We start from the raw sequence: 144,179 nt of genomic DNA on the forward strand, positions 1-144,179 counted from the left end.
TCATTGGAGATTAGGGTATAGCCAGTATTAGTAGTAATGATTGAACTGCTTCTTGATAAAGTTACACTTGGGATTATCAACTCAATTTGTAATAAATGTGTCTAGTGACAAATAGTACAATAGCCATTTCGCTGTTTGTCAAAATGTTTGGGTTTCATTAAGATAGATTTGCTTGATATGAATTGTTCACAATGAATAAAGTCAAACCACAACAATATATTTGATCAATGAGTTGCTAACATTGTTTAATGTTGAATTGAGGCACATTGTTCTATGGATCGGATAACCTTTCGTATTGTGCTTTATGAAGCCCTGTACACTTTGTTTTTCACTCATGATTTTAAGTTTTTTTTAGATGTTTTAGAGGGCACTTTAAGGTTGATCATAGTTTTGTGAAATTTTCTCAATGCAATTTAACTTACGTCCATTTTAAACTTCACATTTTCCATTTGATCCTGAATATAAAACTGTCTTGTTCTAACACACACCTCTCAGTTTTAATGATTCATTCCAGGTTTAATAATAATCTTGACCTCACCACCAGTAGGGCATAAAAAGTAACAATGTGGCTTTCGTTTTACTCCCTCCCTGTGAAGAAAATACACAAGTTTTATTTGTATTGTATATAAAATAGAATATGGATAATGTAATTATCTAATTGATTTTGATTAAGGACCTATTTAAAAGCATTGTTTGAGCTGTGGTATAGTTTCAGTATAATAGAGTCTTTGTGGCACAGAAGGAGGTCATTCAGCCCATTGAGCCCTTATGATATTGGAGAACCACATAGCTGAAGGAGGCACCCAGTTTATGTTGTGGGCCATTTTTCAAATTGAGTTTGGATATACTTTTAAACAACTTCGGCATAGCTGGTTTAGATGCTGATATTACAATTATACGATCGAGGTTCAAGTCCAAACCAGACTGATGAAATATCTATTGGTTTTAAGGGGCTTATGTGAAATGGGTAAGCAGTACCACTGGGTTCACAGCAAATAATATTCCTTTAATTTAGAAATATCACCTGCCCTGCTGTCTTCGGATGTTGAAAATTAAGCTGTTCCTTTCCTAGTGGAGCACTGCTGTTTCGGTCCCTTTGCCCAGCTAGTACCAACTTATTTATGGGGGCAGTAGGCTACAGTATTAACTGTAGCCTAATGAGAAGAATCTCAGTTACTACTGAAAAATCTATCACCTTGCCCCCCTCATCCCCTCCCAGCTCAGGCAGTGGATTATCTAGATAAAAACAAAAAACTATTGCGGATGCTGGAAATCCAAAACAAAAACAGAATTACCTGGAAAAACTCAGCAGGTCTGGCAGCATCGGTGGAGAAGAAAAGAGTTGACGTTTCGAGTCCTCATGACCCTTCAGCAGAACTGAGTGAAGTTAGGAGAGGGGTGAAATATAAGCTGGTTTAAGGTTGGGGGGTGGTGGGGGGACAGAAGTTGTTGGGGGGTGGGTGGGGTGGTTGTAGGGACAAGCAAGCAGTGATAGGAGCAGATAATCAAAAGATGTCACAGACAAAAGGAACAAAGAGGTGTTAAAGGTGGTGATATTATCTAAGAAAATGTGCTAATTAAGAATGGATGGCAGGACACTCAAGGTACAGCTCTAGTGGGGGTGGGGTGGAAAGACTGATAGGGTATTACAGTTATAGATTTAAAAATAATGGAAATAGGTGGTGATATTATCTAAGAAAATGTGCTAATTAAGAATGGATGGCAGGACACTCAAGGTACAGCTCTAGTGGGGGTGGGGTGGAAAGACTGACGACAGGGTATTACAGTTATAGACTTAAAAATAATGGAAATAGGTGGGAAAAGAAAAATCTATATAAATTATTGGAAAAAACAAAAGGGAGGGGGAAGAAATGGGAAGGGGGTGGGGATGGGGGAGGGAGTTTAAGATCTAAAGTTGTTGAATTCAATATTCAGCCCGGAAGCCCGGGAATCCAGAACAATGGCATCATTTTAAAAAAATCTTTCATGGGATGTGAGTTTCGCTGCCAAGGTGATGCTCGCAGTGCTCCACTAGGAAAGGAACAGCTTAATTTTCGACACCCAGAGGCAGCAAGGCAGGTCATATTTCCAAATTAAAGGAATATTATTTGTTATCCATCCCTAATTGCCCTTAAGAAGGTGGTGGTGAGCTGTTTTCTTGAACCATTGCAGTCCATCTGGTGTAGGTACATCTGCAGTGCTGATAGGAAGGGCGTTCTGGGTTTTTGACCCAGCAATGATAGAGTGGCAATATAGTTCCAAGTCAAGATGGCATGTCACTTGAAGGAGAACCTGCAAGTGGTGGTGTTTCAATGTGGCTGTAGGCTTTGTCCTTCTAGGTTGTGGGAAGTGGCTCGGGGGTGGTGGTGGGTTTGGAAGGTGCTGTCGAAGGACACTTGGTGAGTAGCTGCAGTGCCTCTTGTACATGGTGCATTCTACTGCCCCTGTGCACTAGTGGTGGAGGGATTGAATGTTTAAGGTGATGGATGGGGTGCTGATCAAGCAGGCTGCTTAGGCCTAGATGGTGTTGAGCTTCATGAGGGTTGCTAGAGCTGCTGTCATCCAGGCAAGTGGAGAGTATTCCATCACACTCCTGACTTGGTGCCTTGTAGATAGTGGACAGGATTTGGGGAGTCAGGAGGTCAGTTATTTTATACGGAAATTTCAGCCTCTGACTTCCTCTTGTAGCCACTGTATTTATATGGCTAGTCCAGTTAAGTTTCCGGTTGGTGGTAGCCCAAGGATGTTGATGGTGGGGTATTCAACAAAGGTAATGCCGTTGAATGTCAAGGGGAGGTGGTTAGATTCTCTCTTGTTGGTGATGCTCATTGCCTGGCACTTGTGAGGCACCCATGTTATTTGCCACTTTTCAATCCAAACCTGAATGCTGGCCAGGTCTTGCTGCACGCACATAGACATGGATGGCTTCAGTTCAAAATTAGAGCTAGACCAGTTAGGAGTGAAATCGGGAAGCACTTTTTACACAAACCTTAGTGAAAATATGTAACTCTGTCCCCGAAAAGTCTTGAGGCTTGAATGGCCTACTTTTGTTTTTAAACTCCTACCCTTCTTTCTCCCCACCCCTACTCTGGACAATAATTACTGGTTGCTCATTAGACAACCAACAGATGCGGGTTTGAGCTCCAAATAGGAGAATGATATCTTTGATCTAAGTTTGTTTTGAAACATAGCATCTAGGTAACACCCTCCTGTGGCTGTTATTCAAGTCTCAGAGCTATTCCTCCAGCTATACATACACCTTCCTTCAACTTAGTGGAATAGTTTCCATAGCATAACTTGCAGGATGCCAACCTCCCATGTTCAAATATTTAATAACTAAAGCAAATATTATAAAATGCAGTATTTAAACACTGACCATGCCATTGTTGAATTTACTAGTAAATTTAATCTAATTTGGGGGAAATTAGTTTCAGACTTGGAACATGATTCTGCTTTGGCCATCACATTTGTGCTAAGTTTGAGAGCATGCAGTGCAACTGTTTAAAAATTAAACCAATTATTTTAGTTGATAAAATGCAATGATATAATGCAATATATCAATTTTTTGCATATGCCTAAACCTTTTTTAAAAATTTCTTTAGCAAAGAGGAGATGCAGGCAGCTAAGGATAAGTATGGAAACAAGGTGTTCTGTCTGTGCCCTATGGTAATTGGATTTTCTTCTGGCGTATTTCTTCAAGACCGTCTAACATATGGGGACAGTTTTATTATTTTTTTTAAAATAGGGAATTTTAATCTGTCCAGATGTGTCGTGTTTTAATGAAAGTAATTTGGCAACATCACAATAAACCCTGCAAATTTCTACATATCATGTGATTAGTTGTCCAGGTACTGCAATCTTGCATGAGATTGCAGTGTCATTATTGCTTCTGAGTAAATTGATGAATTTCGTTAACTGGATTTCTATTTCTACGATAACATTAGAAGTAGGGATATGCAATATGGCATTTACCACTTGCTCTGCAATTCAATAAAAACGTGGCTGATCTTCTCCATCAACCCCATTTTTCTGTCCCATCCCCATATCCCTTGATTCCTTAGTGCCCTGGAATCTGTTGATCTTCATCTAGAATATTGATGTGGATGCTCAATCATAACATCACTCTGGGTGGAGAATTCCAAACATTCACAACCCTCTGAGTGACCCCTAGTTCTAAATTCTCCTGCTAGGGGAACTAGTCTCTTAGCATCTACCCTGTCAAACCCTCTTAAGTATTTGATATGTTTCAATGAGATTGTCTCTTGTCCTAAATTCCAGAGAATATAGGCTCACTATACCCAATCTTTCCACTTGGATAGACCTTCCCAGGAATCAACTTCGTGAATCTATATTACTCATCTTTATCCTCATAAGGCAAGCATATCTTTCCTTGGGTAAGGAGACCAAAGATTTTCACAATACACCACATATGGTCTCACCAAAGGCCCGATATAACTTCAGCAAGATTTCCTTAACTCTTGTACTGCAGCTGCCCTGCTAACTTTTATTGCATACTATTTGCTTGCTGTACCTGCATGTTAACGTTATGTGATCCATGTGCAAGAACACCCAAATCCCTCTGAACATCAATTTTTAGTGGACTCACGTTTTAAAAAAAAATCTGATTTTCTAATCCAGTCATCTAATACTTAAAGTCAACTAAATAATATACTAAAGCAGCGGCTTGGTTTGATGTCCATTTGTGCTGCTTATTCCTTTTTTGTGGGTGTATTTAATCGTACTGCATGAAATACAGTAGCTATAAAAAACAACAATGACGTAAATAGCGGGAAAATGTTCTGCCCATTATACATATTTGCTGTTGCCTTTATAATGAGGCAGTCTGTTCAGCCTTCTGTAGATAATTACTATACAAACCAAGAAGTAGGGAGAAAAACGTATTCTGATTCTCTAAATAGTTACCGCTCCCAACGAGTTAGCAGGAACGTTACCTGCAATGTTGCAGATCCGCGCCAGTGTAGCCGTGTGCGCAGGCGCGGTGAGGGCCTGGGGGCTGTAATAAACCATCTAAGCGTTGATTTGCTGTTACTATAGTTACCAATCAAGCCCCTCTTCCGACTTGTGGTTTCTCATTTAATATAAGAGACCAGAACTGGAAGTACAGGATCGACCTGGCTTTATACCAAGGTAGTTTTAAAGTATTCATTTGGAACAAATGTAGCTTCTCCCGTCTTTCTAAAGCAGTCCTGAAGTTCCTTTTGATAACTTGGAATTATATTGACGCGATTTATGAATATTGCGGGGAATTATTCACAAATTTCCGAGAGGCTTAAATAAAATAGGCCAGTGTAAGTAGACGTTTATTGAGATCATGTTGGTATAAAACGCCGCTGGAAGACTCGTGGCGTTTATTATCTTGCGGCTGTTGCAGATCAATTTAAAGTTATTTATCTCCAGACGTTAAATCGACAGATACCCAGTTTAGAAACAACCGCTTGGCCTTAAACTGGCTAGCTGTAAAATTAGTGGCTATATATTATTGTTGAATTAGAGGCTGGATCTGTATGAGAACTCAAATTTTCGGAAGTTGGAAACGTTGATGTCAAATTGGAAGGTTTTGGTTGTTCAGTGAGTACGGAGATTACATACATCTTTATGTTTTTTGACATTGTTTAGGTTTACAATAGTATCTTTTAGCATAAGACCATAAGACGTAGGACAGAAGCAGGCCATTCGGCCCATCTCACCGCCATTCAGTGAGATCATGGCTGAATTGATAATTCTCAACTCCATTTTACTGCCTTTTCCCCATTACCCTTGATTCCCTTACTGATTAAAAACCTATCTCAGCCTTGAATATACTTAATGACCCAGCCTCAACAGCCCCTCTGCAGTAAAGAATGCCACAGATTCACTACTCTCAGAGAAGAAATTCCTCCTCATCTCTGTCTTAAGTGGACAACTCCTTACTCTGAGATTATGCCCTGCCGTCCTCAACTCTTCCACAAGGGAAATCAACCTCTCAGCATCTATCCTGTAAAGCCCCCTAAGAATCTTATATGTTTCAATAAGGTTGCCTCATTCTTCTAAACTCCAATGAGTACAGGCCCAACCTACTCGACCTCTCCTTATAAGAAAAGCCCTCCATATCTGGGATCAACCTGGTGAACCTTCTCTGGACTGTCTTCAATGACAGTATATCTTTCCTTAGATAAGAGAACCGAAACTATTCGCAGTCTTCTAGGTGTGGTCTAAGTAGTGCCTTGTATAGATTTAGCAAGACTTCCCTATTTTTATACTCCATTCCCTTTGAAATAAAGGCCAACATTCCACTTGCCTGCCCTGTTACCTGCTGAATTTATATGCTAGCTTTTTGGGATTCATGCACAAGGACTTCCAAATCCCTCTGTGCTGCAGTTTTCTGCAGTCTTTCTCCATTTAAATAATATTCAGTTCCTCTGTTCTTCCTGCCAAAGTGCATAACCTTACAATTTCCCACATTATATTCCATCTGCCAGGTATTTGCTCACTCATTTAACTCTCTAAACGCTTTGTGTCATCCTTACCACTTGCCTTCCCACCTATTTTGTGTCATCTGCAAACTTGGCGTTATTATGTTCATTTACCTCATTTAAGTCATTAATATATGTTGTAAATAATTGTGGCTCCAGCACTGATCCCTGGGCACTCCACTAGTTACGTTTGCCATCCTGAAGATGCTGCCATATCCCAACTCTCTGTCTTCTGTTAATTAGCCAATCCTCTATCCATGCTAATATGCTACCCCCAACTCCATGGGCTATCATCTTATTAAGTAGCCTTATGTGCAGTACCTTATCGAACGCCTTTTGGAAATCAAATATATTACATCTACTGGTTCCCCTTTATCTATCCTGCTTGTTACCTCCTCAAAGAATTCTAAGATTGTCAGGTGTGATTTTCCCTTCATGAGCCATGTTGACTCTGCTTGGTTATATTATGCTTTTTTAAATGCTCTGCTATTATATCGTTTATAATAGACTCTAACATTTTCCCAATGATGGATGTTAAGCTAACTGGCCTATAGTTACCTGTTTTTTGTCTCCCTCTCTTTTTGAATAAGGGCGTTATTGGCAGTTTTCCAATCTTCTGAGACTTTTCCAGAATCTAAGGATTCTTGGAAGATTACTACCAGTGCATTCACTTTCTGTGTAGCTACTTCCTTTAATATCCTATGATGCAACCCATCAGGTCCAGGGGATTTATTGGCCTTTATCCCCAATAGTTTCCCTAGTACTTCTTCTCTAGTGATAGTTATTGTATTTATTTTCTCCCCACTTTTTTCCCCTTGATTATTTAGTATTTGTGGAATGCTGTTAGTGTCTTAGGGAAAGGTCTCATTAAAATGCAGAATTTGGTGGGTTGCTAATTTAAGGGATACAATGAGGCTGCACAAGTGACAAATATCTGTACCAATCAAGTGAGCTACAGAGAAGTGAATACTTTTTCTTCAAAGACATCTCATTTGTATAATTTATTCCAGTGCATGAATTGGAACTCATTTACTGTCATAGTCTCAGGTCCCAGAACTTGAGACTTTAAACCATCCTCTCCCCCTTAAGGCGATGTCAAAGATCCCATGGTCCTATTTGGAAAAGAATAGGGAGGCTCTATCAGTGTTGTTGCTAATATTGATCCTCAAACAACCTTTTCCCCTGCAAAAAAAACCTTGGTTATTTATCTCATTGCTATGGAATCCTGATGTTTGCAAACATGCTTCTGCACCTCCATACATTATAACAGTTGAATGCACTTCAGAAATTACTTCATTGGCTGTGACATGCTTTAGAACATCCTGAGGATATGACTTTCATTTATTGAATAATGATCAAGTAATGGGTCTGATCATGTGGTTTAAAGGCAACAAAAATATATCAATCCAAATACCTGGCACCCAATGAGTTCACTTGCTTTGTTAGATAACCAATTCATGAAATTAGATAAAATTTTTAATACTTGTTAGTTAAATAATATACTAAGGCAGTGGCTTGGTTGATGTCCTTTTGTGCTGCTTATGCCTTTGTTTTGTTGTATTTAATATTCCTGCATGATGTAATTCTAAAAATTTGGGAACTAGCAGGCTATTGTAAATAGAAAAATGTACTACCCATTGTGCATATTTGCACTTGTTCTTATCATGAGACAACCTATTCAACCTACTGTAACTAATTAATCCAAGAAGGAGTTTGGGTGACGTTATTCTGATTCTCTAACTTTAAATAGTTAGCACTCCCATTGATCTGAGTTAACAGGAACATTACCTGTTCTTATTTGTTCATTGGTAATAAGTGAGCAGTGGCAAATCATTCAGCTAAAGAAATTGAATATTCAGATTGTACATGCTACTATCAAGGACCAAACAAACATTGTGTCACTATCATTGTGTCACTGTTGTTCTGTTTAGAACCAGGACTTAACATCAATATCTGACACCAATTCCATTACCAAGAATGCGAGTTATACTTGCATTGTGTTTAAGTATGGTTAGCTGCCAAAATGGAAGCTTCTGTAGGGAAGCTGCTGGCAAGGCAGTCAATACACCCTATTGGAAAATCAGTTGGGATATGGGACTTTCACATTGAGACTATTATCTATCTATTCAAGCCATCCTCTTGATATTACACTCCATTCATTGTGGGCGTCCTTGCTTTTTGATCGAATTGGAGTGCTATTTGTACCACTTCAAATCGGCAATTGTCTGTGTTTTAGGTTAAACCAGAAATAAGCAGAATCTTACCATTTGCCATTTAGAGTGGGGAGGGTAATATTGAACTTTGAGATTCAGTAAAGTGTGTTTAAGCGCTACAATTAGAATATGGTAAGGAGTTCTTATCAACATCACTGGCTAATATGAAAGTTCTGTAGGCAGAAGAACAAAAGAAAAAAGTTAAGTTGACCATTAAAGCTTGCCCATCTAGTTCTGTAATTTGGTAAATCTAGCATTTAACTGCCTTTTGAGTTCCCTTAATGTCTTTAACTCTGCCACCTTAACTACCAGATTATTCCAAATTCTTCTTATAGAGATTACTGCTCAGAAAGAAGTCATTCGGCTAAGCATACCTTTGTTGGTGTTAACCCTTCAAAAGCTAACTACTCTAACTTTTCCTTTCCCTTCTAAAAATGTTTATTTCAAGCTTCTTTTTCAGTCATTTAAATTTGCCGTTTTGTCCTACTGGGCTGATTTACCATGACATAATATTCAGGCTTGCTTACCTTTTACTACTTTATGTATCTTGATGATACATAAGGTTCCCGTTACATTATGTAACATGTCCCCATTGTTCATCCCTCTTGAACTTGTGACCATTCTTGTTGACTTGCTCAACACTTTCTCCACTGCACTAATGTTCGCTGTAAAGCCTGGTGACCAAAATTGTACACTGTATTAGGAGTGTGGTTTGATCACTGCATAATAAAACATCATTATGTAGGCATGAACTTCACTGTTCTGGCTACAGATTTGTTTCTTGAATTGTTTTTTTCCCTACAATGTCTTGTAGGAAATTGTTTTTCCACATTTCCTTGTTAGTACAAGTAACAAGTCTACATGTCTGCAAGTGCTTGCATGTTCATTTCACAGTTTGTCCCTTCAAATTCTACTGTAATTCTGTGTTGCTTATTTTTCTACTGCTATGCAATATTACACATTGTTGGTATTAGATTTCATTTGCCACTTATCTGCCTAATTACATACTGATCTAAATCCTCCCACAACATGTTAACTTCATTCTCTATTACTATGGTTCCCTACTTTAGTGTTGTTTACAATGTCATAACTGGCTTTGATATCCAGTTTAATAGTGAAGATAAGGAAAGAAAGACTTGCAGTGATATAGACACCACAGATATCTCAAAAGGTTTACAGCTAATGAAGTACTTTTTGAAGTGTGGTCACTGTTGTGATTTAGGAAACGTGGCAGCTAATATGACCACAGCAAACTCCCAAAACAACAATACGATAGTGACCAGATAATCTTTTAGTGACAGTATTGAGAGATAAATATTGGCCAGGACACCAGGGATAACCTGCTCTTCTTCAAAATAGTGTCATAGGATCTTTTACATCCACCTGAGTAAGCTGATGGGGTCTCAGTTTAACATTTCATCCGAAAGATAGCACCTCCGGGCAGTGCAGCAGCACTTCCTCAGTATTGCACTGGAGTGTCAGCCTTGATTTTTGTGCTCAAGCTTTGGAGTGGGATTTGAACCTGGAAACTTGCGACTCAGGGTCAAGAGTGATACCAGCTGAGCCACAGCTGACACTCTAGAAGCAAGCACTAACTTTTGTAACACCCCACACAATATTTCCATCAAATCTAATACTACACCTCTCGCTAATATTCTTGTTACGTATTTTTACCCATTTTTGACCTTTGATTCCTATTTTTCAATAGGTCAGTATTATGTTCACATTTTAATTGCGGAAAATTCAATTTGCAGCAATCTCAAAGAAGTCAAGAAGGTACCTGCAGTATTTGGTAAGGAAATAGAGCATACTTTAGTGATGAATTACAAGAATTAAGGAAACATCTTAAATTGTGACCACAATAAGATTGATTTTGGGAGAGGGAAGGGAGAGTCACAGCTGAGTGTTTTAAATTTAAGTTAGGCAAACTGAAAGGAGAAGAGATTAATTGATGGCAGTAAACTGGCTGAACCACTGATAGGGAAACCTACAGACAAACAGTCTAAAGTATTCAATGAATTATTTGGCAAGGTACAAAAATACATACCTTTTAAAAGGTAAACACTCTACTTGTGTAAGTTAAGCAGCCATGGTCAACAAATGACATCAGACACAGTGTCAAGCTGAAAGGAAGGCTTGCATAAATGCAAGAATAAGTGGAAATTCAGGGACTAGGAGAGCTATAAAAAGCAGCAAAAATTGACACAAAGGAAGTAATAAAAAGAGGCACAAAAAGGAATATGGAAAAGAAATTGAAGAATGACGATGATGATTGTCCTTAGAGTTTGAAGAAGAATTGAGGAATGTTAAACCATAAACCAAAGTTTTGGTAAATATATGAAGAGAGAGGTAATGGAGAATGTAGACCCATTAAATAAGGATAGATGCAGGCAATGCTACAATATGAAATTGGAAAACTTTGCTAAATTAGTATATGTAAGCATTTTCAACAAAAACGACTTCCATTTATATAACCCCTTTAACGTAGTGAAACATCACGAGGCACTTCACAAGAGTCTTATCAAACAAAATTTGACAGTGAAGGACGAGTACAAAATACCAACAGTGCTTGGCAATCTGAAAATAAATCAAGGGGAGGAACTTGGTGAATTTAATAGAAGTTTTTTCAAAAAGGGCAATGGAGCAACTAATGGAACTTAAGATAGATGAATCTGCAGAACCTGATGGATTCCAGCCCAGAGTATTAAAATGAATAGCTGAGGAAATTTCATTTAAGTTATTTTGTAATTTTCCAAAGAGTGTAACATTCAGGCAATGTGTCTTTGGATTGGGACATTGCATTATTTAATTGCGGGGGTGGGGCTGGGGGTGGAGGGAGGTGGAAACAGGTAACTACAGAGCTGTCAGTTTAACATCAAGTGAGAAAATTACAATGATCCGTCACCAGAGACAGAATTACTGAGCACTTGTACAAGTGTCAGTATGGATTTGTGAAGACTAGGTCATGTCTAATATAGTTAATTTTTTTGAGGAGGTCACTAGCATGGTGGATTAAGGGGTTACCTTTGCATATTGCCTATATGAACTTCTCAAGGACATTTGAAAAGGCTCTGCACAACACATTATCAGCAAAAATCAAAGCACGCAGAATTGGAGGTAACTTTGTGACATGGGTGGGAGGTCAAACGAAGAGAAGGGATAAAGGGAACATTCTCTGATTTGATATGGCAAGTGGTGTTCCCCAGGGATTTGTACTGTGGCCTAATTTTCTTCTTGTATTTCATTGACTTAGATGAGGAATAAAGAGTGTATCTAAATTTGCAGGTGACTGTGGATTAAGAGGCATAATTAAGTTTTGTGAGTGTGAGAAAGAGATTACAGAAGGATATAAACAGTAAGCAGGCAAAGCTATGGCAAACAGTGTGGGGAAGTGTGAGATCATCCATTCTGGATTTGAGAAAGCCAAATCTGAATATCTCTAATGATGAGAAACCTGGAGCTAGGGAGGAACAAAGGGTTTTATGTGCCCATGTACACATCTTGAGGGGATTTGCAGGCAATGAGTTTTTTATTCATTCACGGGATGCTGTCTTCTCTGGCTGGGCCAGCATTTATCGTCCATCCCTAGTTGCCCTTGAGAAGGTGGTGGTGAGCTGCTTTCTTGAACCGCTGCAGTCCATGTGGTGTAGGTACACTCAATGCTGTTAGGGAGGGAGTTCCAGGATTTTGACCCAGCGCCAGTGAAGGAACAGCGATATATTTCCAAATCAGGGTGCTGAGTGACTTGGAGGGGAACTTCCAGGTGATGATGTTCCCATCTATCTGCTGCCCTTCTAGATGGTAATGGTTGTGGGTTTGGAAGGTGCTGTCTAAGGAGCCTTGGTTAATTCTTGGAGTGCATCTTGTAGACGGTACACACTGCTGCGGTCGGTGGTGGAGGGAGTGAATGTTTTTCAATGTGGTGCCAATCAAGTGGGCTGCTTTGTCCTGGACGGTGTCAAGTTTCTTGAATGTTGTTGGAGTTGCACTCATCCAGGCAAGTGGGGAGTATTCCATCACACTCCTGACTTGTGGCTTGTAGACTGTGGACAGGCTTTGGGGAGTCAGGAGGTGAGTTACTTATTGAAAGATTCTGAGCCACAGTATTTATATGGCTAGTCCAGTTCAGTTTCTTGTCAATGGTAACCCCTCCCAGGATGTTGATAGTGGGGGATTCAGTGATGGTAATGCCATTGAACGTCAAGGGGCGATGGTTAGATTCTCTCTTATTGGAGATGGTCATTGCCTGGCACTTGTGTGGTGCGAATGTTACTTGCCACTTGTCAGCCCAGGCCTGGATATTGTCCAGGTCTTGCTGCATTTGGACATGGACTGCTTCAGTATCAGAGGAGTCACGAATGGTGTTGAACATTGTGCAATCATCAGCGAATATCCCCATTTCTGACCTTCTGATGGAAGGAGGGTCATTGATGAAGCAACTGAAGATGGTTGGGCCGAGGACACTATCCTGAGGAACTGCTGCAGTGATGTCCTGGAGCTGAGAGATGACTGACCTCCAGCAACCACAACCATTTTACATTGTGCTAGGTATGACTCCAACCAGTGGAGAGTTTACCCCCTGATTCCCATTGAGTCCAGTTTTGCTAGGGCTCTCTGATGCCACACTCGATCAAATGCAGCCTTGATGGCAAGGGCAGTCATTCTCACCTCACCTCAGGAGTTCATCTCTTTTGTCCATGTTTGAACCAAGTCTGTAATGAGGTCAGGAACTGAGTGGCCCTGGTGGAATCCAAACTGGGCATCAGTGAGAAGATTATTGCTAAGCAAGTGCGGCTTGATAGCACTGTTGACCCCTTCCGTTACTTTACTGGTGATTTGAGTATAGACTGATGGGATGGTAATTGGCTGGGTTGGATTTGTCCTTTTTATGTACAGGACATACCTGGGCAATTTACCACATAGCTGGGTAGATGCCAGTGTTGTCGCTGAACTGTAACAGCTTGACTAGGGGCGCAGCAAGTTCTGGAGCACAAGACTTCAGTACTGTTGCCGGAATATTGTCAGCGCCATAGCGTTTGCAGTATCCAGTGCATTCAGCCATTTCTTGATATCTCATGGAGTGGAGTGAATTGAATTGGCTGAAGATTGGCATCTGTGATGCTGGGGACCTCCGGAGGAGGCTGAGATTTATAATCCCCTTGGCACTTCTGGCTGAAGATTGTAGTAAATGCTTTAGCCTTATCTTTTGCACTGATGTGCTGGGCTCCCCCATCATTGAGGATGGGACATTTGCGGAGCCGCCTCCTCCAGTGAGTTGTTTAATTGTCCACCACCATTCACAACTGGATGTGGCAGGACTGCAGAGCTTAGACCTGATCTGTTGGTTGTGGGATCTCTTAGCTCTGTCTATCACTTTTTGTTTATGCTTTTGTTTGGCATGCAAGTATTATGGCTTCACCAGATTGACACCTCATTATTAGGTATGCCTGGCGCTGCTCCTGGCATGCCCTGCTGTACCCTTCATTGAACAAGGTTGACTGCCTGGCTAGATGGTAATGGTAGAATGGGGGATATGCCAGGCCATGAGGTTACAGATTGTGTTCGAGTACAATTCTGCTGCTAATCATGGCCCACAGCGCCTCATGGATGCCCAGTCTTGAGTTGCTAGATCTGTTCAAAATCTATCCCATTTAGCACGGTGATAGTGCCACACAACACGAAGAAGGGTATCCTCAATGTGAAGGTGGGACTTCGTCTCCACAATGACTGTATGCGTGGTGGTCACTCCTACTGATACTGTCATGGACATATGCATCTGCTGCAGTCAGGTTGGTGAGGATGAGGTTAAGTATGTTTTCCCTCTTATTGGATCCCTCACCACCTGCCACAGGTTCAGTCTAGCAGCTATGTCCTTTAGGACTTGGCTAGTTCGGTCAGTAGTGGTGATACCAAACCACTCTTGGTGATGGACATTGAAGTCTCCCAGCCAGAGTGCATTCTGCACCCTTGCTGTTCTCAGTGCTCCCTTTAAGTGGTGCTCAACATGGAGGAGCACTGAATAATCAGCTGAGGACGGGCAGTATCTGGTAATCAGGAAGTTTCCTTGCCCGTATTTGACCTGATGCCATGAGACTTCATGGCGTCTAGAGTCGATGTTGAGGACCCACAGGGCAACTCCCTCCCGACTGTATACCACTGTGCTGCCACCTCTTCTGGGTCTGTCCTGCCGGTGGGACAGGACATACCCAGGGATGGTGATGGTGATGTCTGGGATATTTTCTGTGCGATATGTGAGGAAGTGATGCCTCAGTTGTACAAAGCCAGTTCAGTTTTTGTACCAACCCTTTGTAAGATATTTTTGCCTTGATTCACCAGAAGGGTTAAATTAATAGACAGTTGTATAAACATGGCTTGTATTCCCTTGAGTTTAGAAGGTTGCAGCGTTTCCTAATTAAGGTGTTAATATGATAATGGGATTTGATAGAGTATATACAGAGAAACAATTTCCTCTGGTAGAGGAAATCCAAAATGAGGACATAATAAACTTGGAGGTAGGCCATTCAAGTGCACGTATAATCATGCAAAAGATGGTGGAAATATTGGATAAATTTCCAAGGCTAACATTGATAGGTACTCTTAGATATACTTATTTAACAAGTATGGTGCAAAAATGGGTAAATGGAGTTGAGGTACCGATCTGCCATGATATATCTGTATGATGGACCAGACTCAAGGGGCATGAATGACTTACTTCAGTTCCTTTGTTTCTAAAATCAGACAGCAGGATCCTACATTTAAAATCAATGCAGCAAATTTGAAATCTATGATGACCCCACTAATTTGGCCAAAAGTGCACATGTATTAGCATTTTGGAAACCATAAAATCTAGTTTCTCGGTTGTGCCTCAGCCATGTACTGCTGAAATGGTATGTTTCCACGTTTTAATCACCTCCAGACTCCACTATTGCATTGCTGTCCTAACTAACCTCCCATCTTCCACTGTCCTGGAACTTGAGCCAAAACTCTGTTTATGATATGCTAACTTGTTCAAAATCCCACTCTCAGATTATCTGTGTTGGTTGACCTATATTGTGTCTCGATCTGCAAGCACCACCAATTTAAAGTTCCCTTCTGTGCGTTCAAATCATTTTCTTGGCTTGATCTTCTAAACCTCCCAAAACCTCCTGTATCTTTGGCTTCTTGCTCCTCCAAAAATCTCTTCATCCCACCATTGGGGTCTGGACCTTCAGTCATCTAGCCCCTATGTTTAGGAATTCACTCCCTGACCCTCTGCTTCACTGAGTTTTCTCTAGCCCTTTAAGATCGTCCTCTAAAACCAATTTCTTTGGTCAAGCTTTTGGTGTCCTAAAAGCTCCTCCTTTAGCTCAGTATCAATTTTTTTTCTGACTATACATCTGTGAACCATCCTGGGTTGTTTTCCTATGTTAAAAACACTATACAAATGGAAATTATTATTGGTATAGCCTTGTATTTAAGAGAACATGAAAATTTGCGGTTTCACATAAGATTTTGGATTAATACAGTTAATTGGTAATTTGACAAGTATCTCTAACCTCTTTAATTTTCCACCTTCAGGTACGAAACTGGAATGGTGTTAGTTCAATAGCCTCACAGGCTTACAGACATTCTGGGACTTCTGATTGCAATCTTCAAGGCCTCCAAGCAAAATGAAATTGAAGAAAGGCGTTAACCCTCTCTTTTCATTAGTTTTGCAATGTATGATCATGGTGTACAATCTCTTATTTATTCTGCCATTGCAGCTCTTTGGGGGTTCACGGCGTAGACCTAACATGAGAGCAAAATCAGTTGGCAACCATCCTGCTGGCCCATACAGATGCGTGGAAAGTTTGGATCGTCTATTAGCAAGTCTGTACCCTGGTGCTGACACCCTGGATAAAATTTTTCAGTATGCCACTGATGGCTTTAGACATAAGAACTGCTTGGGAACACGTGAAATTCTTAGCGAGGAAGATGAAATTCAGCCAAGTGGAAGGGTCTTCAAAAAGGTAATTGATGTAACTTTTCTTTAGATGTTTTTTTTACGCTCTTGGTATTGTATATCAGCTGGTATCTTTTCCAAGACAATGGGTGATTTGCACATTTATATTCAACTCTTGGTTAATTAATCAATCATGATTTTGTGTTTGTATATGTGCAAAACACAATGTTGGAAGTTATTTAATAGATTCTGACCTTAAAAGTGCAACTAATGTGCAACAATTGGCAGTTGGCTTTATGTAAAATAACGGTATGTAATTTATGCAAACCAGTTGAAATGTGATTAACTATTCATTTTTGTATTTGAGAGTAATTCAGCCCAGTTAAATCCCCAAATAAGTAATCCCTTTGTATTACTCTTACCAGATAAATCCCCTTAGGGAATTTCTTTTAAAACATTTGCAGGAACTGCGAGAGTATATTCACTAAGTAAAATTTAGACAGTGAAAATGTAAACTGGTTTATAGTAAGAATTTTTCACACAAAATCAAGGCAGCAATTTTGTTGTAAGCTTCCACATATTTTTCACAAGGAATACCAAAGATAAAGTTTTTAATTTGAGAGCTAATATCTATCTCTTCTAAGAAACTTTTGATCAGTTCTGAATCAATTTTTTTGTCTTGTTTGGAAAGAAAAATCTTTCTACTAAACTCATATGCTGCCTGCTCTGGCAGTGTTCTTTTTCAATAGAAAAAAAGTTAATGTCTGTGTATCTCATTTACACCAAGTTTAAAATTCTACAGCTTCTCTTGGAAACTAAATAAACAACCTATCTTTCTTTAGCTCGAACTTCATACTTGTTCTGCAATTTTCATGAAAGACTTTGGTTCAGTTTTATTCCTCATTGGAGGCAGAAACAACAGATACCTAGAAACCAAATACTAATATTACTAAGCCACTTATACGGCCATTTACTCCTGGTTTGTAAACAATAGCGCTTCAGTACTCTTGAGCATGGTATACAAAGAAGAACTTCATAAGGACCACACACATGAGAAGGAATAAAGCGTGGCCATCTTACAGGAGCTCAGTGTTCCTGAACAGCAATTTTCCTACTGATTACCAATGTCTTGTAAATCGATGTAAACATTAAACTGCTTTCTAACTTTTGTGTGTATATGGGATAAAGTGGAACGGGTAGTATTAGTATCAGTTTACAATTTCATTCATTCTGATACAAGACATGTTGATGTTGACACTAGAGATTCATTTGAACTTAACGTGAACAATGACTTGGAGCTCAGGACTTTATCTTTTGAAACAGTTATTAAGTGCAAGTTCTGTAAGTCATTGTTTTAATTATTGAGGACACTAAGTTGATGTGTTTGAGGCTAGAGAAGATGGAGAGGTCCACGAATAAACAGACTTGGATATGAGAGTGATGTTCAGGTCTAGGATGGACTTGGAAAATACATATCAAGTACAAAAGAGGAAGCCAAACTTTTTGAAGGCAGTTTGGCGGCAACACCCTTAACCATTTTTGTTTTCACTTTCCCTCTGGTTTAACAGTTTGAATACAAAAGAATACCAAACCTGCATTGATCAGATTGTGCAATACCAGACTGCAATGAAGATGTTACTTGCCCCTTGGGGAAAGGAAGATGGATAGGATTTAGTATTTAGACTCCTGATTCCTGTCAAATATCTTGGCATTTTCAATCCCATGTTGTGGCTACTGTGAAGATAGACACCCCAGATTCTTATGGAGGCGAAGATTATTTGTTTTTGTTCTGCATAACTTACTGAAGCAAGCGTATGTATAGCGATAGTTTGTATTGTTCCCTATACATGAACCCTTTCCTTCCCTCCTTGTTTCTGCTCATCACTTTTGAAGGCACTGATCTAACTCCACTTGTGAATAAGGTATTCATGTTGGAACATGGTTTATTGAACTCTGGTATCTCATCCAAGTGTGATCCTAGAAATTGAGTGCCAGCAGGTAATTTAACTGTGAAAGGTAGCACAATTGAGCAATCCTACCCTGAGTCAATCTGTGTAGTTCCCTGTAGGGATGACATGATAGTGATCAAATGCAGAAAACATGGCTGTTTTTTCCCATCTGTAACCCAGAATTACTGAAACCAATTGTAGTGTCTCCCACTTTTATCTTGTTTGAAAATCATTAACTCTGGGAGCAAACTGAGGTGTTTTTGATCTGTATGATTTGGTGCTTTAACCCACAGAATTTGTTGGGATTGAGGGACAGCTGAACAACTGTTATGTGCCTTTTTCCCCCAGCAAACATGGATCAGTGCCTTTATCCACTAAATCCAAGAAGAACATTCACTTAAAAAATAAGTTCTGTGATTTTGTGGGCTTTGCTTTGTGAAATGCTTTTGTGTTTGGTGGAGTTTGCCCCTGTAGGCTGACAATTGGTTAACTACTTATTTTTACCATATTTTGTAACATTTAAAGGAACCGAGTTAACACTTTTTGATCCATTCAGTGCAAGGCATCTGGAGTAAGGGGAAGGTCCCATGTTTGAGATCGGGACATGTAAGCCAACATAACCTAAATCCTCTGTCAATTCATGCATGCATTTTAGCTGATGGCTCAGGCCCAGCCAATTGCTTCAATCTTCCCTTTTTTCTCTCTTGCATATTTTAAGTTATTTTCTCCTGTTTGCTTCCCTTCTTGCTGTCTAGTCATGCTACCTATTTTGTACTCTCCACCTAGATACATTGTCTCTCCCATCCCAACCCCAATTCACCAATTCTTCTGCTTTCTTTCTTCAGTCTCTCACAACTACCCTTTGTGCATTTCTTGGCTTTCTTCAAAGAGTCTATTAAGGCATCAATTGCTGCTTCCTTATAAACTGCAACTACCTCTATGAACCCTTCCAACTCACAGTGCCGATTGGCTAATCTCTCAAACTTCATTGACTCATTCATCTGATCCACCACTGGATCCTTGGACTGTACCAGCAGACCTCTAATCATAGCCCCTTTCTGCATTATGCTCTGGCATGTCCATCACTCCTGAGCAAGGCATTTGCCAACCATGATCTTATTGTAGATGATTGCGTATTATTTAAATGGTGAGAGATTGTAGAACTCTGAGATGCAGAGGGATCTAGATGTCCTACTGCATGTATCGCAAAAGGCTAGTATGCAGGTACAGCTAGTAATTAGGAAAGCTAATAGAATGTAATCATTTATTGTGAGAGGAATTGAATTCAGAAGAAGGGAGGTTAGGCTTCGGTTATACAGGGCATTGGTGAGACCACATCTGGAGTACTGTGTACAGTATTGGTCTCCTTATTTAAGGAAGGATGTAAATGCGTTGGAAGCAGTTCAGAGAAGGTTTACTAAACTAATACCTGGGTTGGGTGGGTTATCTTATAAAGAAAGTTGACAGGCTAGACTTGTATCTGCTGGAGTTTAGAAGAGTAAGAGGTGACTTGATTGAAACCTTTGAGACCCTGAGGAGTCTTGACAGGTTGGATGTTGGGAGGATGTTTCCTCTTATGGGAGAATCTAGTACTAGGAGCCACTGCTTAGGAATAAGGGGTCGCCCATTTAGGACAGAGACAAGGAGAATTTTTTTCTGAGAATTGAGAGACTTTGGAACTCTCTTCCTCAAAAGGTGGTGAAAGCAGGGCCTTTGGAATTTTAAGGCGGAGTTAGATAGATTCTTGATAAGCAAGGATGTGAAAGGTTATTGGGGGTAGGCGGGAGCGTGAAGTTGAGGTTACAATTGAATCAGCCATGATCTTATTGAATGGCGGAGTAGGCTCAAAGGACTGAGTGGCCTACTCCTGCTTCTAATTCGCATGTTCGAATGTATGTCTGTATGATTGAGTTTACACCCTGGCTTTGAATGAAACTTGACTTGCACCATTCCCCCTTACTGAAGCCTCCTGCCAGATCCTAATTTTTACCACCTGCCCTGTGTAAATTGCCATGGTGATGTGGTCGTTATCACCAAATCACACCTTGGCTTCCTACTCCTCTACCAATGTCTCTTCCTTTGAACATCTCACCTTATTCTATCCTCCTTACCTTTCCTTTAAAATCCTCATTGTCATAACCCTCCAGTCTCACCCCAAGTTTCTTACTGTTATCCTTGTCCTTTTCCTCTCCCAGCCTTTGGTCAGAGCCATCATCAATTATTTCAGTCTTTATCTCAGCTCCCCTTAGCCCTCTCTCTTCTGTATTCATCGACCTCCTGTCATCCCTTAATCTCTTCCTCCATTTAACTCTCCTACCCATAATCACAGGCTCACCCTCGACCTTGCCATTTCCTTTGGCTTCTCTGTTCCCATTGTCTCCTATTGCAGAGATGGGCCATCTCAGTACACTTAACATTTGCTGCTGAAACCAGTGCATTGTAACCTGCAGACTAGACCTCTTCAGTGCTTCCCTAGTCAGCCTCCGTTCTCTGTGAACTTCAACAAATCCAGACTTTGTCTGTATCCTACCTTGCACCAAGTCCCATTCACCCTTCACCCCTCTCCTTGCTGATCAATCAGGAGTTCCAGTGCCTCAATTTCTTAAATTTAAAATTCTCATCCTTACATTTTAATCCCTTCTTTGCTTTCCTTCTCTCTCTTTCCCTATCTGTGAAACCACCTCCAGCCCTACAGCTGACGCATTCCTTTCCACCACCAACTTCTCCATTCCCATGACTCTGGCCTCTTATGCATCACATCCTTCTTTTGCCCTCTTATCGGTGGCCGTTACCTTCAGCATCCTGAGCCCTAGACTCTGGAATTCATTCCTTAAATCCCTCCATCTCCCGCTATTTATCCTTAAAACACAAACCTCTTTGATCAAGTTTTTGATCACATATTCTAATATGCCTTTCTTTAACTTGTCTTTTTGTCTGATGATGCCTCTTTTTGACATTTGCTACCTTTAAAGTTGCCAAATAAATGTAAGGTGTTACTGATGGATTAGTGCTGTTGGCATTTGGGCTTTCATCATGCTTATTTTCACACAATGAACAAAGATAGCCACTGGAACTTTTTCATTTTGAGTTGATCACCTGATTTTGCCAATATATATTAATTTTCCATCTCACTCCATTCACCTAGAGACTTTTGTTAAATGTTTCAGTAGTGCCAAATTATCTCTGACTTGGGTCTACGTCCAGCTCAAGAACTTTGTCAATTCTAGGTCACGCAATGACCAAGCAAGTTATGTGTTGGTGATTAGTATTTACTCACCTGGGGCAATGGAGTTGTTAATGATAACAGTTCCAGTGAATCACTTTTAAAGGTGCAGGAATATTAGAATTTCCTGCAAGCTTTGAATGAAAAATGATCAAGCCTTTGAGCTGGCATGAGAATAGGCCTTCTTGTCCTTGTCCAACCACCGTGAATTTGTTGCTGCAATGATGCCCTAAGCATGCCTTCTTGCTCAAGGAAGATTGAGTGTATATTCTGTCTTTGCTGTGAGAGTATGATGATAGTTACTCTGGTGTCAGATGTCTAATCCTGTTTTCATAAAACGCTGCCTTGCTTACCCATGCCAATTGTCCCCACCCCTGAAAACCTGCAGAGGCACATTGGGATGATTTGTTGTCTGGACATGTTACTCTGTATGAATGATCTCATAACAAGAGCTACAATTTACAAGCTGTATAAATATGAATTGCAAGTGGTTTAGTTGTCAGTTTGGTTCTGGTATAATAGAAAAGTTCTGTTTTCTGTGAAATACCTCAATGAACAAGGAAGCACAAGGTGTGAAATAGTTATTGTATAAAAACAATTTTGCTATTACAACATTGACCTTGATGAAGAGAGTAGGGAACTTTACCATTTAAAATGACAAGAGGAGGCCATATATCCCATCACATCTGTTAAAGCAACAAAAATAATTCCACTGTCCTGTTGTCTCACCTCATAACCCTCTATCTTAGTCTGATTCAAAATAGTTCTTCCATTTTTGTGTGAACCTGGAGACTGAATCCTAGTGAACTGTTCAACTGGAAGCATCACAGTCAAGTCGACCAATTCCTGTGTCCATATTGGGTTTCTTTGCACCTGTTTCGTTTTGCAGCCTGGGCTGCAATGACGCCAACTGCAGCATCCACATGCCCTGGCTGCATACCAGCGCATGCCCAAGAACAAAGCATCTACATCGGTAAAATCAGTAGCACAACATGTGGAACATTTTTCAAGTCTTTGGTAGAAGACAAAACTATTTATTTCTATTTTTATAGAAATTTTGGTCTGAAAAGCTTCTTGAGTTCTAGAGTATTCTATTGTCTAAGGAAATTCCATTAGAACAAAGGCCATTCAAAGAAAATTGGCATGACAAATATTTTAAAAGCCATGATCTTTTACTGTCAGAATATTTGTGCTTTGGAAGAATTTGGGTTTGCTAGATCAGAGTCTGGAATCCACACTGGTTTTATAATTCTCTGAGCTCCAAAAGGACCACTTCCTCAACTATAATATGGATTACTCTTTGTATAAAGAACAAAGAAAAAGGAAGATTTACTAGTCCTTAATCTTGAATTGTGAACCTCATGTAACATGCTCTTGTTTCCTGGACCTGGGTTCTGGATTTATCTTGATAATCCTGTCTCTGATTTTATAAAATTAATGTAATACACCAGGGCCATGCGGTCTAGTGAATTTATTTTCTTTTCATTTCCATGCTCGTATTAGACACCTTTTCAATGATCCAGTACCATTCTTTTGAAATTGAGCCTCAGGATCAATTGTCAAACTGTTGGGTACTCATAGCAAAAAAAAAGTATAATTGTTATGATCTGCGTGAGGAAATTGTGAACCAAAATAAACAAATTTACTGAAAGATCCCCAAGTAAAGAAATTACCGACAAGATTTTACTTTTTGTAACTTCAACATGAATCAGAATCAATGTAAATTAAACATTAATTAACAGCCAAATTACAGTCGGTATGAACTATAAATTACACATGGGAATATCAGATACAATAAAAAAAATCTCATAATTACAAGGATTTGCATCACTCCCTGCACAAACGTGGCACCAAGTGCAATCTCAGTCTTTCCAACTCTGTCTCCGGTATATAGGATCTCTCATTTCTCTCACTTGGTGGATTTGGCCCTCGGGCTGCTTGCACCAGCAGCCTTATTCCATCTGAGGTCCCCAGATACGGTTGACACTGACAAGGCGCATGTTGATGAATACTCTGTCACTCAACGCACGTTATTCCTGATGGTGTAGCTTTCCAGAGTTCCTTTTCGGCTAATCTACCAATACCCAATTCACGATCCGTGCCTTTTATACAAACTTAGCTCTTTCACATGCCTGAGCTATTCGCACCGCTTTCAGGATTCAGTCCCTTTCTAGCTTGCTCAAACATCAATTCCCTAAGAGCTTCTGGAATTCTATTTTTCTTCTTACTGCCAAACAGAAAATTGACCTTTTTTGTCAAGAGCTTTACTCCTCACACAAATTCAGTGTTTATTTTTCCATCTCTGTCTGCTTTCTCTTTATGTCTGCATCTGTGTGTTAATCGCCTTCTGCCTCCAAGCTCCCCTTCGTGTCTTGCAGCTCTTCTTTGTGTCTGCTTGTGACATGGCTTACTTATACATATCGTAACCTCCTTCCTGTTGGTAGTGCTTCCGGGTCAATGGTTACAAGTTCACATGGACTGGTATTTATTATCCAAAAAAATTACAGTTGATCCTTTTACAATTGATGCAAACTTTTAAAAAGCCCTCTTTATTCTTAAGAACAATTACAGACTCCCCAAGCAATTTAAAATAATTTTCCTTACTATTACTGCTTCTGAGTCAAAGGCCAACACATCATCCTTTTTCCCATTGCTTTCTGAGTTCAAAGAGGTGTAGGAGGAGATGGCAAAGAGGGACCTGAAAGAAGGGATAAAAGAACATTTTGTTTTTAAATCATAATTTGACCACTGTGGTTCTCTACCATGTGTAATCTGCTACCTGCAAAATGAATCCACTGCCACAGAGGGTGGCTTTTGGTACTGTGGAAGAAATTATTTCATTTTATTTTTAAATTGGTGCTCTGTTTTCTCAAGGTGTTGTAGACCTTAAATTATAGTTAACTTGCCTTCAACATTTTCAATAACTCGTTCCTTTCATATTTGAATATTTTTTTGTTACAGTTTTATCTTAAATTAGTAACCTTGACAATATTTCTTATACAAAAATAATTCAGTTAATCCAAATGGTACAATTTAATCATAAGTAGCTCTGGCCAAAGTTATGACCCAAAAAAACATTGAGTTACTGAGAAAATTAAATGGAAGAATTTTGGGGGGGTACATTATTTTCTGTTTTGCTATGTTTGCCCACTTCATCTTACTGCAGTGAGCAGGATTTCTCTGCATAAGGGTCGGAGCTGACTTATTCCAGAGCATGCTCGCTGGTGCTTTGTAATCATTTGCTACAAAGTGTGAGAAAGTAATTGGTATAATTCTTCCCAGGTCTCTAACTCTATGCTACATGGGAGAATGTAGAATTCAGTCACCAAAAGCATTTTTTAGCAATTTGTGACTGATTCCACTGATGCTTTAACATGTTGCAACCCTAAACAGTTTAATATTCATTTACCACTATCAATCTATCTTAATATTACGCAATTATTCTGGACAGAGGGTCACGATTGAAAAAGTACTTTTTAAAAAATGAGTATTTTTCCCCCAAAGAAAAAATAGCCAAGCCTAGAACATGAAAAATGACCTTCAAGGACAAATGCAAATTTGACAAAAAATATATATGATATATTTTGTTTCCCCATGTGCATTTCCACATTGTTAGTTTGGTACTATTGCTGCCAAGTGCCTGAATATGGCTATTATATAGGACTCATCTTAAGAGGGAGAGGTAGTCCCAGTTCTGATGTAATCACTTTGAGACAAAATGCATTACACAGTGGGCGAACATCAATTAATAAAGTTTAGTGTTATTAGTTCAATAGTATATTTAGATATTTTGAAATGAGACAGGTACAGTTTAGTAGAAGAAAGTAAAAATAAATTTCCTGTCCTGCAGGACAGGTACTTCTTTCTTTTACCACTGTTTTCTGACCCTTCACATTATAGAATTCTTCAGATGAGACAGCGAAGGAAGAAGACAAGCTCATAGTGGCAGAGAAAGTAAGTTCTATCCAAAACAAACCATTAGAATATTCTAGGTATTTCTTAAACTAGGTTAAGTAGTGATCTCAGGTAATCTGTACAGCACAGTGCAGGTGTAAGTATAGCATGAGGAATAAATTTGTTCCATAATATATTTGCTTGCTTAATTTAGTCAGATGTCACGCATGAGTCCTGATTTCTGCACTCTCTGCTTGAAGTGTTATATTTGAACATAATTTCCCCCAGAACTAGTTTAACACTATATAGATATGCAGCTTATCTCTTTAGATTTGTCACTAACTCCTAATGAGATTGTAGGCTTATCAATAATAGAGCCATGCTTGCTTTCAGTTGTCCATGTGGCATGTCAGAGAAGATCTTTGCCAATATTGAATGTAAGGGGTATAAGTAAAAACCGTGAGTTATTAAGTACAATATTCATTATTTTACCATTTTTCATATGATCTTTGTTAAAAAAAATCCTTTTAATTTTCTCCACTGTTGCCCTAAAGGCAAAGATTAGCACTGAGTCCTCTTTACTAGTGGGTTAAACTATATTGTAGACATGAGTGATATGTAAATTCTTTCTAAGTTTAGTTAAGCTAATTGCGGTTGCTGAGGTTTAAACATTTCTTTTAGTATCTCTACTGATAACCCTGGTGAAAATTATCCCAAATACATATTTTTTCTTCTTTAGCTGATTAATGGGTGCATATTGGAAAATGCCCTGGATTTTGCAATGGTAACGATGACAAAACTGTCGTCCGCATTAACCATCATTACTTCACTGAAACTGACCACAACTTCTGGAGTCTACACTTGCTCAGAATAATGCAAAAATTGTGGTCAGTGATACTATCCTTTTCCAGAGGGCGTGCTTTTGAGGTACCCCCAGATCTGAAATTGATAGGAAATTTTATGAATTGATGAGAAGTCCTATTATTACTCTGTTTATTTTGCTGAAAAGCCCTTGAAAAAGTTGCATCTTATTGAGTAAGGTGGAATTGGGTTTTAATGGCTTACCAACTTCATAATTATTGTTAAACACAGTCATTTGCTTTGAAAAACACTGTTATATTTGTAGAATATCAAATTTCTCCATAATAGAAATATTTTTTTAAAGTTTGTTTGTTTTAGCTTGTCTTAGTCCAATCATAATCATTTATTTTGCTATCTGACTTTAAATTGAGAGTGAAGAATATTAAGTGTTTTTAACTTCCTGGTTTGCTGTGCATGGATACTTCAATGTGATTGGCTGCATACATGCTTTTTGACATTACTGCTGCTGCATGCCATGACATCCTCTTGACTTGGTGCCAGATCTAAACACCCATTGGAAATAAGGGAAGCTGCGTCACTGAGAGCACTAGGTCTTTGTGGGCAGTTTTCTTCAAAGTTAGTGGCTAGCGCCATTGATTACGTTGCTGCTGACTGCAAAATCCAGATCAATTATGAAACAGGAAAGGAAGTGTCCTTGTCAGTGCAATTAGATCTAAAATATACCGTGGTTGGTACTTTTGTGTTCCTACTCTCAAGGACTGTACACAGAATGGTTAGGAATTGTGCTCAAGATTTCCCATACTGAGAGTCTCCATCATTCCAAGGGAGGGAAATGGCAACATAAAACTGCACATCTGCACTGAAGGAGATAAAACTTAAGGAGAACTCTACTCCCTTCCTTCTCTCTCCCAGAATCCCCAGACAAGTTGTTGCATAGTATTTTGCTCACCAACCAATAATTTATCTCTTGTACACTTATCTATTGGCAGAACGAGGGGCCTTGGTTGGAAGAGAGCTAGCAGTAATGTACCTGCCTCTGTCTCAATTCTGTCACCCTTTGGAATAGTGTGGGGAAATTTAAGAGATCACTTTACATTACTTCAGTTTGTTTTAAAATGGATTGTTGAATTAATTGAAAATCACCGGCTCCCCGATGATACAAACTGCATACTGGTGCTGTATCTTGGACCAGTCCACTTTCTAATTTATTTCCAGTGGCCTAGAACTACCCAGCATAAAGTAAATGGAATGTTTTTGATAATCCCTTTTTAGTAATATAACTTCCAGATTTCCAAACATGTGAACAATGCTTTCAGTCAAGAATTGAGAACTAATCTGATAAATAAGACCACACTGCAGGCTTAGCCTTACAGATACTTAAATCACATGCAAACCCTTTTAAGTAATGGAGTAATGACAGCAAATCCTGCATTGCATCACAATGCTGACTGAGCTTAGGGTAAAGCAGTCTTCATAATCACATTTTGGAACAAAAATGGCATTGTTATAATTTTCACTGAGCTACCAATGTTGAAATTCTGCATAGTACCATTTATTTCCAAGATTCAATATTTCCCTCTGTTAGTTTTTTGTTCTCTGTGATAAATAGGGTAGAATGATAACCTTTTTGCTTCTGTCTACCTCTTTTTTTACTGCAGTGAGTGCAGTGATGCTGGGATGGCTTATATCTGATTTTTGCCAACTTCTTTCTCTTTCTCCCTCCACTGCTCAACTGAATGGGAGCTCACTGTGTAAAGGTCTGATGGCATAAACTCTCTCCAATCTCTGGTGCTGTATGTTGATATTTCAAGCCATCACAGCCATTACTTGTAGGTGGTCAACAGGACTTTAAACTAGAAAGTGGGGGGGGGGGAGGGAAGGGTAAAACTCCAAGAAGTATGACTAATGGGAAACAAAGCAGCAGGTTAGCGTGTAGGGGGGTGGATTCAACTTCATGGAAAATTATGAAAAAACTGAAAAGAAAGGAGAGCCCAGGGGAGGCTATTAAAGTCTCCAGAACACAAAATAGGACAGAGTGTTTGGAAAGGGCTAGGAATCTAACTTCAAGCACATCAGATAAAGGGATGACAATGAGAAAGGGGACGGGAAATACAGGACTGAAGGTGTTGTATCTGAATGCACGCAGTATACGAAATAAGGTAAATGAGCTTGTGGCGCAGATTGAAATTGGCAGGTATGATGTGGTGGGCATTACGGAGACATGGCTGCAAGGGGACCAGGACTGGGAGCTAAATATCCAAGGATATACATCCTATCGAAAAGATAGGCAGGTTGGCAGAGTGGGTGGGGTTGCTTTGTTAGTAAGAATTGAAATTAAATCGATAGCAAGAAATAATGTAGGGTCAGATGATGTAGAATCTGTGTGGGTAGAGTTGAGGAACCGCAAAGGTAAAAAAACCATAATGGGAGTTATGTACAGGCCTCCGAACAGTAGTCAGGATGTGGGGCACAAGATACACCAGGAGATAGAAAAGGCGTGTAAGAAAGGCAAGGTTACAGTGATCATGGGGGATTTCAATATGCAGGTAGACTGGGAAAATCAGGTTGGTAGTGGATCCCAAGAAAAGGAATTTGTGGAATGTCTACAAGATGGCTTTTTGGAGCAGCTTGTGGTGGAGCCCACTAGGGAACAGGCAATTCTAGATTTAGTGATGTGTAATGAGGCAGATTTGATAAGGGAGCTTAAGGTGAAGGAACCCTTAGGAGGAAATTACCATAATATGATAGAATTTACCCTGCAATTTGAAAGGAAAAAGCTGGAATCAGATGTAACGGTATTACAGTTGAATAAAGGCAACTACAGAGGCATGAGGGAGGAGCTGGCCAGAATTGACTGGGAGATGAGCCTAGCAGGAAAGACAGGGGAACAGCAATGGCAGGAGTTTCTGGGAGTAATTTGGGAGACACAGCAAAAATTCATCCCTAGGAAGAAGAAGCATACTAAAGGGAGGACGAGGCAACCATGGCTGATAAAGGAAGTCAGGGACAGCATAAAAGCTAAGGAGAAAGCATACAATGCGGCAAAGAGCAGTGGGAAACAAGGGGATTGGGAAGCCTACAAAGACCAACAGAGGACAACTAAAAAAGAAATAAGGAGGGAGAAGATTAAATATGAGGGTAAACTAGCCAGTAATATAAAAGAAGATTGCAAGAGTTTTTTTAGATATATAAAGGGTAAGAGAGAGGCAAAAGTGGACATTCGGCCACTGGAAAATGAAGCTGGAGAAGTAGTAGTGGGGAACAAAGAAATGGTGGAGGAACTGAATAGGTACTTTGCGTCAGTCTTCACAGTGGAAGACATGAGTGACATCCTCAAAGTTCAAGAGAGTTGGGGGGCAGAGGTGAGTATGGTGGCCATTACCAAGGAGAAGGTGCTAGGAAAACTGAAAGGTCTGAAGGTGGATAAATCACCTGGACCAGATGGATTACACCCCAGAGTTCTGAAGGAGATAGTTGAAGAGATAGTGGAGGCATTAGTGGCGATCTTTCAGGAATCACTGGAGTCAGGGAGGGTCCCAGAGGACTGGAAAATCGCTAATGTAACCCCCCCTGTTTAAGAAGGGAGTGAGACAAAAGACAGGAAATTACAGGCCGATTAGCCTGACCTCGGTCGTTGGTAAGATTTGAGAGTCCATTATTAGGGATGAGTTTTCAGAATACTTGGAAGTGCATGGTAAAATCAGGCAAAGTCAGCATGGTTTCATCAAGCGGAGGTCATGCCTGACAAATCTTTTAGAATTCTTTGAGGAGGTAACGAGTAGGTTAGACAAAGGACAGCCAATGGACGTTATCTACTTGGACTTCCAGAAGGCCTTTGAGAAGGTGCCGCACAGGAGCCTGCTCAGTAAGATAAGAGCCCATGGTGTTAGAGGCAAAGTACTAGCATGGATAGAAGATTGGCTGTCTGGCAGGAGACAGAGAGTGGGGATAAGGGGGGTCCTTCTCAGGATGGCGGCCGGTGACTAGTGGTGTTCCGCAGGGGTCAGTGTTAGGACCACAACTTTTCACTTTATACATTAATGATCTAGATGAAGGAACTGAGGGCATCTTGGCTAAGTTTGCAGATGATACAAAGATAGGTGGAGGGACAGGTAGTATTGAGGAGGCGGGGAGGCTGCAGAAGGATTTGGACAGGTTAGGAGAATGGGCAAAGAAGTGGCAGATGGAATATAACGTGGGGAAGTGTGAGGTCATGCACTTTGGTAGGAAGAATAGAGGCATAGACTATTTTCTAAATGGGGAAAGAATTCAGAATTCTGGAGTGCAAAGGGACTTGGGAGTCCTAGTCCAGGATTCTCTTAAGGTTAACTTGCAGGTTGAGTCGGTAGTTAGGAAGGCAAATGCAATGTTGGCATTTATTTCAAGAGGACTAGAATATAAAAGCAGGGATGTGCTGCTGAGGCTTTATAAGGCTCTAGTCAGACCACATTTAGAATATTGTGAGCAATTTTGGGCCCCGTATCTCAGGAAGGATGTGCTGGCCCTGGAGAGGGTCCAGAGGAGGTTCACCAGAATGATCCCAGGAATGAAAGGCTTAACATTTGAGGAACGTTTGAGGACTCTGGGTCTATACTCGATGGAGTTTAGAAGGATGAGGGGGGATCTGATTGAAACTTACAGAATACTGAAAGGCCTGGATAGAGTGGACGTAGGGAAGATGTTTCCATTAGTAGGAGAGACTAGGACCCGAGGGCACAGCCTCAGAGTAAAGGGAAGACCTCTTAGAACAGAGATGAGGAGAAACTTCTTTAGCCAGAGAGTGGTGAATCTATGGAATTCATTGCCACAGAAGGCTGTGGAGGCCAGGTCATTGAGTGTATTTAAGAGCGAGATAGATAGGTTCTTGATTGGTAAGGGGATCAAAGATTACGGGGAGAAAGCGGGAGAATGGGGTTGAGAAACCTATCAGCCATGATTGAATGGCGGAGCAGACTCAATGGGCCAAATGGCCTAATTTCTGCTCCTATGTCTTATGGTCTTATGGTTTGTAATATTATAAACTGCTTCCTTAAAGGGTTATGGCTACAACTTCTTTCTGTATCTCAAGTGGAAAAGATTTGGACTGGATTAATGTAGTGAGGTAATGAATGAATAAGTGTTCTTTAACTTCAATAGAGTAAAATCCAATCTTTAAATGGGGTAACTAAGCAAGTCGTAAACATTTTTCAGAACAACTTTTCTGGCTTCAAGCCAGGAAGCAGAGAGTGGGGGATAAAAGTGATGTGGCAGAAGGTGGGAAGTGTGTTCTACAAGGATCAGTGCTGGGACCACTTGTTCACAATGTGTCAACAGTTTTAGACTTTGGAATCAAAAACACAATTTCTAAATTTGCATATGATACCAAACTAGGGGAAGTAGCCAATACTGAGGAAGACTACAACAAATTGCAAAAAGTTATCAACTAACTTTCAGAATGGGCATATAATTGGCCAATTAAAGTTCAATATAGATAAATACGAAATAGTACATTTAGCAAGAAAAATGAGAAGGTTGCATATTACTTAGAAAAGAGGAATCAAAATGTGGTGGCAGAGCAATGGCATCTGAGAGTACTAATACAGGTTAATAAGGCCATGAAAAAGTAAAACATTCATTAGGGTTTATTTTTAGTGGGATAGAATGGAAAAGTAAAGATGGTGTTCTAAGCTTGAATCAAACCTTGGTCAGACCACATCTGAATTACTGAGTACAGTTCCGGTCATCAGATAATATAAAGAAAGAGAGAGCCATAGGGGAGGCTGCAAAAAAAAAGATAAGTACACCAGGAGTGTAGGGGTATATCTTTCAGGAGAGGATGAACAGGCTGGGTCTCTTTTCTCTTGAAAAGAGAAGGCTGAAGGGGTCTATAAAATTATGAAAGGTCTTGATGGAGTAGGCAGAGCGTGACAGTGCTTCCAGTTATGGGAAAGAGCAAAACTGGGGCCCATCAATATAAGATGGTCATCAAGAAATCCAAAAAGCAATTCAGAAGAAACAGAGTGGTGTGTTATGGCACGACTGATGGTAAATGCTGAGCTTTCCAAGTCCCTGAAACAGCTGCCAAAATGGTTTTTGCAATTTGTATAGTATGAGTAGAGGTTCTGAAATCAGGAAATGATGTCCCCGACTACTTGTGATGATTTTATAGTAACATAAACATTTATTAAAAGAATAAAGAAAAAAAAACACAATTACTCTTAAACTCAAGAACGACTTTATACAGTAGACAGTACTTTAAAACAGTCCACAAGATTGTAACTATCCTCACAGCTAACCTTTCCCTTTTCTGTTCAGCAACTATCCTTTGACTTTAAAATCTATAGAATTCCAACAATTTTTACCGCATAGTGCTTTTCCCTTTGGGGGTGTCTTCTGAAGCTGACAGCAACTGGTTCTTCCAGCCTGTCCTTGTTCACACTGTCTTCTTGGAGATCCAACCCAGCCACCCTGCTGTCTTCTGGGAGATCTGACCAGCCCTCCTGCTGTTTTCTGGGGGATCTAAGCAACTACCCCCTCATATAGGCTTCAGTATTTCCTTAAATGCGTTCCTTCCCTTTGATCTCTCTGTTGTCTCAATCAGTCTCTTCAGAAATGTTTTCTTCCCAGAATTGATTACACTTGTTCTTTACTTTAGCTCTTAGACTTGTTAAAAACAAACTTACCCTATCTTTACCTTAAGATAAAAGCAAAAAACTGCAGATGCTGGAAATCCAAAACAAAAATGAAAATACCTGGAAAAACTCAGCAGGTCTGACAGCATCTGCGGAGAGAAAGACAGTTAACGTTTTGAGTCCGTATGACTCTTAAACAGAACTAAGGAAAAATAGAGAGGTGAAATATAAACTGGCTTAAGGAGGGGGGGGGTGGGACAGGTAGAGCTGGATAGAGGGCCAGTGATAGGTGGAGATAGCCAAAAGATGTCATAGACAAAAGGACAAAGAGGTGTTTACCTTACTTGCACCTTTTACAACCTGTATATATCCTCCTTTTAACTAAAACAACTCAATTCAAAAACACTCCAGTTGTTGCTTTATGTCAAACTCTGATTGAAGTTCCTCTTGGTTCATTAACATATCAAAACCACTTCTTACCATTGACTTTAGACCCTTGCAGCCACTCTAGTTCTTATTACAATTACCATATGTACACCTCCAATGCCTGACTTCCAGTACGTAAGAAATATGACAGGGTTATTAACAGAAGAAAAATATTACAATTTCTTGTTTTCTTGACCGGTGAGAATGTGGAACTCACTGCACAGGGAGTGGTTGAAGCAAATACTATAGATGCATTTAAGGGGATGAAAGGATGAGAGGGTTAAGCCGATAACTAGATGAGGAAAGACAGGAGGAGAAGCAAATGGAGCATAAACATTGTATTGGGCTGGTTGGGCTGAGTAGCCTGTTTCTGTGCTGTAGATCATATGTAATCCTATGTATGTATTTTTGAAATAAACATGACTTGTGTGATAAGCAGAATACTGTGAATGCTGGAAATCTGAAATAAAACAGAAAATGCTGGAAATACTCAGCAGGTCAGGCATCATCTATGGAGAGAGAAACAGAGTTAACACTTCAGCTTGATGGTCTTTCATCAGAACTGGGAAAAGTTAGAGATATAATAGGTTTTAGGCACGGGGCGGGTGGGACAAGGACAGAAGAAAAGTAGTGATAGGGTGATATTGTTTTAATTACCCTCAAACAATTGCATGGTATTAACTGTCCTATAGCAGTACTGAAATTGAAAATGTATTCTGAGCAATAATTTTAAAATATTTGTTAGATTCAGGATTTTGCGTTTTTTGCAGATATATGTATTTCAGTATAAAAACCATGCATATGATGGGTACATTGATGCAATATTTTCCAAGGCTTCAATTTATTCCACTTGCTTTCACTTGATGGGGCTATTTTTCTGAGAAGTGGGAATGCCCATTAAAATTATCCCATTTGGACTGTACTGTCAGTATAGGAGATTATTGGCTGACATGCACCATGCAGTAGGAAGATGTGGTTTCATACCCAATATGAGAAGTCTGTTCCACGCTTGACTTTGAAAAAGTTGCAACCCAAGGACATGGAGGGGAAAATTGAAAAACAAGCAAACACTGGTCACTTTCTTGAACTTTCTAACAGAAGTTTAGAAGAACAATGGGAGCATCAGTTTGAGAGCATTGCAGTTTGCATATTGCATAGGTGGCATAAAGAAAGAAAATGAACAAAAACAGAAGAATGGTAGAAATAATACTATTATTATATCATAACTTTTTTTACAACTATAATGCAGTTCTATAAGTTACATTGGCAGACTGCTCATAATTATTTTCAATCCACATTATTTGACTCCACAACTTGATTAGTGATTGGGCCCGATATAGCCAATTTGATGACATTTTAAAAAAAAAACACGGATTTTTGTATGCATTTTACGTGCCCCTGCCGGGTGTTTTTTCATTGTTGGGGGGATGTAAAATGGGGTAGGTGCCCGCCCCACCACCTTCCCGCTCACCCCCATAATACAGGGTGGTGGGCGGTGGCCAAAATAGGTGGCAGGAAGCAATGGAAAGTGAAATCTGTATTTCTGGGGGTAGTACAGAGACCAAAGGAATCACAGCATGTGTGGATGATACAGGGTAGGGAATCAGAGCCTGGCAGCAAGATAACAATGTTGGGAGCACTGGGGGTGGCCTGGGTCTGTTAGAAAGGAGTTAGGAGAGTTCCTATGGTTTGGTAGAAGTGGGAGAGGTCTTCAGGTAATTTTAAGGCACCTACTAATGTTGGAAGATGTCCAAGCAGCACGGGGAATTCCAGAGTTCGGGAGTACTGGAAGGGGTAGCCGTGATCTGGCACGTTTCAAGATCTGGGAAAACTGGGAGCTGCATAAGTAATTAGAAATAGTCCTCTCCCTCTATCTGTCTCGTTCAGGAGTTCAAGTTCTAAGCTGTTCCCATGCTCTAATTCAAAAAGAACATTTATTTTTACTTAGCAATACAGTATTGCAGTTTTATCTTCCCGGACAAGTGATTCAGACGCTATGCGAGTTCATGTCCTGCCATGGAAGATTTGAATTAATTTTTTTTAAATGGAAATGGAAAGCTGGTATCAGTAAACACTTAACTGCTTCACTAATATTCTTTGAGAAAGGAAACCTGTTGTCCTTGCTTGGTGACTTCATCAATGTGATTGATCTCAACTCTGAGGTGGCCTAGCAAGCAACTCAATTGTATCCATAAATGCCAGCCTTGCCAGTGACAGTGACAGCCACATCCTGAGAACAAAAAATAAAGGTCTGTGCACAGTTGTACATTTCTTCGTGTAGCACTCAGCATTCTCTGTGAATAGTCAGCCTTGATCAATAATGTTTCCAGAATTTACCTCCGGGGGTAAAAAAGCACTTTTTAAAATAGGGATTTAGAAAGGCCATGACAATATCAAATTGACGTTTTAATAAAAAAAAGTTCAGATGGTTCCAGTTTGTCCACTCGGCTGTAAGGGGTGTGTGGCTTACAAACAATGCTGAGAGAACTCTTGTTAGTAAAACATACCCCATGTGATGAATGGACAACTTTGCTACATCTGACTTAACTGAATTCTCATCTGACACAAAAAGAGATCCTTAACTACATTTGGATCCAAATTGTAGAAGGTAGGGGGTTGCCACAATGTTACATGGATAGCGACCAATTAGGAGTAACAGAGGCATTCACGGGAAAAAAATGCCAATTCATTTTCTAACTCTGAATAATTAAAACAAACACTGAGCAAAGACGCTAAGATAAAGGCAAAATACTGCAGATGCTGGAAGTCTGAAGCAAAAACAGAAAATGCTGGAAAAACTCAGCAGGTCCAACAGCATCTGTGGAGAGAAAAAAAAACAGTTAACATTTCGAGTCCTTATGACTCTCCTTCAGAGCTAAAGAGAAGTAAAAATGTAATGAAATTTATACTGTTTAAGGGGGATGGAGCAGGTGAAGCTGGATAGAAGGTCAGTGATAGGTGGAGACAAAGGACAGATTGCCAGAGATGCCATGGACAAAAGGGTGTTAATGATAGCGATACTGGCTAAAGGAAGTGCTGATGGTGGCATTAAGGTCAGAAAGCAGAATGTGATAATGGCAGGACAAGGGTAATCACTCTGTCCATCCTTGGCCTGCTGCAATGTTCCAGTGAAGCCCAACGCAAGCTGGAGGAACAGCACCTCATATTCTGATTAAGCACTTTACAGCATTCTGGACTTAACATAGAGTTCAACAGCTTCAGACCATGAACTCTCTCCTCCATCCTCACCCCCTTTTTTTTCAATATTCATTCTCACTTCTTAATTTTTATTTTTTCATTTTTTTAATATTTATTCACTTATTTTTATTTATTTTCATTTTTATTAATTGTTTTATCCCCACCTTTTATCCTATTTTCAATCATTTTTCCCATCACTGTCCCCCCCCAACCCACCCCCATAAGGACCATCTGTCACTTGTTCATGTTCCTTCCAAAGTGCTTACCCTCGTCCTGGCATTCTGCTTTCTGACCTTAATGCTACCATCAGCACCTCCTTTAGCCAGTATCGCTATCATTAACACCCTTTTGTCCATGGCATCTCTGGCAATCTCTCCTTTGCCTCCACCTATCCACTGGCCTTCTATCCAGCTTCACCTGCTCCATCCCCCTTAAACAGTATAAATTTCATTACATTTTTACTTCTCTTTAGCTCTGAAGAAGAGTCACAAGGACTCAAAATGTTACCTGTTTTTTTTCCTCTCCACAGATGCTGTTAGACCTGCTGAGCTTTTCCAACATTTTCTGTTTTTGTTTCTGATCAAAGACACCTTTGACTTTTCATTGGCAAAAAATGGAACATGCCTATAAACAACCTTTATTTAAAATACAGCCAATTCTTTGACATGTAGTGAGCAGGAGCTTCAGGATTTGCCACAGTCTAAATATCTGCAGTATGCATGATTTTCCAGCATGCATCAATAAAGTTTTCTTACATACAATGTATAACCATATAGCAGGGAAACGGAGCATTTAGTCCAAAGTGTTTATGCTCCACGTGAGCTTTACAGTTTCTCATCACCGTTTACCCAGGGAGAACATTTCTTCGAAATAATTCAAAAATACACTGGAGAAAAATTACTCATTCTATTTTTTCAGATGCTGTCTACGTTTTAACTTACTGAAACTGCTGAAATTTACCTTGGACACAGTGACATAACTCAAACCATCATCCTTTCTGTCATTTCTGTTTAGCCAAAACGAGGAATTTATTTTTCTTAAAAAAAAAAATTCTTGCTGATTCATTTTGGCTTCATGTATCATTAGAAAGTCCCAATCAAATGAATGTTCAGTGGAAAACTCAAAGCTTGTAAGGTAATTATTTGGGGATAACTTTGTTCAATGGAATAGAAATAGAGAAAAAGGAAAACTGAGTCAGTGTGCGTAAATCGGAGAGGACTGTGAGAGATTGCAAAAACCTATCTCCAGCTCCCTATCACTACCCCTGTACCATATCACAGAATTGTTACGGTGTAGAAGGAGGCCATTTGGCCCATCGTGTCAGCACCGGCTCTCTGAGCATTTTAACTTAGTGCCAATCTCCTGCCTTTTCCCCATAATCAGGGACATTGTTTCTATTTAGATAATCACCCAATGCCCTTTTGAATGCCTCAATTGAACCTGCCTCCACCACACTTCCAGACAGTGCATTCCAAACCCTAACCAATTTCTGTGAGAGAGTTTTTTTCTCACCTCACATTTGCTTCTTTTGCAAAACACTTTAAAACTGTGCCCTCTGGTTCTTGATCCATTTACAAGTGGGAACAGTTTCTGCCTATCTACTCTGTCCAGACCCCTCATGATTTTGAAAACTTCTATCAAGACTCCTCTAAGCCTTCTCCTCTCCAAGGAAAACAGTACCAACTTCTCCAATCTTTCCTCATAACTGAAGTGTCTCATCCCTGGAACCGTTCTCATAAACCTCTCCTGCACTCTCTCCAATGCGTTCACATCTTTCCTATAGTGTGGCGCCCAGAACTGTACACAATACTGCAGCTGAGGCCTAACCAGAGTCTTATGAGTTCATCATAACCTCCCTGCTCTCGTACTCTCTGTGCTCTTGTCTTGTACTCTAACGAAGCCTCAAATTCTGTATGCTTTAGAAACAGCTCTCTCTCTACCTGTCTGGCCACCTTTAATGACTTATGTACATATACACCCAGGTCTCTCTGCTCCTGCACACCCTTTAGAATAGTATCCTTTATTTTACACTTTGGTACATGGAGAGTATATCACCTCACACTTCTCTGAAGCATTGAACTTCATCTGCCACCTATCTGCCCATACCATCAATGTCCTTTAGAAGTTGTAGACTGTCCTCCTCACAGTTTACAATTCTTCCAAGTTTGTCGTCCGTAAACTTTGAAATTGTCCCCTGCACACTAAAATCTAGATCACAATTTTGTGTCCACGTTGCTACTGCCTCTTTTATTCCATGACCTATAACTTTCCTCAAGCCTGTTGTGTGGCACTGTATTGAACACCTTTTGGAAGTCCATATACACTGCATCAACGGCCTTGCCCTCATCAACCATCTTTGCTACCTTTTCAAAAAACTCCAGCAAGTTAGTTAGACACAATTTTCCTTTAACAAATCCATGCTGATTCTTCTGAATCAATCCACATTTTTTCACGTGACTATTAATCCTATCCCAAATAATTTCTAGAAGTTTCCACCACTGATGTTAAACTGACTGGTCTGTAATTGCAGGGCAGATCTTTTACAACCTTTTTGAACAAGGGCGTAATGTTTGCAATTCTCCCGTCCTCCAACACCTTGCCCGAATCCAGGGAACATTGAAAGATTATTGCCGGTGTCTCTGCAATTTCCACTCTCACTTCCTTCAGCATTCTTGGATGCATCTCATCTGGTCCCGGTGCCTTATCAACTTTATCAGCTTATCCAATACCACCTCCTTATCAATTTTAAGCCCGTTTAGTGACTGAGTTTCCTCCTCTGTCATGATGGCCTGGGCAGCATCTGGCTCGTAGGTAAAGACAAATGCAAAATATTCATTTAACACCTCAGCCATGCCTCTTGCATCTATGTGCAAATCCCCTTTTTGGTCCCTAATCGGCCCTACTCCTTTTATCACCCCTTTACTACTGATGTGCTTCTAGAATACTTTGGGATTTCCTTTTATGTTAGCTGTCAGTCTATTTTCATAATCCCTCTTTGCTTCCTGTATTTGCTTTTTCATATCCCTTCTGAACCTTCTGTATTCAGCTTGGTTCTCAATTGTATTTGCTACCTGACACCTGTCGTAAGCACACTTTTTAACTTAATTTCTATCTCCTTTGTCATCCAGGGAGCTCTGGATTTGCTTGTCCTACCCTTCCCTTTTGAGGGAATATACCTGGACTGTGCCCAGATCATCTCCTCTTTGAAGGTAGCCCATTGTTCAGCTACTGTTTTCCCCACCAAGCTTTGGTTCCGGTCTATCCGGCCCAGTTCTGTTCTTGCCCCATTGAAGTCAGCTCTCTGCCAGTTGATTATTCTTACTCTGGATTGACCAATGTTATTTTCCACCATCATCCTAAACCTCACTGATGCCCAATTTGGATCCCGCCAGGGACACTCAGCTCCTGACCTCACTACAGCCTTGGTTCAAACATGGACAAAAGAGCTGAACTCCCAAGGTGAGGTGAGAGTGACTGCCCTTGACATCAAGGCAGCACTTGACCGAGTGTGGCATCAAGGAGCCCTAGCAAAACTGGAGTCAGTGGTGGCGTAGTGATAGTGTCACTGACTAGTATTCCAGAGACCCAGGGTAATGCTCCAAGGACCTGGGTTCAAATCCCACCATGGCAGATGAATTTGAATTCAACAGATATCTGGAATTAATCTGAAATACCACCATGAAACCATTGCTGATTGTCCAAAAAACCCATCACTAATGTCCTTTAGAGTCAGACTACATGTGACTCCAGACCCGCAGCAATGTGGTTGACTCTTAAATGCCCTCTGAAGGGCAATTAGGGATGGGCAATAAATGCTGGCTTAGCCAGCAATGCCCACATCCAATGAATAATAAAAAAAAAAATTACTATCACTGAATCCCCCACTGTCAATATCCTGGACTGGATAAATACCGTGGCAACAAGAGCAGGTCGGAGGCTAGCAATTCTGCGACAAGTAACTCACCTCTTAACTCCCCAAAGCCTTTCCACCATCTACACCTGTCAGGAGTCTGATGGAATACTCTCCACTTGCCTGGATGAATGCAGCTTCCTCAAAAAGCTTGACACCATCCAGCCCACTTGATTGCATCACATCCACAAACTTTCACAGCAGCAAAAGTGTGTACCATCTACAGGATGCACTCCAGGAATTCATCAACAGAACCTTCCACCTGGAAGTTCCCCTCCAAGTCATTCACCATCCTGACTTGGAAATATATTACCGTTCCTTCACTGTCACCGGGCCAAAATCCTAGAACTCCCTTCCTAACAGCACTGTGGGTGTACCTACACCACATGGACTGCATCGGTTCAAGAAGGCAGCTCACCACCACCTTCTTAAGCCCAACTAGGGATGAGCAGTGAATGTTGGCCCAATCAGGGAAGCCCACATTCTGTGAATGTATCAATTTTTTAAAAATTCAATGATCACTGTCCCCTAAATGTTCCCCTACTGTCACTTGATCTACGTGGCCCACTTCATTCCCAAGAACCAGGTCTAGCAGTGCCTCCTTTCTTGTTGGACTGGGCACATACTGCTGTCGGAAATTCTCCTGAACACAATCTAGGAACGCTTGTCCCTCACTGCCCCTTACATTACCATTATTCCAGTCTATATACGGGTAATTAAATTCCCCCATTATAACTACTCTATGATGTTTACACCTCTCTATAATTTCCTTGCAGATTTGTTCCTCTGTATCCTTCCCACTAGCTGGTGGTCTGTATATTACACCGAGCAATGAAAATTGCACCCTTCTTATTCCTTAGCTCTAGCCAAATTGATTCTGTCCTTGAATCCTCTGATACCCCCTCTTTCTTCAGTACTGCAATACTCTCCTTAACCAAAAATGCCACCCTTCCACCTTTTTTCCCTTTCCTATCTTTTCTGAACACCTCGTAACCAGGAATATTGACCACCCAGATTTGCCCTCCCTTAAGTCAGGTCTCAGGTCGTTATCGCCACAACATCATAATCCCACAAGGCAACCTGTGCCTGTAACTCCCTGATTTTATTAACTATACTCTGTACATTCACATACATGCAGTGTAATCTTGATTGAAACTTCATTACTTACTCCCTTACTCTGACTCCATCTATTAACTTATTCTCTATTTCAGTGCTATCTGCCTCTCCCAGCATTCCGTTCACCCTGGATTTACTTTCTAATATTCTCTCCTGGTTCCCACACCCCTGCTGAGTTAGTTTAAACCCTCCCCAACAGTACCAGCAAAACACCCTGCAAGGAACTCAGTCTCAGCTCTGTTCAGATGCAACCCGCCCAGCTTATACAGGTGCCATCTCCCTTGGAGCCAGTCTCACTGTCCCAGGAATCTAAAGCCCTCCCTCCTGCACCATCTTTTCAGCCATGTATTTTCCTGGGAGTTGGATGTTCCTAAGTCCCTACAAAATCTTGAGCTATCAGCCTCATTCCAGCCTGAAGCTTTAAATAATACAGTAAGTCCTCGCTTAATGATGTTGTCGCACTCTTGAAAAGTGCAACTTTAAATGAAACTTAGTTAAGTGAATCAGATTTTCCCATTACAACCAATTTAAAGCTGTAGTTAGCTCTTTAGGACCTGTCCCATTAGAAAAAATAATTGGCCTAAATCTTCCTGTCTCCGGATTGTCGGAGATGGGATGTATGTCAGGAGAGCACATCAGGACCCTACAGATGTCCTGACACATGGACGTACATGTGAATTGCCCAGAAAGTTTAAATTTCTGATGGGCTGATTCCCTGCTGCCTGGGACCGTCCATGAATGTCTCCAACCCTGAGCTCAGAGTAGAGACTTGGGCTAGATACAAGGAACTTAACCGTGTATTTACTCTGGAAATGTTTAAAACCTGGACTGACACCCATCTGCACCCACTGACCCAATCTGACCACTCGACTACCCTGGGTACCTACCTCACCCACTCTAGCATTTACCCGCCCAATTACACTCATTGATTAAAAGATTTGGACTTTAAAAACTTGCCTGGATACAACCAGCTAGTGCCATAAAAAGGGATGTGTCATCTCCTTGCCCCCAACTCTACTCCGTTTGCCAGACTTAAATGGATGGCGCAGCATCTCCTGTCTGTGTCAGCCAGGATCAGAATATGCCGGAAGAAATGGGTGGTAGTGTCAGGTCGGTCAATTCTTCGTGGCTGACTGGTAGATCTAGGCCATTGAAACATTATGCACAAAGTTGAAATTCTTTACATTGCTAAACTCCTATGTTTGTAAATGAAATAACTTTTAAAATGAAATTAATGTAGAAATATAAAAGAAATGTTAATCCTTTCTATTTACTCCCAGCTTGCTGACCTCTGGCTTGCTGACCCTTACTTAAATTAGCTAAGTAACAGCCTTCAATTTCCCTTGATTTGGATGTGTGAGCACGTGAGCATATTTCTATTTCTTCGTGTGTGAAGAGTATGTATGTCTATGCATATCCTCATGAGCCCCAAGCTTGTAACTATCATTAGCAAAGTAGTAGGACTTTTGTGCTTTCATCAAAAAGTAATGCTGAAAATTGCCTGTGTAACCCGTAATAATAGCTCAGCATTCCTTGTTCTGCATTTGTTTCTTCACCTATGATTAATGTTATTAAAGATGCTTTGCTTTGTAGTACCTTCATAGGAGGTGCCAAACGAAAGAGATGAAACCTCCTTTGCTGTGTTTGATACATATTTGTGATGGAAGACTTCTGGGTCCTACAGTCTTTGTAGCTCTTTACATTCAATTTTTAAAAAAAAATCTGAACAGGCTCAGATTTGATCCAAATTATTGGAGTATAGTCAGGTTTCACAAGTACAATTCATCAGTAGGTATGTAACTATGCATGACAACTCAAAGATCAGCTGTAATTGGATTTTGACAGTGTAAAGACTGCATTGTGTTTCATTATTGAACAAGCATAAAAGTTCCAAAAGAGCATCTCCCCTTCAATACGATATGTTGCTGATGGTGACGTAAATGCAAGGTTTAGATATATGCGCAAACACTCCATGTTTATAAAATCAAGAGATTTGGACCAAATGTTGTGCTTATGCCATGTATAATGAATTTTTGCTACATTTAGGTGACCTGATTGATACTATTGAATCTGACTCTGGGCAGAGTAATTTGTAAAATTTGAATAGCTCTTACTACTCAGTGGCAATGTATCCACATCAAAGGCCTTTTATTCTTCAGAAGCTTTGAAATTCCTGGTACGAATATATGGATTTTGATTTTCACAAGAGCAAACTGAATTGAGCAATATTGTTTTAGGATCACAAAAATCCTGAAATTCAAGGTAATAAAAATAAATTCAATTGCCTTGGAACAGTGCTCTTGGGTCCTATTATTGAGGGCTTGTTTTCCATTGCAAGTGTTTTGGTTGTCATGTTTTTTGGTTCTGTCAGCATTTTTGAAGCCGCTTGTCAACTTTTCCAAGTTTTGTAAGTTGGGATGTACAAATTGGTAGTGGCAGTTTTCACTGCTCTCTCTCTTTTACAGCAAAAATAATGATGAGGCTATCAGCGCTCACCCTTATTGAAGAGTTACTCAGTCAGCAATTTCTAGCAGTTAAACACAGAATTCGGGAAGTTGCTGTCCAAGATGCCCGACTCCTCCAGAAGCTGCTTGGACAGGTTTTAGCCTCTGTCTTTTTATCCGAGGTAATGTCAAAGTTATGGTATCCCAGGGCTGACAGAATCCACTGTCAGGGAATTGATGACAGCTATAGAGTCAAGGCCAGGGCAAGAGGGGCAACGAGCCTCCAACTGATGTACATTATCCAGAGCTACAGGCATTTAACTGCAGCTTGTGTGTCTGATTGGCAGTCTCTTTGCTGACAACCAATAGCTGCTGGGAGTATAAACAGCGCATGGAATCTGTTGCATTTATTTTGAATGATGGTTTCTAACAATCAGCAAAACATTCATTTGTGTGTCAATCCTGGCTCTGTTGGTAGCACATTTATCTTGGGTTCGAAGTCCCACTCTAGATTTATTTCAGCACAAAAAAAAATCAGAGCTGGCATTCCACACGGTACTGAGGGAGTGCTGCACTATTGAAGGTGCTGATTTTCAGATGTTAAACTGAGGCCTTCTCAGTCCTCTCAGGCAGACATCAAAGATCCCATGGTGCTATTATGAAGAAGAGCAGGGAGTTGGTGGCATTGGCAATATTTATCCCTCACCCAACAGCACAAAACACGTTATCTAGCCATTATCGTATTGCTGATAGTGGGAGCTTACTGTGTGCAAATTGGCTGCTGTGTTTCCTACATTACAACAGTGACTACCCTTCAAAGTACTTCATTGGCTGTAAAGCACTTGGAGATGCCAGTGTTCATGAAAGGTACTATATAAATACATTATTTAAAAAAATTTAATTTAGTGCATTTAAGGTGCAGATGGTGGTGGAATGAAGGTGCTGCGTGAAGTAATGCAGTTTATGGCTGGGCCATGACCAAAAGCAGGTAATTGGAGGATTAAAAAAATATCAGCTGCAACTCGGGGCTTTTTTTTATTCTTTCATGGGTTGTAGGCATCGCTGGCAAGGCTATCCCTAATTACCCTCGAACTGAGTGGCTTGCTAGGCCATTTCAAAGGGCAGTTAAGAGTCAACCACATTGCTATGGGTCTGGAGTCACATGTAGGGCAGACCAGGTATGGATAGCAGATTTCCTTAGTGACATTAGTTTTTACAACAATCAATAATCACAATTCACAGTCACCATTACAGAGACTAACTTTTAATTCCAGATTTTTAAATATGTTAACTGAATTTAAATTCCAACCAGCTACCATGGTGGGATTTGAATCTGTATCTCCAGAGCATTAGCCTGGGTCTCTGGATTGCTAGTGTAGTGACATTACCACTACGCCACTGTCCCTCTTTCCACCCCACTGACCCACGCCCAAAGTATGAAAAGTGGATAGATAAAACATGCCAGTTCCAATGGCTAAATCAGGAGGCAGGGAAGAGGACTAAAAGAACCTTGTTGGGAGCACAAAAAAGAGCCACAATTGTCGCATTGGAGCTATATGGGTGTAACCACCACTGTATTCTCTGCTCAACTTTCCGACTTTACAGATACTATTTTTAGACAACGGGGTTGCTATTTAAAGAACAATCTGGATTTCATACTACCTCATCTGTAGCTTGAACACCATCCTCTGGCCTCCAGCCCTGGCTATATCCCTCCCTCAAACGGCACCTTGTGCCCACCTTGTAAGATGCAGCATGTACCCCTCGTCGCCTCCACACCACGAGCACTCAGCACCCCCCCAACTAAAAGGACTGAAGAAACTGAGAAATAGCATCACAAAGACCATTGAGATAGGTACCACAGAGTGTATCGTCTGGTCTGGTCACCGGGGACCTTCTGGAAAGATATTAATAATGGCATGTCAGCACTCCAGATGCCATGTTCAAGACATTACATACTTATGTAAATTTCTGTATAACACTTAATACCAGACTCAGAATATCTGCAGCTTCTTACTTCACAAGCAAAACTAGGCTTCTCATTTGTAGTCTGCCCTTTACCTGATTTAAGCATTCATTTCAAGAATGCAGAGCAATTATACCTTTGTAACCTTAAATGAATACACACATGGACATCATTAGCTGAATAATATGTTTTATAATTAGAAAATGTGCTTATCTTTATGAAACAACACATCCTTGAACTTATGAGTAGAACCACAGGAGATTCACTGTAACTACACATAACACTACCCTATCATTATTCACGTATTACTATCATCTTTTTAATGTAAAAATTCAAACAAAATTATAAAACAAAAGGAACCCTCCAGAAACACACACAATGGGAGATAGAATGCTTACAGTCTCCTTAATGACATCTGTGTGAACTCAAATGTATTCACTTGGCTGCAATGCCTTAACTAACTTGTATTTACTTGACCCACAATTATCTTAACCTTAAAGGGACACAGACTGATGGATCACATTGTATCACATCCTTTGACTTGCTTTGAGTATAACGCAATAAGAGATTTGCTAATATGTTTTTTGGCATCATATGCTGTTGTGATATCTGTTCATTATAAATTGTGTTGCACAATAAATTCCGATTTGACTCAAATTTCCAGAACCAATTGAAAAAAAATGTTTATCGCCCTCTAATAAACATGTAGAATCATACGCCGGAATTTTACGGCCCTATAGCAGCGGGAACGGGGCCGCAAAATGCAGCAAGCCAGTCTAAACTATTCACTTTGGCGGGACTGTAAAATTCTGCCCGTAGAATGTCAAAGCACTAAAGTGAAGCAGAGATTTTCCAAGGCAGTCTACTAGAATAATTTACAGGCTGTCACTAGGCATAATTGTTCAGACCAGATTAGAAAGTAGAGCACTACTGTGCTTCAAGCTGACTCGAGCAATTGTTTCTTCATATAGAGTCCCAGCAATTTTAGTACTACATTGGAATTATTGTTTTTTATGTAGAGTTGAGCAAATGAAGTGTTAGTGAGTAATATGTGTGCAACCACCACTGCATTCTCTGCCCAACTTTTATTTATTTTTATGTACTTATTTTTGAACAAGGTTGCACAGCCATACCCACAGCTCCCATTAAATCTGCCACTTGGTTCTCTTCCTGAACCGGTGCTGGTTGAGGCTATTAATTTCAATTTTTCCCAGTAATTAATATCCAGGACAACTTTCTACATGAGAGTTTCTCAAAACACATAACTTAAGGACAGGACAGTGAAACTTGTCAGACCAAAATAGACTGAAATTTCAGAGATGTAATCCTTTTCCAAGGAACACTAAACCACTTACAACTTTCCGCCTCCAAGATGGCAAGCTTTAATTGTGCATTAAGGTTGAATTTCAAAGAATAAAGTCTATGCAAGCAAAGTTTACAAACATTTAATCCTTTGTGTCAAAAAAATATTGCAGTTTTACTGTAACTGTACAAATTTTAAAGTTGGTCAGCAATTATAATTTGTCTTCGAAGAAAAACAGATTTATTTGAGCACATAAGCTCAGCTGACATTTCTGAGTACTGAGGGAGTGTTGTGCTGTTGCAGATGCCATCTTCTGGAGGAGATATTAAACTGAGACCATGCCTGTCCTCTCAGGTGGACATAAAGTTTCAATGACACTGTTAAAGATGACCCAGGGGAGTTCTCCTGGTGATAAGCAAAATACTGTGGATGCTGCAGATGTGAAATAAAGAAAGTAAGTGCTGGAAAATTTCAGCAGGTCTGGCAGCATCTGTGGAGAGAGAAAAAAACGGAGTCCAATATGACTCTTCTTCGGAACTGACCTACTGAGCTTTTCCAGCGCTTTGTTTTTATTTTTACATTCTCCTGGTGTCCTGGACAGCATTTATCCTTTAACACAAAGCAGATTATTTAGTAACAGCCCGTAACTTCTGAGCTCCCCAGCGTTGGCTTTGGGGGGGTGCCCCGAAGATGTGCTGGTGAATCCCTCTGGGAACTTCCCAGGTAAGGGTTTTCCCAGAAGTGCACACTTACCTGTGGACAATTGCGCTGTGCTGGGAGCCATCCGAAAATGCGGTTTAAATTGCAAACTTAGGATGGTTCCGCCAGGGTTAAACCAATAGTTACTCAGAAAAAGTTAAAAGAATTAAAACTTCTCCTGACTTCTGACTAACCATTGTAAAGACCCAGACCGACCCCACGGTACTCCCCCCACATGCCCGACCTCTGACACACACATACACACACACCCCCCACCCCCCCCCCCCCCCAAACCTCTGACACATCCCACCAGATCCCCAACCTCTGGCACACACACACTCCCCCGACCTCCGACATCCCTGACTCTCCTGACCTCCTGAACCTTCAGCTGGCCTCCGCCCCCGAACTCAGACTCCCGTAATTCCCAATGGACCTGACCCCGCCCCCATGACCACCTCAGACCCAACCCCAGACCTCTGACCTCTCCCATGGACTTCTGACCCCCCTCCACCCCCCGACCTCCAAATCACCCCCCATTCCTTGGACACCTCTATCCCCAATCCTATCCACTTACCTTAGACACTTACCTCCTCCCTGTCAATTTTCCTGGCCCTTTAAACTTATCCGCTTTGCGGCAGCAAGTGCTGTAAAAAGGGGGTGTGGCCTCCTTGAACCTACTGGAGCTAAACTTCACTGGGACCTGTGAGGAGTCTTTTGACGCAGGCCCCAAGCAGCTCCCGGCGAACGGAAGTGTAAAGGTAATTTTCCAGACCAGGTAAGAAGGTATTTCTTCTAACTCCTGCTGGCCAGCACTTTGCGACGCTAGTCGGAAGTTACGGCCCAACATATTTCATGTGGGAGCTCACAGTGCAGCATTTGGCTGCTGTGATCCCTACATTACAAAAATGCTTAATTACTTGTAAAACGCTTTGGGATGTCCTAAGGTTGTGAAAGCTGCTGTATTAATGAAAGCATGTCCTTTTTTTAAAAAAAAATGAAGTTTACCTAAAGTGATTCTAGACCACTGAAAAATGTGTGTGTAACAGCATAAGATATTGTGTCCTGAATCTAATATTCTTCTATTACCTAAATTGAAACATGTTTAATTGTTTTAGAAAAGTTTATCTAGAGAGGTGGGGACACTTTGCATACGTTTTTGGGTTCAAGTACTTTAAAATGACAACATTTACTGGATGTATTAAGCTATTTAAAGAAATGCCATAGAATGTGGCTGATAATCAACTGGATGTGAACAAACTCGCAAAAGAAATTTAACGTAAAATTTGCTTGGTTGTCTTGATACATGTAGTAAAGTGGAATCAACATTCTGCATTTCACTTCCATTAGCCTGTGTGGCTGGATGTACTACTCTGTTAAGAACATGAAATTTGACTTTTATAGTTAGTAATTGAAGCAACAAACTAAAGAAAAAAAGGAAGAAAAAGTTAACGTTACATTCTTAAAGATACAATTCTTTGGTAGTGAAACATTTTTAAGCTTTCTCAACACTGGAGGGCAGTGTTGATATTTCATTACATGCGAGAGCATTAACCATGTTCCAGTACAAAAACAAAAATACCTGGAAAAACTCAGCAGGTCTGTCAGCATCTGCGGAGAGGGACACAGTTAACGTTTCGAGTCCGTATGACTCTTCAACAGAACTAAGGAAAAATAGAAAAGAGGTGAAATATAAGCTGGTTTAAGGTAGGGGGGGGGACAAGTAGAGCTGGATAGAGGGCCAGTGATAGGTGGAGATAACCAAAAGATGTCATAGACAAAAGGACAAAGAGGTGTTGAAGGTGGTGATATTATCTAAGGAATGTGATAATAGGTGACATTAAGGGTAGAAAGCAGGACAAGCAAGGTACAGATAGCCCTAATGGGGGTGGGGTGGGAGGAAGGGATCGAAAGGCTAAAAGGTAGAGATAAAACAATGGATCGGAAAGGGGGTGGGGATGGAGGAAAGAGTTCATGATCTAAAATTGTTGAACTCAATATCCAGTCCAGAAGGCTGTAAAGTGCCTAGTCGGAAGATGAGGTGCTGTTCTTCCGGTTTGCGTTAAGCTTCACTGGAACAATGCAGCAGGCCAAGGACGGAAATGTGGGCCTGAGAGCAGGGTGGAGTGTTGAAATGGCAAGTGACAGGGAGGTCTGGGTCATGCTTGCGGACAGACCGAAGGTGTTCCACAAAGCGGTCACCCAGTCTGCGTTTGGTCTCTCCAATGTAGAGGAAACCGCATTGGGAGCAGCGAATGCAGTAGACTAAATTGAGGGAAGTGCAAGTGAAATGCTGCTTCACTTGCCAGTGCCTGACTTCTAGCACTGTTGGGTGAATGCATGTGATCATTCTTAAACAGTTAGTTTCATGTGGATATATGTGTTCTTTGTCAGTTTTTGCACCAATCGTCCAATTTGTGGCATTTCACATCGCTTTTACAGTGCCCCCAGTAATCCAGTGCAAATGGTCTGCAGAGTTGCCCAGGCAAACAAAGGTTAGCATGTAATAAAGAATTCCACTCTTTCTAACAAGTAACAAAAAGGGCAATTCAAGAGCTAAAGGACAAATAATGGCTATTTGACAGAACAAGTTTTTTTTAAGTGAAAAGTGCCATTTTGCTGAGCAGTGGTCAATGTTTTAATCCTGATGAGCTTGAGTACTTAAAGGAAAAGTTTTGTTTTATCGCATTTTGCAGAAATCATAAGTTTGTTTAGGAAGAGATCTGTAATTGGTACTTCGTATTGGTGTTGGAGGGCCAAAGGCACAAAAGTCGGGAGTTTGAAAGCAATTGTGTTAGTGACATGGGGAAGAGTTTACCCAGGAGAGAATGCAGAAGGAAGTGGTGAAGGGGGAAGTAAGTGTTGAGTGATAGAAGGAAATGATTGAGATGTCCTCATCTGTGAATGGACAACAGGAATAGCGAGGACACTACAGATGGCAAAATCAAGCTGTTGGCTGTGAATATGGGTAGAAAAATTTAAATGGGGGGACAAGGAAGAGAATAAGGGAGATCACGAGGACAACATACTCTGAACAGAAGGCAAAGAGTTAAGATGGAGGTTGATTGTGGCAGAAAATGTAACTGCATTTATACAGTCAACCCAGATTAGAGATTGCATTCTGCAAGGAAAGTCATTGACTGTGAGAAACTGGTCCTCTGAGTTTATGGAACTAAAATCAACCATTTTCTGTTTGTGTATCAAAATCCACTTTCTAATGGTGATTTGGGGAGGGGAAGACTATGTAAGATTTTCCAATTAAGTAGGACAGTTTGAATACAGGATATGAAATTATGATGTCTTGATATCATTGATCTTTAGGTTGTTGCATCTGTTGTATGGTTCTATACTGGTGCAGTGCAAAATGTGTCTAGCCAAAACTGGCCTGACTGGAGTTGGAGCAACTGAATTAAAATCTGATTTAGCTGCAATGTACTCAATTTTTAGCACCAAATTTTCATTGTCATTCCAATACTTTGACTTTATATATATATATATATATATATATACGAAAAGATGTTAATTTTTAGATCCAGTTTGCTACATATATATGAATATTACTGAAAAGAGAGACACGTTGCTGAAGCTTTTTGTCTTGCACTCATCAGGACAAATGCAGGAATGTCAAATTTCAAACAGTCTCAACAATTTTTGCTACAGGAGAAAAGGGTTGCTGATTGCTTGGTAATTCGACCCTGATTGGCCAAGGTGTTGCCATGGAGAAAGCAATGGGGAACTTTAGGCTCCCTGCATTTCCTGGTAATTCAAAAAAATATTTTTATATATAATATAAAAATTAAATGGCACTGGTCCTTTTTTTTTAGAGGACTGCTGGATGGCTAATGGGATCCCTGTATTTAAAAAGGGGAGATAGAACCTTGTTCTATCACTGCAGGGTGGATGTGGTTGAAGGTTGTAGTTTAATATAGCGGAGGATGATGACAAAATTCAGAAAGGTATTAATAAGCTTGTAGAATGGGTGTGTAATTAGCTAATGAACTTCAATATTGATAGGTGGTGCATTTTGGTAGGAAGAACCAAGAGGCTATATAGTCCTTGGAAAATAAGTGTCTAAATGGAGTTGAGAAGCAGAGGGTTAAGGGGGGTACAGACACAGAAATCAATAAATATAGTAAATAATATTATTAATAAAGTTAATAAATAATTAATATTTATTAATAAAGTTAATAATAAAGCACAGAAGTTCATTTCTAGAGAGCTGAATAGCAGCAAAATAAAACATTGGTTAGACCACACTTGGATTACTGAGAGCCATTTTGGTCTTTTTATAAAAAGGATATAGGGACACTGGCGAAGGTGCAAAACAGAATTACTAGGATAATACCAGAATTAATAGGTTGTACCCATCAACAAAGATTGAGGAGGCCGGGGCTCTTTTCTCTGGAAAAGAGAAGCCTGAGTGTCAACCTGATAGAGGCCTTCACAGTTATGAAAGGGTTTGATAGAGATGGTTCCCCATCTGGGGCCAGAAATAGGTGGTCAGATATAAGATGGTTACTAATAAATCCAATCGGGAATTCAGAAGCAGCTTCTTTACCCAGAAAGTGGTAAGAATGTGGAACTCCCTACCACAAGGAGTGGTTGAGCTGATTCTGCCATGCCCAATAAAGGCTTGTCCTATTCATAACTTTTAAAGCATGAACTGTACTCAGCGTGGAATCTTCTGGAACTGACTTTTCTTTTAAAAATTAGACAATGAAGTGCTGCAAAAGATGGCCACCAAGGATCAAGGAACTCTCTAGTCACAACAACAGGATCATTTGACTTGGTCTGTAGATTCAAAACTGCCATGCTGCCTACAAAGGATAAAAGAACACATTCCAAGCTAAGGATGGGTCACTACCTATCTCCTGAGACCATTCAAAAGGTATTTCCTGACTTGAATAAGTCATTCTGAAACCAAGACGTTGATTGTCTCAACCCCTGCAGGGCAAATGATAATCCAGCTTGTGATTAATCAACTTGAGTCCAGTGGCATATTTGGAAAAGGGGACTGTGAGAAACCATATGGTAAGGCAGCCATGTTGGTCTCTCTTTTTAGTCTTTAAGTGCTGTCTGCAGAAAGACTTAGCAGAAAGGGCAGGAAGAACTATGCCTTAAGAACTGAACACTGTAACATCATAGGTTTCCAAGCCCACCAATACAACAAAACGCCCTCCTGGTAATGAGACTACAAGTAACTAACCTCGTGACCTGCAGAAAGTCCATTTCTTTGAGAGGATTTTACAAAGACTCTGGTATACAACTTCAGTTGTTGAATTCACCTAGACCACACTTCAGGAGTAAAAACGTTGTCTTCATCAGACCTTCAAAGTGTGTTTTCCAAGATGAGCCAATCACATGGATTATGAACTATTATTTTGTTTATAACTTGCAAAAGTGCACAATTCTCCAACTGTACTTTACTTGAGTGTGTGATTTATGGGGTGGTGAGTGAGTGATGGAGCGTTTGATTTTCGGGATGAATGCCTGAATAAATAATCCTCTTTATTTAAACCCATAAGAAGTTTGCTGCTGGTTATTAAAAATGTGCACACCCTCAGGGGATAAAAAACACACAACCAAAATTACTTTTCAAAAAACCATACTAATTACCAACAGTAGGGAAGGGAACAGGGGTTTCAGTAGTGTTCTCTCACTCTGTTACAACTCTCTTAGATGCATAAAGTGAGATAAACACATGAGTTACAAAGAAATGGAAGGACATATTGATGGGATTAAATGAATTAGGGTAGGAGGAGGCTTATGTGGAGCATGAACACCATCAAGGACCTCCTGAGCTAAATGGTCTGTTTCTGTGCTTTGAATACGCTGTATCTATACGATATATTTGTGTGTGTGCATGCTTTTATCTATTTGCAATGTTGCTGCTTTAAAATTATGTATTTATTTAGTCTTTTTTCTTGCCCATGCCAGTTAATTCTTGGAAACTACAAATGGCTCACCTATGATGAGGTCTATCGTCGTGTTGCACATTTTGGTAGTGGGCTGGCTATGTTGGGCCAACGACCCAAAGCCAACATCGCCATCTTCTGTGAAACCAGAGCTGAATGGATGATAGCTGCCCAGTCCTGCTTCATGTACAACTTTCCTCGTGAGTAAAACTTAGCATGAATATATCAAAATTCCTATTTAGTTGGGACTAGCAATGTATATTTTGTTGAATTAATCATTTGAAGCGAGCTGGTAGCTACCACAAATAGTCATTTAACTAAATAAAATAGCATTTTGTTTATTAATGAAGGAATATATGGAGCTGTGTCAACTGTTTTCTTGAATTTAAAAAAAAAAATCAAATTGATGATTTGGCTGTATGGGTGAATACGTTACATATGTGGTAGCATATTAAACCATGCAGACTAGGCATTTTTGAAATTTGAGCCCTGGCTTCTATTGATTGTTAACCAGTAACCTACCTAACCTGTGTTTAAAAAGTGCAAGTGTGAGGGTGTCAGTTGGAAGCAATATTATTCTGAGTTGTAGCGATCAAGGCCAGACATGTCATCTATACCTTTACGACAAAGTGCCAGTTTGGGTAAATGAGGCTTTTGGTGCCCCTTGTACTGTACTATCGCATAAATTGCTGCTTTCTGGAGTGGAGAAAGTACGAGAAAAGCAAGGTATAATAAGTTATTGAAGGAATGTTGTTCAGCCTCGTTACTTTATACGTGTGCTTTATTGAAAGATTTAAATAATGTCAATCTGAATTATTTCAGTTTTTGATATTTTGAATTTAAATTGCCTGCAGACTCTGAATCCAAGGTACACCACAACTTTACTGTCAGTGTGAATCAAACCTGCTTCATGTTAACTTTAGTGTGAAGTGTACCTTATTTACAGCACTACACTATTGATATTACTTATGATGAGTAATGTGCTATATTTTATGTTGAAATATGTTGTTACTATATAAAAATATCAAGTTCAGCATAGTGTCAGTGAGGAAATAATAATGAGCTCCCTGCTCTACTTCTGCAATTTTTTGCAAATAGTGTTACTTCCATTCTCTGAACTTGTTTATTTTAAAATGATGGTGCTAAGTATTAAATATCTGCTATTTATAAGAATTTGTGTTATAATTTAAGTGTGCATCATAAGCTCCCTATATAAGCAGACAGTGTTTGCTACCACAGAGTGATCAGGGAACTGAATGTTTCATAAACTGAGTGCTAAAGTTAGGAATCTGGTACAAGTGCAATCACTCTAAGTGTTCCTCGAGCTGTAATTTAGATTAATGTTTCAAATTTGACACAGAACTTTAAAACTCCAGAAGAAACTGCAAGCCACTTAAGATAAGTAGTCAACTGCCACTGATGGGCAGTTTCTGTTAACTGCCAATAAACTGAAAGTGGTTGCTTAAATAAGTGTTAATTACTATAACTGGAAGCTGATTACTGGAAGCTGGTTTACCACTTGTCACTTGGGTGTGAGTCATAAGCTCTCTAAGTACACAGTGTTTGCTATCCCACAGAGTGATCAAGGAACTGAGTGTTTCGTAAACAGGGTGTTAAAGTTTGGCGCAGAAGGGGAAGGAGGTGCTGCTTTTTATTCCTTTTATCAGCTACTGGAGATAAAACAAATGTTCTTTTATCTCCAAGCCAGGAGACTAACTTCTATTACTTCACTAAATTATTAACAAATTAACTAATCGAGTAAACAAATAAGGTTAGACAGATATGGCAGATAGGCGGTGCATCATAACTACAACATTAGAAAAAAAAATAACTACAACATGTGGAAGTTTATGGAAAGCATTGCATCTCTGACAACCATATCTGCAGTAAGTATCTGGGGCGTGAGGAACTTTGGCTCAGAGTTGTTGAGTTGAAGTTTGAGCTGCAGACATTGTGGGGTATTAGGTGTGGAGAAAATTGCTTGAATGTTTTGCTCTACAGAGCAGTCATACCCCTTAGGTTACGTAGAACTTTAGAGTTGGTCAGGAGGGTGTGATTGTGAGTCAGGCAGGTCTGGGGTTCAGGATGTAGTGATGGAGACTTCCCAGAGTTGGCGAGAGCATTGGCTCTGTAAACAGTGGTGAGGGAGAGGGGGCTTCCCAGAGCCAACAAAAGCAGCAGGGATATAAACAGTGGAGAGAAGCAGCGGGACTTCCCAAAGCCAGTGAGGGCAGCAAGACTGGCCGCCACCACCAGTAACTAGGAGCCAGCCAGAACCCGTGTTTGGAAAGGAAATTAAGAGGTGTGACATCACAGGGAAGCAGGTAGAGATTGGCTGATGAGTATTTCCTATTTATCTTATCTAAACCAGGGAATTTCAATTGGGGTAGGTAGCATATTTATTGAAATAATAAGAATATAAGCACAGGCAGGACTGGACATTAATTAAAATTTAGTCAGTAAAATAATTAATTAAAACACTACAAAGATGGCAGGTAGGTGATGTGTTGCAGCTACAGAATGTGGGCCCTCATGGATGTCAGCATGGTCCAAGACAAACATGTCTGCAGTAAGTGTCGGCAGCTTGAGGAACTTTGGCTCTGAGTCATTGAGCTGGAGGCCAAACTGCAGACACTACAACTCATCTGGGAAGGGGAAAGCTACCTCTATGCTTTATTCTAGGAAACAGTCACATCCCTTAGGATAAGGCTGTTTGATTTGGACCATGGACAGGGACAGGAGGTTGTGACTGCGATTGAGGCAGGTATGGAGATCAAGAAGGTATAAGTGGAGAAGCCTCAGCCAATTGTTCTTGCAGCTTGTATGGATGAAAGCTGGGACTACAGGGTGGATGGTCAAACTGACCATGGTATTGAGGTACAGGAAGTCATCCAAGGGGGGGGGGGGCGGAGGGAGAACCAAGAGGATCCAATTGTTGTGGTCCACGTAGGTATCAACAGCATAGGACTAGGAAATAGGCTTTGCTTAGGGAGGATGAGCAGCCAGGGGCTATATTGAAAAGCAGAGCCTCAAAGTCGCAAGCAAACTGGCATTGGGTAAGAAAGATTAGAGAGTTGAATGTGTGGCTCATAGATTGTTGTGGGAGAAATGGTGAAGTGCGAGTGACTGCCCTTGACATCAAGGCAGCATTTAACCAAGTGTGGCATTAGGGAGCCCTAGCACAACTGGAGTCAGTAGGAATCAGGGAGAAAACACTCCGCTGTTTGGAGTCATACCTAGCACAAAGGAAAATGATTGCGATTGTTGGAGGTCAATCATCTCAGTTCCAGGACATTACATGCAGGAGTTCCTCAGGGTATTGTCCTAGGCTCAACCATCTTCATCTGCTTCCATCAATGACCTTCCTTCCATCATAAGGTCAGAAGTAGGGATGTTCGTACCATTCACGACTCAGATACTGAAGCAGTCCATGTCCAAATGCAGCAAGACCTGGACAATATCCAGGCTTGGCAAGTGGCAAGTAACATTTACGCCACACAAGTGTCAGGCAATGACCTTCTCCAACAAGAAGGATCCCAACCGTCGCCCCTTGACATTCAGTGACATTACTATCACTGAATACCTCACTATCAACTTCCTGGGGGTTACCGTTGACCTGAAACTGAACTGGACTAGCCATATAAATACTGTAGCTACAAGACCAGGTCAGATGCTCGGAATCCTGCAACGAGTAAGTCACCACCTAACTCCCCAAAGCCTGTCCACCATCTACAAGGCACAAGTCAGGAGTGTGATGGGATACTCTCCATTTTCCTGGATGAGTGCAGCTCCAACAACACTCAAGAAACTTGACACCATTCAGAACAAAGCCTGCTTGATTGGCACCCCATCCACAAACATTCCACCACTGACCAACGGTTGTAGCAGCGTGTACCATCTACAAGATGCACTGCAGGAACTCACAAAGGCTCCTTAGCTGTTGTGGGTTTGGAAGGTGCTGTCTATCAACTAGAAGGACAAGGGCAGCAGACATGTAGGAACACCGCCACCTGGAAGTTCCCCTCCAAGCCACTCACCACCCTGATTTGGAAACGTATCGCCATTCCTTCACTGTCACTGGGTCAAAATCCTGGATCTTCCTCTCTAACAGCACAGTGGATGTACCTATAGCACATGGACTGCAGTAGTTCAAGAAGACAGCTCACCACCACCACCTTCTCAAGGACAATTAGGGATGGGCAATAAATGCTGGCCCTGCCAGTGACACCCTCATTCCATGAATGAATTTTTTTTTTTAATGGGTTTCAATTCCTGGGGCACTGGGGAAAATGGGAACTGTATTGTTGGAACGGTCTTCGCATGAACCACGGTGGGGAAGAATTTAAAGTAAATAGTAGGGATGAGGGATCAAGTGAAGAAAGATGTGGTAAATTAAAGGAAGAGGAGAAGGCAAGAGACCAAGGTAGCAATAAGGGTAATGGTAATCAGATCGTGGCAGAAAGGGACAGAGTGTACAAACTAAGGAGTGCACCAGCAGGTAGGGCTAGAGTTTACAAAAATAGTAAAAAGACAGAAGTAAAAGCTCTGTATCTGAATGCAAGTAGCATTCTTAACACAATGGTGTAGGGGGTAACATTTTAACATGGATAGAGGATTGGCTAGCTAACAGGAAACAGATTACGCATAAATGGCTCATTTTGAGGCTGACAGGATGTAACGAGTGGAGTGCCACAGGGATCTGTGTTGGGGCCTCAACTAGTTACAATTTATATCAATGGCTTGGATGAAGGGACCGACGGAATGGTTGCTAAATTTGCTGCCGACCCAAAGTTAGGTAAGACAGTAACTTGTGAAGAGGTCATAAGGAGTCTGTAAAGGGATATACATAGGTTAAGTGAGTGGGCAAAAATTTCGCAGATGTAGTATAATATGGGAAAATGTGAACTTGTTCACTTTGACAGAAAAAATAGAAAAGCAGCATGTTATTTAAATACAGCAAGATTGCAGAACTCTGTAGTTCAGAGGAATTTGGGTGTCCTGGTACATGAATCACAAAGTTAGTATGCGAGCACAGCAAGTGAATAAGAAGGCAAATGGAATGTTATTGTTCATTGCGAAGGAATACAATATAAAAGCAGGGACGTTTTACTACGGCTCTACAAGGCATTGGTGAGACCACATCTGGAGTACTGTGTACAGCTTTGGTCTCCTTATTTAAGAAAGGACATAGTTGCACTTGAAGTAGTTCAGAGAAGGTTCACTCAACTGATTCCTGGGATGAAGGGGTTATTTTATGAGTAAAGGGTTGGACTTGCTGGGCTTGTATCCATTGGCGTTTAGAAGAATGAGAGGTGATCTTATTGAAACATATAAGATCCTGAGGGGCTTGACATTGTGGATGCTAAAAGGATGTTTCTTCTTGTGGGAGAGACTAGAACTAGGGGACACATTTAAAACTAAGGAGTCTCCCATTCAAGATAGAGACGAGAAATTTTTGTCTCTGATGGTATCTTCCCCAAAGATGAAATGGAAGTAGGGTCATTGAATGGTTTTAAGGCAGAGTGAAATAGATTCTTGACTAACAAGGGAGTCCAAGGGTATAGGGAGTTGGTAAGAAAGTGGAGTTGAGGCCACAATCAGATCAGCCATAATCTTATCAAATGGCAGAACAGGCTGAAGGGACCAAACGGCCTACTCCTGCTCCTTATTCATATGTTCAGCCCTTGACTTTGACCAGCAGGCACGAGGTACTTGCTACTTGTTTGGATGAGAAGCAGTGCAGAGTGGAAGTGCAAATTGACTGTAGCACCATGGTGTTGGAACACAAACGAATAAGTGGAGTGAAAAAAATTATGGTAGTGATAGGGGACAGTGTAATAGGGAAAGATATTGCTGTTTCTTCAATATCGCTAGGTCAAAATCTTGGAACACCCTCTCTAACAACACTGTAGCTGTACCTACACCACGTGGACTGCAGAAGTTCAAGAAGGCAACTCACCACCACCTTTTCAAGGGCAATTAGGGATGAGCAATAAATGGTGGCCTAGCCAGCAACACCCACATCCCATGAATGAATAATAGAAAAAGTGTAGTCAGGGGAATAGATGCTATTCTCTGCAGTCACATCTGGGAGTTCCAAACATTGTGTTGCCTGCCTGGTGCAAGGGTTAAGGATGTCTCCTGGTGACTGGAGAAGAACTTGGAGTGGGAGAGGAATGATCCTGTTGTTGTGCTCCACGGAGGAACCAACGGCATATGTAGAACTAGAAATGATATTCTGCTAGGAGTGTTTGAGAAGTTGGATTCCAAAGAAATGCAGAATTTCACAGATAATCTCTGGATTGTGAGCCAATTGGCATAGGGTCAAGCAGATTAGAGAATTAAATGCTTGGCTCAGAGTGGTGTGAGAAGAATGGGTTTAAAATCATGGGGCAGTGGCACCAGTACTAGGGAAAGAGGAAGCTGTTCTGGCTCCACTTAGACCAAGCTGGAATCTGTGTCCTGGTGAATCGTCTAACTAAGGCTGTGCGTACAGCCTTAAACTAAAATAGGTGGGAGGAGGGGATCAGGTGAAGGGAGATTTAGAAATCTAAAGAAAAAAGTTGAGGCAATAAAGCAGTGTTACGATTTGCCTAAAGCCAAGCAGAATGGGATAGAAAGTTTAATGGTAAAAGTACATCAGCAAATAAGATCTATGCAAAGAATAATAGTAAATGAAATTAAAAGGCTCGTTATCTGAATGCACAAAGCATTCATAAGGTAGATGAATTAGTGGTATAAATAGAGGTAAATGGATTAGATCTATTCGTCATTACAGAAACGTGTTTACAAGGCCACTGAAGTTGGGAAATGAATATTCCAGCATGCACAACATTTTGAAAAGACAGGAACAATGGAAAGAAGGAGGAGTAGCCCTGATAGTAAAGGATGCCAGGAGAACATTCATGAAATAGATCAGGAGGTAGATTCAGTATAAATGGAGATTAGGAATAACAAGGGTCAGAAAACGCTGCTGGGAGTAGTTTATAGGGCCCCTAACAGTAGCTATGTCGTTGGACAGAGCCTAAGCAAGAAATAATTATTTTTGTTACAAGCTGCAATGTGATATTCTTGGGGGACTTTGATCTTCATTTACATTGGACAAGTCAAATTAGAAAAGATAATGTGGAAGGCGAGTTTGTAGAATGCTTTCTGGAACAGTTTTCTGGAATAATATGTGATGGTACCAACTAAGGATAAAGCTATCTTAGATCTTGTATTGTGCAATAAGGCAGGATTAATTAGTTATCGCTTAGTAAAAGATATCCTGGGGGAAAAAGTGGTCATAATGCAATTCAATTTCTTATTGAGTTTGAAAGGAACATACTCCAGTCCCAAACAAAATCTCAAAATTAAATGAAGCCAATTACATTGACTGAGAGGAGAGCTGGCTAAGGTTGATTTGGGTAAAGAGACTAAAAGGTATGCCAGTAAATAAACAGAGGGAAACATTTAAAGAAAGAATTCAAAATGTTCAAAATTTCCATTAAAAAAAAAGCTGAGCAAGGAAGGTGCATCCGTGGCTTACTCAGGAAGTTAAGGATAGTATATGATTAAAATAAGAGGTTTATAATATTGCAAAGACTAGTAGTAGGTTTGAGGATTGGGAGTGTGCTAGTTAGGAGTGTGCTAGAAACCAATTAAAGGACAACCAAAAACTTGATAAAAAGAGAAAAAATGGAATGAGAGTAAACTAACCAGTAATATAAAAACAGATTGTAAGAGGTTTCACAAGTATACAAAAATGAGGAAAGTAGCTAAAGTAAACGCTGGTCCCTTAGAAACAAAGACAGGAGAAATTATCATGTGGAATGGGGAAATGGCAGAGATTTGACTAAATATTTTGTCTGTCTTCATAGTAGAATACACAAATTACACACTCGAAATAGAGGGCAACCAAGGAGCTAATAATTGAGGAACCTAAGGTTAACATCAGGGAGAAAAGGTATTGAAGAAACTTGAGGGACTAAAAACCGTCAAATCTGCAGGACCTGATGACCTAATCTAAGGGTTCTACAAGACATATCTGCATAGATAGTGATTGCACTGGTTATGATTTTCTAAAATTCCATAGTTTCTAGAACATTCCCAGTGGATTGGAAGTTAGCAAATATAACACTGCTATTTAAGAAAAGAGGAAAACGGGAAACTGCAGTCCAGTTAGCCTGACAGCAGTAGTTGGCAAAAATGCTGCAATCGATTGTTAAGGAAGTCTTAACAATGCATTTACATGACTTCTTTATCAGCTCACTGTCTAGAGTTCTATAGATTAAGGTCATATAGAAATTTGGCTATTTTGCTTCATGCTACTTGCACTAGTCCAATCTGTTAATTTTAATCCTGTTAGAATTTCTCATTTAAGTAACAATAGTATAAATATTGAAAAGATTCTGGTATTCCAGCATTTTGCAACCCAGTGCCTTGATTTCACTGTAAATTATTTTGATGTTCTTCAAGTTCAAAACTAACAATTCAGTAATGTATTGCTGAAAAAAGAGACACATCTAAGCTTTTCGTCTTGCACTCATCAGGACACTTGCAAGAATACCAATATAAGGGAGAAAACAGACAGGAAGAACATGTACATACATTGCACCTGTTTCAGCTAAACAAAATAAATGACAGTCGCTGACTCATTCCTTGGGCAATGCCTTGACCAATCAGGGTCAAGCTGTCTAGTTTAAATTTCAAACAATGCTTGGCAGTTAACTGTCAGTCATTATCTCTGGTGCATTCTCCACGGCAACTCCACTTGCCAACCCATCAGCACTCTCTTCACATACAGTATAAATTGTTGTTTTTCCCTTATATTGGTATTATTGAGTGTCCTGATGAGTGCAAGATGAAAAGCAATACTCAAGTTCTGTACTATCAAATGACTAATTGAGTAATGTCTACTATTCGCAGCATAGAAATGTTAACATTGGGGTGGTCGTTAAGCCCTTTACTTCTCTGAGCTGAATTTAAGTAGATCTTGGGGATTTTTTTAACCGTCCAATTTTCATGCTTTTTTTTCCCCTGTACCCCAAACTAAATTCCATTTCCCTGCTTTATCCCCATGCCCTTTTATGTTCTCTGAATAATTATTCAGTATCTTTTGAATGACATTCACTTTTTAGCATTGATATCACCTGTGGTTGGTGCACTCCATATTCTGAGACTTCTAATCCCTCCCTTTATGTTTTAATTATTATTTATCTTCAGATCATGGCCTGAATTTCACGCTTGGTGTGCATGCAAAGTCAGCGGGCCTGGAAGTGGACGTGAAATGCACTTCCACCTGTGATCAGCTGCAATTTCATGCTGTCTGGCCAACAAACGGCCAACCAGTGTGAAACAAGCACTGAGAAAGCCTCAGTGATGCCGAGGGGGTAATGGGAAGAGGGCGGGCGCCGACAAAAGTGTAGGTGGGTGCTTTTAGAGAGCTCCCTAAAGGCAGACAGTTGCTGCTGCCTCAGGGAGCTGCAGATCTGTATAGATTAAATGATAAGAAAAAAGTGCACCAAACTATGCCTATGCAACACATTCAAGCACCCGACAGCAGAACTCAAAAATCAGTCCCAGATATCTTTTTTTAAATTATATTTCACCCCGGACATTTCATCCTGCCCTTGGATGAGATTTTGTTAAAAATGGGCTGCCCACCTGCCTGTTTTGCCTGTGCAATGAGCACAAAATTGCACGGGCAACGTAAAACCGTGGACAATAGGGTTTTTAATAGCCTTAATTGGCCCTTTAATTGTTGGTGAGCATGGCTCAGCCTCCTGCGCGGGCCCGCTGAGTTCTATATTGCTCGCGTGCATGATGGTGTTGGGACGCACACCCAAAGTCATATCACGCAATTTCACGTGCGTTCAGGTTGGGTACACGCCTGCCCAATCAATGTAAAATTCTGGCCCATGTCTTTTTGTCTCTGATTTATGTATCAATAGAGTTATAGAGGTCTGCAGCACAGAAAAAGGCCCTTCGGCCCATCGGGTCTGTGCCGGTCAAACAAGCACCTAACTATCAATAGAAATAAGCTATCGATGCATATCATGTTGATTCCCCTTATGCTTTGAGCACCTCTATCAAATCCCCTCTCTCACTGAATCCCAATGAAGCTACACACCTGAAGCATCATAATCTGCTGTTTCTTCCCAATAAGTGCTGAGATCTTCGGCATTTTCTGTTTTCATTTCAAATTTGCATAATTTACAGTATTTCCTTTTATTCTCTTTCAGTTTTACGAAACCAGTTCCTTTAGTTCTCATAACTCAGCCTCATCATCCCTGGTGCCGTCTTCGTAAATCTCAATTGCCCTATCTCCTGGGATATATTCTAACTGTATTGTGCAACATTCTGTCATAAATTGTTTGTTTTATGGTTTTTTTAAAATAGAAAAACAGATGAAACTGAGACTGGACACCCCCCACCGCCCCCCCACAACACATGCCTCAGGCATCCTCTGCCCTCCAGCCCCATCAAGTACCACCTGCAGTAATTTATACAGTACTAATCATCTTAAAAGTTTATTCACTAACCAGTCAATTAGAAGCACTGTCTCTTTCTCTGCCAGATCTGTGGTCTTGAAATTACATCAGCCTCGGAGCTACAGCTGCATGATGAGACCCATCTTTCTCAAAAACAGTTGTTTTCAGTGCAGTTGTATGTGTTTCACTAGGGAAATGAGTGCTTATAAAATTGTGATGGTATCTTCAAGTTTACTATTCTGTTTCTTAAGCTTTTTTTAAAGAAAAAGCAATAGTATTGGTTTTTGATCTATTTCCTCTCCCTTTACTGAATGGATTGACTTCTTGCTGTGCACTGGTCACATGTATGCTTGTTGCTATTGCAAACAAGGGGATTCAGGCAGTGCCATAGATTGTGAAAGTTTAAAAAAGATCTCATAGTAACATTAGAAAAGAATAGTGTAAACATTCAGGCTCATCAATTCTTACCTTAGTCATTGGCTCGGAATGTTCAGCCTGTGACCCTAAAACCATAAGACTCTTGGACCCTGCTAATTATGCCACCGTTCAAAATGTGCTTATATTTCTTATTTGCTGATTTGTCTTGTTTGAATTTTGTGTTTCTGGTGACCTGGATAGGGCTATTTTTAACCCGGTTGCTTATTGATACATATATTTTAAACTGAAATACTGATCTTAGAGCACCTTGAAATACATAGGAATGAGGCAAGGAGTAAGTGTAGTACTTGCACTTCATTAATTTTAATGGATGGGAAATTGTGGTTTGTGTGTGCACAGTTTCCTGTGAGACTACGGATCTGTGCCATAATCTCACAAACATGACATTTAAATTTAGGATTTAAAGTTGACTAGTCAATTTCCCATGGTATTGACATTGAGTTAAGATCAGGTGTAGTATTTGGACCAAGCACAGCAGGAGGGCAGGGGATAATTGAAACTAAGAGGAAGAGGGAGTTGGGGATTTGGGGGGGATGGGTAAGAGATGGCAAGAGGAGAAGGATAGCAGAAGATGGAGAAGGGATCAGGAAAGGGGAGGTGAGAGGCAGAGAGGGGAATTGGAAATTGGAGAAATGTGGAGCAGGAGAGAATGGAAGCAGGAAACAGGGATGACACTGTCTGACTGTGACACCTTCTCTTCCGTGAAATCCTTTCCTCGTCAGTCCCTGCAACTGCAAACAACTGCTGGACTCCCTTTCAGGGCTTACAAGCCTCTAGATTCAACTCCCAGCTCTCGGTGCTCCGTTACCTCAGAACTGCTCCAATGCTAAGACCCAAATATCTCCTTCCTCCCTAATGTCCACAGATTCCACAACCCTCCCTAAATTATGTTACTTGAACAATATAACAGATAAAATGGCTTGACTTGGGGAAAATTAAAATTCCATAGGATAAAACTGCATTTTTCGACAAATAGGCTAACCTGCTTTTGGTGTGAGGAGTGTGCTAGATTTGGATTTGAATACAGATGAAACCAATGACCATTTTGCATTGCAAAGTTGGTTTTAACAACTGACAACCTAGTCGCTACTTTTCTTCCAGCAAAATCTTTTTTAAAAGTATGCTCAAATTTCCCCTTTTTTATAAACACAGTTTGGCAGGCTATTGTACATGTATATATCTTTTCCAGTTTAAGTTACATTTATTGATAGAGAAAGAGCAGGCAAGACAATAAGATTTTAAAAATAAGCACGCTTGCAGAAAAGCTGGAGCATGGTCAATCAATGATTCCTTTTCTCTACGAAGAAAAAGTCCTGTGTGAGTGAGTTGGACGAAATGACAGAAAAATGGAGGGTTGACCTGTCTGAATTTATATCTGTAAACCTATGATTCATGTTATTGTAAACAAATATAGAAGCAATTTAAGTGTGGTTGACACATAATAAATGAGCTTGTCACACTGGGTGAGTGATAGTTTTCTGACACTGAAGTTAGGGCAAGTTGAAGCAGAGGAGAAGGAACTTTATGTTGCATTTTGTCAGTGCTTTTCTTAAGCTGAAAACACTGATGTTGGGTGACTAGATATTCAATTACCCCGTGCCAAAATTAACAATTTTGATCACAAAAATGATTTTTTTAAATAAATGTGTATGCCTATTGATATGCAAGAGTTCAAAGTCTGTATTTCTGTCCTGGCTCTTACTAGTGTCGTAAGCCACAGACGTAGAGTTGGAAGGCTTTCTAATGGTTACCATAGCTGTAAAATTGGAATGTTAGGATTACAGTACTCTCATGCTTCATATAGTATATATTGTGAAACACTTTTTGAAATTAAATCTTACTATTGTCAAATATACTGGCTGTACTTGGTGCAGAATGAACACAATGTGGAATAACAGCTTCAAATGCAATTGCATATTGTGGTATTTTGCCGGAAGGATAATGGTGATCACATAGTAGAATGTCACAATCTAATAAAATTGCAAATTAATTGACAGGGTCCCTTCAAGTGTGTTTTTCTCTTCTTTCCAAAAGTCTAGACAAATTCTGTTATGAGTATTTTTTGTGCTAGTAGAGTCTGACTTGCTGTAGATGTTGACATATAAGTTGACTTTTCAAGCCTCAAAATCCCTCCAAAAATGGGGGCCGACTTACATGCTGAGTATCAAAGTGAACCACTGGTGTGGATGGTTGCTGTTTTGAAATCCCATCAGTGTCCGACACAAGGGGCAGGATTTTCCCCTTGTCAGTTGGCCGGGCGGGCAGGCCCGGGAGCGGCCATGCATTGTCCACCGCCCGCATTTGGGCTCCGATCGTGATTTCATGCTGGCTAGCTAATTAACAGCCAGCTGGCGTGAATCATGCACCGAAACGCTTAGCACTGCCTAGGTGGGGAGTGGGAGGAGGGCGAGTACGTAAGTTTGCACTTGTGCATGTGCGCGGGTACGCTCACAGCTCCCTGAAGGCAAAGAGCTGCCTCAGGGAGCTGAAGATTTATAACATTAAAAATTAAGATTTAAAAAAATAAGGAAAATCTCTGTCACATGAGCAGGGACATGTTGCAATGAGTTCTGAAAACTTTTATTTAATCTTTAATTAACAACGGAACCCTCATCCCATTCGTGGATGAGGTTTCCTCAAAAATCAAAAGGCACTTGGCCTATTCACCCACCCGCCAACTGTAAGTTTGGATGGACGGGAAAATTATATTTAATTGACCGATTAATGGGTTTAACAGCCCTCTTAACTGTTGGCGGGCACGCTGCAGACTCGCACCCGCTGACTGAAATGTTGTGCGAGTGCACGATGACATTGGGATGCTATTTCACGCTTATTCGTGTTGGGTACGTGCTCGCACGCCGAGGTGAAAATTCAGCCCAAATAGTGGGCATGTCTTAAATTCCCATGCATCTTCGTAACATGGCCCATGTCATCTTCTTGATCCCTTTCATCCAGTTATAAGGTGCCGGTAAGAAAAACATTTGTGGGGTGGAAAATTGAGGCTGACTACTGAGTATAGCATGTCATGGCTGTAAAGGAGTGTTGACTTATATGCCAAATATATGCAAAAAAATGATTTTTGGTACCAGAAAATTGGGATTGTTTTATAAGCCGAGTTGACTTATATACTGTGATTTATGGTAATAAATTAGCAGCCCTATCTCTGCATGTTGTTCTCATCTTGTTTGAGGTGTTTTTCATCTTTAAATTCTGGTATTTTTTATTATTTAGTGAATAATGTATGTATCAAATGAAGCAAACGTAGCCTCAGTGCCAAAGTCGTATAATTTGTTACATTAGAATTTGTTGATTTTTCTATCCCCTGTACCCAGTGTTGATTCACACATCAGAAACAGCAGTAAACTTTATAGAAATAACAAACTTGTAGTAAAACATAAGTTATATAGAATTGCTGAATGTTAAAGGTTTCATGTGATCTGCCGTTTGTCATGCTGCAAATTTGTAGCTGTTTTTCTTCTGCATGCTGCTTCAAATGTTGCCAAGCACACTGCAACCCTTGTGATGGCCCCAGCCAGACTGATTTATACAAGTAGACCTGCAATCTGAACTTTATGTTTTAAGGAAACTTGCCATGAGCTTACACACGTATCCACCCAGCCTTGCCTGAGAAAGTGTTAGGTGACTCTGCTGAGAGTTGATGAAATCTGGGTCAGTGATGGTGTTAATGAATTACATCTGCCCTGTCCTCCTTCCTGATTTTCTCCATGACGTCAATACATAATAGTGAAGAATACACCATTCTTTAGCTCCTTAATGTGGTAATTGCAAAAACTATATAACGTTTAACAAGTTTTCCAATTTTATTTTTTAAGCTGATGATTTGTTTCACCATCCTGTGAAATGTTACTGACTACTTGAACAGCTCTTGTATTTTCTTTTTGAATCTGGTTAAAATGTTCCCCTGTTGATTTCTCGTAGAAAGGTCATTGGACTATGTGGTGAGTGCTCGTGGGAATGAAGACGGTCATTTTCCTGCCTCTTGCACCCGCCAAAATAAAAGCACTAGTAATTTATCTCTGAATCCAACACTGTGCAACAGGAAATGAGTGCTGTCAGACATAATTTTCTCATACTGCTTAAAGGTTGACCTCGAATGTTAGAAAAGAAATCCCCCTCTAAAAAAATTCAGCTTGCCTGGATACATTGACCCACTAACTGACTGACTGAATGCCCTTCCAGTCGGCTCCCAGCTTTTGACATTATGACCAGAAATGTTTTCTTACTGCAAATGTTGATTCCATGATCTCAGCAAGGGATACAGTGCGCAGAATTTTTCGCCCAGCGTGTGGGCGTGCGCCCGACCCGCTTGAGCGTGCAATAGCGCGTGATGACGTCGGGCCAGCGTCCCAAAATCATCGAGCACTCGTGCGCTATTTTGGTTGGCAGGCACGCGTGAGAGTCGCCACAATTAAGAGGCCTATTAAGGCCATTAACTTAGTAATCAGCGGTGATTTTTTTTTTTGTTGCCCATCCAACATTACGGTTGGCGGGCGGGCAAATCGGCCAGGCGTCCGTTGCCTTTTTGAGGAAACCTCATCCAAGGACAGAATGAGGTTTCCAATATTAATTTTAAAAAAGATAAAAATGTTTGGACAGAATTTATATCATCCATATGTTCAAGTGACTGATCCTGATGCATGGACATATTTTTCGGCATTTGAAATTCTTTATTTGTGGCTTTTGAAAGCTTCAGAGAGCTTTCGGTGAGCGCTCTCCCTCGCCTGCGCTGACTTCAGCACTCACCCTCCTCCCACTCCCACCTCGGCAGCGCTGAGCATTTTGGCACGCCTTTCACGCTGGCTGGCTGTGAATTGGCCAGCCAGCGTGAAATTGCAGTTGGGTGCCAATCGTGGGCGGTGGCCCATTTGCCAGGCCCTCATGCCGAACTCAAAATCCTGCCCTATATCTTTGAAAGTCTTATGTATGCAGCAAGTTGTTGTGATCTTGAATGCACATCATGAAACAAAACATATATACCAACTAGTCAGAGAGTGAGGGAATGTGAAGATGAGAAAATGCACTTTAATGCAGTTAATTATTCAAGTGGTTTTAGCAATTTGCACTGTTTATGTTGGTAATTGTTGCAAACCTTGAGGTAGGGACACTTTTTTAAAAAGTGAGAAACTTTCAAAGGAGTTTTCTTAAATTTGTGATAAATTAAACCAGATTATTGTTTTTTCCATAAAACCTTGATCACAAACCACAATGAGTTTGAATTTTCAAATTAGATCCATAACCTTGTTCATAAACTGGCATTTAGAAAGTTCTTCCATTCTGCCTATTTAGAAGGTTTATTGATTGGGGTGCAGTGAATTCATTACACGAATTGTACTGAAATTCAGTTATTGTTTCAATTTCCAGTTGTCACCCTCTATGCAACTTTGGGAGGTCAAGCAATTACACATGGTTTAAATGAAACCGAAGTCACTCATATCATCACGAGCAAGAAACTTCTGCAAACAAAGCTGAAGGTAGGTCACAGAATTTCATTGCTGTTTGCAGGGTTTTTTTGTTTATTTTCCAGTGTTTCTGCAGGAGGTTAAATATTCCTGCAATTTACAAATTGCTTAAAAGATGGGAAAGGTTTCATATGATCATTTAATAGATATAGTTGGATGATAGGGGATCTTTATAGTTTAAACTGGGTTACTTCAGTCATATGTCTCCAGGATCAAAGATTTCCAACATATATATGAAACATGAAACTCAAATTTTCTTTTTTTTAACTTACTTGAAATGCAATCAGATAGTGTTGCACTTTTTTGCATGACAATTGTGAAAATGATCTCTAATATTAAAATTGAAAAATGACAGATTTTATTATATAAATATAGATAATGCTGAAAATGCTCAGCAGGTCAGGCAGCAACTGTGGAGGGAGAAACAGAGTAAATAGGCACGATTTTTAACTCACTCAAAATCTGTTCATTCTTTTGTACAAAGTTAAAATTGAGTTTCCAGTTTTGGTAAAAGGACCAGAAAAAGTTAAGAGACATAACAAATCTTACTGATCTGTCGAAATGTTTCCAGTATTCTTTGTTATCTTTGCATTTTCCAGCAACTGCTGTAATTTGCATTGGTATTAAGCTTTTTTTAAACTGATTTTAGATGGTAATCTCTTTATCAATAGTCATTGCATCAGGAATCAGCTTTAAAAATTGCACTCAAGTTACTGCCTCATTCAGCATTGTTTAACTGTTAAATGTGGTTATTACTCACAAGAACCTATGAAAAGTGAAGAATGAGATTGATCCAATCATGGCCTTTCAGCCCACTGGAATTCTAACATTCTAACTCATACAGACTGGCACACAGCTGTGCTTTGAATGGCCTTAAAAGTTTATCACTGTTGCTGTCTAAGGCAGATTATTTCAAATAGTTATAGACAATGTCCATTTGATCTCTATTATAACTAGTATTTTTTGAGAGTTATACTTTTGGCCAAAGTCTACCCTGGCTCATTATGAATAATATTCAATATTAACCTTCCCTAAAATGCATTGAATATTTTATATGCTTCAACAAGATTGCCATTTACCATTTTTTCCCTAGCCTGTAGAGGTTGAGTTTTTAACCTTTCTTCATTGGTCAACCCTGTCATGCACAACAGTTCCTCTAGTGTATATTGTTATAGAGCCACAATTTTGTTACTATCCGGTTAGGGACCAGTGGCTACTTGTTATAAAATAGACAAAATTTGAAATTCCAGGAACTTACTAAAAGAATAAAGCCACAAGATTTCACAGTTTTAAACAAACAGAAGAATTTTTACTATTCCAGAGTCAACAAAGCATACCCTAATATCCAGAATTAACATGAAGTAAACATGAATTAACAGGCAAACTGTGGTCGAACACCCCACAAACTGTACATTAAATGGCAGACGCAACCAAGACAGATCCCATGAATTTTCTCAACAGCCCACCCAGATGTCTGTGATCACTGTGAGTCACAAGTTCTTTAAAACTCTGTCTTCCTCATGAGGAATTTCAGCTTCTCACTTTCAAGGATCTACCCCTGATTTCCCTCAACAACAGCTCCAATTCAGACTGACCCAATGACAGCTTGCCTGGCAGCTACTCAATCTCCTCCTGAGACTACGTCCCACTGGATTCACAAAGCTGCACCCCTGCATCTAATCACCAGCAAAATCCCTGCTATCTATCTGTCTGAGCAGAACTCCACTGCTCCTGGGCTTCCCTAAGCCCCAACTCCCAGCAACACTGAGCAACAGCACGGTGCTATCAACTGCTGCTTGGTTTCTCTGAACCCCAGTTCCCCACAGGCTTCTCTGAGCCCCAACTGCACACAGAGCTAGCAACCTTCTGCTGCCTCTTCAGCTCCCGAGCGGCTTGTCTGAGCCCTAGCTGCATGTGGAAAGATGGCTGCACGCGGAACGAATGACAGCGCTTCAGCAGCTGCCTCTTCAGCCCCTGAGTAACCTTGTTACATGGGCTCTTTTCTTGCGCCACAACCCCAGTCCTTTTGTTTCGCTCCACACTGCATGTAGGCGCGCCACACAACTCCTGCAGTTGTCAACAGAACACTGGAAACCGAGCATGCGGCCTGGCTCCCTACCGTGTTTCTGTGCTTGCGCCAGAATTCCTGGACATGCTGGGAGTTCTAGTCCTCTCCCTCTGTCGCAAACACCCACAAAAAAAATATAGATTTCCTCTCGATACACTTGCCTCTTGTGACAGGACAGCTAGAACTATAAATTGTATCACAAGTATGGCTTGTACAGCCTCAGTGTAACCTCAGTAGATTTAAGTTCCATTATCTGTCTATAGCTCTTATAATTTGGAAGATTTGTAATTGTCTCATCATATTAGCTAAGTTTGACAATAACAATAATTATAAGGATATTTTGCAAGTTGCAACACCTATTTTGCACCAAATAAATACAACAGTTGTATTTCAGATGTTTGAAGTGATGGATCGGGATTCATTCTTGACTTTTCAACATTTCCTATTTCTGTTTCATAGGAAATCCTCCTTAATGTTCCAAAATTACAGCATATTATAATTGTAGATGATAAACCAACAGCGTGGTCTGAATATCCCCGTGGCATCATGGTTCACAACATGGCAGCAGTGGAAGCATTGGGTGCAAAACCAGAAAACTGTGTGTAGTTTGTTTTCTTTTCTCTTTACTTGTGCATGTTGACTTTGTGTTTATATACATTTCTGTAAAAGGTAACTAAATGCAGACTAACACTGACTCCAAAGTTATATTTGTATCCAATTAACACAAAAACAGAAATGCTGGAAATACTTTGCAGAGCTGTCAGCTTTTGAAAGCATAAAGTTTGATATTTCTGCTTGATCTCTTTCACACCCTTAAGGTTCTGAAAGAGTTCCCAACTTAAATACTAAAGTGTTATTTTTCAGACACAGGCCTACTGTGTATTTCCAATATTTCTTTCAATATTTCAGAATTCCAGCATTCACAATTTTCTCTTTATTAATATAATACATTGACAATTAGTTAATAAAATTAAATATTTGGACTTGCTATGCATAATTCCTTTAGTAAGGAGCATTGAGGTTTGTCATAGTAAGGAGGACAATGATGAGGAATAGATTTTTTTTCTTGCCTGGCATTCTTAACTAGTTTAGCATAGTTTAGATGCATTTGCAGAGCATCTTCAACAATGTGCATTAATTAAAAGGATAGCATTTTGAGTGAGACTGTTTTAACAAATGCTGATTCAAATTGAATTTAAGACTTTGCAGAAACAGTGGAGTAGATTGAGACTGAATAATGGCTTCAGAATCTGTTGTCTTCATGTTATCATACACCAGGGCCCAGATTTTCATGCCTCCATCTGAGTCGGGATGGAGGTGGAAGAGCTTTAAAAATGGCAGGCCAGACCCTATTCTGGGACTCTAACCCCCAATCTTGTTTCTGACAGTTTGGGGTGTGGATAGCGAGCCCATAAGGAGCATCCTGCCCTTGCTGGTTCTATTGTGGGAGTGGGCATTTCAAACCAAACCCCTTGTGATTTTGATGGTCATGTCCGCTTTATTAGAAGATGTGGTTCACGACACCTTAGAGGATTTGTGAAACACCTGGTTTTGGGGGGGGTGGGGTGCGGGAGAACCCTAGTCTTAAATTGACAACCAAAACAAAATTGGAATTCAACATTTGCTTTGAAAAGTATTGCCTCTTATATTTTCTCAAGAAGCTGTCAATCAATCACAGGCAGTGAAAGTCCCATTGAGGAAACCTTCAATCCACTTAATCTACCATAATTCACTTAATAACACCTCTTAATCCTGTCCAAATAAACACACAGACATTGAAAAACCTCTTCAAAGAAATGTTATTATTACAAAGTAATAAAGATGTCAATCACGCAAAGCTAATACTCCCCTTCAAGCTGCGTAAACAGACTCCTGCTGAGCTGTCTATTTTTGATGTTCAGCCAAGCATTCATAATGAAGCCATCTGGCAACTATATCAATAGATGCAATTTGAATGGATGGTCAGACATCTGTCTTTTTCAGCCTCATTATGAATGTTTGGTTAAGCCGTAACAATGGCTAGTGGACTCAGCTCAACAGAGGTCTGTTTACAGAGCTTGAAGGGAGTGTGATTGATACTTTATTACTTTGTAATGTCATGACCATCCTTTGAAGAGGATTTACAATGCCTGTCTTTTTATTTGGATAAGATTAAGAGGTGTGCAGTTGTTTGAGGGTGTCCTCAATGGGACTGTCACTGTCTGTGATTGACAGCTTTATGAGAGGGATGAGTGGTTAGGTGAGGCAGGTATTGAGGACTATAGAACCAAACAGTCATAAATACAACTGGTCCAATGTCCTGTTAAACTGAGGGGGATCTTTTAGATGGCCAGTCTCGCCATCTGTCCATCCCTGTTCTGTCTCCAACCCATGCCCATTTCCCTGACATGAAAGTAGGGAGGGTGGGCTTCTCTAGGATGGAGACAGGTTGGAAAAATTCCGGACTCCTGATACCCATCTCCTTGACGGAAATCAGACTGGGGACGTTTTTATTGAGGTTTGTCTCAGTTGGATTTGAACTGTAATCCAAAAGTGAAAAGGACTGATGCGTAACTCATCCATTCACCATACGTTGCTTTATATTACCAGTCAGCTGCTCAGTCAATCTGAGAAGCACTGGCTATTAATTCAGCTTGTGAGAGAATATTTCTGTCAGTGGGAAGCTGTAGCATGAATTATTAGTTATGTTAGTTTGACTATGTGCCAGAGAACAGTTTGTCTGATGGCTTTGTTCTTTAGAACTATAACATTAAAAACTGAAATGTCTTTCTTAATCACTGCACAGCATAAGAAAACTGAATTTAGCGTATTTTTAGCTTCATTGAAAATTAATGTATATTTGAGAATAAGAAATCGTTGGAATTAATTTATATTTTGCCTCCCTGCTTTACAAATCAATTTTTCCATGCCTTGTTTTTCTTTCCTGGTGTATCCATTGCTGAGAGCCTCAAGGGCATGTGAATAAAGGACAGTTCCATTTAGTGGAGACCTAGCACATCTGGAATTAATTACAACCAGTAGTTAGATCACATGGCTTTGTGCCCCTTAATTTTTCAGAAAGCTATATCCCTGTAAAATAATGTCTAAAGAATAGCCAGTACATGTTGTGTCACTGGTGATATGTAACATAAAATAACTGTGGTTATGGATGTGATGACAAATCCTGTGCCTTGCCTGGATGGGGCTTGGGTGCAGCTGTTCTTAGATCTTATTGCTCTAACTTTTCAATCTGATAATATTTTGCTTTATTTGTTCCAGGCCATTTTTTAAAGCAGACATCAAGTAAGATCACTTTATTAGACAGCACATATGAGAGAAAGTAAAGCCTTACTAATTAACCATGCTGTCCTTTCATCTCTCTGACCCTGTTTAAATCCAACTCTGTTTCCTAAGGTGTATCCATCCGATGTGAAATAAGGTGGGGCAATCTAGTTGTTGGTGACCATAGGTCCACAGATTTAGGTTGGCGGCCTCACTCGGGGCATGAAGATGACTGGTATTACACTGTTGTTCTTACAAAATTTGCTAAGACTCATTGTTGAGACAGTAGACAGAACTTTACCATGCATCTGACCCTGCAATATCAGTCCAGGTGGTGCTTAAGCTGACATTAGCTGTGCAATGTGACTTCGTATTCTGTTCCCTCATCTGATATTGCTCAACTTCAATATACAAAACTAATCAGTCTTATTTGTTGAAGTATTAAAAGCCTAATTAATAACAACCCTTTATATAATGTGACTTAATTTCACTTGTGGCCTTTATTGTACAATTTGACTGCTTTTTGAACAGTGCTCTAATGTTTTAGCTTCAGATAAAATTTTATCCATTGCAAATGGTCATAATAGCATGTATCATTATGTGTGTCCTCTCATTTTTCTTAAAGCCATCTTTAAAATGGTGAATATTTTCGTGGGAAATTAATGCTTTCATAATTGCAAAAGTGCCTGAAAATCATGTCTTAAGTATTTATAAAAGTCCCTGTCATTACCCTGACAGTTGTCTACAAATTAGCTTGTGAGCAAGAATATTTGTTAAATGAGCTGTGAAATGATCAGTAAATGAAGCAGCATGTTTGTTATGTAAGATGGTGCTCTTTTAATAGGACAAACTACGTTCAGTATATGGTGGTTCTTATTTTCATAAATTAAAGATCTGGTTATTTCTTCCACCATAGTGAATAGACTTCGGACTAAACCTACATCTTTAGATATCGCAGTAATTATGTACACAAGCGGGTCTACTGGTCTACCTAAGGGAGTGATGATTTCACACAGCAACCTCATTGCTGGAATAGCAGGGATGTGTTCTAGAGTTCCTGACTTGGGGTATGTATAACCAATGATCCAACAGGGAAGTTTTATTTTCCTACATTGGAAAGATATTATGAACTGTGTATAAATAATTATCATGCAGTTTTTAACTTTTTGGGCTGAATCCACCCCGCCCCCCGTTGAGGGGGTTGTGCGGGGGCAGGTGGGAGCGAGCACGAACCCGATCGGCACCCCCGATCGGGTGCGCACTGCCATTTTACGTGACGCTCGCCTGGAAGCGCTGAGCGCTCCCTGTGCGTCGGAGGGGGCGGCAGATTCCCTGAGTCGGGACCTGCGCTATTTCGCGCATGTGCACGAAAGAGCGCAGAAATCTCCCTGAGGCATGAAGGTGCCTCAGGGAGATTAGTTAGAGTTTTTAAAAGCTAAATACAGAAAATAAAATATTATAAGACACGTCTCCTCGTGTGACAGTGTCACATGAGCTGGGACATGTCAAGGAACATTAATGGAAAACTTTATTTAATTTATAAAAACTTATTAAAAAATGCGAAGGCCGCCTGGACTCTTTGCCTGCCCACCAATCTTAAGGTTGGACGGGCAGCTCATTTAACTATTTTAAGTAGTTTTTAATAGGCCTTTGACAGTTCGGGCGTGCAGCCGAGTTGGCTGCATGCCCACCGACCTGAAAATCTAAATGACGCACGGTGACATCGGGGTGCCTGCCTGACATCACCGCGCATCATTTTACGCTTCGGCGAGTGGGCCCTGCCCCGCTCGCCGACCAGAAAATTCTTCCCTTTATATAGGGTATGATTCATACAGTGGTATGAGCTGGGACTTTGTAATTGATTTTACCCAGGTGAAACTTGGATACTGGGAGGGAAAGAAAAACCGAGAAAGCATTGTTGATACAAAGTAACCCAACCACATCTTTACCTGCTTGGGATCACGTGTGGTCTAGTACTTCCACGTTTGGTTATTCAGTAAAGGTATTTTACAGCTCCAATCTGTGTGCTTTCGAATAAAGAATATATTAGATTAACCACAAATTCTTAATTCTGTCATGCTCTATGCAGTATCAAGTTAAAGTGGTGTAAATCTAAATCCTCCAGGGGGATTCTTGCATCTCTTCCCTCCAGAGTCAGGTCAGACCCTCATCCCTGCGTTACAATTCTTCAATCATAATCAAATACTGAAGAAAGGCCTAATCTTCATGGATAAGCTAAAATAAATACTCATTAATACTGAAATATGATGCGATCAAAAAGAAGAATAAACAGGCTTGTTTATCGCAAGGAATAATTCTTGAAAGAAATAATTTGCATTTATGTAGCTCTTTTCACAACTTCAGGACATCTAAAAGTGTTTTACAGCCAATAAGTATTTTTGAAATGTAGTCACAGTTGTAATGCAGGTAAATGTGGCAACCAAATTGCCAGGTGCCACAAAAAGTGGTGGGACAAATGTGTAGATAACCTGTTTTAGTAATAGTCATTCTGTAGTACAGAACTTGAGTATTATTGAAAAAAGGGACATGTCTAAGCTTTTTGCCTTGCACTCATCAGGACACTTACAAGAATACTGATATAAGGGGGAAAACAACAATTTCTGCTGTATGTGAAGAGAGTGCTGATTGGCTGGCAAAAGGCATTGTCATCGAGAAGGCACCACTGATGGTGACTGACAGTTAACTGCCAAACATTTTTTAAAAAATTTAAACCAGGCAGCTTGACCCTGATTAGTCAAGGCATTGCCCTGAGGAATGAGTCATGAGTGAATGGTTGCCGCTTATTTGTTTAGCTGAAACAGGCACAATGTATACATGTTCTTTCTGTCTGCAAAGAACAGGGCCCTGTGTATTAATTTATGTAGCTTCCAGTACATGCAAATGCGCCACATTGCGAGCCTGATTGACCATCTTAAATTGGTTGTCAGATGAATTTTGATAAACTTGTCCATGCAGCAGCAAAGTCCTGATGGCAGCAACAGCTTATTAGTAACTGGTATTTCACATCAGAACAGAGGGGCTACCGTGCAGATATATTACTTTAACACGCCAATGACCCAAGCACCTTTGACTGTATAATCACTAAAGTTGATCCTTTAATTGAGGATTATTTAGTAAATGTTGTCCAATCGTGGAATCACATCTATGTTTTGAGTTTTGCAAGCACAGGCTGGTTGGGTACGGTCTGTACCCTGCTGCTTGCGAACAGCGGTTGGGACACGCTGTTTGATATGATCCACCAGTCTTTGGGACGTACTGCCTACATACTTAGCATCACACCTGGCACTGATATTCATATACCACATTACTTATTTGTGTGATAGGCAGAACATCGTTTTGGCTTGACAGCATCTTCCTGTTTGTGGTGAATCTCGCTTGTGTTGCTGCTGCATAGTAGCAGCGTGAAACAGCTAGCTTCACCTGTTGCTCAAATTTTTGAGAGAACTTGCCCTTCTAGACCCTACTCTCGCCGACATCTTTGTTGGGGTCCATGAGAAACGTGTCTTCGATGGAATGACGTCTAATCTCCTACTCCTCACATATTTCCGATATATGAATGATACGTTTGCTATATTTAAATCCGCAGCTGCATGGAACAATTTCCGCAAATATCTTAATGGGCTCCATCTTGCGGTCAAATGCACCTATGAAACGGAGCAGTCAAATGAACTCCCCTTCCTTGACTTACTAGTTGAGAAGTCTGCCAGGGGATTCTCTACCATGGTCTATCGCAAGTCTACCTTCACTGGCCAGTATACATGTTGGGATTCTTGCAGTTCTACACGCCATAAGATTAGTCTTATTGGCAACCTTGTAAATAGGGCCATTTGCTCACCATGCCAGATTGGTGCTGGAATAGGGCGCAACAAAGACATCCTGCATGATAATGGCTACTCTGATCAGATCATTTTGTGCTGTATATCACGCAAACTCATGAATGGGCCTAAGGCCATCAATTTCAGCCCTGAAAAGTGCCCAGTCTACCTCAGATTACCCTGGAAGGGCAAGGTATCTCAAAAACCTGAGCAACAGGTGAAGCTAGCTGTTTCACACTGCTACTATACAGTATCAACATGAGTGATATTCGCCACTAACAGGATGCTACCGTCAAGCCAAAATGATTCTCTGCCCATCACACAAATGAGTAATGTGGTATATGAATTTCAGTGCCAGTGTGATGGAGGCTCTGCGTCCCAAAAACTGGCGGATCATATCAAACAGCATGTACCAGCTGCTTTTTGCAACGGGCAGGGTACAGACCGTACCCAACCAGCCCCTTCTTGCAAAGCTCAAAACCGTGTTCAACACTAGATGTGATTCCACGATTGGACAACATTTGCTTAATCATCCTCAATGTGCTAAAAATTGCGCTGACAAGCAATTTAAGATTGTCAGTCGGGCTCGCAATGTGGTGCATTTGCCTGTACTGGAAGCTATATATATTAATACACAGGCCCCTGTCCTTTGCAGACAAAAAAAAATGTACATACATTGTGCCTGTTTCAGCTAAACAAAATAAGCAACAGCCATTTGCTGACTCATTCCTCAGGGCAATCCTTGACCAATCAGGATCAAGATTCCTTGTTTAAATTTTAAACAATGCTTGGCAGTTGACTGTCAAGTCACCATCAATGGTGCATTCTCGATGGTTGGCAAGTGGCATTGCCAATCAGCACTCTCTTCACATACAGTATAAATTGTTGTTTTCTCCCTTTATATTGGGATTCCTGCAAGGGCCCTGATGAGTGCAAGACGAAAAGCTTAGACGTGTTTTAGTAATGTTGGTTGAGGGATTAATTATTGGCCAAGACACTGGGGATAATTTGCTCTTCTAATAATAGTGCTACAGATTTTTTTTTCCATCTACCTAAGAATGTAGACAAGGCCTTGTTTTAACATTTCACGTGAAAGTCTGTACCTTTTGCCCTTGCAACATTACAAGTATTGCACTGAAGTATTGGCCTAGATTGTGCTCAAGTCAGCCTTCTGATTGAGTGGCAAGAGTGTTACCACTCAGCCAAGATATTAAGTGTGTCAGATGCTCTTAAATGTAATATTATTCTCAGACCCATATTTGGTGTAATTGTTGAAAACCTACATATCTGGATTTTATATTTCCTTTAAAGACCAAAAGACACCTACATTGGTTACCTACCTCTGGCACATGTCCTGGAGCTGAGTGCGGAAACGCTTTGTATGGCTTGCGGCTGTTGTATTGGCTACTCCTCCCCTCAGACTTTAGCAGACCAGGTACGGGTTAATCAATGCATTCATTTTTATAATTATATTTAGAATAGTCATAGTGGTAAAATATTGAATAGATCTTATCTGCATTTCAAACAGTGCTGTTTTCTCTTTAAATGTAAATTTTTCCCTTCATTAACAACCTACGAATTACTTTACCTATATAGACTTGCAGCAATTTGTACCTATACTTTCAAAAGTTGAAAAATAGCTTGTATGTTCTATTTGGGGGAACTATAAAATAATTTTGCCCTCTGTAATTTGTATTACTGAAGAACATAAACACTTATCCTTAAACATGCATTTATAAAGGTGAAAATATCTGAATCAAGTGGTAAAAAGCATAATTCAATTATTTTTGAAGCAGGACATATACATTCAGTTTATTTTACTGTATAAGTAACCATTGTTTGTTGTTTTGTAGTCTGCCAAAATCAAGAAAGGAAGCAAAGGTGATACAACAGTGCTTAAACCAACATTATTGGCAGCCGTACCGGTAAGCTTTTGTTAAAATTTGGAAATATTGAGCCATAACTTCTGGAGCTCCTCAGCGTTGGATTGGGGTGTACTCCAAATATGCGCTGGGGAACCCTTCTTGGAACTTCACAGGTAAGACTTTGCATGGCAATTGCCCAGAAACACAAACTTTCCTCTGGACAATTGCCCTGCATTGGAAACCATTTGAAAATGCAATTTAAATTGGAAACTTTTGGATAATTCTGACAGGGTTACATCAACAGTTACTCAGTAAAAGTTAGAAGAATTGAAACTCTTCTAACTTCTGGGTAACTATTGTAAAGACCTAGACCGACCCCACAGGGGACTCCCCCACACCCTAACTAACCACACCCCCACCCCAACCCCATGGTACTTCCCCCAGCTGCATGGCATTCCTTCCCCCCACTGCAGGCCCGACATGACCTGACCTGACCTGACCCGACCCCAATCTCCCCCTTCCCCCACCCCCACCACCATTTATCAAAAAAGAGATGTGTCCTCCTCCACTTTGACTCTGCCGGACTGCGACACTGGGCCTTGGCGACAAGCTGTGCTGCCTGGATCTTGCCTGGCTGGAGTCGAAAGATCTGGTGAGACAGGCACGGAAGAAAAACCATGCAGGTAATTGGCCACGGAGTGGCAATCTGACGCTGATTGCCACTCCGAGGAAGCTATGGCCCATTGTTTTTAACTACCAGAGCCAGTTGTTGCAAAATCTATTAATAACTCAACAAATGTTTTCATTATAAACACTATCTGAATGTACAATGCTTAATTCTAAAAGTCCATTAATGATGAGCCATTAGTTCTAGTCAGGAGACCTTTTGTTTGAAGTTCTTTTCATGAGCGAGATCTGTACATAGGTGGTAGTGTTCTTAATTTAATGTTTAAGTGTGCCTGTAGGTACAACATAATCCTATACATTTTCTTTTAACAAAATTGACACTGCAGTGGAAACATGCTGTTACATCCTCATGCTGCTTGGGGTTTATCTTCCAGGGAATCTTGCATCATTTCATTCTGGCCTCAAGTTGGGCTTATCCTCTGCAGTTACATTGTAATGTTAGTGTGTTTCACAGAGGGGCTGATTAGATATAAAAGAGGAATTGGGAGATGAGTTAGTGAAGGTGGTTAGAGATAGTTTTTGAGGGTGGGTTGAAATAGGACAAGACAGGGATGTTTATGAACAGAATACCAATGTGAAAGCCCTGACAGCTAGTGCTGGGCAAAGGGAGGAAGTAGTCCAAACTCAGGAAAACAAAGTTGGAATATAGTGCTCGAGGAACAGTTGCTACTGGATATATCCTGTAACCCCAAAAAAACTTTATCTTTCTTGAAAAAGCAGTAATGTATCACAATATCGACTTTAAGTTTTTATGTTATTGAACAAAAATGCACAGGTGAATATGTAATCTCATTCTTTTAAACAATTTCATTTAGGCATTACATAATCATTTCCTTAGACAAAAAAAAACACGGTTGCAATTTATGTTAAGCTAATTTGTAGTTAACATTTTAGTATGGATTTATCTCTTATGTTGTCCCTAATTCTGAGAGCTTTCTAGGCTAAGCCAGCTTTCAGAAGATTTTAACCCATTTGACTCCCCTCTGCTCATTGAACATTTTTATTGCTGAAGAAAAGAGACATGTCTAATCTTTCTGTCTTGCACTCATCAGGACACTCGCAAGAATACCAATAAAGGGGGGGGAAACAACAATTTATACTGTATGTGAAGGGAGTGCTGATTGGTTTGCAAGTTACATTGCCATGGAGAATGCACCACTGATGGCGACTGCCAATTATTGTTTGAAATTTAAACCAGGCAGCATTGTGGTGCATTTGCGTGTACCGGAAGCTACATATATTAATACACAGGGCCCTGTTCTTTGCAGACAGGAAGAACGTGTACATGCATTGCGTCTGTTTCAGCTTAAAAAAAAAAGTGACAGCCATTTGCTGACTCATTCCTCAGGGCAAAGTCTTGACCAATCGGGGTCAAGCTGCCTGGTTAAAATTTCAAACAATGCTTGGCAGTTAACTGTCAATCACCATCAGTGATGCATTCTCCATGGCAACGTCACTTGCCAACCAATCAGCAGTCCCTTTGCATACAGTATAAATGATTGTTTTCACCCTATATTGGTATTCTTGCAAGTATCCTGATGAGTGCAAGACGAAAAGCTTAGACGTGTCTCTTTTCAGCAATACTCAAGTTCTGAACATTTTTAGTTTATTAACTACCCCCTGAAAACAATTCCTGAGGTGATGTTAGTTAGCCATCAGCCAGATTCAAAAGGCAGTCATTCTCTTAATTGAGAAATTTTCACAGTATGTACTGAGTTGAATGTGATTCTGACCGAAAACCAGGTGATTATATCTGCAGAATTTCTATCAAGTTAGGCTTGAAGATGGATTTTTACTGCAGCTGTGTTTTTTAAAACTCATTGGCCTAGCCTTTCTAATTGGGGCATGTGTCCAGAAGGGAAGGACATCCTGCTAGCATAGAGATGCTCCTGGTGCAGGCTGACTTTATAGCCCCTGGGTTGTCAACAAGCCAGAGATGGGCTATCCCATCTGTGCTGAGCAGCTACAGTAAATTGAAGAGTGAATGTTGTTGCAACAGACAATTTATGCAAAAAAAAAAGAGAGGCAGCTTCTGAGCTGCTTGAAATATCCCTGAATATTTTTTTTTCTTCTTGTTGCTCTGGACTTGTGTACCATCACACTGAGAGTAATTGTGCCGGTTCATTTGCAAAGAAATCTCTGAGGCCCCCTATCAACTGATAATCCAAGATACCAGAGTTAAGACAGGCAGCTTGGTATCCAATGTTCCAGCAGGGCAGATAGCATGACTGATTTGCAGTTGTGCAATGCTTACCCTCTGTAAAAGGAACAAAGGTCATTGGGTATGCAGTAGAGAATATCCCTAAGTACTTTTCTGACCTTGTCCACCCAGATCAGCCGACTTGAAAAGCCTTGGGTCTTGTGAGCTAAAAAACTAGGAATCAATCTCCATCAAAAATGACATTTTTGTCACAAATGCAAAAGAACAAAACATAACTTAATAAAAATCTATAAAATCATAGTTTTTCATTTTATGTACCAACAGGAAATTATGGATCGAATTTATAAGAATATCGTAACCAAAGTAGAAGAAATGAGTAGTATGCAGCGGACACTCTTCGTTGTTGCCTACAACTACAAAATGGAACAGATGTCCGCAGGTTACGGCACGCCTATCTGTGATTGGTAAGATATAGATAATCAAGTCTGCTAAATTACTTTATAGTAACATATGTATGAAAGTATTCAGTTATTGGATATAAAAATTATCGTGTCTCATTGACATTAGTATATTTGGGGAAGGGGAAAAAAGGTTTAAAAAATCCAAGTCTTAAAACCTTAAGAATTGCTTATTGTCAACGTAACAGGAATAAATTGTTTTATAACTTTCCTTCAAAATGATTTTTTAATCTTTACTATACAAAGCAATCTTAAGTGTATAACTGGTTTCCCGCTATTGATTCATGCACTTATAGGAGAAATAAATACTGTTGGTATGTTTTCACAGTTATACCTTTCCATCCATCCATATTTCTTAAAGCCTGAAGATAAAGTGCCCAAAATAAAACTTCCTTGACATGCCAAGTTATTTTCTGCTTCAGTGGACACTGCCATTTATACCAATATTATGGGTTTACTACAATTTAACTTTCATAAGAGCCAGCACTTCAAATCCCCCTGGAAGTGGAACATCCCTGTTAAGCTGAGTGAGCTGCACTTGCTTTGTGATAGTGCTTTTGATAACTACACAGTTGGGCAGCTCTAAATCAGGCTGGGTATGGATTGGCAGTCAACCCAGTCCAGAGTTAAATATAACCTCTATTATCAGACCAGCTTTGGAGGGAAGTAGATATATCCATAAGGCCGTAAACAACTTGGAGAAATATTGGTACCAAGTATATATATCTTAATGACTACTTTATATAACACACTTAGAATAGAGCTTCCTAAGAAAAGTTTGCAAAGTGTTTTATTGTACTTCATTTAGGAAGAATATTGTTTGTATTTACAATCCTAAAACATTGAAAATCTTAGACTGTTAATACAGCATATACAATAGGCATTTTGCAATAATGATCAAGATGTCCAATCGACTTCTCACAAAAGTGAGAATTGGGCTGTTCATTTATTTAAAAACACATGAATACTAAGACTATGGACTTCAAATAAAATAGTAGTAGGAATTTAGGTATGCAGCAGATATCAGATTCAGTGCTGTCAGCTGCTCCTTTTAAGTTGTCTGCTTCATATGGAAGGTGACTGCCATGGCCTTCTGTCTGCCATCATACAGCGTAGGAATGTTGGACTTAGGAGCAGGAGTGGGCCATTTAGCCCTTTGAGCTTGCTCTGTCATTCAATAAGATCATGGCTGATCTGGTTGAGTCTCGACTCCACTTTTGCCATCTGCCCCCATAACCCTTGACTCTCTTGCATATCAGCAGGACCCAGAAAATTAACAAGGACTTGATCTTCATGTCTTATGCATATATTTTCCGTCAGGTTCTCTGTAGATACACTGTGTTAACACTAAATGAGGTAACATCCAGTCCACTTCATAAGCTGCCTTATTGCAAAGTTAGCAAAACATATAGAACACTGAGAATGATGAACTTGGTACAATCTATTTATTTTGTATTATAATAAAGAACAGGCTTATCTTGAGTTGTTTCAGTATACCATTTACTTAACATGAGAAACAGCTTTCCCTTATCAAGGTGTATCTCTTGTGGCCACTGCTGCCTGGCTGATTTTCTGGTTTCTTTGTCATCATTCTGAGATCAAAACTATTTCTCAACATCAAGGTGTTAATGTCTTTCTGGATGTCCAGACGTTTGCTGCTAAATTTGCCACTGTTTACAATATGCAGAATAACGGCCCAATTTACATTTAAATCATTTATCACGTGTGTATGGATGGCTAATCCCAAATGGGGCTGTATTGGGATGCCACTCCATTTCTGGTAAACTTCTGCCCCAAACACGCACTAAAATTGTTTGCATGTCTTTTCAATCTTTTTTCATGAACTGTGACAATACCTTGTTGCTATACACTTCAATATTCATATAAAATAGTGGAATCAATTTTTTTAACAATTTTGCTTTAATGTTAATTTAAAATGCAACACTTTGCTTTGAAATCTTGAATAAAATTATATTGTAAATGAGCCAGAGTTATTTTGCAGTTCAATATTGGATAGACCAAAGCCATCCTTTTTGTCTCCCGGGACAAATTCTGTCCCCAGCCCAATAGCATCTTTCCCCTTTCTGGATGTTTGCTCAAATGCAATCTTAGCACAACGGTACACAAGTTCACTGTTCTGCCAGCTCTGAATTGAGCTCCAAAGCTTGGATTTGGTCCAAGACTGCCTACTTTCACCTTCTAAATGTCTCACGTCTCTGTTCCTACTGCAACAAGCCACCAAAATACTCATCCATGTTTTTGTCACTTCCAGACTTAACTTTTCTGATACCTTTTTCTACTTGCTTCCTGAGCCCCACATTGCATACAGATTCTATCTCATTCACTGGTCCTTGCTGACCTCTTACTTCCACCCATCCCCCAGTGCATCAACTCCAATATCTTATTGCTTCTCCCTACCATTGTAGCTTCTTCCTTCCCTAAGTTACTGCCTATTCCCTTTGTGTTTCCGTCATCCTCTGCTTTACCATTGGTAATAGTCTCTTATACAATGCCTTCCCTAACCCCTATGTTTGTTATATTTGTTCCTCATTTCCAAAATCATCCTTAAAGCTTACTCATCAGAAACACTTTCTGCTACCTCCCTGGTTCCCATCCTCTTTAATCCAATCCCCCAGCTTTCAAATTTCTTGGGATGTTTCACTTTGTTATCAGTACAATTTCTATTATTGTAATCTCTATTATTGCTAGTAAAGTTTTCTCATCTGTCCAATCCATTTTATTATTGTTTCTAAATTGACTATAGCGGTTGGTTGGTTGCTAATTTCTAATCTGAAGTTGACCAGAAGATACTTGAGAAAATAAATGCTAATATTTTACTACTTCTATAGGTTGATTTTCCGAAAAATACGTTCGTTATTAGGTGGAAAGACTCGGATCATTCTATGTGGGGGTGCTCCACTGTCACCATCCACACAAACTTTCATGAACATCTGCTTCTGCTGCCCTGTTGGACAAGGATATGGATTAACAGAGACTTGTGGAGCAGGGACCATTAGCGATGGTTAGTCAGTTTCTGGGAGTTTCTTTTTCTGTTCCAGAAGCTGTCGGTTTTGTTTAGTGTCTCCAGACATGTGTTTTCAATCTTAAAAACAAAGCTCAATTGAAAAAGGTAGATAGAGAAATATCTTCTCTTGAAAGTAAATTAAAACCGCATGTTGCTTTGTTAAATCCTTCTCCATATTCAAAAGCATAAATGTATTTAGTTCGTGTCAATTTATGGTGTTAGTGTTTGATTAATATTTGTCCCTCAGGAGTGATAAGCTAGTAGAAACTCAGTCAGTGGCTGATATGTTTGGTGTAATATAAGAGAGTTTGCCAAGCTACGGAAAGTAAAAGATTACTGAAGGCTAAAAGTGTGAAATCATCTCAATATTGTTTTTGCATACGTACTATATTTGCATATCTAAGTGACAAAAATGCATACTTAATTTTTTTGGAATTGGCATCTTTATAGATAAGTTGTGCAGATATTTTGCTTAAGGCTGCCTCTTTTGTAAACTCTAATTTATTCCAAATTAATTATGCAAATTAATTCTTGGAAAATCTAATTTTATGAATACAGATTGCTAATAATCTGGTTGGATTTTCTCTGTAATGACAGCAGAGAAAAAGCGACGTGAAACAATATTGTTGACTCTGTAGCTCATGTGACTTTATACTTCAAGATTCCACATAAAATGCAATTTAATCTGTCTGTCATACTGATTACCTCTACTGGATAATGGAGAATAGAAGATAGACAACCTTCCGCTTGATCAGCTAGCAGGAGGAGCCCCTTGTATATGGACCTGCTTTTCAAGCCTTCTGTTAGCTACCCTGAGAGTCAAGTACAAGGCTTTCAGCCAAACCAATGTACTTCTGTCACTGATCTTGGGGTTATGTTATTTTCCTCCAGTAATCTTCACTCTAAGTGCTGCTGTTGCCTTCCAATTCCTATTTTACACAAAGATCTCCATACATTCTCCTCAATTTTTTAAAATCAGCTCTTGAATAGAAATCGATAAATTATTTTAGAAGAAACTGTATATGAAGAGAACTATATAAAGTATATGGAAGTAAATAAAAGGCTTTTTCACTCCCCTGACCAGCTGATCGCTATGCTGCTCTCTCTCGTGCTCCCTACAACACAGCCTACTGGTCTGTAACTCCAACAAAGATTCTCCCGAATACAAAAGTAGAAATGAAAGCATTTAAGGAATAAGCTTTACGCAGTATATTCGCATTGATGTAATTTGTATAATTAGTAACATCTGGATATTGAATGTATTTTATTTGCTAATGGGGTGGTTCTGTCAAAGATTTTTTTGAGCACTTTTGTTGCAGTTCTCTGGTATTTTAAAGTATTCCTTTTTATTTTGGCAAAACATTTATTGCAAAGAGCAATAGTGTCACTGTTTTTGATGGAGCTATGGGAACCAAACAGTCTTGAGTTCTGTTTTCATTCTTGTTAATGGTATTGAAATGTCAACGCTGTGGCGTATTTGAAAGCTGCTAAACAAATATCTTTTCTGTCAGTTTTGTAGGAAAAATGCAGAATGCAATTTGAAGATTAAATATTCCAAAAAGGAATGAAGTGTTGTTATTATTCTTTATTTCAGATTTTGTAAAGTTTACATTTAATCACTATGTTGTGAATGACTCATAGATTCCTCATGTAAGCAACAAATTTGACATTGTTAAAATTGTTTGCTTCCGTCAGGAAACCTGGCAGTAATTTGTTCATAATTTGTGTAAATATCACATCAATTTGGTGAAAGATTTGAACTTAAGAACAAAATGTTCAATAATGAGCAGCTTTTCACTTTCTAAAAAAACATAGATGGCAGTTCATTTACCTTTGAAAGAATTTATTCCAATGTCATAACCATTTCTATAAAAACTGTCCGCAGTGCGAATCCAGATGTGTAAAATATTATTAGAATGCACTTGGATAGGTTATAAGAAGAAAATGTAGTTGTGAAGCCTTGACGATTTTATAGCACATATTGAAGAGAATAAACATTGCAGACTTGTTTTTTTTTACACCTTAACTGACTCCTGCATCAGCAGTTTAAAATAGTGAAGAGGAAGATTGGGAGGCCATGCAGACTGAGCAACATTAATATGTTAGAAGTTCCACATAGATATTTGGTTACCTTGCCAAGCTAGTCTATATTTAATTGCCTTAAAGGTGTATAATAATATCTAGTCTTCACAAATTTTTTTAAAGATTTCATTCAAGTAACTTTTGTTGATTTTAGTGTTTGACTACACCACTGGTCGTGTGGGAGCTCCATTGCCCTGCTGTGAAATTACACTAAAAAACTGGGAAGAAGGTGAGCAAAGCCACTTGTTTCAATTGAACGAGCACAGCTGGAATGTCCAGTAAGAATTTAAATCTAATTTCAGGTTTGTTACATCTAAGATCAACTTAGCAAACGTATTATGGCATAACTTCCATGGAAGAATTATAATGTTTACAGCCCTACAAATTTATATTTGCTGCCAGTTATGCATTATAATGTTTCATAACACAATAACAACAAGAATATCTAAGTGCTTCACAGGAGCAATTATCAAAATTTGGCACAGAGCCATGCAAGGAGGAATTAGGATAAGTGAACAAAAGCTTGGTCAAAAAGGTAGGTTTTAAGGAATGGTTTAAAGGAGGTAGAGAGGCACAGATGTTTAGGGAGGGAATTCCAGGGCTTAGGGCCAGAACACCAGAAGACACAGCCATTAGTGGTGGAGTGAATAAAATCTGGTTTGCATAAGAGGCCAGAATTGGAAGAGTCCAGAAATCTTGAAGGGCTGTAAGGTTGGAGGAGATTAGAGAGTTAGAGAGGTTATGGGGGGAATTGAAAACAAGGGTGCAAATTTTAAAATCGTGCATTGGCAGACTCAGAGTCAGTGTGCTCAAGGATGACATGTGAAACAAGACACAGTGCAAGTTAGGATATAGGCAGCAGAGATTTGGATGAGTTCATTTATAGAAAGTGCAAGGTAGTATGTCTGCCAGGATAGCACTGGGATATCCAGACTTAAAGATGACAAAGGCATGGATGCAGATGAGCTAGGGCAGGGGTGAAGACATGGGTATGGAAGGAGACAATCTTAGTGATGAAAAGGATAAGGTGTTAGCGGACCAAATAGGATATCAAGATTACAAACAGTTTCTTTCAGCCTCAGACACTGGCCAGGGCTTGGAATAGAGTTGGTGGCTATGGAACTCAAGTTTGTGATGAGGATTGAAGACAATGGGCAGAATTTAGTGGAGCCTGCTAGAACGGACAAGATGGCGGGCGGGCGGGTGGGAGGCCTCTTATACAACTCCCATTGGCAGGAAAAGTGTCCTGCATTTAGTGAAGGGCAGGAAGGGCCTGTTGAGGGAAACACATCCGCTGACAACGGGGTGTCAATTAAGCTCTTTAAAGAGCTGCCTGAGACCAATTATCCCTGAGGTTATCGAGATTTAATGGTGGCTCAGGGATTTAACATGACTCGCATGGGTCTCCCATGCCCACTGAATGCCACCCAGGGCAGGGGCGGGGTGGTCCCTCATAGTGCTTGTTTGAGGGAGCCAGTATCGGGAATGTGGGGTGAGAGGAACTGAAAGCTAACCCGTCCTTCAATTTTCCCCATTTACCTTTCTTCAGTGATCTAGTGACGATCCCTGGTGAAGGCCTCACTCCATTTCCGGCAGCAGCCAATGCTCCCAATGGCGCTGCCGATCTCTGCTTGGTTAGCAGCTCCAGGGGCAGGGTTTCCACCCTGGTGAAAATTTGATCAAGTGGGAGGCCCAAGGCTGTCCAGGAAAGTGCCTGCTTGGACTGAAATAGCATCGGGCCTCCCATGGAAAATCTAGGTGAGATTGCCACCAGTTCTCTAACCAGTGTGCAGGATCACTGTCACCTCAACTAAATCCTGCCCAATGGTCTCAGTCCTCTCAACATTTAATTGGAGAAAATTTCTGCCCTTCTAATATTGGTTGTCGGACAAGCAGTGTGACAAATTGGGGGCAGTGGAGGTGGAGCAGGGTCCTGCTGCTTCTCAGCAACACTTTCCGAAAAAGCATCACTTAGAAAAGAAATAGAAGGGAGCCAGGGAGAGACAATTGGGGGAACTACAGGAGTGACAGTGTGGGAATAGATGATTCTCCCTCTGGCTATAACTAGATAGATAGCAGTTGAGACAGGAAAGGGCCTCCCAATCCAGCTGGACAACAGAGGAGAGGTATTGGAGGAGGATGGTGTGATCAACTATGTCCAGTTCCACAGATTGAGAAGGGTGCTGAGTGAAAGTTTACCATGGTCAGTTATACGGGATGTCATTTGTGACTTTAAGGACCATTTTAGTACTCTGGTAGGGGTGGAAGTTTGATTGGAAGGGTTCAAACGTGAAGTTGTTGAATAGTGGGCACCGACCTGGAGGCAACTGCACGTTCAAGGACTTGAGAGGAAAGAGAGGTTAGAGTTAGGGCAGTTGTGTGCTAGGAAATAAGCGTTATGGGGTGTTTTTTTTGAGAAGGTGTATGATGACTGCAGATTTGAAGGCCAGGGGCAGTAGCTGATGGGAGAGAACTTTTAATATCAACCGTAATGTGCACCAGGAAGGGAAGGTTGGGAAGGCAAGAAGCTGACATACAACACCATCTGAGAACTATCGCCAATCTTAAAATACAATGTCATATGAACTTGGATGGACCAAATGTACCATTGTATGATTAATCAGCTTAATTTAACACTCTTGCATACCTGTATTTGGCACATCTATTGCACTCTATGTCCCTCTAGCATTGCTTCCATTCCAATTATACTTATTTGAGAAAAAAAACTGTAATACTACTTCATGTCTTGTAGCATATCACCAATTCTAAGCAGCTGGAATTCTTAGGTTCGCAGCAGCAAAAAATTATTTGCAGTTGTATGTCCAGGTGTAATTTGTGTACAACTGGCTGGAAGGACAAGATACTTGGGTCAAGGATGTATCATCAGTACTTTTAATGGCCTTCAATGAAAGGCTGATACCAGATGTTTTAATTGCAATAATTTTGTTCATATCCCAATTTGATATTTCTGTTTTATTAAAATTCCGTGTCTCTGAATTAAAAAAAAGATAAACCTTGATATTGTTTAAAATGCCAATTTTTGTTATGTATGCATTTCTCCAAAATGAGTGCCTAAGTGGGTATCTTGATATAGACTTGAATTTATTCTTAATTAAACTCATTAAGGTATTATCAAAAAAGAATCCTGGATTTGATTAAAAGAATGGCAGTAATAAAGTAAGACTTATTGTAACTATTACTACTTCATAAATATGACATGGTTTGTACCAGTAATATGCTCCTCAGTATAAAATGAGTTTGTCACTTTTTGTCTGTGTGACAGCAGCAAAAATATGCTAGCCTTAATGTTAATCTAACAAGCCCAGCGAGAATGGGGCGCATTGGAAACACAAAATATACCTTTTTCAATTTTACACTGGAAGCACAGGAGGGGCTAAATTGGGAGTTCTCAATAGTCGTATTACGTTAAAATTGGGGCTAGTATATTTTCCTCCTAATACCCATTCCTCTGTAATGTGGTATTGAATAAAATTTCAGCTGTGCTGGATACTATAAGACCTGGCACAACTGTAATACATAGGGACTAAAGTGACATTATGAATTATAGATTTATTATCAAAGACTTCAGTATAAGTTGCCTAGAATTTGCATGCATTGTTTAGAATAAAGTCTGCAAAAAAAAAACATAATTTTCTCTCCTTGACCAGGTGGATATACAGTTTATGACAAGCCACATGCGAGAGGAGAAATTCTTATTGGTGGCCCAAATGTTACCCTGGGATACTTCAAGAATAAATCCAAAACACTTGAAGATTACTTTGTAGATAAGGATGGACAGGCATGGTTTTGTACTGGAGATATAGGTGAATTTCAAGATGATGGATGCCTTAAGGTCATTGGTTAGTATCTGAAGAACTCATAGATAATATAGCACATAAACTTCAGCCATTATGTTTCTGATGGATATCAAGTTGCAATGGCCCATAATTTTATTGTATTGGTGAGTTTAAATTAAAGAAGCTTATATATGAAAATGTTATTTTGAAGCTTTGTTTAAAAGATATTTTTCCCCTCAGAAATCTTTTGCCTTTTGGATATTTTATGTGTGGATGCCCTTAAAGAATGTATTTTTCCATTGGGTTACTGCCAATTACAAGTCAATGCAATCTTGGGAAAATGCATTTTTCAACAACTAAAAATGCTAAATTCGATTAGTAGTTAAATCCTTGTGCCCTTCTGAGAAATATAAGTGCTCCTACTAAAGCATTGCCATATGTTTAACTTCTCAGATTTGCCCCCAGGAATTAGCCGAACTTTCTTTCTGTGCTGTGTCTGTTACTAAACAACCAGTCAGCAAACATCTGGAAGCAGCTGTTTTACTTGAACACAGCCTCATAAAGCATAATGGGCAATTTGGATCTGCTGCAAACATTTTATGCAACTGTTAATTCAATCTCGGTTTGTTTTTTCAGATTTCCCAATTCATTAGCCTTCTGTATTAAACTTAAACTTTTACCATAAAATGGTGTTAGTGAAAAATATTTTTTTAATTAAATATGCATACTACCCATTGTTCGCATTATTTATACATTGTACTTTCAGTAGAAAGCCATGTTTTGCCTTATTTTTTCTATACATATCACGGTTTATATAAGGCATCAAGTTAAAGGTCACAGGAGGCATATGATCTTGACCTTTCAACTAGGATCTACTTAACTTACCATCTTGTGTTGTATCATCTGAATGAATCCCAAGTTAACCCAAGATTTTCTGGAGCTTATATATGTCTTGGATCTGAGGGATAAGAAACATGTTTTTAAAAAATTCCATTGACATTTCGAATCCAATATTTGATAATGAAACAAGGGTTAAGCAGAAGGTAGCATGACAGGCAGAAAGGCCATTCCTGTAACTGATGGCCAGGCACAGCCCTTTTGCATGCATTCCATTAGACCACATATTTGATACATGCAACCAATGCCAACACCTCCAGGGAAGTTCCAAGAAAAAAGTCCCCAGTGTTGCAAAGGGATTAACCAGTTCCTCCTGGTTGTTGCTAATGGTTCCAAAGAATTCAACTCCATTCTGTTCCCAAGCCCACTGGGCCTGAAAATGAAGTAGCTGGCCAAGAAGTATTGAGATAATGTTAACGATGTTACTGTAGCTATTTTGGCTCAGATACAAGAGGAACTCTATGAACAATAAGGTTAGCACGGTAAGAGAGAATCATGCTTTTGCAACATGTTGTCAGCTTGGTGTGACAGTATTCAAAATGTTCAGGATCAGTCTTTAGCAACCAGAAAACTGAGTGTTTTAAATTCACAAATACATCAAAGCATATTCTGCTTACTACACCAGTCCTTGATATGGGACAGAGCTTTAAACTTTGGTGGTAGTGTATAACAAAGTCAAGATCAACCATTTGTTATAAATCCACCAATTTTCATTCCCCTCTACTTCAGTGAACTTTTTAACACATTTTTAGCCTTACCACCCATAGTAAGATTTCTTATTAGTAATTATAAGTGCAATTATTGCTACTTTTTCTGATTGAGGAAAGCTTGGAAAGAATCAGCAGCCTTAGCAATCACCACCACTAGCAGCAGCTGAGTATCAGAAGACAACTAGTGAGAATAGCTGCTGCAGATGACTATACCCAACACACTTGGCGTACAAACCAAGAGTTACCATCTTAGACCTATCTGAGGAGAAATGCAGGAGAAGAGTGCACTTCTTCAGGCAGGCTATTGCAGATTTCTGGTGCAACAGGCATTGCTGCCTAATGGACCAGGTGGGGGAGAGGGGAAGGGGTCATGCTTTGCCAGTGACCATCAAAGTCACCAGAGCACTGAATTTCTTTGCCATTGGATACTTCTGAGCTGCTGCAGAAGACATCACAGTCTGTTTTACGGCTGCATTAAGCAGGTCATGGATGCCCTGCTTGCTAGAACAGAGCAGGATACCACCTCCCTCATTGATCTCAGCAATTAACAGGAGAGAGCTTGGGATTTTGCAGCAGTGTCCAGGTTCCCATGTGTGCAGAGCACCATTAACCGAAACATAGTACCATCAAGGTACCAGAACATGAGCCAGAAGATATGTAAATAGAAAAGGATATCGCTCCAGCAGTGCGCAGCCAGTTGCCAATGACAGGAGCGCCCTCACGCAGGTCTGTGCAAGATATGCAGGCAGCTGTCACAATGTAATTTTTGAGAGGTTACCATCCTCCAATACTCAACACTGTGAGAATGTGGCAAGGCTGGGGATGAGATGTCTCTACCAGTTGTGGCACACTATGCAACCACACCAGACTTGAGCAACACACACATAACCAAAGCCAGGGGTACTACCAGGAATTCTGATTCTTGACCAGTTGAGGGATTGCCTACAATATGCCCCCAGGACATTTATCATTGCACTATACTGAATTGAATACTGCATAACCTCGCATTACAGTGGCTTGTAGTTGGAAAAGGTGGGCCAGCAACAAAAGCAGTTCTTATTGGGCAAGGAGAGAGAGAGGAAGCAGCAGACAATGGGTCACTATTGGTGTCTATTCCATTGCACTCCTGTCTGATTTTCCTCATTCTGTCCTTTATTAACTTGAGGTCACCCAAAACACTGCTGGTGTTGTAGTGAGTCCCGTTCCCCTATCACACTTGTGCTCTCTCTCCTATATTGGCTTCCAGTCGAACAGTGTCTTAATTTTAAAGTTCTCATACTTGTTTTCAAAATTGCTCCATGGTCTCACCCCACCCTATCTCTATAATCTCCTCCAGCCCCATAACTCTGTTGTCCTCTAGTTCTGCTTCTTCTACATCCCTAATTTACTTGCTCCACTTTTGGTGGCCTTCAGCTGCCTAGGCCCTAAGTTCTGGAATACCCCCCCACCCACTACACCTTTCTGCCCCTCTACCTCGCTTTCCTCCTTTAAGACATTTAAAACCTAGCTCTTTGACCAAGCTTTCAGTCATCTGACCGAATATCTCATGTGATTTTTAAAAATTCAGCCATTCAAATAACTTCTGTATCAGTGATATATTGACAATACAGACTCAAAAGCTGCTATTACACCAGATTGCAGATGAAAATGCCAAATGTGATAATGGGTATTAATTTAATGGCAATTGAAATCATTGCATTTCTAAAATTTCTTATGTTAACATCATATTTTAAAAAGACATTTTAAAGGGAGTGATAAATTTAAAGCCAAAAGTTGTCAAGTTATTTATTTTTCAAGCTTCAAATCATTCTCATACACAGTTGTTTATGCAAGTTGGATTCAAGCAAAACCATAAACGTTGATTAAGATGGTGTAAATGAACTTTTCTTGCAAAATGTTTTTATTTCAAGAGTTGCGATTATAACTTCAATGATATATTTTATAGATCGGAAGAAAGATCTTGTGAAGCTGCAGGCTGGGGAATATGTTGCCCTGGGAAAGGTGGAGTCTGCTTTGAAGAACAGCCCATTAATAGATAATATCTGTGCCTATGCAAACAGGTAAGAATTATGCAAATTACGCAGCTTTCTAAGTAAAATGCTCAGCATGCTAAGTTTGCTGTATTCCCCCTAAATGATATTAAAGTACAGATATATGGTGGAGCACTTAAATTAGGGATGTAGAAGAACCAGAACTAGAGGACAGCAGCTATCTCTGAGAGTTGTGGGGCTGGAGGAGATTACAGAGATAGGGTGGGGTGAGACCATGATTTGAAAACAAGTATGAGAACTTTACAATTAAGACATTGCTCGACTGGAAGCCAATATAGGACAGAGAGCACAACTGTGATAGGGGAATGGGACTTGCTACAAGATCAGCAGTGTTTTGGATGACCTCAAGTTTATAAAGGACAGAATGAGGAAAACCAGCCAGGAGTGCAATGGAATAGACACCAATAGTGACCCATTGACTGCTTCCTCTCTCTCTCTCCTCGCCCAATTAGAACTGCTTTTGCTGCTGGCCTGCCTTTTTTAACTACAAGCCACTGTAATGCAAAGCTATGCAGTATTCAATTCAGTAAATTTAAGCTGTTTTATGTGGAAGCCAGATTTTGGTGAGTTGATCCTATTTATTTTTCTGCCCTGGAAGGCGATTTAAGGTTGTGGGGGGGCGGTTGGGGGTGGGGTGGGGGGGACAACCTTCATCCAGATTCATTGTTCCTTTTGCAGAAAACCTAGGGGCAGTCCAAAGAGAGGATTGCAGGCCTCTTTCCCGCATTCCTGTGTTTAGCAATCTGGAATTTGACCATTTGCTCAGTGTAAAGTTGAAGAAATTCTGCCTCGTATCTCCATGACTGGCAACATTGGACCATAATTTGTTGTCGGAATAACAGTGAGAAAATTGGCACTCACTCCTATTTATGTGCAAATGTTATAGCAATTTCTGGTGAGGGCAGATGCGAGGTTAAATGTGGAAATTCAAAAGTTGCTCTCCCAGATGTTTCAGCATCATGGGAATGGCTCGTCACGTCCAGCTCACCATTGGAATGCATTGACCAGCATGAAATTGCTGTACTTGCACTGTAGATATGAACTAAACTCACTACCAAAATTGTCATGTCAAGTCTTAAGTACCCTTAAAGATATAAGTATTAATTACTGCCATTCAACCTCTCTGGTACTGAAAATTAACTATAAGTATGGAGTCTCATTCTTTCAGGTTTTGATTATTGAAATTTTTTTTACATTACACTTTTTGAATGTTCTTTTCAGTCTTCTTTCTCCCTCTCTATCTCTTTCTATCCCTCTCCCTCTCCCAATACAGTCTTTCTGTACCTGATTTGACATTGAATTCATCCATTCCAATTTAGATGTCTGTCTCTGTTCTTACGCTGTAAATTTCACAATCTTTCTGTGTATCTTGGTTAAGCAGATACACAATTGTTTGCCTGTTCACTCAGGTGCCAAGTTTCCCTCACTGTGCCAAGAAAACCTGTAACTTTCAGCAACCTGCCATGTAAAAATTTAAAATATCTAATTTTGCAAGGGCAAATTTAACTATTGGCAGATGGATGGGTTGATGCAGAAAATTATGGGTCAATTTGTTTCAATTTCTTTAGAAAAATGTTAATGCCTTCCTTGGCATGATTGTGCAACTGGAATATTAATTGCATTGATGGGAATGCTGAAAAATATCTTCAGCTCTCTTAGGTGTTAGGTGTAAAGTACATTCAGATGCAACTGATAACATGAAATTGTATTTTTTGTGCTAAATTTTAATGTAAAGTTTTACAAATTTAATTTTTTTATTTTAAAAATTTATCAACCCCATTAGGACTAATGGATTTGTTTTATTTTTATTTTTTCAGTGATCAGTCTTATGTCATTTGTTTTGTGGTGCCCAATCAGAAGCAGCTATTAGCTTTGGCTCAACTGAAGGGAATAATAGGAACCTGGAATGACATTTGTAACCATCCAGAAATGGAGAGAGAGGTGCTGAGAGAAATAACTGATGCTGCTGCAATAGGTGAGCTTGAATAATTGCTCCATTGGGGAGGCTAGTCCAAATTTAATCTTTAATCAAAACAGATAATGTTCCAAAATGGCTGAATTGATGAAAGATTTTTCTACAGCTTCAACTATTATTGCCCTTGTGGATTAAAAGTAGATGATGTTGGTTCCGATCTGTCATTCCAAACAAAGTGGGCTCATGATCTCAGCCATCTGTCAGAGACTTCTGCACAACAGAACTTGGATGTTTCCCTACATAAAGTGAGGGAGGAGAACATAGGCATATAGGATAAGAACAAAAGGAAATGGCAAAAGTAATATAGGTAGAAAGATGTACTGATAAGTGCAACTGGGTAATAATAGCAAATACCCGTGATCATTAGCTCAATATGAGCCTATAAATAGAATGTAATGGAAATAATAGGAAATAGCAGTGTGTGAAACTGGCAAAAATGGGAGGGTGTTTATGATAGATCCATAAAACAATTGATATGGTGGCTTTCAAACTGGATTTCTTTTTTAAAAAAAAATACAAATCACGTACATGTGCTATTTTTTCCCACAGCACTGGAAATTTATGAATATATAATATTGCTGAAAAAATAGACATTTTATTTGTCAAAGCATTTTCAGAATCTCAGAATGGCACAGAAGGAAGCCATTCAGCCCATCGTGGCTGCACCGGCTCTCCAAATGAGCATTATGACTTAGTGCCATTGCCCTGCCTTTTCCACCTACCCTTGCCTATTGTTTCTATTCAAATAATCATCAAACGCCCTCTTGAATGCCTTGATTGAACCTGCCTCCACCACACTTCCAGGTAGTGCATTCCAGACCTGAACCACTAGTGATAAAGTTTTTTCTCATGTTACATTTGTTTCTTTTGCAAATCACTTTAAATCTGTGCCCTCTCATTCTCGATCCTTTTACGAGCGGGGACAGCTTCTCCCTATCTACTCTGTCCAGCCCCCTCATGATTTTGAACATCTCTATCAAATCTCCTCTTAGCCTTCTTCTCTCCAAGGAGAACAGTCCCAACCTTTCCAATCTGTCCTCATAGCTGAAGTTTCTCATCCCTGAAGCCATTCTTGTAAACCTCCTGCACTCTCTCCAATGTGTTCACATCCATCCTATAATGCGGCGCCCAGAACTGTACACAATATTCCAGCTGAGGTCTAACGAGTGTCTTATATAAATTCAGCACAACCTCCCTGCTCTTGTACTCTCTGCCCCCATTAATAAAGCCCAGGATACTATATGCTTTATTAACTGCTCTCTCCACCTGTCCTGCCACCTTCAATGATCTATGCACATATATACCCAAGTTTTTCTGCTCCTGCACCCCCTTCAAAATTTCACCCCTTATTTTATATTGTCTGTCCATGTTCTTCCTACCAAAATGCATCACCTCATACTTCTCCACATTGAGCTTCATCTGCCACCTATCTGCCCGCTCCATCAACTTGTCTATGTCCTGTTGAAGTTCCACACCATCCTCCTCAGTTTACAACACTCCCAAGCTTCATACCTTCTGCAGACTTTGAAATTGTCCTCTGCACACCAAGATCTAGATGATTAATATATATCAGGAAAAGCAAGAGTCCCAATACCGACCCTTGGGGAACTCTACTACAAACCTTCCTCCAGCCTGAAAAATATCCATTGACCATTACTCTCTACTTCCTATATTTCAGCCAATTTTGTATCCACGTTGCTAATGTCCCTTTTATTCCATGAGCAATAACTTTTCTCACAAGTCGGTTGTGTGGCACTGTGTCAAATGCCTTTTGAAAGTCCATGTACACCACATCAACAACATTAGCCTCATTGACAGTTAAACATGATTTCCCCTTTAGAAATCCATGCTGGCTTTTCCTTATCAACCCATATTTTTCCATGTGACTGCTAATTCTATCCCGAATAATTGTTTCTAGAATTTTTCCCACCACTGAAGCTAAACTGACTGGTTTATAATACTGGGCTTATCCTTATGATCTTTTTTGAACAAGGGCGAAATGTTTGCAATTCTCCAGTTCTCTGGCACCATCCCCGAGTCTAGGGAAGATTGAAAGATTATGGCCAGTGCCCCTGCAATTTCTGTTCTCACTTCCTTCAAAATCCTTGGATGCATTTCATCCGGTCTTGCTACTTAAAGTTGACAAGGCACCAACAGTCTATTGAACACTTCCTCCTTGTCAATTTTGAACCTTTCTAGTGACAGAGTTTCCTTGCCTGTCACCATGAGCTGGGTAGCATCTACCTCCTAGGTAATGCAAAGTATTCATTTAATACCTCAGCCATGGCCCCTTCGTCCATGTGTAAATTCCCTTTTAGGTCCCTATTGGCCCTACTTCTCCTTTTACCACCCTTTTACTATTTATATGTCAATAGAAGACTTTGGGATTCCCCTTTATTTTGGTTGCCAGATGACAGTCTTTACTCGTAAACCCTCTTCGCTTCTCTAATATGCTTTTTCGCCTCCACTCTGAACTTTCTGTATTCCTCTTGGTTCTCATTGTATTTTCTACCCGGCACCTGTCAAAAGCATACTTTTTCTTCTTTATCTTAATTTCAATCTCCCTTTTCATCCCGGGAGCTCTGGATTTGTCGAAGTCGGCCTTTGTCCGGTTAATTATTCTTACTCTGGATTGCCTATCGTCTTTTTCTATCATCATCCTAAAACGTACAATACAATGATCACTGTTTCCTAAATATTCCCCCACTGACACTTAATCTACTTGGCCCACTTCATTTCCAAGAACCAAGTCCAACCGTGTGTCTTTTCTTTTTGGATTGGACACATACTGCTGTAGAAAATTCTCCTGAACACAATCTAGGAACTTTTTCCCCTCTCCATCCTTTACATTACCACTGTCCCAGTCTACATCCGGGTAATTAAAGTCCCCCATTATAACTACTTTTGTCTCGCAATCGTCGGGGCAATTTGCAAGGAAGTACAAATGTCAGGGGAAATAACATTTATATTGTATGAGAAGACATTGCTGATTGATTGATTGGTAGAGGTGTTGCCATGAGGAATGCATCAGTTGATAGTGACTGAGCATTAACTGCCAAGCATTGTTTGAAATTTAAACAAAGCAGCTTGACTCTGGTCTAGGCATTGCCCTGAGGAATGAACCAGTGAATGGCTGTCATTTCATTTGTTTAGCTGAAATATGCACAATGTGTATACATTTCTTTCTGTCTGCAAAGAACAGGGTCCTGTGTATTAATAAATGTAGCTTCCAATGCATGTAAATGCGCCACACCGCAAGCCTGACTGGCAATCTTAAATTGGTTGTCAGCGTAATTCTCAGCACACTGAGGATTATTAAGTAAATTTTGTCCAATCAAGGAATCATATCTAATGTTGGACACTGTTTTGAGTTTTGCATGCACGGGCTGGTTGGGTGCGGTCCGTATCTTGCCTGTAGCAAACAGCGGAAGGGACATACTGTTTGATACGATCGCCAGCCTTTGGGATGTACAGGCTACATACCTAGTATCACACTGGCACTAAAATTCATACACCACATTACTCATTTGTGTGATAGGCACAAATCAGTAACAACATGAATGGTATTCACCATGAACAGGATTCTGCCTTCAAGCCGAAAAGACGTTCTGCCTATCACACACAAACTCTCTATTTCAGCAATACTCAAGCTCTGTACTGCCAAATGACTATTAAAATAAATATATATATACACATACACATATATATTTATATTCATATATTTATGTATGTATTACGTATATATATAATATATATAATTGGGAATTGCAACATGCATCAGTAACCGCAGTAGTTAACACTAGTTGACATTCAGTTGAAAATTTCATGTAGAAACCACAAGGGGATGAAAAATGCAAACTTTTCTAAGATCTAAGTTGAGGCACTTTACTCCATGATCCAGAAAATGTCATCAGTTATGGATTTGCTACCATATGTATTGCCACAATGCATTCTCATAGGGAAATAACAGTTTTGAATTGGAGATTTGTACTCCCATCAAATATGCCTTTCTAATTTTACTCCTCACCGTATTCTGTATCCTGCACATAACTAACTACTGGACTGTGAAGTTACCCTTCAAAAGATTATCAGGTAGTAAAAATCTAGTTCTGCTGGTCTTTCCCCCAAACTCTATTGGTACAAAAAGAAAAGTTAATCAATCAACATCAGGGCACGATTGTAATTAGTTAATTCATGATGTGATAATTGAAAAATGAAGCACTGGAAAAGGAAGCTGTGCTTTTATCCGCATACTATAAGTTCTTTAGAGCTTTCAGAATAAGTGCATCACATCATATAAACATGTCAAATGATTTTCAGTTCATGGAAAATAGGACAAATTGAAATTGGGGAAAAATATGCGCTGTTTGCATTTGAATATTCGTTTGGGGCAAAAGAGGGAATAAAGGTCTAAATTATTTTTAAAATTTGGGTTCTGAAAGCAACTAGTAATTGACTTTAGTGCCTCCACACAACCTATATTGGCCACTGCTTTTCCAAAGGGTATATTCCAGAAGTACTTAGAGATTCAGAATTCTACAAATCACTGATCCACTGGTTCTAAGTTATACATATATAAGACATGAAAAATAGATTTTTGGAGTTAATCATTTCCTTATAAACCAACACAGGAACAATACAAGATTAGAGGTACCAAGAATATTCTATTATTTGGTAACATAAATGTAAATAACACTGTTGTTTGGCTCTGCTGTGGATTTGTATATAATCTATACTAACACATCAGTCTTGTATTGATGCTCCATTGTCAGCAGTGCCCTCTTTTGGATAAAATGTTAAACTGTCGATAGAAGAGCATTTGAGCCCACCATGTCCCAAACCTTCCCTCAACCGACACCACCAAAAACCAATTAACTGGTCATTTATCTCATATCTTTGTGGACTTTACTGTATGGAAGTTAACTGACATGTTTGCCTACACAGAAGTGACTGCACTTCAGAACTTAATCTGATGATTGTAAGGTGCTTTCGATTGTCCTCTTAATAAGATATAATATACTTGATTTCTTTAGACCTCTTGGATGTTTTTTAAAGCTCTAATTGCGCTAATACAGTAAAATTTGAAATAATTAACTCAAACAGGCAGTGATTGTTAATTAGGCTGTTAACTGTATTTTAGATAGGCCCAAGTTGAATTGTACCATTCCTCAGTCAACTAGTTCTTTTACCCCACAATAGTTCACAGGAGCCAGCAACTAGGAACTGTGTAACAGTACACTGAGTTAACCTCCTCATGGAAATGTTCCCTCACACGAGAACAACAAATGTTCTTTTCAATTTTTATTACTAAGTTGCAGGTTATGAAAGAATCGTATTGTAATGTGTTATTTTGAAGCCAGCCAAGAAGCTTTATCAAACCTAGAAAGGAACTGCATCACTGAAAGAATTCTGATCAATAAGCACACTACTATAAAATAATTAGTATTTTTCTCACTGGTTGTTCCTCTGGCTGGAGTATACCAAAGGTGTCTCAATTTCAAATAACTCTGTTTATAAAGAGAAGATTGAAAGATGTTTGTATTTTTCAAGCCATAAAATAATCTCACCCTCAAACACATTTATTTTCTAAGTGACATATTAACATAATTTCTGGGTCATAATCTGGAAACTTCAGGTGAAGTACAGATGTGCAGTTAAATGCAGAAATCTAAAAGTGGCTGCCTGCAGCTAGCTTTGTGAAAACAACATCTTGCTGTCTGCCTCACCATTGAAATGCGTTGAATGGCATGAAGTTGCTGCACCTATGTGGTGGATATGAACCAATCTCACCATTAAGTCTTGTCTGTTTCAGTTTAAGTACTTTTTTAACAATGTGATATTAATTGCTGGCAATATACCTCTCTGGCATTGGAAATTAACTATTATAAGCTTGAAGTCTCATTCCTCCATGTATTAATTGCAGGAAATTTTAGATAAGTAATAATTTCTTCGCCCAGAGCATTGTGAATCTAGGCCTGAAAATAGTTACGATGATAAAGAAATGCTGCTTACATTATAAATTACAATTGCATATACTATTTTGTGTAAGTTAGCAGTCTTTTTTGTGTATATATATTTTCTTTAATGTTTGAAATTTAAATGCTACCTGTGTGAATGTGAAAAGTGTTTATTGATTTTTGTTTCCTGGTGTCGTTTTAAGGCTGCAACGCAGTTAACTATCAACATTTATTCTGACATTGTTTGCTTTGAAAGCCATTTAGTTTATACTTCTGATGGGTGTTTCTTGAGGGCATAGTATTTAAGTTCATAAAGTGTAATCACTGTATCTTGCATACTGCAAATCTGATTTCTGAAAGTTGACTGTTTTGCAGAAGGAGGAATTTTATAATGTTCATGGGAAATGGTGACCTCTCTTGTCTCTAATTATGAATAATGTATTGATGGGGCAGTCTAAGTTTGAGTCAAATTTTCTTACTCTGATCATTTCTTAGCAGTGAGCTGAAAAATGGTGGCAGCCTAGGAGCAAGAGTAGTTCACATCTTGATTATTTAGAAGTTATATTTGATGGGAAACATTTTTTTTAAAAAGGTAGAACTGGAGCATTAAAAACTGTTAGTGCATTCCACAAACGCTGTGCTTCATGTGAAGTTAGAATACAGAGTCAACATTTTAGAATAGATTAGACAGGTGCTTGAAGCAAAGAAGATTAATGGAATATGGGCAAATGAGATTGGGAGCACTCATGGAGGACAAATACCAACATGGGATAGTTGGGTCAAGTAGCTCCTGTTCGTGAATTGTAATACCCATGTTATTCTATGTAACTCAAATGGATTCAAAATTATATCAATACTATAGTTGTATTTTAACTGTTTGTTTTGTGCCTGTGCTTGCAGCAAGATTGGAGAAGTTTGAAATTCCATTGAAAGTTCGACTGAGTCCCGAACCCTGGACTCCAGAGACAGGCCTGGTCACTGATGCTTTCAAATTGAAACGGAAGGAGTTGAAGACCCACTACCTAGCAGACATTGAACGAATGTATGGAGGCAAATAATACCTGCATTCTACTCCATCCCACTAAATAGGAATGAATCTGAAGCATAATTACAACTGAGACCAAAACACACAGTAACGTTTTTCAAATCTAAAACCATAGGATTAACTAATCTGAAAGAAAGCATCACAGTATCAAAGTTACCCTGTACCAGAAACTGAATATTGTTTGATTGCAAGGTATTAACATTCATCCAGGTCAGGATTACTAAACCATTTGAAGAAAAAGTAATGTGTTTCTTTTTGAGTTTATTTATAAATTAAATTTTGTTCAACAAATGGACTAGGAAAAGAAATGAATTGTACATAACTACATGATGTCATGAGCCTCTAATACATTGCTGTTTTCACATGATCATGGAAGCAGTATATTTATTATACATTTGTGCAATGTTTAAATTAGCCATGTTTTGTTCTGTGCAGGGCTTGTTCAATCCAAGAAGTTTCAGGAACTTTTGTTGAATTTCATTGATGGGAGTCTTCTCCAATGGGTCAAGAAATTTATCCAGTGATTAGCTGAGTCATAAAGAGCAGCGAGGTGCAAGGTTCGATACCCAGCCTGTGATGAGTTAATTGATCTCATTCCAGGGTAGCGATGTGGGCACTTAAATTGGGAAAGAAAAGTCAGCATGCAGCAGCTATGATGGCTATCCATAATCCTAGCTGGAAATGTTCATGTGTTAGCTGAGGACAAGATTAAACTTGTTTATGATGCCCTGTTCACACCCTGCCTACACTCAGTCAAATTCCACAAATGGATTGTGGCCACTTGGGTGAGATACCAGGCTGTATCTAGCACTTGTGGAATCATAGCCCTGCATGTAGTCAATGTCTTCAGGTAAGAACAGGGAAAATGGTCTTGAGGAAAAACTTCGCATTGAGATATATCACACATGGAAGAAAGTTTATAAATCTGTTTTATCCATTTGTACATTGTATCTGTTTTATTAGTGGATTGGTGGTAAAGTGTTAATAAAGAAATAAGCAGAAAACTACTGTATGTGTATGACTGCTGTTGAGTGGATTCTGAAATGGCTGATAGTTTTGCACCTTAGCCAAGCTTCTGTGTCTGAGTGTAACAAAACACAACAATGGAAATGCATTGTGTAAAAATTCATAGTCAATTGAGGATGTAAAAAAATCCATATTATACAAATAGATTCAAAAAACTTGTTACAGTGTGATTGTCATTGATCTGCAAGAAATGTTTGCACAATAGATCAAGCTAATGTTGCCTCCAAGGTGCTGAAGATTTCCATTTGTTTTATGTAGGTAAGAACTAAAGACTTCTAAATCTGTGGGGAAAGAAATGGCCTCCTTTGCACCAACCAGAGTATTCAAAATAGAAATTTGTCTTCTGACCTCTACACCCTGTTCTTTGCCCTGGGCCTTGGTTTTGTGATTGGCAAGAGCCAAAGGGATCAAAGGGGATTGCGAAGGCAAGCTCATACATTATGCAAAACAGCAAGAGAACGAACTTATTTTTCCTGAGGCTTTTAACTTTATCTTTAGATTGCAGAACTATGGGGTTTTACAGCTTCAAAATGGACGTGCTAAAACATGCACATTATCAATGTACGTTAGGCAGTGGTTAATAAAATATCTGGGATGTATGTACCTTTTGTTTTCCAGAATGCGCCACCTTAGTGCTTTTGACCTTGACCTGTACGAACGATAAACCTAATACCAGCTCTAGAATCTCTTTGCAGTTTACAGATATGATATAGACAACTATTACTGAGAACTACATTTTTGGAAAACCAGAACATTGATATTAATGCACAAATTCAAACCCTTCAGTTGCTTGTTGATGGTTGTCCTCTTGGTTCTCAGATCTTGTTTACTGCCAAAAATAGATTTTTTTTTCAGTTAATTTTCTACTAGCAATCAGTTATATCTTCAGAACTGACTAGTATGTTTACACCAAATGTACTATCAGTACTTGTAGTAGCAAAATAGGTAGTATTTGGTATGCATGTAAATTGATTTGTGAAAATTTGTGAACATTTTTAAACAGCAGAAGCAATCATGTTCACAATGATACTTTCAGAGGAGGATGACAGCAGCTTTTGAAAGTGAATCCAAGTTGTTCATGTCCTAAGGGCATTGGGTCAGTTGCTCAGTAATGGCAAACACATTGTAAATTGCTCATTTTCATGGTGTCTGATTCTGTGGGGATGCATTTGAACTTGTTAGTTTCATGTGAATAGTTTGAGCATTTATGTTTTGCGCATGGTCATTAGAAAAACTTTCTATATGTCAGCTTGTGGGGAAGAGAATGGAGGGTTAAAATGTACATAAGGAAAAGATGCATACATGTGTATAAAATTGACTGGATGGTGAAAGTTTGCTGTACTTTTATGTATTTTGACTACTGTTTATTTTAAGGAATTCTGGTGTGGCACCTACATTAAATCTTGGTATTTAATGGCCCATTTCTATCTGTAAATACCTGTAAGACTGTAAATTTGGTGGAAGTTTCTTTTCATTTAAACAGTCAACTGTACAGCAATCTTAACTATTTAATGTAGTGAATTTCATGATAAAAGTCTGGAATTTTCTTTGGACCTCCTGCAAATATCCGTACGAACCACAGTTACAAAATGTATTCAATTATTTATTTGTATTTGGATATGTTTTCAGTTACGAAATAAAACTGTAATTTGTGATTTCCATTTTTTGTTTAAATATACTCCTGATTTGTCAGTAAAATTCTTACTTGATAATGTTATTCTAAACCTGCAAATGCATGAGCACTAAATTGCTTACATTTTAAAATAAATCACCACTGTTGAGATTCTGTATTTATGAGAGCTCTTCAGTTTGTGTTCTATTTCCATAATTCAAATGCCCACTATATGCAGTTCTGCCATTGATGCAGTGTTGATATGATATATCAATACGCATGGAAGACTAAAAAGAAGAGCAATATATAAATAATGTTGCCATGTTCTATTAAACAGACTCCAACAACGGCTTCACATGATTCCGTTCCTATCTATGCAAATATAGCAATGGCTCCTCTTCCCACCCGTACACTCTTCTAAAGTACCCCTCAAGATTCCATGTTTGGCTCCATCCTCATCTAGATGCTGCCACTTGGCAATATCCTCTTCAAGCATGGGATCAGCTTTGACATGTACATCACTGACATCTCTACCGTTCTTGGTTTGTTAAACTGCCTTAGTGCAGCCATGGATGTGCCTTAACTTAAACACCAGGAAGACAAATGTTATTGTCTAGCACCTGCCATTTACTACACTCTCTTGCCTCCTCTGGAATTATGTATTCCATGGTGTACCTGACTATTTTAACATGAAAGTTGTGTTGAGGTGTATTTACACTAGCCCTAGTATAGATGAAAAGTGAAAGTGGTTTTCTCCAATGTTGCCATTTGTACATCAACAATGACTTGCATTCATATAATGCTTCTAGCAAAAAAAATTCCTACGGCACATTACAGTAGTACAGGTGTTAAATTAAAGGGCGGATTGTTAGGAGTGAAGAAAAGCTTGGTTGGACACGGGTTTTGAGAAGTTTTTTAAAAGAGGGAGTGCGCAAAGATTTAGGGAAGGATATCCAGATATTAGAACCCAGGTGGTTGAAGGCTGTAACATCGAAGTTAATGGAGGATAGAAGTTTTCAAACCTATAACCTCTCCATCAAAGACTGCCTGCTTCCACCATTACAATGTTGCCCTGCCTCTGCGCATGCATCTTTGAAATTCCCTGTCTCGTGCTTGCCTTTGTCACCTTCATTTTTGACTAAAGATTTCCTTATCAGCCTCTAACCCTCTGGAAAGTCTTATTTCATACAAAATTATGTTGCTATGGAACTTGCTGCCCTCAAGGTTGGTGGAAGCAGATTCAATCAATGGTTTCAGAAGGAAATTGGATGGGCACTTGAGTGAAATAAACTTGCAGGGCTGCAGAATTAGAGTGGGACCATGGGACTGATTAGATTGCTTTAAAGAAAACCAGCATGGACTCGATGGGCCGAATGGCCTCCGGTGCCATGATTATTCTGACTCTATAATATCCAACCCTGCATCAAGTCCCATTTGTAGCATATACAGCACCTGCAATTGAATGGAAGGATTATACCAACTGGTAGTACGATAGGTAATAGAGATATTCCAGAACACCGTTGCTATCCACTGACACCTGGAGGAGCTTTCCAGACAAAATACCCACATTTAACTGAACAGAATTTATTTAGAAGATGGCCTTCTAAGTTAGCTAAAATAAAAGCAAAATACTGCAGATGCTGAAGATCTGAAATAAAAACAAAGTGCTGGAAAAATTCAGCAAGTCTGGCAGTATCTGTGGAAACAGAAAGAGTTAATGTTTCAGGTCCAATGCAACTCTTCTTTGGAACTGAAGGTGTGATGGATTTTATGCGATTGAAAAAAGGAGGGGGGAGGGTCAGGTGGAACAAAAGGGAAAGTCAGGTGTATGTTAGAGGGTGGGGAGATTAAATGACAAAGATGTCGTGGAACAAACGGCAAAGGGAGTGGTAATGGCAGTAGTCAAGAAACAAAACATTGGTCCAGAGTAGATGTTAATAAAGGTTAGCTCTGAAAGCAAAAACAGGAGAACAAGATACAGACCGTCACTTGGGGTGGAGGTGGGTGCGGGGGGTGGGGGGGCAGGGAGCATAAATCAAAATGGAGGACAGAACTCATGGTCCCAGATTTAAGACTAACTCTGGATTGAGTTAGTTGGTCTCAGCTAATGGTGCTCAGATGGAACAATGCCACAATATGTCTCTGCACTCCTGGGTCTGTGAACATAAAGTTACGTAAGGTTAATCATGATTCACTCTTGAGCATCAGATGGTAGTACTCCTGCCACTGAATCAGAAGAGCATGGGTTCAACTCTCACTGCAGAGATTTGTTCACACAATCCAGCCGGAATTTAGTACGTTACTGAGCAAGTGCTGCACTGTTCGGCACATTCGACATTATTTCATTGGTTTGTGGGATCTTATGTGCAAATTGGCTGTCATGTTTCCTTTCATTAGAACAGTGATTTCAAAAAGTACTTAGACTGTAAGATCCTAGGATGCCCCAGGCCCGAAAGGTGCAATCAAATAGCATTATTTCTTTCTCTCTCTCTCTGTCTCCTCCTTGATCTCTGAAGTCAACTATTCCAATACTCTAAAATACTCCCCTCACCTCCCCTGTCAGCATTACAAAGAGACCATTTCCTCTGCTACACTCTGGTCCACTCCTCTGTCACCCCACAACACCTCATCCCCATCCCACACCACTTTCCCATGCAATCACACGAGGTGTAACACCTGCCCTTTTACCTCCTCCCTCAGCACCGAAGGTCCCAAATATTCCTTCCAGGCGAAGCAGCAAGTTACTTGCATTTTTTTCAATTTAGTATTCTGCATTCGTCGCTCACAATGCAGTCTCCTCTACATTGGGGAGACAAAACGCAGACTGGGTGACTGCATTGCGGAACGCCTTTGCTCAGTTGACAAACATGACCCCAACCTTCCGGTCGGTTGCCATTTCAATTCACTATCTTGCTCTAATGCTCACATTTCTGTCCTCAGTTTGCTACAATGCTCCAATGAAGCCCAACGCAAGCTGGAGGAACAGTACTTCATCTTCCCATTAGGCAATTTACAGCCTTCTGGACTCAACATTGAGTTCAACAACTTCAGACCATGATCTCTGTCCTTCATTTTGAATTGTTTTTACCCCAAGTGCCAGACTGTATCTTGTTCTCATGTTTTTGCTTTTAGATAGTGCTGACCCTTTCTCTGCTATTAACATATTCTGTTATTTTGCTTTCAGACAGTGCTGACCTTTATTCTGCTATTATCACTACTCTGGACCAAAGCTTTAGATTTTAATACCTTCCTTACCACTCCCTTTGTCTTGTGTTCAATGACATCTTTGTCATTTAATCTCCCCCGCCCTCAAATCTATCCCTGACTTTCTATTTTGCTGTACCTGCCCTTCCCCACTTTTCAACAGCATAAAACCCATGATATTTCTTCTTCTCTTCAGTTCCAAAGAAGTCACTTTGGACTTGAAACATTAACTCTGTTTCTCTCTTCACATGCTGCCAGACCTGCTGAGCTTTCCAGCATTTTTATTCCAATACTCTTATGGCTAACTTTCCATTCTTCACCCTCTTATTAAATTCAGCTCACCCAAAGCTCTGCTTCATATAATCCTATACCATGCAAAGTGCTGATTATTCATCAGTCCTGCTCACAGTGTCTTCTAGTTCCCCAATGCCTCCTGTCCAATAGTTTTTTCTGTGTGCTTAGGTCCTCTCTGACCTCATTTGTATCTCTGTAATCATCTACCTCCCTATATGCCCTCCCCAAACTCACCACTCTTCAACTCTGACATCTTCTGTATTCCCTGTCTGCTTTTTCCTGTCCTTGTGTTTTTGCAAAAATATACTTTATTCAAAAAGAAACATCTAAAAGAACATTACAAAATATATTTCAAATTGTCATAACAGTGCAATAAACAATAAGCTTTTTCCACAGTTGCACTTTGAGGTGCCTCAAAACAATTGTATTAACTATATACATTCAAGAACAAACTTACATCCCGAGGCGTCCTACACCATTAGCAGCCCCTCCATGTACTATGGTCTTTCCCCATTGCGCCTTTGCAGTGGCTGCGCCAAATTTGAGCGCATCCCTCAGCACATAGTACTGGACCTTGGACTGTGCCAGTCTGCAACACTCGGTCAGGGTCAACTCTTTGACTGGAAGACCAGCAAGTTTTGGTCAGACCAAAGAGCATCTTTCACCAAGTTGATGATCTCCAGCTTCAGTTGATGTTTGTCTCGGTGTGCGTTCTGGGAAGAGCTCATACAGCACAGAGTCCTGCGTCACGGAGCTGCTTGGGATGAACCTTCCTATCACTGGCAGCAGTAATCATGGGGCCTAGATCTGGAACTCCCTCTATTTTATGCCTCTTCACTTCCCTTTAAGACTCTCCTTAAAATCAAGCTGTTGATCGGCCCTCTTTGTCTTTAGGCCTCTGAAGCAACTTGGGATAATTTTCTATGTTAATTGTAAATTTAAGTTGTTACCCAGTGATCCTTGCTGAAAGTACAGATGTATACAAACTGGTGAAGACACAAGCTGAGTCAGTTGCAATGGTTCCTTCTACGGCCAAAAAGCTTGCTGCCATTTACCATGCATGGTCACACGTGAAGAGTTACTTGGTGAAGTAGTCGAGGCCACCCAGACCCACAGAGTCCCACCCGGTCAAAGAAGAGGAGGGGGAAATGTTGACAGAAAAAAGCCAAGAGAACAAAACTTGCAATTGCCGTGTTCTTTAGCCAGATATTGTTTCTGGAGGTCGGTGTCTACAATGTTTACGGTTATTACATCCACTTTACAGCACTCGAGATGGCTGGAAAGGTCCAGCTGATTCCCATATTTTTAACTGGTACATCTGGTGGGATGAGAAACAGGATTTTTTTTTAACGAAGAGAAAGTGAAGTTACAGAACGGGAAATAGAAATAATATTTAAAGGACAAAACAAAAACAGAATTATCTGGAAAAACTCAGCAGGTCTGGCAGCATCGGCGGAGAAGAAATCAGTTAACGTTTCGAGCCTTCATGGCCCTTCGGCAGAACTGAAGCATAGTTAGAAGAAGGGAGAAATATAAATTGGTTTAAGGTGGGGGGGGGGGATGGTGGTGGGGGGAGAGAGAGACATTGAGGGTGTGGTGATTGTGGAGATGAGCAGATAATCAAAAGATGTCACAGACAAAAGGGTCAAAGAGGTGTTTTGTCTGAGAAAAGTGCTAATTAAGAATGGAGGACAGGATATTCAAAGTACAGCTCTAGTGGGGGTGGGGTGGAAAAGGCTAACAAGGTTTTAGTTTTAGATTTAAAAATAATGGAAATAGGTGGGGAAAGAAGAATCTATATAAATTATTGAAAAAAAAGCTGGGGGGGGGGGGGGTAAGAAACGGGGTGGGGATGGGGGGAGGGGGAGTTTAAGATCTAAAGTTGTTGAATTCAATATTCAGCCCGGAAGGCTGTAAAGTGCCTAGTCGGAAGATGAGGTGCTGTCCCCCACTTTTTTTTCAATAATTTATATAGATTCTTCTTTCCCCACCTATTTCCATTATTTTTAAATCTAAAACTAAAACCTTGTTAGCCTTTCCACCCCACCCCCACTAGAGCTGTACTTTGAATATCCTGTCCTCCATTCTTAATTAGCACTTTTCTCAGACAAAACACCTCTTTGACCCTTTTGTCTGTGACATCTTTTGATTATCTGCTCATCTCCACAATCACCACACCCTCAATGTCTCTCTCTCCCCCCACCACCACCCCCCCTCCCCCCCACCTTAAACCAATTTATATTTCTCCCTTCTTCTAACTATGCTTCAGTTCTGCCGAAGGGCCATGAAGGCTCGAAACGTTAACTGATTTCTTCTCCGCCGATGCTGCCAGACCTGCTGAGTTTTTCCAGGTAATTCTGTTTTTGTTTTGGATTTCCAGCATCCGCAGTAGCTTTTAGCTTTTTGTTTTTAATATTTAAAGGAGTTATTTATTACCTGTTCACATCAAGTCCCGCCAACTAAATTTAAGGGTACGTTTGCATTCAGTTTGAAACAATGACTTGTTCTCACCTCAGCATAGAAAGACTTTCCAAGATGTTTCACAGAAGCTAATTCAGAACGTTTTAAAATTTATTTATATTTTATTTTAAAATTAAGCTTGGAAAAAATAGGTTTTCTCTGGCTGTAGTTAGGCTTAAAATGTGGGAAGCCGGAGCAGTGAGATGACAGCCTTGAGATTACTTTGCACCAATACATTTGTGTGGACGAGGCATGTAAGCTTCAGTCTACATCTGCTTCTTAAGAAGTGGGTGTAGCCTGCCTTCTCCTGCAGCATTAATTAACCGTTCGTGCGGAGTCTATCTCCAGTAATTCAAACAGTGACCAGAACACCGAGAATGTCAGAGGTGAGAGGTGATGGTGTGTATGAGTCGTGGGAAAACGACCCTGTTGTTCACGATTCCTGTAAATCCAGATAATCATCTTTTTGGAAGCAGTAATGTGACGACAAGAGTGTGAATCACCCTCTGACTGCAGATACTCTCGGCATGGTGTTAAGTGAGAGGTGACGTATTTGGCAAACTGCAAGGGAATGTTTTTGTTGCTCCAAAATAATGGAAAGAAGTGTGTCCGAGACCTCCATGTTTGAACATAAGAGATAGGAGCAGAAGTAGGCCATACAGCTCCTGAAGCCTGCTCTGCCATTAATATCATCATGGTTGATCTTCTGCCTCAGCTCCATTTTCCGCCCCACTCCCCATATCCCTTGATTCTGAGAAATTAAAAATCTGTCCATCTCAGTCTTAAGTATAGTCAGGTATGGAGTATCTACAAACCTCTGGCCTAGAGAATTCCACAGGTTCATAAGCCTCTGGGTGAAGAAATTTCTCATCATCTCAGTAGAAAATAATCAACTTCTTATCCTGAAACTGTCCCCCATCCTCCATTCTAGATTCCCCAGCCAGGAGAAACAATCTCTCAATGTCTTCTCTGTCAAGCCCCTTCACAACTGTGTATGTTTCAGTGAGAACATGTGTCATTCTTCTAAACTCCATAGTAAAATATTGCACTTTTCTTTGTCTTGGAGCAGCAAGAACTTTCCCCTACAGTTTGCCAAATACAACTTCACCTCTCACTTAACGCTATGGCCAAAGTACTCAGCCTCACATCATAGAACAGCTCTCATTCTAGAAACCAATCTATTGAACCTTCACTGTGCACCCCTCCAATGCAGGTATATCCTTTCCTTAAAAATGCAAACCAAAACTGCGCACAATACTCCAGCTGTTGCCTCACCAAAGCCCTATACAATTCTAGCAAAGCTTCCTTGTTCTGGTATCCAAGCCCAATTGCAATGAAGGCCAACATGCCATCTGCCTTCCTAATTGCTTGCTGTACCTGTATGCTAGCCTTCGGTATTCCTTATACAAATACACTCAAGCCTTTGAACATCAAAGTTTAAAAGTTTCACACCTTTTGAAAATGATTCTGCTTTTCTATTCCCATTACCAAAGTGATTAAAGTCACACTTTCCCACATTATGTTCCATCTGCCACTTTGTTGGCCACTCACTTTACCTGTCTCTATCTCTTTCAGCCACATTGTGTCCTCCTCACAGCTTACATTCCCACCTAGCTTTATATCATCAGGATGCATTTTCTCAGTCTCTTCATCGAGTTATCAATATAGATTGTAAATAGCTGAGGTCTCAGCACTGGTCTGTGCGGCAATTTCCTAGTTACAGCCTGTGGCTTGAAAATGCCCTGCTTATGCCAACTCTCTGTTTCCTGTCCATTCACCAATTCTCCATCCATATTACCCACATTGTGCCCTTATCATGTGTATGAATCTTTTATGTGGCACCTTATTGAATGCCTTTTATCACATCTACTGGCTTCCCTTTATCTATCATACAAGTTGTTTGCTCAAAAACCCTAATAAATTTGTCAAACATGATTTCTCTTTCATAAAAACCATGTCTGCCTAATCACACTATGATTTTCTAAGTGCTTTGTTAAGATTTCCTTTATAATAGATTCAATCATTTTTCTGATGAAAGGCTAACTGGCCTATTGTTTCATTTCCTTGAATAGAGGTGGCACATTTGCAATCTCCCAATCCACTAGAACTGTTCTAGAATCTAGGGTATTTTGGAAAATTGTTGCTTGGTGGTACAGAACTTGAGCATGGCTGAAAAAAGACATTTTGTCAAAGCTTTTCATCTTGCACTCATCAGGACAATCACAAGAATACCAATGTCAGGGGAAGCAATAACTTTATACTGCATGAGAAGAGTGCTGATTGGTTGGCAAATGAACTCTGGTTGGTAGAGGCGTTGCCATGGACACTGTACCAGTTAATGGTGACTAACAGTTAACTGCCAAGCATTGTTTGAAATTTTAAACCAGGCACCTTTACTCTGTTTGGTCAAGGAATTGCCCTGAGGAATGAACCAGCGAATGGCTATCTCTTATTTTGTTTAGCCGAAACAATCACAATGTGCGTACATGTTATTTCTGTCTGCAAAGAACAGGGCCCTGTGTATTAATGTATACAGATTTACATAATTCTTAGCACCCTGAGGATTATTTAGCAAATGTTGTCCAGTTGTGGAATCACATCTAATGTTGGACACTGTTTTCAGTTTTGCAAGCATGCACTGGTTGGGTATGGTCTGTACCCTGCCCGTTGCGAACAGCAGAAGGGACATGCTGTTTGGTATGATCCGCCCAGCTTTTGGGATGTACAGCCTACATACCTATCTTCACATTGGCACTGGAATTCATTTACCACATTACTCATTTGTGTGATAGGCAGAACGTCTTTTTGGCTTGACGGCAGCATCCTGTTAGTGTTAAATACCACTCGTGTTGCTACTGCATAGTGGCAGCGTGAAACAGCCAGCTTCACCTGTTGCTCAAATTTTTGAGATACCTTGCCTTTCCAGATCTGAGGCAGATCTGGGTACTTTCTAGGCCCCTTCATGTGTTTGTGTGATATACAGCGCAAAATGATCTGATCAGGGTAGCCATTATCCTGCAGGATGCCTTTGATGCGCCCTATTTCAGCATCAAGCTTGCATGGTGAGTAAATGGCTTGGATCCTATTTACAAGGTTGCCGATAAGATCAATCTTATAGCGTGTGGAACTGTAAGAATCCCAACGAGTTTTTTGATCAGTGAAGGTAGGCTTGCGTTAAGACTGTGGTAGAGAATCCCCTGGCAGATTTCTTAACTAGTACATCAAGGAAAAAGAGTTCATTTGACTGCTCCATTTCAAAGGTGAAATTGAGTGCAGGATGGTGCCCATTAAGACATGCAAGGAAATTATTACATACTGCTATGGATTTAAATACAGCAAACGTGTCATCCACATATCGGAAGTGTGCAAGTGGTAGGAGGTTAGGTGTCATTCCATCGCAGAAATGTTTCTCGTGGAACCCCCAACATAGATGTTTGCAAGGGCTGGGCCTAGAGGGGATCGTATGGTCACACCATCTATTTGGGCATCCATGGTGTCATTAAAGCTGAACTCAACTGTGCGAGTTGCCGAGTTCAGAGTTGCCTAGTTCATAAGCTCACTGAATACTGATACATGCAATGGTGGCAGATCTAGATCATCATGATATATTGCTGCAGCGCAAATATCTATGGCTTCCTTAACTGGAACATTGGTGACTAGGCCATCGATGTCAAATGCACACATGGACACAGCATTGCTATCGATATGCAAATCCTATATGGTTTTCGCAAATGTGAAGGAGTCCTTCACCATGTATGTGGAAAACTTGTTCAAAACTGGTTGTAACAACTCAGCCAACCATTTGTGCAGAACCAGTCATAGATAAGATAGGGCGTAAAGGGACATCATTTTTATGTGCCTTGGGCAGCCCATACATACACCAATGCAGTGAGCCATGATGACAAACTGTGTCATAAATATCATGCAGTAGCTCATCGCTCTTACACAGGTCCAGCAAGCATTTTTTTTTAGCTTACTTTTGAGCAAGGTATGTTGAGCGGCAGGCCCAATGGATACGAATTTGGACCCGTCATTAAGAATGGTGAGCATTTTGTTGATATAGTCTTGCTTGTTAAGGATGATTATTCCCATCCCTTTGCCAGGTATACTGATTGTATGTTCGGGTTGGTCTTAAGGCCTCGCAACGCTGTAAGACATTCGCTTTGTATGTGAAAATCAGACAGGTCATTCAGAATCCCGCAATATGCATGCGCTAGATCAGCTAGGCATGCTTTCAAAGATTCAGCATCTTCAGTGGGTGTTGGCTTGTGACAGGTTAGTTGGGAGTAGAGAAGTTCTAACTCAGCAAATACCTCTTCCTGTTTGATTTGGGATGAAGGCACTCCATCCTGACATTGGTATTATTGCAATTGTCCTGATAAGTGCAAGACGAAAACTTTGACAAAATGTCTTTTCTCAGCAATTTTGGAACATCGTAAGCAGTGCATCTATTATCCCTGCAGCTAGCTCTTTTAGAACCCTTGGATGTAGGCCTTTTGGGGATTTGTTGGCTTTTAGTCCCTTAAGTTTCTCTAATATTGGCTTCTCTACTCTTTAAGTTACTCATGCTTATTAGCCCCTTGATTGCCCTCTTGTTTCTGAATTGTATAGGGCTTTGGTGAGGCAACACCTGGGGTATTGTGCGTAGTTTTGGTCTGCATATTTAAGGAAAAGATATACTTACATTGGAGGGAGCACAGTGAAGGTTCACTAGATTGGTTCCTGGAATGAGAGTTGTCCTATGATGAGAGGCTGAGTGCTTTCATCATGGTATTAACTGAAAGATGATGTGTTGTTTGGCAAACTGTTTTTTACTTTGAAAATAGACTCCAAGGGCAGGATTTTTCATATAGTGGGCTTTCCTGCCCGCCATCCATGATCACAGCAGCCTCATACCATTTAACCCTCCAAGGAGCATTAATTGACTGAAGATAGAACTTCTGCCCCTCGCTCAGGCTGACTGTCTGTCAGCTCAGGAGTCCCAGCAGCAGTGGCAGCAGTGACAAGACTGGGACTAAAGCAGTCCCCAGATTCTAAGTCATTGGGCAAAATTTTTAGCTCAGCGGGTAGGCACGCGCCTGACCCGCTCGAGTGTGAAATGAGGCGCATTGACGTCGGCCAAGCGTGCCAACGTCAACGCACAGTCAGGCAATAGTTCGGTCGGTGGGTGCCCACCAGAGTCGGCAGTGTGCCCGCCAGAGTCGGCAGAGTGCCCGCACGAGCCGGCAGCGCGCCCGCCGGAGCTGGCAGCGTGCCCGCCGGAGCCAGCAGCGTGCCTGCCCGAGCCGGAAGCGTGCCCGCCGGAGCCGGCAGCGTGCCCGCCAGAGCCAGCAGCGTGCCCGCCCGGAGCTGGCAGCATGCCCGCCGGAGTCGGCAGCGTGCACGCCGGAGTCGGCAGCTTGCCCGCCGGAGTCGGCAGCTTGCCCTTTGACATTTAAAAGGCCTGTTAAGGCCAGTAAAGAATTAATTAACATAAATTTTTCGCTGCCCGTCCAACCTCATGTTTGGCGGGAAAGGGCGAAAAGACGAAGCGGTCTTTGCATTTTTTTGGAAACCTCATCCACGGACTGGATCAGGTTCCCAACAGCAAATAAAAATAAAATAAAAGTTTTAAAATGTAATTAGTAACACGTCCCTGCTCATGTGGCAGAATCACATGAGGGGACATGTTTCATTACACTTTTATTTTCTTTATTTTTTTGTATATCTCTTCATCTCCCTGAGGCCAGCACTGGCACAGAGCTTCCTCAGGGAGATTATGAAGCGCCCACTCACACGCATGAGCGAAGTTCGTGCTCATCCCATTCAGCCTCCTCCCCCCACCACCCCCCCCAACCCCCACAGGCAGTGCTGAGCGCTGGCATTCGCGTTTCATGCTGGGTGGGCCTTAATTGGCCCGCCAGCGTGAAATTGTGCTCCGGCCCTGATCACAGGCAGCGGTTGGCTTCCTGACTGCCCCTGCCTCTGCCTGCCCCCTCCGAGCCTGCCCGACGTGAGCTAACTTCTGCCCCTGAACTCCAGGACTAGGTAAGTGCAGAGGGTCCCACAGCATTGAGAGGTGAGGCCTGAGGGAGGATGGGGAGGGTGGTGGGGGTCTTAATGGAGAGGGTGGGGGAGGGGAGCGAGCACTTGTGGGGAGCAGACCTTGGGGAGGGGTGGGTGGCACCTGATGTGTAAAGGGGGCCCTTAAGGGAGCTGTCCCCTCCCCCCTCACCCCACTTATCACCGAAGGCCTGCAGGGCCTCTTCCCTGCCCCTGAATTCCTCCTACCAGCCTCAATATTGAGGCCAGCACTGGACATAAATGCCTCAAATGGCGTGAGGGCAGGGGGGTCACCCTAGGCCTCACCTGTCCCATGTAAAATGGTGGACAGGTAGGGAGTAGGCGGGAGGGTGGCAGGATGACTGCCTGGGGAATTTTACACTGCCATTGCCCACAAACCGGTGGCAGAACCATAAAATTCTGATCAAAATATTTGTTCAAAGACTCTGCTATTTCGTCATTTCCCATGATAATTTCTCCCACCTCTGCCTCTAAGGAACCAAAGTTTGCCTTAGCTAAACTCCTCCTTACATAGTTGTAAAAACTTATTCAATCCGTTTTTAAATTCCTGGTTAGTTTATTCTTGTATTCTAGCTTTTCCCTATTTTTATCAATTTTTTTGGTCACCCATTGCTGGTTTCTAAAGCACTCTCAGGCTTACTACTATTCTTTGCAACATAATAAGCTGCTTCTTTTAAATGAATACTATCCTTAACTTCTCTAAGCCGAAGATGAATCTTTGTAACTGATTTTTAAAATTTTTTATGGAATGTATTTTGTTGAAGATTTGGAATCATTTCTTTAAATGTTTCCCACATAGTTATTTACCAGCATCCCATTTAGTCTATTTAACCAATAAATCTTTCACCTTTCCCCTCATAACTATGTAATTCATTTTAAGTTTAAGATTCTCATTTTGAACTGGAGTGTGTCGCGCTAAAACTTAATGTGGAATTCAACTGTATTATGATCATTTTTCCCAGAGGATCTTTTACTATGATATTGTTAATTAATCCTGCCTCATTACTCTAAAATAGCTTCATCCCCAGTTGGCTCCACAATGTAATACTTCTGGAAGCTGTTGCAAAAGCATTCTACAAACTCATCTTCCAGAACACCTTTGCCAAATTGATTTTGCCTGTCTATATGAAGATTAAAGTCTTTCATGATTGTTACATTTCCTTTGTGTTACAAGCTCCAATTATTTCTTGCTTAAAGCTTTGTCCAATGGTTTAACTATTGTTAGAGAGCCTATAAACTACACTCACCAGCATTTTCTGAACGTTGTCATTCTTGACCTCCACCCATACTTATTCTACTTCCTGATCTACTGATCCAAGATCCTTTCCTACTACTGTCCTAATATCACGCTTTTCCATCAGGGCTACTCCTCCTCCTTTTCCATTCTGCCTTCCTTTCAAAATGCTGTTTATCCTGGAATATTCATTTCCTAACCTTGATCACCTTGTAACTATGTCTCTGTAATGACAATTATGTTATACCTATTTATCTTGTGCCCTTAGTTCATCTATTCTGCTACAAATGCTTTGTGCATTCAGATAATATTTTTTTAACCATTATTCCATTTCATATTATATATATATACGTAACCAGCTGATGAAATTATAAATTAATATTCTGTATAGCAAATCTTCAAATATAGAGAGAGGGAGGCAGAGAGCTTTTTAAAAATATATACTTTTGCTAAACAAAGGACAGTGATTTGAAGTAGCTGCTAATTTGTACCTGTGAAGCCACACTCCATTCAGTGGAGATGCAAAGTCTATGGAGACCCCAACAGAGACAATGGCACACAAACAGAAATAGCTGGAAAAACTCAGCAGGTCTAACAGCATCTGCAGAGAGGAATACAGTTAACGTTTTGAGTCTGTATGACTCTTCATCAGAACTAAGGAAATATAGAAATGTGGTGAAATATAAGCTGGTTGAGGGGGTGGGACAGGTAGAGCTGGATAGAGGGCCAGTGATAGGTGGAGGCAAAGAAGAGATTGCCAAAGATGTCATAGACAAAAGGACAAAGGGGTGTTGACGGTGGTGATATTATCTAAGAAATGTGCTAATGGTGACATTAAGGGTAGAAAGTAGGACGAGCAAGTGACCAATAGCCCTAGTGGGGGCGGGGTGGGGGGAAGGGATCGAAATGGGCTAAAAGGTGGAGATAAAACGATAGATCGAAATAAATTTAAAAATAGGTGGGAAAAGAAAAATATGTTTAAAAATTATAAATTATTGGAAAAAGGGGAATCGGAAAGGGGGTGGGGATGGAGGAGAGAGTTCATGATCTGAAGTTGTTGAACTCAATATAAAGTCCGGAAGACTGTAAAGTGCCTAGTCGGAAGATGAGGTGCTGTTCCTCCAGTTTGCGTTGAGCTTCACTGGAACATTGCAGCAGGCCACGGACGGACATGTGGGCATGAGAGCAGGGTGGTGTGTTGAAATGGCAAGCAACAGGGAGGTCTGGGTCATGCTTGCGGACAGACCGAAGGTGTTCCGCAAAGCGCTCACCCAGCCTGCGCTTGGTCTCTCCAATGTAGAGCAGACCGTATAGGGAGCAGCAAATGCAGTAGACTAAATTGAGGGAAGTGCAAATGAAGTGCTGCTTCACTTGAAAGGAGTGTTTGGGCCCTTGGATGGTGAGGAAGGGGGAAGTAAAGGGGCAGGTGTTACACCTTCTGCAGTTGCATGGGAAGGTGCCATGGGAAGGGGTTGAGGTGTAGGGGGTGATGGAGGAGTGGACCAGGGTGTCCCGGAGGGAATGATCCCTGTGGAATGCCGCCAGGGGGGGTGAAGGGAAGATGTGTTTGATGGTGTTATCATGCTGGAGTTGGCGGAAATGGCGGAGGATGACCCTTTGAATGCGGAGGCTGGTGGGTGATAAGTGAGGACAAGGGGGACCCTATCATGGTTCTGGGAGGGAGAGGAAGGTGTGAGGGCGGATGCGGAGGAGATGGGCTGGACACGGTTGAGGGCCCTGTCAGCCACCGTGGGTGGAAAGCCTCGGTTAAGGAAGAAGGAAGACATGTCAGAGGAACTGCTTTGGGAAGTGGCATACGGACTTGAAAGAAGAGTCATACATACGCGAAATGTTAACTGCATCCCTCTCCGCAGATGCTGTCAGACCTGCTGAGTTTTTCCAGCTATTTTTGTTTGTGTTTCAGATTTCCAGCATCCGTGGTATTTTGCTTTTATCTTAGAGACAATGGCACTTCTGGGAGTGTGAACAGCTCCTTCCTATCTCATCAACATGGAGGATGGATCATTCAGGAGTTAATGGCTGGGACATTAAAAAAATTAATCACCTCAGCTATGAAATAATAGCCAAAGGAAGCTACGTGAGACATAAACTAGTCCTCTATATTCCTTGGAACATATAACTGACATCGACAGAGATCGTGTGATACAGGCATTTGTGTGGATGCTAGAATTCTGATCTAAGCGGTGAACACAAAGGTTACCTCACAGATCAGGGTCTCTCTCTCTCTCTCTCTCTCTGTCTCTACAACATTTGATCTAAGTCTGCACCATGTTTTGCTGAGAGAAGTTTCTACATCCTTGCAGCAATCAGAGACTTTATTAAAAAGCCATTGGGTTTCTAAAAGCAGTGTTTCCAGGAGAAAAGTGACGTACCAGCCACAACTGTGAAGAACCAGAAACAAAAACAAAAATAGCTGGAAAAACTCAGCAGGTCTGACAGCATCTGTGGAGAGGAAGAGAGTTAACGTTTTGAGTCCGAATGACTTTTCATCAGAACTAAGGAGAAATAGAAATGCGATGGAATATAAGCTGTTTAAGGGGGGGTGGGACAGGCAGAGATGGATAGAGGGCCAGTGATAGGTGGAGGCAAAGAAGAGATTGCCAAAGATGTCATAGACAAAAGGACAAAGGTGTGTTGACGGTGGTGATATTAGCTAAGGAATGTATTTCCATCCATTGTTTCATCTCCACCTTTTAGCCCATTTTGATCCCTTCCCCCCCACCCCACCCCACCCCCACTAGGGCTATCTGTCACTTGCTCGTCCTGCTTTCCACCCTTAATGTCAGCATTAGCACATTCCTTAGTTAATATCACCACTGTCAACACCCCTTTGTTCTTTCGTCTATGACATCTTTGGCAATCTCTTCTTTGCCTCCACCTATCACTAGCCCTCTATCCAGCTCTACCTGTCCCACACCCCTCAACCAGCTTATATTTCACCTCATTTCTATATTTCCTCAGTTCTGATGAAGAGTCATACCGACTCGAAACGTTAACTGTATTCCTCTCCGCAGATGCTGTCAGACCTGCTGAGTTTTTCCAGCTATTTTTATTTTCATTTTAGCTAGTATTACCATCATCTGCACCCCTTTGTCCTTCTGTCTATGACATCTTTGGCAATTTCTTCTTTGCCTCCACCTATCACTGGCCCTCTATCCAGCTCCGCCTGTCCAACCCCCCCACTTAAACAGCTTATATTTCACCTAATTTCTATTTCTCTTCAGTTCTGATGAAGAGTCTTATGGACTCAAAATGTTAACTGTGTTCCTCTCCACAGATGCTGTCAGACCTGCTGAGTTTTTCCAGCTGTTTTTGTTTTTTCTTCAGATTTCCAGCATCCGCAGTATTTTGCTTTTATCTTTGTGAAAAACCAGAGCCTGGACACAATCAGTGAATCTTCATTGATTTTACAGTTTTATCTTCACTTTAATTTGACCAAGTTTAACATCTGATACTCTGTAAATACTCTGCATGCTTGGGGTTTGAATACGCGTTTGTGCATGTTATTGGTAGGTAGGACGTTTTTTGTACATTTTTAATATTTTAACATGGGTGGGTTTTTGTACAATAAAACCCACCCATGTTAAACTTATGTGTTTAATTCAAGAATACCTGTCTGGTTTAATTCTTCCAAACTGCACATAGTCAAGTACATATCGAATTGGCAATGCAGCATCCTTTTAAAATTCAGAACCTCTGCCATAACCAAATGGGAAGTGGGAAAAGAGGACAACCAGTCTATCCCTCCTCACCTGGTCATAACAACATGGACCTTATTTGCTGATGCACAACTACTGTTAAACTCTGTCTCTTCCTGTCCCACTCTGCTTGTCTTTACCCAAATCATTACACTGCGCTTTTGCCTTGACTTTTCTCTTTAGATTTCTAAATTCCTAGAATTTCTAAATCTCACTTCACCTGACCCCTCCACCCACTTGTTCTAGTTTAAAGGCAAATCCACAGCACCAATTATACGATTCACCAGGACACTGCTCTCAGACCAGTTGGAGCCTTTTCTAACTGGTCAGCTGTATTTTTCCCAGGTGCCAGAGCACCTCGTCCTTTTGTCTATGACTTCTTTGGCAATCTCTTCTCACTGGCCCTCTATCCAGCTCTACCTGTCCCAGCCCCCCTCAACCAGCTTATATTTCATCTCATTTCTATTTTTCCTTAGTTCTGATGAAGAGTCATACAGACTCGAAACGTTAACTGTATTCCTCTCCGCAGATGCTGTCAGACCTGCTGAGTTTTTCCAGCTATTTTTGTTTTTGTTTCAGATTTCCAGCATCCACAGTATTTTGCTTTTATCAATCAAAACTCCTTCTTCCCACACACTTAATTATTTATTTTGCGACTCTGTGCCAATTGGCACATGGCTCAATTAACATTCCAGAGATTATTACCTTTGAGGTCTTGCATTTTGATATGGACCCCTACCCCTCAAACTCTCTCAGCAGAACATTATTCCCAGTCCTACCTATGTTACTGGTTCTTACTTAGATTGAAACAACTAGATCCTCACCCTCCACCTACCCACCAGTCCAAGTTCATCTCCAGTGGTGAGGGAATGTCTTTAATCCTGACACGCAACACAGCCTTTGGATCTCCCGGTCATGGCTGCAGAGAACAGTATCTGTCCCCTTGACGATACTTCCCACCAAACTCCTGATCACCCAGCCGATAGCCGATATTGTAAACAGTTCTCTCTCTTAAGATGTTGTCCCTCTCGCCTTTATATCTGCTATCATCATCCCTCTCTTTTAAAAATCTAATGCTTGACCACTTCATCCTTACAAACTACTGTCCCATGTGCAACCTTCCTTTTCTCTCCAAAGCCCTTGAATGTGTTGTCGCTTTCCAAACCCATTCCCACCTTTCCCAGAACTCCATGCTTGAATCCCTCCAATTGGGTTTCTGCCCCTGTGACAGTAACAAAACTGCTCTTATCAAAGTCGCAATTAACATCCTATATGACTGCAACAAAGGTAAATTTTCCCTCCTCGTCCATCTCAACCCGTCAGCTGCTTTTGACACTGTTGACCACACCATCCTCCTCCAATGCCTTTCCACTTTCCTCCAGCTGGGTAGGACTGCTCTCACCTGGCTCCATACTTATCTCTTTAATTGTAGCCAGAGAATTGCCTGCAATGGGTTCTCTCTTGTTCCTGCATTGTTGCCTTTGATGTCCCCCCAATCCTTGGCCCTCTCCTCTTTCTCAACTACATGATGCTCCGTGGGGACATTATCCAAAGGCACGGTGTTAGTACACTGATGACACCCAGCACCAGCACTACTCTTGACTCTTCTTAATTATCAGACTCCTTATGCAATATCCAATACTGGATGAGCAGAAATTTTCTTCCAATGAAATAGTGTGAAGACTGAAGCCAATGTTTTCAGTCCCTGCTGTACATTCCGTTCCCTAACTACCGACTCCATCACACTCTCTGGCAACAGTCTGAGATTAAGCTGGTCTGTTCACAACCTTGGTGTCACATTTGATCCTGAGATGAGCTTCCAATATCATATTCGTGCCAACTCTAAGACCACCTATTTCCACCTCCATATCATCATTTGCCTCTGTCTCTGTCTCAGCTCATCTGCTGCTGAAACTCTCATCCATGTCTATGTTGCCTCTAGACTCGACTATTCCAAATTCATTTAGGCTGATCTCTCATATTTTGCCCTGTTTGAACTTGAGGTCATCCAAAACACTGCTGCCAGTGTCTTAACTTGCAGCAAGTCCTGTTGCCCTACCACGCTTGTGCTTGTTGATCTACATTGGCTCTAGGTCAAGAAATGTCTTGATTTAAAAATTCTCATCCTTGCTTTCAAATCCCTTCATGGCCTTGCCCCCTCCCTATCTCTGTAATATCCTCAAAACCCTCCGAGATCTCTATGCTCCTCTATTCTGGCCTCTTGTGCATTCCTAGTCATAATTACTCCACCATTGGTGGTCATGGCTTCAGTTGCCTAAGCCCCAAACTTTGGGATTGCCTCCCTAACCCTCTCTGCCTCTCTACCTCACTTTCTTCCTTTAAGATACTTCTTAAAACCTACCTCTTTGACCAATCTTTTAGTCATCTGACCTAATATCTCCTCACGTGGCTCGGTGTCATACTCTTTTTTTTTCTTGCTCCTGTGAAGCACCTTGGGATGTTTCATTACTTTAAAGGTGCTATATAAATAAGTTGTTGTTGGATACTGACCCTTACCACAACCACATTCATTATCATTACCCCCAATTGAATGGCTTCCTGCACCAAGGTGCTATGATTAGTTTGTCCATCCACCCCAGATAGCAAGTATCTCATACCTGTTGGTCAAAGTCAAGGATCAAGCCTTCTCCAACACTACATCCTGGACACCAATACCTGCCTGACTCACAGTCACACCCTCCATACCACCAACTAACTTTAAATTTGTGGTAATCATGAAGGTTCGTTTTGCTTTACATTTATTTGAGGAAAGAAACGACCAGCATTACACATGCTTGAAAACTTGAGAACATTGGCGGCTGTATCCATGAGACAGGAATTCCAAAGTTCCTCTGACCAACCTCTGTTTTGTAGCCTGCCTGTAGTTTTGCAAGGATACCTGCAAGTCACCTGAATTATGTCTTTATTTTAACAGACAGTGACTCAGTACATTTACTCTCCCTCCCCACCAGGGGGGGAGTGATATAAGTATGTATTCGTGTTAATTCTATCCATTGGCTGTAAGTTAGCGTAAAATATTAAAAATGAATCAGAAAAATGCTTATAAAGTTAAATTTCAATCTTGTATTGTTCCCTCAGTAAATATATCAGATGCATGACAACATGGCCGCCACTGCCCTGAGTGGAGGATCTGAAACTGATACCTTTCACATCTGGACCGGGGTCAAACAAGGTTATGTGATCGCCTCCCACCTTGTTCACCATTTACCTGACCGTCATCGTCCACCTCATCCGAGATGAGGTACCACCCGATGTCAGCATTCAGTAACATCTGGATGAAAAGCTCTTCAACCTTGGTCACTTCTGGGCAAAACTAAAACTCACCACCATGGACATCCATGACCTTCAGTTTGCGGATGACTGCTGCATGATGGCTCACTCTGTACAGGACATGTAAAGGACACTTGACTTCTTCAACACCTTGTATAAAGGCTCTGCCTGTTCTTAAACATTGCCAAGATGAAGGCCCTTCACCAACCTACCCTGGGCCAGTTGAGCACCCCATCACCATCTACATAGATGAGATAGCTCTGGAGTATGTGCAACACTCCCCTTATCTTGGCAGCTGCCAAGGGACTACCAGCGACGAAGAAGTCCAACACAGAGTCAACTGTGCCAACGCTGCCTTCTTCAAGCTGAGCAAACATGTCTTTGACAACAGGAACCTTTGCAAGTCAACAAAGGTTCTGGTTTATAAGGCCGTTGTGTTGACCACCCTCCACCACTACAGTGAAACATGGACTGTCTACTGAGGCCACATTAAGACCCTCGAGTGCTTCCATCAGCGGTGGGACTTGCATCGAATCCTGGGGATAAAATGGGAGGACCACCAGACTAACGCGAGCGTCCTCCATGAAACTGTGTCTACCAACATTGAAGCCCTGCTCCTGCGGAACCAACTCCGATGGACGGGCCATTGCGCCTGACACCCAAATATCGTCTCCCTTGGCAGTTTCTCTTCTCACTGCTCTCCGTTGGACAATGCTCGAAGGGCAGCCAAAGAAAAAGGTATAAGGCTATGCTAAAGGCCCCCCTAAAGCATGGAGGCATTAACACCACTGACTGGGAGGAGAATGCTGCTGATCGCTTGGCATGGCACACCTGCACAAGCCATTTTGAGGCTCAGCAACTCGACAGCGAGGCAGAACAGTGGCGGCAGAGGAAGGAGAAGGAAGCCAACCCAGGGCTGCCATTCCCCCTCTCTTGCGTAACAACGTGCCCCCACTGCGGAAGAACATGTGGATCCAGAATTGGGCTCCTCAGTCATCTGGAGTCACCAAACCTGACGGATTCCGAAGGACCGCCGCCAACGAGTAGGAAGGTGCTGGGAGCATAGGTGGCTAGGCCAAGGGATGGAAAGGGAGCTATTGAAGGCCACACTTACCCACAAGTCCCCATGCTATTTGCAGCTGTTTTCCTCACCACACAATGAACTGCCTCTTATCCAATAGGAACCGGGAAAGGCAACAAAAAACAAAATGTTAGGGAGAGAGATGCAGAAGCAGAAAAGATGAATGGGAGACAGCAACACTAATGTAGTTAAAAGGGACATATTCTGGAAGAGATGGACGATAGTGTGCAATATACATCCAATGATAATCCATTCCACTGGATTATCATAATAACCAACAACCACGCCACCGTATAATATAACTGCCATTTATGTGTAACAAGCTTCAGAACGGAGAGAAACTCAACATATATAAAAGTCAAACATGTTTTACTTGCAAACATTATTATTTCATTGTGACTGGGTGTATTTTCTTTGCAATCGACGTGAATTACAGGAGTTTCTACTTTGTTAGATTTTGGAACACAAACCGTTAATTCCATTGTGAAGAAAGCCAGATTATCCGCCACGTAGAAACACCACCCCATTTCCTCTCCTTCCCAACACACACAACTTTGAACCAAAAATGTGTGGCTCCACACGTCGGATGCATACGCTGCCAATGAGATACTTTAAGTGTATCAAGATTTAGGTTATAAGCAATACTCTCCCAATGAATAACAAGACCGTGATGACGGCTCTTCGATCATTAATAAAACTTGTTTCAAAGGCGACTTGACTTAATTAGAATGCATTTTCCAACAGCCTCGCATTGCCTCTCGTGGCTCTATTAACTGAACACAATTAGGGAAGAGTTGGCGACAATATCACAACATTTGATGCACGATTCTGTGGAAACTCCTTCACGGACATTTCTAGACTTTTATATGGGAGTGGGGTGGGGGAATGATTATTAGGCAGAAAGCCCTCATCTTTGGGTAACAATACCGCTCTAGGGGTCTTTCTAATGATGGGTTTGTTTAAAATCTCCTCATATTTTTCTGCCCATCCTAAGTAACAGCCTGAACACGCGTGTAAATGCTGTCGATTCTAATCCAATTTTAGTGCGCTGCAGGGACATTGACTAGTCTCAGCTGGGAGCCTGATTCTGTAAACCAAGATTCTGTAAACCAACAGTCAAACATGTCTCATCATATGTGCGTTCTCAGCGACATATAAAGCAATGTTTTTTTCACCGAAACGCGAAAATAGCTTTCAGATTGTGCGCAAGTTCCCTCATTTGCTATTTGCACACTTCGCTACTTTATGGAGTCTGAAAATCTCATGACAATTATTCAAGCTTGACCGCATTATGGACGGACAGGCTTTTATGTCCTGTCTCCTTCCCACTATTGTTATATGGGAGTGTGGAGGAACAGAGGTATTCAAGCTTTGTTCATTTTAAGTCAGTTTGCTCTTTCGTTTCTTATTGAACTTCATTTAAGGGCTGCGTTCATACGCCGAGCAGGCGTCACGAAATAGTTGCCAATTTTTTTTCCCTCCCGCTATTGTCAGGAGTTCGCCGCGCCCGAAGCCTGACAATAAAGTTGGATCTGGATCCACATCTTACAGTTAACTTCCCTTAGCACGTGATTGTGCACAGTGAAACCTATATAAAGCTCGGCAGCTTGCACAGACAGTAAACGGAGGCCGATTACTGGACACAACTAACTGAAATAAACGGAGCTCCATGAATTCTTAGGTAACTTCAACATTTGTCAGAAGTTTTAGTGGCACCTTTTATAACCAGTGGTAAGTAATTACCTTAAATGATGTTTTAAACAGAATATACTCCAGGCATGATTGCATTTCGTGCACAGGCTATCGCTGTTAGATTATAGTTTAATAATTTTAAATAAAAAATTCAAATATGTACTCTCAACCCCTTTTTAACATTGCCAGTTTTTCATATATGCGGTTTAACCTATGATTTGGACTGACATGACTTAATTCCTTCTATGCCAGACTCATTCTGTGAAGGAAATAGCAGAATTTAAAAGATGGATCATTCAAATGAGACCAATTTCACTGAAAGTGCCATTCAGACGGCGAAGACTGAAAGTGACTCGGAAGACAACGAGTACCTGTACATTTTAATCGTCATGTCTTTCTATGGAGTCTTCCTCCTGGGGATAGTGCTGGGCTATATCAGATCGAAGAGAAACGAGCGGAAAGATGACACCCTGTTCCTGTATGATGACAGAGGGGAGTGGGCTGGACTGAAAGCGGCGCACATGCCCTTGGTGTTTAGCGCCTTGCCGGAGAGCGTGGCGCCCGCTCTCTCTTGCGCCATGTGCACCATGGAGAGTAGCGTGAGCTCGGAGGGAGCACAAGACATCCAAGTGGCCGTCGAGGAGGAGGTAGATGGAACTGAAAATCTGCTCAATGATACCTCAGACAACATTGAGCGCAGCACTCATCCGCCAACTGAAAACCCTTGTTAAAACAATTGACAGAGGGCTTATCAGAGCACAATGCATGGCTAAAGTTACAGTTTGAAGGGCAGATAAGTCACCAAATCCCATGATTTTGGCTGGACTGACAGATGGTGACCAAACCCAGTCGTACACTGGTTGCCCGAATTATTCCTCATTCAGTTCCAGATCCCATTGCACACACACACAAAGATGTGCGGGTTCTTTTTTTAATACACATATCTACTTACCAAAAAAGTTTCACAAATGCACATTTGTGGACCCCTTTATTAGGCAAGATTTTCAAACATATTTGGACAATTGGCGCCAAAAATATGCAGTATATAATATGCATAATGTCATTCCAGCATGACTCACCATTGCTGTTTAACAGATTGTTAATATTTTAGGTTAGGTGATGACGATTATTTTTAAATTAGTAATCTGTGGATGATATTTATCTGCAAAATAAACAAGTAGGATACTCGATACATTAGCGGGGGCTAAACAACAGAACGTTGAGTACAGAAAGGGTGAATGAACGCTTTACTCAAAGACGAAGTCTAACCGGCTCTTGGGCAAAGTATTGTTGGATGCGGCTATGAAATGTTCACTGGCAATCAGCCTGGAAGCACTTGAAATCTGTAAAACCTTCCAGATGAAATTGACGTAGAAGTCTGTCAGAGTTTCCATAAAGCCTTCTATTAATTTTAAATTAATTTGTAAATCATGTAAATAGGTGAAGCTGCAAATTATTTGTAAATATTTATTACTGAGTTGGATTAAAATTATCTGATCTTAAGATCATCACTTGTCTGTGTTTATTTAAATTGTGCAAGTCAGAAATAAAGAATCCCCAGTGCTCTCTGAGTAAATGCAGCGCCTCACTTGGTACCGAGCCAAGAGGTTCCAGGTTCAGTGACTTTGCTGAGCACACCAATGTCAAGACAAGTCCTCGATATTCCCAGGATAAAGATGGAGATGATCAGGCAAGGGTCGCAGTCCTGACCGCCAGAATGAGCGTTCTGCGTGACGCAATGTGCCGTAACAAACCCTGTGAATATCCACATTTTGTGTGTGTGCGTGTGTGTGCAGCCTGGCTGATTCATAAACAAACCTCAGAAACATGCTCGGTTCTGGATGATCTGCCGAATGAACTGTTTGGCTCAGTGATTGGGCGCTTTGCGCATGACCAATGCCTGTTTGGGGACGGGGTAAAGAAGCAGAGTGATAGTGAGGTCTATACCACACTATGAGCGGTTGAGTTCAGGAGAGCATTGGGAGACTAATGAAAATCATATAAAAACCAACATTGAAGTAACTCTTAGTGTTTTATGAGGTATATTTTGCAAATACATTTCATTTCATTAAGATGATTATGGTTAAAAAAAACGACTCCAAAGGAAATGTATGAGAAATATATCTAGTTATTAATAAGCATAAAGAAAACAAAGGGGTGTTGACTTAAACGAACTACAGACAAACTTTGTGGAAACATACAATGCAGTTTTGTAAGTCATACCAATATGTGGCATAGTGCATCGCTTACAGTGAAACATTAAAAAATGGGAGCAGCAGTAGGCCATTCGGCCCTTCGTGCTTTCTCCACCATTCAATATGATCATGGCTGATCCTCGATCATCATGTCATACTCCTGCTGTCTCCCCATGCCCCTTGACTCCTTTAGTGTCAAGAAATCTACCGATTTCCTTCTTAAATACATTCAGTGACTTGGCCTCCACAGCCCTCTGTGGTAGAGAATCCCACAGGTTCACCACCCTCTGAGTGAAGAAATTTCTCCTCATCTCAGTCCTAAATGGCCTACCCTGTATCCTGAGACTGACCTCTTGCTTTAGAGCCCCCCTCCCCCCAGCCAGGAGAAACATCATCCCTGCATCCAGTGTGCCTAGCCCTTTCATAATTGTATACATTTCAATAAGGTCCTCTCTCATTCTCCAACTCCAGTGGATACAGGCCTAGCTGACCCAATCTCTCCCCATATCACAATCCTGCCACCCCAGGAAGATCTGGCACTTCTGACCAATGGGAGAAAAAAAGTGTTTGTCAAATTATCTTATGCCAACACAGCCACTGAAATATTTAGTCAAAATAATTCTATGGCACATAAACAGTTCAATATTGCAGATACAGGGACTTCATCTAAAATGTGCCCAGTTTTCACAAGGCTTGTAAAGTCTTGTTGCTTCAGTAAAGGAGTGGACACCCTGGACCGAGCAGATTAATATTTACAAAGATAACTTTTGCATTTTTTTACACAGCTCATCTAGCATATTGGAAAGCTTTTTTTTTGCTTAATTTTTCTAATTTGTTTAAAAGCACACGTAATACATTCATTAAACTGCCATTTCCTTGTAATGACAATTGAGGAAGAGATCCTGCGAATCGAGCAGCGCCCTTCCAATGGCGTATCCAAGAGATGAGCGTTGGGACCCTGCGCAAGTCCCAATGCATGCAGATGCAATATATTTGTGCTTCCTTACCGATTTTTTGCCCAACTCTCATGGATAGTTTAAGGGGCAGCCATAGAAAGATATAAATCAGTACAGACTTTGGCTGGACACCCAGAAGAAATGGAAGAATTTACAGGCTTTTCTTTACACCTATTCATTCATAGCCTAACAACAATGAGGAGAAGCAGCAGCTTATATCTGAAAGTTTGTGAAGGTGGGTGAAAACTTTTTTATTATTAACAGATGTTCAAATGATATGTAGCTGTACAGAATGTGTAAAAAGAATGGAAATGTCCATTTTTAAATAACTTTTTCCTCCAATTCCTTTGAAAAGTGCTTTCATACGTAGCACGGTGGGTTTAACTTTTAAAGACCTCTTTGTTAAGCTTTTCCAGAAGTGAATGTGATATAAACATTGTTTCCAATGTTTTTTGAGGGAGCTTTCACATGTAGCAAGTTGGGCCTTACTTTTAAAGGTCACTTTAATAAGCATCAACTAAAGTTATTTTGTAATATATGTGGTTGCGATGCACTTCAATACAGCATGTTTTTTTTAAAAAGTTTTAAGAGTCTCTTTATTGCAATGTTGATCTTTTATAAAAGTGTAATGTTTAAAATGACATATGCAACTATCACTTTAACAGGTATTCCAGAACCCAGAGCTGAATCCAACCTTGATCTGGAGACATGCTCACCCTCTGGACCCTCACAATATGTGCTTTGCTTACTGCAACCGTGCTTCTTATGTTGAGGGCATGACACAGGCAGAGAGACCATCAGCAAAGAGTCAGGCAACATGTCCGCTTGCTGATCAAGAAGATCAACTACCCACCCCAGAGAGTGTACAGGCAGAGAATATCATATGAAATGATGTCAGAGGAGTTGTGCATCAGGAGACTATGCTTCAGCAAGGAAGCAATGGGACACCTCTGTGAAATGTTGAAAGGTGACCTAAGCCAGCCTCAAAATGATGCACTGCCTTAAAATTGCTAATGAATCTCACCACAGTACTGAATTTCTTTGCATGTGGATCATTTCAACATGAAACTGGTGACATGTGTAATATTTCCCAGAATGCTGTAAGGGCCTACATTCATTGGGCAACTGGGGCAATTTTTCACTGGGCTTCAGAGTTTATTAACTTTGACATGTCTCCCGTGAGGATGAAGGAGATGTCCGTCATGTTCTATAAGATTGCTGGTTTCCCAAAAGTGATTGGGGTTGTCAATGGAACGCATATTCCATTGAAGGCACCTACAGATGAGGCTGTTTGCTTCATCAACAGGGAGGGGTTCCATTCATTGAATGTGATGATTGTGTATGATGCCCAAATGAAGATCTTCAATGTGAAAACAGACAACCGAGGAAGTGCCCATGATTAATTCATTCTGGCGAATTGAAGATTACACTGGACCATAAGTACATCACCGGTAATTACAGGATGGCTACTGGGTGATAAGGGATACCCATTGAGAACGTGGCTTATGATACCATTTTGGAGGACCAGTGATGAAGCACAGGAGTGATGCAACCATACACAAGTAGCAATGTGACAGGCGGTGGAGAGGACAATAGTGATTTTAAAGTCATATTTCCATTGCCTGGAAAGGTCAGGGGCACTTTACAGAACTCAGCTTTGGGAATTTCCAAGATTGTAATTCTTTAAATAGGCACCAAAAATGGAGGAGTGCAACATGGAACCAGACATGCCTCCTGGAGCATGTGAGGAGTCCCAGAATTCAACTGTTGCCAGGGTAGCTAGAGGTCACCTGGTGGCTACTGATTTTGGCATTGAGATCTCCTAATTCGATGCCTGTCCCTCCCTCCCTCCCTCCTTTCCCTCCGAAATAAGACAAGAGATCTGTTGCTTTATAGTTAAACAAATTACTTTATTTCAGTTCAAAACCCTTGAAAAACTTTTGAGGTAGTTACTATTGAAGATTTCAAAGTTCTTCTGTTTAAGTAAAAGGTTAGAGTTCTAAAATGATTTTAAGATTTTGTATATCTTTTCCATTATTTTTGCGAATAAAATTTTAAATAAAACTTTACAAAGACTACTGCAAATGTGTTTTTCGAGCATCAAAATCAATGAATGCTTTAATATAAGATAACTGTTAATGAACAACATAACTCAGATAAACAACAAACCTGAAGTGGAACAGTGCATATTTAAATAAAGGCATAAATATACTAACAAATAATACAAACCAAAAAATAAATACCAGTCAAATGTAACAGAACACAGTGTATGGTCAAATTAGTGGTCACTATAACAACAAATAAAGAACACAAAGCAATGAAAATACAGACAAAATAACCCACACAATAAAAAGGGGGTGGGGTGGGGAAATGAGGTAGAGGAGGCAGTGTTTGAGGGAAGGACCCCAATTCCTTCTGTGTCGCCCCCCTGGCATGACAACTTATGTGCCAGAGGCATGCTCAGCTGCAGGTTTCTCTGCACTGGTCTGCTGCGGCCAGAAGGTGCAGGCGCTATAACTCTCGACAAAGTCTGACAAAGAACCTAATTATGCTGGCTCATGGCCTCATTGTATCTTTCTAGATGCTGATGTAGAAACGTTTTGGTTTAATTGTTATTTACAACTAGTTTGTAGTTTAGTTGTGTGTAGTAATCAAGTGACCAAAGCATATGAACCCAATGTGATATTATGCTGAATGGCTTGGTCTTTGTTAGCAGTGTCATTGACACTTGACGAGTGAGAAAAATCACTTGGCCCCAAGCCAGTGATGCAAGATGTCAAGGTTGAACAGTTCCGGTCTGAGACCATCAAACTCCCTAGCTATTAAAATGTAACAGTTTGTATTTAAATTTAAAGGCCTATTTTGCAAAGGAAAAACAGGTCTTAAAACATTCAGCCTCGTGCCTTAAATTAGTACAGTTTAACTTGTTAGAAGAAGAAGCACTTTCCTTCACAATATGTAACCATCTTTGATTCTGCAAGTTTAGAATGAAGCTCCCTAATTAGCTTTTGTATCTATGTAGTTCTCTTGACTTTTATTGCTTATGAACATGTAATGTATTATGCTGTATCTTGTATATGTATCTTGTTACTTCAGCTTTAACACACCAATCACCTTTATGCGCTTATATGTATTTTGTATAGACTTTGTACAATTTCTTTGTAATTTTTGCAAGGCTATACACACTTCCGCATCTTTAATTAACTTAAACCAAGCACTGGCAGATACAATAAAAACGTACAATGGCAAAGTGGTTCTCTCAACCAAAACACCCTGATAAGTGCCTATCTTAATGAGAGTTCTACAGGACATATGCTATTGATGCATATGCATCAATTAGACATTTGGAATGATGAGTCTGGTATTACTGGACATCACATGCTCTTTTATCTTGACTAAGCAGACATCACAACTATCCTAAGGCCCCATTATCTCGGTAGACAGTCATAAAATTTAATGAAATAACAGAAAAAGTTATAATGAGAGGGACGGTCCCATGAGTAACTGACACCTTAAAGAATCAGTCAGGAGACAACAGGAAATGATATCAGTAGATGACCATCACCCTTACAGACCAATCAGCCGTTGATTCATGCACCATTTACCTGATCAAGGTCTGATCATGTGATGTTTGGGCCAATAGAACTAAAGGATACTTTAGGTTTCTGCTAAAATTCAATTACACAATCATAAAATCTTCCATGAATTAGTGAAATCTGGCATCGTAATAGAACACAATAATTTATTTATGTATCTTTCTATTATAAAATATTCTTTGATGTCTTGAAGAGTGGAAGCCAAGTGCAGTTTTATTAATACAGCTCAGAAAGGATTTATTGGGCCAGAACTCCCGAGAAGTGGTAATCACAGTCAGATTGCCACTCCACTCATTTTTAGATACGCTGGAATGGAGCAGCACATTTCTCATGTGACAGTCTGACTGGGGCCAGATGAGAAAAATGTAGTGTGGCAGGTTCCCAAGGCCTTCAGACTTGAGCAGCAGTGTCAGGGGAAGGGAAGCTATTGTAAGTTTTAGTGTTTAAAGGTACAAAACGCTATTAATTAAAATTTTTAAGTTCCTAATTCCTAACAATGGGATCCTCACCTAACAAGGTACAAATAACGAGTAATATGAATCAAGTAGAATTTATTAAGCAATGTTTTACATATACTTAACAAAAAACAGTGAAAGCAACATAGAAGTTTTTCATCCCTCAAGGTCCTAGGATTCCTCAGGCACTGCCACCACTGCCTTTCTCCTTCTGTCCCTGAAGTGATTTTACCATGTCTCAGAGGAATCATTCCACAGAAACCATGGTAAAACTGTGCCAACGAAGACTCTGAGTTTCCAACTTTTATCCCTACTTCTCATAATTCTGGAATCCTTTATTTGGAAATAATCCAAATTCACCTTTTCCATTGGCTAAGGGTATGGGTCACCTGGTGTCACCCCACCTCTGTAACTAGAATCATGGGGCAGAATTTTACATCCTGTTGGCATAAAATAGTGTGCAGTTTCACCCGTAAGGGGGGAGTGGATGCCAGAGCTGTTCCCGCCATTGATTAATAGGCCACTTAAGGGCATTAGGTGGGAAGAAAGCTGCCAAGAGGGAAAGAAGTAAAAAGAGAGAATCCAATTTGGAGGAGGTGATGCTCAGAGAACAATCAGCAGAAGTCCCAGAGTTGGATGGAGCTCGAGTCAAGACATTGACATGATGACCATTCAGAACCATTCTGCTCATGTTTAGACAGTTGATTTGGGCGTCTCGCCTTTTCCCTGAAGAACGAATATTGTTTTTCGACTTACTCTTATGTAAACTGTTTTGATCCATCCTTACTCTGGAGTTTTGGTATGTAACGGGAACGGACTGTTAACCAGATGGTTTTGTTTGTAGCAATGGTCTATTTCCCAGAAATAAAAGTTATTTTTGCATTAAAAAAAACAATCCAATTTATGGTGATTTTTCATTGCCTGTGCGATTTCATGTTCATTGCAAGGGCAAAACGGGCAGGCGGCCAGCCAACATTTCCAAAAACCTCAACTATGAGCGGAATAAAAGGGATTATCAGCATTGCCAATGTGAATAGTGAGATGTTTGGTACATAGCTTGTTGCTGGTGACTTGTTAGTAGTTGGCAGCTTCAATTCTGTTTGGGGCTTCATTCTTAGCATTTTCAGCCTTCATTTCAGGACTCATTGGTGTCTCCATGGACCCCAGAGGATTCAGACTATGTGGACCCGTCCAGGTATCAGCAGCCTTCTGTTACCTTGGTACTGGGGATTGTGGTCCCCGCTGGTGGCACCTCCTCCTCTGAGGAAGAGAGTAGCAGAAGGGAGAGGAGGCCAGGTGTCCCTATGCAGCTTCTAGGGGAGCAACCAGAGGGAGGAGAGGTGCAGGCACAAGGCACGCAGGGCCAGTAGGAAGTCCAAGGCAGAAGGGGCTGCAGAAGACACCACTATTCTGCTGCAAGGGTTTACAGGGAGCGATGCAGCTACCTCAATATATCTGAGGTGCAATGCCAAAGGAGGCTCCGCCTCTCAAGGGAGACCATGACCTCCATTTGTCAGATCATTGGGTCTGAGATCAGCATCAACTGTGTGGGTGGACACCCTATGCCAGTGGCTCTGAAGGTCACAGTGGCCCTCAACTTCTATGCCTCCGGCTCTTTCCAGGGCTCCGTGAAGGATCTGTATGGATTGTCCCAATCAGCTGTCCACAGTTGCGTCGAGCTGGTGACAGAAGCTCTGTTCAGGCAGGTACTGACCTTTATTCTTTACGGTAAGGGCCAGGCCAGCTAGGCTGAGCGAGCCAGAGGCAATTGCTGGCTTCCCCCGTGTTCTGGATACTATAGACTGCACATATGTGGCCATCAAGGCACCAGCAGGTGAGCCCGGTGCCTTCGTAAACAGGAAGGGCTTCCACTCCATGAACATGCAGATAGTGTGTGATCACAGGATGCGGATTCTACAATTCTGTGCAAGGTACCCAGGCAGCTCCCATGACACCTACATCCTCAGACACTCCCAGGTGCCGGGGCTCTTCAGTGCTCCAGCCGGACTGGATGGATGGCTGCTGGGTGACAAGGGCTACCAGTTGAAGAGGTGGCTCATGACGCCTCTCCGCCACCCAGGAACAGAGGCAGAGGAGCGTTACAGTACAAGTCACACCTCCACAAAGGTGGTGGTAAAGAGGACCAGAGGTCTTCTCAAGATGCGCTTTCGATGCCTGGACTGTTTAGGGGGAGCACTCCAATACCTCCCAGAGTGGGTGTCACTTATAGTGGTTGCATGCTGCACTCTCCACAATCTGGCACTTACAAGGGGGGACCCACTGGAGGAAGAGGATCTTGACGCAGCTCCACAAGCCACAAAGGATAGTCCAGTAGTGAGTCAGAAAGCGAACATGGTGAAGAGAATGCTGAGGTCATGGAGGCAGACCTCCGTAACTTTCAGAGAGGCAAGGACATCAGGGATGCCTTTGTCCAACGCTCCTTCATCTAGCTTCAACTGCATACCAGGCTGCTGCCTCCATCCCAGATGTCTGAAAGGACCCTTTCAGTTCAACCCAAAGAACACTCTATGCTTGTGCAATAAAGTTCAGAGCCACATACCTCCAGCATTACATATTGGCATACCCTGCACCAATAAGATAAAATGGTAAAGCATACTCAGGCCATAACGACAGAAGCAAAATTTATCTCATTTTGACAATTCCAAACAATTTACATAACTTTCTCTGGTCTTCATTCCCAGGCCAGAATAGCTTAAGCAAACATAAATGAACATAAAATCACCCATGAACTGTCCCTCTTGTGCTCATGATGCCTTTAACTTACGCTTGCGAGTGCTACGTCTTGATGCACCCCCCTCACTGGCAGTGGCATTGGATCCAGCCTGCTGACTGTGCGGTCTTGTTGGCCTTGATGACCTTGTCGGTCATCCTCTGACCAGTGGAACCTGTGCTGGCTCTGTGTGGGAGGAAGCGGCCAGTGCCACAGCTGGCATCTCCCCAGTCACCGCAACCTCATCAGATGCCACGGTCACTGGCAGAGGGGCGGAGGAGCTGCTGCCGTTACCCAAGGCAACCTGAGAGGAGCCCACAGAGATGACAAGCAGCTTGTGTGCAAACGTGAGGTCGCTCTGGACCTCCCTGCTCACCATTGATGGATGGGCACCTAGCTGGGATACTGGCTGCCTCATCCAACTCCCATACTGGCACTTACTACCTGAGGTCATTGCCTGTGTGAGGCCTTGCATCTCTGAGCGCAATCCCAGGAACCCCTGACCCTGTTCCAGAAGCTGCCTTTCCATGAGAATCGCCACTCTCTCAATGGAGGAGCCAGTGCGCTTGGCCATGAGGGTCAATGCAGTGCTCATGCTCCGCATGGACTCCTCCACAACAAAGGCCATGGCACACAAACCCTCATGGATCTCCACCAGATCCTCCCACACATCTCTCTAGGCATCCAGCATCTTCCGCCAAATGGATAACTTCAGAGGCTCATCATCTGCCTTTGACTGAGCATCGACTCCAGCAGTCCTCCGACTGCCAGTGCCCAAGGCACTCTCTGCCTCCGCCTGCACCTCAGGTGAGTGCAAAGTGCCCCCACCGCTGTGCTTTGACTTCCTAGCCGCCGATCTAATGCCCGCCAAGGTGTTGGTATCTGCGCTGCTGCCTGCTTCAGAGAGTGGGTGTGACGCAGGTGCAACTGTAGCCCAACAGTCCTCCTGGGCCAGGGGTGGCACTTCAGGGTCTGCAGAGTGAACGCCTGCTGGTGAATCTAAGGGAGAACAATGACATGTCATAAGTTTAAGTCATCACACTGTCAGTGTGTATGCCAGGCACCCTGGTGAACCAATGGAGATCTGCATCACGGTGCCATCATCTTTCAATGATTAATGGGGGCTCCAGGTTCGAGGATCACGTCAGTGAAGAGGCTACACAAGAATGGTTGCACAATCTGAAAGCCTCACCTCTGTGCACTGCACTCTTACCTTCGTCTGACACTCCCATCTCTCCACACCTGGTTGCACGTGGAGCGTGCCAGCTCTCGAGCTCCAGGGCACCTTGTTTGAACCTGCTGAGCAGCAGGAGGTTGGGTGGCTCTCTGTCTGTACACGCCCTCTCTGATTAGTTATGATTTGTCTTTTTTTAAATTCATTCAAGGGATGTGGGCTTCGCTGGCTGGGCCAGCATTTATTGCCCATCCCTAGTTGCCCTTGAGAAGGTGGTGGTGAGCTGCCTTCTTGAACCACTGCAGTCCATGTGGTGTAGGTACACCCACAGTGCTGTTAGGAAGGGAGTTCCAGGATTTTGATCCAGTAGCAGTGAAGGAACGGCAATATATTTCCAAGTCAGAATGGTAAGTGACTTGGAGGGGAACTTCCGTGTGGTGGTGTTCCCATCTATCTGCTGCCCTTGTCCCTCTAGATGATAGTGGTTGTGGGTTTGGAAGGTGCTATCGAAGGAGCCTTGGTTAATTCCTGTAGCGCATTTTGTAGTTGTTACACACTGCTGCTACTGTGCGTCGGTGGTGGAAGGAGTGAATGTTTGTGGATGTGATGCCAAACAAGCGGGCTGCTTTGTCCTGGACAGTGTCAAGCTTCTTGAGTGTTGTGGAAGCTGCACTCATCCAGGAAAGTGGGGATTATTCCATCACACTCCTGACTTGTGCCTTGTGGATGGTGGACAGGCTTTGGGGAGTCAGGAGGTGAGTTACTCGTTACACGATTCCTAGCCTCTGACCTGCTCTTATAGCCACAGTGTTTATGTGGCTAGTCCAGTTCAGTTTCTGATCAATGGTAACCCCAGGATGTTGATTATAGGGGATTCACAGATGGTAATACCATGAAACATCATGGGTGGTGGTTAGATTCTCTCTTGTTGGAGATAATCATTGCCTGGCATTTGTGTAGCGTAAATGTTACTTGTCATTTGTCAGCCCAAGCCTGGATATTGCCCAGGTCTTGCTGCATTTGGACATGGACTGCTTCAGTATCTGAGGAG

General features: G+C 40.8%; 2 protein-coding genes and 1 non-coding gene across 7 annotated transcripts; 2 read left to right on the plus strand and 1 right to left on the minus strand.

The window, feature by feature from the left end:
* The first annotated feature begins 5,051 nt into the window (after positions 1–5,051).
* Positions 5,052–109,030, plus strand: acsl3a (acyl-CoA synthetase long chain family member 3a). 5 transcript variants are annotated; one of them, XM_078563713.1, is made up of 17 exons: positions 5,052–5,148; positions 16,244–16,674; positions 25,680–25,733; positions 54,103–54,280; positions 70,373–70,482; positions 72,998–73,136; positions 76,716–76,866; positions 80,947–81,070; positions 81,489–81,560; positions 84,673–84,812; positions 87,656–87,828; positions 90,068–90,142; positions 93,582–93,773; positions 97,263–97,377; positions 99,186–99,343; positions 106,201–106,342; positions 107,630–109,030. In XM_078563713.1, the coding sequence occupies exons 2-17, from the start codon at positions 16,336–16,338 to the stop codon at positions 107,631–107,633; spliced, it is 2,166 nt and encodes a 721-aa protein (XP_078419839.1). In that variant the 5' UTR covers positions 5,052–5,148; positions 16,244–16,335; the 3' UTR covers positions 107,634–109,030. The 5 variants fall into 5 exon arrangements, with proteins under 5 accessions (XP_078419839.1, XP_078419838.1, XP_078419840.1 ...); XM_078563712.1 differs by having other exon boundaries at positions 106,201–109,030; XM_078563714.1 differs by lacking the exon at positions 25,680–25,733 and having other exon boundaries at positions 5,056–5,148; positions 106,201–109,030.
* On the minus strand, positions 78,763–79,009 carry LOC144694340 (small nucleolar RNA SNORA53). The gene has a single exon (XR_013579723.1). It is a non-coding gene; the product is annotated as a small nucleolar RNA SNORA53 (small nucleolar RNA).
* A 22,890-nt stretch (positions 109,031–131,920) lies between the features above and the next one.
* On the plus strand, positions 131,921–133,529 carry kcne4 (potassium voltage-gated channel, Isk-related family, member 4). Its single transcript, XM_078563718.1, has 2 exons — positions 131,921–132,060; positions 132,274–133,529. Exon 2 carries the CDS (start codon positions 132,309–132,311, stop codon positions 132,750–132,752), a length of 444 nt encoding a protein of 147 aa, XP_078419844.1. The 5' UTR covers positions 131,921–132,060; positions 132,274–132,308; the 3' UTR covers positions 132,753–133,529.
* The last annotated feature ends 10,650 nt before the right edge of the window (positions 133,530–144,179 follow it).

This window comes from Cetorhinus maximus, chromosome 19 (assembly GCF_964194155.1).
Source record: "Cetorhinus maximus chromosome 19, sCetMax3.hap1.1, whole genome shotgun sequence".
Taxonomy (NCBI): Eukaryota; Metazoa; Chordata; class Chondrichthyes; order Lamniformes; family Cetorhinidae; genus Cetorhinus; species Cetorhinus maximus.

Bases quoted from the DNA above. Each gene is read 5' to 3' on its own strand.
- kcne4 (XM_078563718.1), top strand. From the start codon at position 132,309: ATGGATCATTCAAATGAGACCAATTTCACTGAAAGTGCCATTCAGACG.
- acsl3a (XM_078563712.1), top strand. From the start codon at position 16,336: ATGAAATTGAAGAAAGGCGTTAACCCTCTCTTTTCATTAGTTTTGCAA. The intron at 70,483-72,997 runs GTAGGTCACAGA...TCTGTTTCATAG, and splicing joins TTCTGCAAACAAAGCTGAAG to GAAATCCTCCTTAATGTTCC. The intron at 84,813-87,655 runs GTAAGATATAGA...CTACTTCTATAG, and splicing joins GGCACGCCTATCTGTGATTG to GTTGATTTTCCGAAAAATAC.